General features: G+C 41.6%; 3 protein-coding genes and 1 pseudogene across 4 annotated transcripts in view; all 4 read right to left on the reverse strand.

Annotated features, from left to right (window-relative positions):
• Positions 1-5,355: 5,355 nt before the first annotated feature.
• Positions 5,356-6,598, reverse strand: LOC309822988 (actin-related protein 3-like; annotated as a pseudogene). Its single transcript has 2 exons — positions 5,522-6,598; positions 5,356-5,446 (listed from the first exon to the last, which is right to left on the reverse strand). The product of its transcript is annotated as an actin-related protein 3-like (transcript).
• Positions 6,599-13,868: 7,270 nt separating this feature from the next.
• Positions 13,869-77,868, reverse strand: MCCC1 (methylcrotonyl-CoA carboxylase subunit 1). The gene is made up of 19 exons (XM_082655630.1): positions 77,687-77,868; positions 75,031-75,077; positions 72,084-72,220; positions 68,949-69,044; positions 56,701-56,822; positions 55,916-56,063; positions 55,712-55,833; positions 46,729-46,840; positions 45,099-45,180; positions 37,111-37,238; positions 33,836-34,019; positions 31,500-31,609; positions 29,842-30,058; positions 27,664-27,750; positions 22,230-22,279; positions 19,082-19,219; positions 17,450-17,557; positions 15,003-15,074; positions 13,869-14,221 (listed from the first exon to the last, which is right to left on the reverse strand). The coding sequence occupies exons 1-19, from the start codon at positions 77,773-77,775 to the stop codon at positions 14,093-14,095; spliced, it is 2,178 nt and encodes a 725-aa protein (XP_082511756.1). The 5' UTR covers positions 77,776-77,868; the 3' UTR covers positions 13,869-14,092.
• An 8,716-nt stretch (positions 77,869-86,584) lies between these two features.
• On the reverse strand, positions 86,585-119,563 carry LAMP3 (lysosomal associated membrane protein 3; the record flags this gene model as incomplete). Its single annotated transcript, XM_082654975.1, has 6 exons — positions 86,585-86,863; positions 97,704-97,874; positions 100,964-101,021; positions 110,693-110,821; positions 111,703-112,433; positions 119,515-119,563. 6 exons carry the CDS (start codon positions 119,561-119,563, stop codon positions 86,730-86,732), a joined length of 1,272 nt encoding a protein of 423 aa, XP_082511101.1. The 3' UTR covers positions 86,585-86,729.
• An 18,647-nt stretch (positions 119,564-138,210) lies between these two features.
• Positions 138,211-144,179, reverse strand: part of MCF2L2 (MCF.2 cell line derived transforming sequence-like 2) — a gene marked incomplete at both ends in the record, with an annotated part of 213,807 nt that continues 207,838 nt past the window's right edge. Inside the window, 3 exons of the mRNA XM_082655291.1 lie at positions 138,211-138,343; positions 138,419-138,522; positions 138,897-138,985. Coding sequence (XP_082511417.1) covers positions 138,211-138,343; positions 138,419-138,522; positions 138,897-138,985 — 326 coding nt within the window. The remainder of the gene's footprint in view (positions 138,344-138,418; positions 138,523-138,896; positions 138,986-144,179) is intronic.

Here is a 144,179-nt window from a genome sequence, read left to right on the forward strand (position 1 = left end):
GAATAGTTTGCCACCATTTAAAAATCAAGAGATTTCACATGAAAAGTTGGCTTTCTGACTTCTTTTAAGCGGCTGGAAGATGTACCCACATTCCCGCACAGCCTGGCTCTGACTGGGTGGAGCTGAGAAGCTGCTGTTTTCTGAGGCCAAAGCTCCTCCCTGAACCCATCACTTCACTCACAGGTGTCATCTGGCTATTTGGTCCCTTTGGGCATTTGTATTGGCATCTTAACCATTACCTTGTATTAATACAAAATGCTTTCTTCAGTGATCTTTAAAAATTAAATGTAAAGATAACAAGGAACAGGGACTTCCCTGGCAGTCCGGTGATTAAGACTGTCCACACTTCCAATGCAGGGGGCGCAGATTCGATCCCTGGTCGGGGAACTAAGATCCCACATGATGCACGGTGCAGACAAAAAAAAAAAAAAAAAAGATAAAAAGGAACAAATTCCCCCAAAATACTCAATGATGACTTTCTTGCTAATGTTTCCTGAACCCTTTACAATGGTGCTAGCAAGATACCACCTCAAATGGAGTTAAACTGTCTAAATGTACACAAGACGAATAAAATTAGAAACATGCAAAGGTTCATCTCAAATGAAATAATTTCCTCATCAGAAACAGTTAAGAAGCAGCTAAGCATAACTTTAGATCTGTAGTTGTTGAATTTTAGGATGTATCAAAATCTTACCTGGAGACCTTGTTAAAACAGATTGCTGGGTTGCATCCCCAGAGTTTCTGATTCAGTAGGTGTAGGGTGGGGCTGAGACTGCATTTCTAAGAGGTTCTCAGCTATTGCTCATCCTGCTAGCCCTGGAGCACTTTCTGAGAGCCACAGAGGCATGCTACTCAGTGTGGTCCCCAGCCTAGACGCCTGGGAGCTTGTTAGGAAGGAGAATCTCGGGCCCTCTCTTGACCAATGGAATCAGGATATGCAGGTGGCTTGTAGGAACTTTACATTTTGAGTTGCAGTGAACTAACTTGTCGTTTCCAAACCTTCCTGGGGCCTTTGTTAACTATGCAGAATGCCAGGCCTTTCCCTTAGAAATTTATTGAGAAATCTTTTTTCTTTTTGGCTTCACAGCAGCATGTGGGAACATAGTTCCCTGACCAGGGGTCAAAACTATGCCCCCTGCATTGGAAGCGCAGAGACTTAACTGTTGGACCTCCAGGGAAGTCCCTCAGAAACCTATTTTTGTCAAGCGCTCCAAGTGATTCTTATTATCAGGAAGGCTTAGGGAGAATAGGCTAATGGTGGTATTAATAAAACTAAAGAAAGAATATATTTTTAAAAACAAGGATCAGCAAATGAAAATTTTAAAAATAGAAATTCCAGGGGAGAAAATTGGTAGCTTGTCTTCAACCATTTGGGGCTCTGTAGCCCCAAATGGTATGCGTTCTTTTTGTGGAGAGAGATGAATCAAATTGTCAGATCTTTTACCACACACCAAACTGCTTTTATCTGGGTCCCTGCTCATCAAGAAGTCTCATTATTATAAGTTGGCTTCCAAGTTTTTTTGTCTTTTTTTTTAAATCACAAGGGACAGAAGTTGTTGTGACTCACATGGTCTATATGAGTGTCGCCCAACAGAACTTTCCATTACTGTGGAAATGCTCTATTTCCTTTTTCCTAAAATTAATTAATTAACTAATTAATTAATTTTTGACTGCATTGGGTCTTCGTTGCTGTGTGTGGGCTTTCTCTAGTTGCAGCGAGTGGAGGCTACTCTTCGTTGTGGTGCGCGGGCTTCTCATTGCTGGCTTCTCTTGTTGGGAAGCATGGGCTCTAGGCATGTGGGCTTCAGTAGTTGTGACATATGGGTTCAGTAGTTGTGGCTCACGGGCTCTAGAGCACAGGCTCAGTAGTTGTGGCGCACGGGCTTAGTTGCTCCGCAGCATGTGGGATCTTCTTGGATCAGGGCTCAAACCCATGTCCCCTGCATTGGCAGGCAGATTCTTAACCACTGCACCACCAGGGAAGTCCCCCAAGTGTTTTTCATACCAGGAGAAACACACCAGTCAAATCAATGTAAGTATTCTGATTTGTGACAGGTACATTTCTCACTGTGAATCAAGAAATCATCATTAAGGCATTGATATATTTTTCTGTGGGTTCTATTAGTGTCTCTAAGAGATCAAACCACTTTTGTTTTAATAACAAAATCAAACTTCTGTGCACATGTATATGATGTTCTGTTGGAGGAAGGAGCAAATACTTTTGCCCATAAAATTTTCTTACATGTGGATCCCACTGTGTAGTTTTAATGTTTTTCATACATCTCTTTAAGCAGGTCAGATTTTTTTTTGAAAGGAGAATTACATTAGCAAATAATAAAAGTGTACAAAATATACAAGAATAAACATCTAAGAAAGCAAAGAGTTGATAAGGAAATTGTCTTTTTAATTCTTTCAGTGTTTATAAATGAAATACTGGCCTTGGTGAGTCCTATCTTTTCCCTTAATCTGTCTTCACAATTCTCCAGGAGGAGGGTAAAATTTTACACTTCTGCTTAGAAGAACTAAACTATCGCTGAATCTACCTATGAAGTACATTTTCCCAAATATCAGATGTTTCCAAAGTCCTTTCAAGGAATATAAATCTCTGAGAATTGTGGACCTCATCACCTCCATCTATCATCCAATTTCTGGGAAGTTAACACATTCCCAGGGATTTTCATCTGGGAAATTAACAAATTCCTTGTCGAAGTTGAAACACGGTATTTCTATTGAGGTTTCAGTGGATAATCTTATTCTAGAAATCAGGCCATCAGAGGATCGGTTTGTTTGGAGGATAGTTTAATGTTAACCCCCATTCTGAATAGAACAGTTTTTATTTCCAAGGTTCCAGTTACACCTTAAGTTGCACTGAGTTTTTAAAGGCGACTGATCTGGCCAGTAGCATGATTGTGATCCTCTGGTCAAGCCAGTGTTGGGGCCCTGGTACCATTAAGTTCTCTGGGTGGAGATCTGAAAGAGTGAGAGGATACTCAGCCAAGGAGGGAAGGCTTTCAGAAAATGGGTAAGAGTGTAACTGAGCAGGACCCTATGGGGCCTTCCCAGGACAGACCCCTCCCCCATATTCTCTGCTTTAGCTCCTCTCTGGAGTAAGTAGATAATTGTATCTGATGCACATTTCCCGAGTTATTTTACAGATGTGAAAGTCCCCACCAAATGGAACATGTTAAGTACTTGATGATCATGAGCACATGGTCCCCAGGCCTACTGGAGCCTGAGGATTGATAATGTCAACCCCTGTGGCACCACCCTGTTGCCTCACCATCAGCCAATCAGAGAACTGTGCACGAGCTGATCACTTGCCCTGAGACACCCCCCCCACCCCACCCCCCCCACTCCTTTAAAAACGCTTTGCTGAAAACTTTCAGGGAGTTTGGGGCCTTAGAGCATGAGCCACCCATTCTCCTTATATTGGCAACTTTACAATAAATGCTGCGCTTTCCTTCAACTCAACCTGGTATCAGTAGATTGGCTTTACTACAAATGGGCAAGCAGACCCCAGTTTGGTGCGGTAACAAGAGGAGAACATAAATTGTGGATGAATAAAATTGCCTCTTTCACACCCCCCCCATCCCCCTACCCCTGCCCCGGCCTGGCTACTTCAGGAGACAGCATTATATAGTTAGAAAGCAGAGAATTTTGGAATGAAAAGTCTTGGTTTCAGTTTTGGTGCCAGTAACTATGCAAAGTATGATCGTTTTGAAGTTTCTTATAATTTCAGTTCCTTCAAATTTCTATGAGGATAGCAGTGTTGATACCTCTCTTGGTGATAAAATGTCAGTACACCCTAAAATGCTTTATAAAGGTGAGTTGTTACTGTGGGCACAGTAACAATACCTTCAAATACTGGTGGTTTTAGCTTAATTTTTTTCAGTTTTAACTTATTTTCATCACTTGTTCTTTATGATCCAGATATTTTAAAATGCAATGAAAATTAACTTTCCATGATATGTCAGGGACTGGAAGTAAAAAAATTTTCAAACTGCAAATGAGTTACACAAATGAAAATATCAAATGGAGGTCCAGTTATCAAAATGAAAGCACTCAACATATTAAAAGTTCACAATTATTTGTTTAGAGCACATAAAAAAGTCAGCTTGCTAACCAACGGTTGTGATTTTTAGAGAACTACTGCAGAGGTTTGAAGAAAATAGATTTATTAGTTAACTTATAAAGAGATTAAAGAGCTTGAAACAAGTATTGAAAAGAAATTTGTGGGCTTCCCTGATGGCATAGTGGTTAAGAATCTGCCTGCCAAGGTAGGGGACACAGGCTCGAGCCCTGGTCCGGGAAGATCCCACATGCTGCAGAGCAACTAAGCCCGTGAGCCACAACTACTGAGCCTGCGCTCTGGAGCCCGCGAACCACAACTACTGAAGCCCGCATGCCTAGAGTCCGTGCTCTGCAACAAGAGAAGTCACCGCAATGAGAAGCCTGCGCACCGCAACGAAGAGTAGCCCCCACTCGCCACAACTAGAGAGAGCACGTGCACAGCAACGAAGACCCAACTCAGCCAAAAATAAATAAATTAATAAGTTAATAAAAAAATAAATTAGAATGGTGTTAGGCTTTAAATATACCAATTTGGGTAATCAAATTATTCATTTTTTAATAAGAAATGACACGGCAGAAATGCTGGTCCAACAGTCTTGTCTTTACTGTTCCTTGTCTTTACTGTTCCTTTAAAGAGAGAAACAGAATGCAAGGAATCAGAAAGCACTAGCAGGCATCAATTAATCCAAGATACTAGCTTCTTAGTTCCAAAAGCACTTGCAAAGAAAACCATTGGGGGGCACAGGGTATGGAAGCACTTCATAATAACTGGAATCCCATGAGTGTGTGTGTAAGCCAAGTCTCATAGGCTATTTCTTGTATTTGTCTTTTACTTGGTCACTTTTTTTCCCTCAAATACTAGTTTTTCTTTGACGTTTTTTCCTCAGAGTATAAAAAGTATGAAATATAAACAAGCTCCTGCATTGCACACTTCAGAGTGTACAATTCAAGCATTATAGAGCTATCTACATACCAATAAATCCCATCAAATCTTGGATAATTCAATAATATACAAAATACCAGGGCACAGAAAGAACTAAAACACACTTCTTTTTGTTACACATAAGATTCAAATATTCAATCTAAAGAAAATCACTTAATCATTTTGGCTTTCCTCTACATTCACATGTTGATATACTTATTAAAATATTCTGTATTATTATGTTTGGTCTTATTATTTCAAGTCAGGTTTACAACCTCAAAACCAGCCATCCAGACAAAACAGGTAATCAGAAAGATTATTTCTTCCCCACCTCCCTAATCCCAATAACTATGAAGCCAATTTTATGACATGACTCCAAACACTGGATTGTGACAAAAAAATGCTAGGTCCAATTTCTTCATAATCCTTTTTGGTGTGGCATACTTGGTAGAACTCAGGTGTGGAAGCCAGCATGGATCCTCCAAACCAAACTGCATATCACTGCATGTGATATGTAATGACTTGTACATCAGTAGGCTTTGGCTTCAATCTACCACCACTCAATTCTCACTTAATTTCAGCCTGGCATCTACAGTTCTTTTCCAATCTCTTTGCAAGCGACGTCTAAAGTCCCTGAACATGGTTGAACCTCCAGAGAGGACAATATTCTTGTAGAGAGGACGTCTGACATCAATAGGACAATTCTGAATTACTTCTTCTACAACTTCTGAGATAGGCTGAGTAAAGTCTGGATTAGCAAACTCTGGATGAAAAAAAATTTCAGGTCCCAAGAATCTCTCATATCCAACATCAATGGAAAATTCTTTCTTTGAGATAGCATTGATTCCAGTATACTGTTTAATCCACTTTGATCCATCTGTATCATACTTGTTAATCTGGGCAGACATAACTATAGCTCTCCTTTACTGCCTTAGCAGTTTCCAAGGATTGCTCTGGAGGAATTCCTACTTCTCGGTCTCTCAGCAATTGCTGAATAAAATATGTTATATCTCATCCTGCGATTGGAATGTGCTTAATACAGCTGCCAATCACATACCCTTCAGCCACAGGGATGACACGAGTGACACCATCTCCACTGTCTATTACTGTACCAGTCAGCGTCCGTTCTCCTACTTGTCTGGTGGTCCAGGATGCAGCTAAGGCAAGAACAGCCTGTACAGCAATGTACAAGCCTGGAACATTGAAGGACTCAAACATTATTTCAGCAGTATATTCCCTGTTTTCTGGAGTATTCAGTGGAGGTTCAGTCAAAAGAAAATAATGGTCTTCAGGTTCCGCCCTTAAATAGTTAAAGATCACTTGCTCCATAAACCTTTCCATCGAGTCCCGGTCTTCAACTATACCACGGCGGATTGGCCACTTTGTTGCATATGTAGATTTTTCTATTGCTTCATCATCAGTGAAGGAGTCTAGGTCATCAACACCTTTCATCACCCTCCTTTGTGCTTGATCACCCACTTCCGCTGACTCCTTAATAGCAATACAGGAAGGGATGATAAACCGTGGTTCCGTATTTCCAGCATATCCTAGTTTTGTATACCCTGTGCCACAGTCCCCCACACAGGCCGGCAGCCGTCCCGTCATCTTCCTCTTCGCCTGCTGCTGCCATCTGCTCTGTGCTGGTTGGGGCCAGGGGTGGGTGGCGAGAGCTAGAAGCTATCTGACCATCTACGGCCGGGCCGCCCTCTCCATCCGGGGGGTTGGGGGGAGCCGGGAAGCCAAAGCAGTAGCGAGAGAGCAGCAGGCTCGGTCAGCGGCTTAATTTTTCAATACTTTATAATTGGTCTTTGACCCAGCAATTCACTTCTATGAATTTATCCTAACAGATATAACTGAGTATGTGCAAAATAAGGTATTGTCAAGTTATTCACTGCAGCATTTTTTATAATACCAAAATGTTAAAAACAGTCTAGGTATCTACCGATAACGGTCTGATTGAGTAAATTATATCCATTTGGTGGAACAAATGGAATACCATGCAGCTGTGAAACAGAATAAGGAAACTCCCTATATATTGTTATGGAAGGATCTCTAACACACATTATTAAATAAAAAAGCAAAGTGCGGAGCTTGACTTTTACTGTAGAAGGGAGAAACAAAGGAAAAGCAGTTCAGAAACAATAGTCAACAGAGTGCTCTTCAAGGGATATACCTAACAATCTAATACATATCTGAGTTGTTTGCAGGAACTCAGATCCCCACACCGGTGTTAACTACAAGCTAAGATCCCAGACTGGTCAGAATTTGGGGAATGATGATGTTGACCTTTTCTGACCCTCTGTGACTTCAATCAACTAAAGCTTGGACTCTGCCAACCTTTGCTCCACTTCTACACCGAATTCTCCTCGGCTCCAGCTCCCTTCATGAACATACATTCACCACCCAAGCCCCTGTATGAATATGCACATACCCTTAGTGGTTAAGAACCCTTAGTGGTTAAGTGGTTAAAAGGTCCCCAGTTTTGCTGTTTGGGGAGACACTGCTTTGGGAAAGATCCCGGTGTTCTCCTTACCTGCTGTGAGTAATAAACCCTTCCTTCTCCCAATCTTTGGCTTGGTTGTGTCTTTTGGTCCACCGAGGCGAGCTCAGTTTTCGGGTAACAGAAAGATACACAACAAACAATTGTGGTCAAATAGGGAATTCCCTGGTTGCCCAATGGTTAGAACTCCATGCTTTCACTGCCGAGGGCGCGGGTAAGGTCCTGCAAGCCGTGCAGTGCGGCCAAAAAAAATAGTGGTTAACTACTGGCAGAGGTGAGGGGGCTGTGTGGGTGGGAGGGAGATTTTCACTGTGTATCTTTTAATATACATTTTTGGATTTTGAATCATGGGAATATATTACCTATTCCAAAATTAAGTTAATACTTATTTGAGAAGAGACTAATATTTACGTGGCTAAGGAACTAAATAAAGATCTATGACTTATCTTGCGTGTAAGAGCTCTTCAATAATTATTTGATGTGTTGAATTTGGGTGGAATGACTCCAGCATTAAGGTGTGTGATGGGTCGGGCCTCTGAGAGGAGCAGGGAAGATCGAGGGCAATTGAGGATGAGTCTGTTTAGACGGGCATATCAAAAAGCAAAGCTCTGCATGGGGCCAGATGGGTAACAGGGGAACAAACTTAGGCGGGTGCCGGTCTGCATTATAATTAACATGAAGCATGCTTTCAGGAATGGAGAAAACCATGTGCTTTTTTTTCTTTTCTTTTTTTTTTTGCGGTACGCGGGGCTCTCACTGCTGTGGCCTCTCCCTGCTGTGGCCTCTCCCGTTGCGGAGCACAGGCTCCGGATGCGCAGGCTCAGCGGCCATGGCTCACGGGGCCTAGCTGCTCCGTGGCATGTGGGATCTTACCGGAGCCGGGGCACGAACCCGTGTTCCCCGCATCGGCAGGCGGACTCTCAACCACTGCCCCACCAGGGAAGCTCAACCATGTGATTTTATAATATAGGTGGTAATGAGAAAGGAGTAAGAATAATTGGGAACACAGAGAAGTAACAAGTTACCTTTCTTTGTTGTTGTTAGCGTTTTTTAAAATCTTCTTCTGGGGTGGGAGTGGTGTATTTGGAATGAGAGTTATTTCAAATCTCATCAAAGCGTTTAGCAAAATACTAACCAGCGGTGGTGTGAACAGAGAATGTTAGCCATCTTAGGAGGGAGGGAGTTACATCCAGGCTGTGCTTGGAGGTTTAAGGGGAGGGCAACTCACTGCGGGAATCTGAGCCAGTTAGAGGCACAAAGACATTCTGATTCCTAGGATCCAGCAGATGGGAGACAAATGTCAGGGTGACAGGGTCATCACTGGTATCAGGGCTATGATCTGCCAGCGGCCCAGGCACTGCCAGCGGCCCAGGCACAGCGGCCCAGGTCCAGAAGAAATGGTGTCCCCAGGGTAACTCACAGGGAGTGGGGGTGGGTAGGCAAGACTGCTCCTACCCAGCTGGAGACTTCGAGAGAGCCCGGGCAGGTCGCTGGAGAACTGCTAACCCCACGGCTGCAACTCCCTGGGACCAGCCCTCAGGGAGCAGTGTGTCATTAGCAGGAAGGGACTAATGACCCAAGACTCCGTGCTCTGGGCTTGGAGCAAAGCATTTGGGGACATCCATCTCCTCCCCTCTCACCACACAGTTTAAAATCACATTTTCCTCTTCCTGGGTATTTTGAAGCTTAGTGTGAATATCTAGGAGTGCTTTTTGAGATCCTCTGATGAAAGGTGCAACAGAAGTGCAAAGTATTACCATCAACACTGTAAATATTTTAACGACAACAGAAGTGCCACGTGTAGGCAGAACACAGACGCACATTCCAACGTCCAATATTCCTAAGAGAACTACTGGAGAGTTCAGAATGGCACATGTGCAAGAGAAGCCAGTCACAGAAGAAAAAAAGAGATAGTTGAGCTAAGTAAGAGACTTCCCTACAATGCTGCCCAGCGGAACACTAATGCCCACTCAAACAGGCTTCAGCCGGATACCAAGGTCTCCCCTCCAAGTACCAGCTACACACGTGTGTGACAACCGATGTGGAAGATGGAGCAAGCGCAGGCCCAGCCTTTGTGCAAGAGGCGAGCTGCTGCTGGGAGTGCTTCTGTCCCATTAGCAGGCAGGCTCTGGAACATGCCAGCCTGGCAGCTGACTGTGGCTGACGGTGGGGGGTGTGGGGGTGTGGGGCTGATGGAGGCTTCCCCTGGCAGCACCACAGTCTGCCTGTGGTGGACAGGTGCCTGGCTGGCCCTGGAGCAGGCTAGAGCTGAGGGAGGGAGTGAAGAGAGGGGACAGGGTGATGCATGACCAGGCAGGATTTTTCACCACCATGGGACCTGGGAATTTGGCTGGCAAGGATGATCAGCTGGGCTTAATTTAGAGCAGTTTCTCAATTGCTCTCAAGCAATAGCTGAAGTTAAGAAATTAATAACTACCAGGTGAGTATAAATGATGTTTCAAGCACAGTGCTAAAGGCAGCCTCTGTATTTTCTCATTTAATCTTCACAACAACTCTGTGAGGTAGTGCTACTACCCTTGCTCACAGATAGAGCTCAGAGGAAGTAAAGGACGTGCCCAAGACACTACAGTAAGTGGCAAGGCTCAGATCTGCATGCAAGAATTGTAATTCCAAAGCTGTTTTGTCTACAATGCTATGTGGCTTCCTCAGTGACTAAAAAGCAACTATCAGGGCTCTTAGATTTTGTTTTCTTGGTTATTACAGACCTAAACACACTGTATCCAGAATGCTATTGTCAAAGATAAGGTAACAAATGACTTTCTTCCAACAATATGGTTCAGGTTTTGATCCATGCCTATAAATGGATCTTATCCAAAAGAAGAGCTACTTTTAAGTCAAGGAGATGTACACCGAGGCCTGTCTTCTGGACCTGGACCACCCAGGCCAGGCTTCCATATTTGGTGCCTCTTTTGGACACACTGTCTCCAGTCTCCCTCCACTTTCCAATCTGTATTCCAGACTGTGGACAGAAATAACTTTGAAAAACCTGTCTGTTTGAAAATCTGCAGGGCTCCCAACTGCCTCCAGAATAAAGTCCTTCCCCGGCTAGGCAGCCACGTCCCCCAGAATAAAGTCCTTCCCTGGCTAGGCAGCCACGTCCCCCAGAATAAAGTCCTTCCCTGGCTAGACAGCCACGTCCCAGCCCTGCTCGGCCACGCCCCACGGTCCAGCCTCTGCTGGATTCCTCTGTGCCCCGAACAGTGTGCATTTTCACACCTCACTGTTATTATTAGCCCTGCTAGTCCCTCTCCCTGCAATGGCCTGGTCTTACCTTCTTCCTCCCTCTGGCAAATGGCTCTCCTCCAAAGCCCAGGTCAAATATCACTGCGCTCCCTCAGCTTCCTGACCCAAAGTAGAATTTATTACTCCACTCATTTGAGCCCCTCTGTGGCACCTGGTGCCCAAGCATATTATACTACTTACCATCAATTACAGTACTTTATTCTATACAGCTGGATCCTCTTTCGCTTTAATTGAGGCAAGGGCAAAAACCATTTCTTACCATCTTTGTTTCCAGAGGCCCTGGTATACAGCAAATGCCCTGAATGTTTTAGAAGAAACAGATGCAGTCATGTGCAAAGGAACTCTGCTCACACAGTACTACAGCGATGATCTCAAAGAATTTCGCCAGTATGTGGGTAATTGGGATGGCTGGCTTCAAATTCCTTCTCTACACATTATTACCTGTGATCTACATAGCCCCTCAACAATGAAACAGAGAATAACTATCTTGTTCCCCTGAAGGATATGAAAGGGAGCATACAGCAACCCCAAATTTCCACCAGAGCACCTTCGCTTCTTCCTCTTGTCAACAGAGGAAGTTTTGTTTGGGCAGGGCAGAAGACTGTGCTGCTAAAACTATAGTTAAAAGCATTGGTTTAGGGAATTCCCTGGTGGTCCAGTGGTTAGGACTCCGTGCTTTCATTGCCCAGGGCCTCGTGGCGTGGCCAAAAAGAAAAAAAAAAAGCACTGGTTTAGATGGCCTCTTCCTTTACTACCTCATGCCTAAATATCTATCTGTAAGCACCTCTTCCTAACTGGTTCTCAAGCCTCTAGTCTTCTCCTCCTCCATTCAACTTGCAAGTTACTGCCGGATGAAATTTTCTAAAACATTATTTGCATCATATGTAACATGTTAGTTTTGTAACATAATTGCATAATAAATATAACCAACCAAACACTCAGCTCCACAACTAGAACATTAAGAGTAACTTGCATCTACCTGTACATGCTTCACGCATGTCAACCCGTTGCTTAATACCTGGAGTTAATCACTGTCTTTAATTTTAAATTTTTTATTCTACTTTTTAAAGAATGTAGTTTTATTAAAGGGGAGAGGGAGGGGGTAGGGGTAAATTAGGAGTATGGGATTAACAGATACAAACTACTATGCATAAAATAGCAACAAGGAATTACTGTATAGCATAGGGAACTATATTCAATATCTTGTAATAACCTATAATGGAAAAGAATCTGAAAAAGGATATATAAGTGAATCACTTTGCTGTACACCTGAAACTGACACCATATTGTAAATTAACCATACCTCAATCAAAAAAAAGAAAGAATATAGCTTTATTTTACACATATGAATATAGTTGATTTTGCTGATTTTGGAAGACTGTAAAGGTAGTACCATACTGTGTATATCTCCTGGTATGTGCTATTTCACTACTATGAATCCAAGATTCATCCACGTTGATGCTCTTGTTTAGTTTGCTGTTACATAGTATTCAACCGTGCGCCATACCAGTTATTTACTCCTCCTGCCAGCCAACTCGGACTGTTTCCAGTGCTTTGCTATTATGGGTAATGTGGCTATCAACATTCTTGGTGCACAAGTGCATTTGTGCATTTCTGAAGTGGGATGTTAGGTCACAGGGTATACAAATGTTCAACCTTGTGAAATAATGTCAAAGTTGTTTTTAAAGGGGCACTAACAGCCAGATAATTTTTTTCAAAATCACTGCTTTCCCTATTGAAAAATAATTCAGTGTAACCACAACTTGCAAGATAAAATCCAAACCTGCCATTCCATGCCAGTTAAAATCTGGTCCCGGGCTTCCCTGGTGGCGCGGTGGTTGAGAGTCCGCTTGCCAATGCAGGGGACGTGGGTTCGTGCCCCGTTCCGGGAAGATCCCACATGCCGCAGAGCAGCTGGGCCCGTGAGCCATGGCTGCTGAGCCTGCGCGTCCGGAGCCTGTGCTCCGCAACGGGAGAGGCCACAACAGTGAGAGGCCCGCTTACCACAAGAAAAAAAAAAATCTGGTCCCAACCTAAATTTTATACCTTTTCTCTTATTGTCCCTCCCTAACCCCCAAGCACCTCCCACCCCAATCGGGCAGATCTGCTCCCAGATACAGAACACAACTTACTCATTTTCAACAGCTCCTTCCTTTCTAGTCTGCAACCCCCCTGCACCCCTGCTACTGCCCTTGGGTTCTCCTTCCTAATGAAACCTACCCTGAGCACACCTGCCCACAGGACTCTCTTCCCCCCAGCTCCTAGAAGACATGTCCTGCCCCAGTCATATGCCATCAGCCTTCACCCCCATCCACGTCTTAGTGTGCTAGGTTTCATGCTGCCTTTTTGGAAAAATGGACATTCTAACTAAGCTGTGTGATCAGATTTACTTGAGAACTCAGTGTTTCCAAATTTAGTATTTGGTACCTTTCTCACCACTCTCTGGACAATGGAATTGCTTAATTGTGGATTTGACTGTTTTCCCACATAACTTTCGACATGATTATGTCTTATTTCCCCAATTAAATCATCAGTATCTTAAAAGTACAGAGACCATATTTTTAAATTTCTTTGTATTCTCTATAACATTTAACATAATCTCATGTGTGCAGTAAGAACTCAGTTCAACAAATATTTAACACTTCAGTGGATACCTGAAAATGCAGGGGACTGAAAGTGCATTTCTAGAAAAAATATGTTCTAGCATACAATTTAAACATATAATATGTAGGTGTATAAAATACATATACACAAAAGCATGTGTGTGTGTATATATATTTATACAAGCTTAGAAAGTACAATAAAGGCAGAGGCAGTCTAGATAGAAACTTTCCAATCACAAAAACAAGAAACAAATAGCATCCATGTGTTTAAACTACCTAAGAAGTTACTCTTTGGCAAAAAAACTCTTAGGTTTAGTGCTATGGCATCTGTCTCTGAAATATGTTACTGTCCATTTTCATCATGACTGTGACTAGGAAATAATTCATTTAGTTAAATGACCTTTTCTTTTTCAGTTGTTCTCCTTTGATCAAGTTGCTGCTCACCTTCCTAAAAACACTACATTGTATAAAATTTGAGTCAGAAACAAACTATATTGTCTCCCAATAAAAAAGTATCATTTTATTAGTATGAAATATTCTGAGATAATTTATTGTATTTGTGACCCAAGTATATGATTCTTAAATACGAAACGGTTTTAAGCGCAATCATACAATCATTTAGTAAAAGTGCTGGTCATCAGACCCCGAGAAAAGCAGGAAGGCACTTTCCCATTTTGGTGTAGAGATACTACACTTAAGAGGCTGCTTAATTGGCCGCTTATTTAATGGAGTTTATTCTGCTTCCCTTTTGTCAGATTCTTCCTCCTCAAACTCGACTAAAGGAGCGTGTCTGTTGGCCTGAGAACCTTCTTTGTAGAACACTTTCTTGATAGTGCCATCCTTTGGAGCCTTTATGGTATGCTGCAAAGACAAAAGGCATGACAAACAATGGCTGTGATGCTAATGAGGGTTGAGCACACACCAAGTCAAGAAACATGAAAAGTGAAAAATGAAGCCAATTATTTTGATGTTTTGTCATGTATCAGTGCTTCCCGACCTTTCTCATATCACAGCACACAGAGAAAATAATAACAGTTTTATGGTGCGCTTGGGGATTGAGAAGAATCACTACCTTGATGCATCTGGTCAATAATTGGGAAGCTCTGAATTAGCTAGTAATTCTCAGCTCAAGCTTCACAGTAGACTCTCACCTGGGAAGCTTTTAAAAACTACTGATCCTTGGGCTCCCCTAAAGGAAATCCCAGTTCAACTGGTCTGGGAGGTACTTTTGCAAAAAGCTTCCCCGGTGCAATTTGTGACCAGGGCTCAGAACCAATGGCCTACAATTTCTAACCATCTAAAAACCTAAACAGCTAATTTAACTTGACTGAGGTTTTCACTTTGATACTGATATTTGGCATCCTAGGTATGGCCTTAGAAAATACCAGTAGCTAATATTCTGTTGGGTTACTGCCTGACTCTAAGCTATTGATAATTTCAGAATCACTAATGACAGGCACAATCTCACAAAATGAAAATGTAAGAGAAGGATGGTTTGGTTTTGTTTCCTGCAGTTAAGGCTTCATCAATCCATGGTTCTTAATATTTAAAATGGTCTTAATTTACAAAATAAGACAAAAGAATGATTGGGACTGATAGCTCCCATAGTTTATTTGGCAAGTGAACCCGTGATTTCACTTACCTCCATCTTCATGGCGATCATAACCATCAAAGAATCTCCAGCTTTTACTTTGTCTCCAGCTTTCACAAACACCTAGAGAGTCAGAGTGACAGGTTAATATTTAAAAACGCAGAGGTCCTTTGTGGTCCACGGAGTTGGTATATAAATGTACACAGCAGAAGTGTGTGTCTGTGTGGTTGTCTTATCTGCCAAAGACAAACATACTGGCACAACTCAGAGACCCATAGGTCAGTCTGGCATTGCGGGCACTGTTGTCAGTGGGGGGCACTCCTTAGCTACCCATCCCTGCCCCCTAACCCACTGAGTTTTCCTTGAATCAGATGAATACACTTAATGTATTTCAAGATCCTTTTGTGTTTTCATGAATACACAGACAAGACATGTCACCAACGGGGAAGGACTGACTACAGGTACACCTCGTTTTATTGCTCTTCACTTTTATTTTGCCCCACAGATATTGCTCTTTTTTTTTCTTTTTAAGAAATTGAAGGTTTGTGGCAACTCTTCATCAAGCAAGTCTATGGGCGCCATTTCTCCCACAGCATTTGCTCACTTTGTGCCTCTGTGTCACATTTTGGTAATTCTTGCAAAATTTCAAACCCTCTATGAGTAAAAAGATTATGACTCTCTGAGGGTTCTGATGATGGTTAGCATGTTTTAGCAATACAGGTTTTTAAAAAATTTTTATTTTATATTGGAGTACAGTTGATTACAATGTTGTGTTAGTTTCAGGCATACAGCAAAGTGATTCGGTTATACATCTATCTAAGTATTTTTTAATCAAGGTATGTACACTTTTTTTTAAGACATACTGCTATTGCACACTTAACAGGCTACAGTGTAGTATAAACATAACTTTTATATGCACTGGGAAACCAAGAAATTCATGTGACTTGCTGTACTGTGGTGGTCTGGAACCAAACCTGCAATCTCTCTGCTGTATGCCTGTACTACACTTAAATGTTTTCACGACAGGCAGGGTGGAGGGTCTTGCCTGGTTTTCCAGTTTTTAGGTTGTTTAGGATAGTGTTTCAAGTCTTTAGGGCCTTGTGTAGTAAATGCATAGACAATCTTCATGTGAAAGAATTAAACTTACTGGCAACACAGAAAAATATCTCTATTTTCCTTTTTTCAAGTATAAATGAACTCATATATCCCATATGGTTTTACTGTCTTCTTGGTTAACATGGTTATCAAGTAGTTTTCAGAAACATCACACAGTAGAGTTAGGTTCTGAAGTCAATGTGTACAGTCAAAACTGTGAAAAATGAGAAACATGTCTGAGAGCCCCACAATCACCCAATGCTGGGTGATAACTTTAGTAGCATTCAATGAAATCAATGATCTGGGTTTAGGTCAGTTATGGGGGAAAAAAGTGCATGTTTAAAAGTACACCCTGAGTAGGGATGCCCATATTACAAGAGGCCTGTGGGAACTGAGACTGAATGAGCAAAAGGCAGGTCCAAGTCCCTCAAGTCTGTTGCCCTTCTGGGGCAAACATTTCCAGACAGGAATGGTGGGTGAAATCACTCACACTATTTAAATAGTTGTTTTCTTCTTTTATTTATGGGTACCAAGAACATACAGTTGAATTTTTATGACTTAAATACATTTAAGGGGACTCTACTATATGTAAGTATATAAAAGGAGACTACTGATCTACCACCATTGGAAGATCTCAACTCTGAATACATGTGGCATTCAACACCAAACCACATTGTTCTTCACCAATACCATTCAAATTTTGGATAATGCTTGGTGAATGTGTCATTTTAATCGTATAAAGACAACCTTGATTATTTGTACTTTGATGGAAATTCCCACTTCAAAGAAGAGTCTTTATCATAAATTAGGCAAATGGGGACTTCCCTGGTGGCACAGTGGTTAAGAATCCGCCTGCCAATGCAGGGGACACGGTTTGATCCCTGGTCCGGGAAGATCCCACATGCGGTGGAGCAACTAAGTCTGTGCGCCACAACTACTGAGCCTGCGCTCTAGAGCCCAGGAGTCACAACTACCAAGCCCGCGCGCACCATCTAGTGAAGCCCGCGTGCTCTAGGGCCCGCAAGCCGCAACTACTGAGCCCGTGTGCTGCAACTACTGAAGCCCGCGTGCCTAGAGCCCGTGCTCCGTACAAGAGAAGCCACTGCAATGAGAAGCCTGTGCACCGCAACAAAGAGTAGCCCCTGCTCGCTGCAACTAGAGAAAGCCTGCGCGCAGCAACGAAGACCCGACACAGCCATAAAAAAAAAAAAAAAATTAGGTAAATGGTATTTTCACTGTAATATAGAATTTGAATCTATAATAGATCCTCTTGTTTTCTTGAAATGGATGCTTTCCTATGAGCAAGATTTAGAGAGGGGGAAAAAGAATATATACAACAAAGTTCAACAAAGACATTTATTAGGACTTATTGTACATCATTCTACATACGTTCACATCATTACCTTTTCAACAGTTCCAGTCATAGGAGCTATGGCACCTCCTTGGGTTCCTTCTGAGCTCACTGCGGACAAGTATCTGGGGACTGGAATGCCAATCTGAATACTGCCATCCTATAAATAGAAATGATATTTATGGGGCATATATTTGTAACATAAATCAGAAATGAAATTAAGATCACTATAGTTTTACTAATAGACCTGAGGTGATGATTATTTTCAAACTATTTGTTAAATATCAGTCATCTTTAATACCATGGTTCTAGTTTAGCTTTGTACCTTGAGCAAATTACGAAACCCCTCAGTCTTGGTTTCCCACTGTAAAGAAGTAATGGCATACATGCCTCACAGGGGATTAAAAGAATTAAAGGATATAACTGTCGGTAAAAGACAGCCACTGTCTGGAAGCCATTTTTAGTAGCAACCCCACTATAAGGTGCTTAGTCTAAGCCAGGAACTCTTCGTAACAACTGTATGAACATATAATGTCATTGATGGTCCCAACAACCTTATGAGTTGGGTTCTGTTATTTATTTATTTCTGTTCATAGATGGGAGAACTGAAGCCTAGAGAGTTTAACTTGCTCAAGGTCAAGCAGATGCTGGTAGGGCCAGGATTTGAACCCAAGTAGCTTCATACTCCAGAACTCATGCCCTTCACCACTCCACTCTACGGCCTCTGCCATCATATTGTTCTAGCACATTGACTACGGCAAGAAATGCCTGGTAAAATGAGATCAACCTTGACTCCAAATATGTAGTTTAATTACTGGAATACTAAAGGCATCTCATCACAAAGGACTGTGGTCTGGAAGATGGTTCCCAAATGTGAGAAGACTCCGAAGAGGCCACAGTATATCTGATAATCCATTCCCTTTCTTCGCCCATGCAGAACACCAAGGTCTTCTAACAAGCTCCTAACCAAATCCATGCCGAGCCTACCCCAACCATCCTTTGACTGCCACGAGACCACCACTAACCCCACCCACCGCCCCCATAAGGAGTATTCGGTCCACAGACTCCTCCCACAATGGTCACCCTCCCAAGTCCCCAGGATTCCCAGTGCTAGGAGGATGGTGATTGGGGGAAGTTTTCAGGCCTCAAATCCCTGAGAGAACACTGCCCCCTGAGCAGGGAGATTCGCTCTGACAAAAAGGGGGTAAGGGTGTTTAAGAATTAAAGGAAGAAATGGATATGTGTCTGTCAGTGAGAATCTGTGAGAACAAAAGGGATGAATGGAGAAATAGAGAAGGTGGAAATGTGACAAAGAAATAGACTGAAAGGGAGACAGAGAAAAGGTCACAGCAGTGAGAGAAGGAAGCAGGATCTTTCTACTATCTCAGTGGAATACCTCTGGTCAAGCAATTTTCTCCCAATCTCCACAACAGTGTTATTATATTATTATTATTTTTTTGCGGTACGCGGGCCTGTCACTGTTGTAGCCTCTCCCGTTGCGGAGCACAGGCTCCGGATGCGCAGGCTCAGTGGCCATGGCTTACGGGCCCAGCTGCTCCGCAGCATGTGGGATCCTCCCGGATGGGGCACGAACCCGTGTCCCCCGCATTGGCAGGCGGACTCTCAACCACTGCACCACCAGGGAAGCCCCCACAACAGTGTTATTATAAAGAAAAGACACTACCATGGAAAATAGGTAAATAGTGTTTTCCAGGATAACCAGCTTAGTTTTACTAGCAACTCCATTAACAGAAGATTTCAGGTAAGTGCAGTCTCCCTCACTGCAAAGATCACCAAGGACATGGAAAGTTTTATCTTCAATCTGAAAAAACAGAAAAATAAGATCCTTAAAATAAAATAAATGAACAACCCTACAGAATTAAAATCAAAATCAATTCTTTACTAGTAAGTTTCAAAAGGTAATAGGTAAAATGTTTTTTTTAAAAGTCATGTAGGAAATTTCCTCCTAAGATTCATAAACAAAATACTCTAGAAAGAAACAGCAGTAAGATAATTAAAAGGAAAACAAAAGTTATAGAACATATCTATAGCATCATACTGCTACAGAAAAAGGTTCATTTAAGAATAGCAATAAAAAAGTGAAATAGAAATACAGATCAAAGTAAGCAAAATTATTAAAATTCAGTTGAGTATATTACATGTTAGTACTCATTTCTGAGTACCCAAAGTCAAATTTAGTTTTACTGTGCCAAAGTTAGTAATGAAAAAAGCCAGAACCCCATAATTAGATAGATTTTACCAGCATGTAGATCCAATTCATGGGTTTCAGTTATGATTTAAGAAGATAAATTAGCGGGAGATTGACCACAATTTTCTTACTCTGAGAGAGAGGGTACCGAAGAACAGATTTCACACTTAACCTTCCAAGGAAGCTGACAAAAGGACATGAAACCTTTCTGTTTAAAAGAATGCTTTCTCATATACACACTCAAGAAAAAGATTTCCCTTACACACAGAAAATTCATTTAAATCTTCTTTCTTTATTTTTCATTTCAATTCCCATGTTAGTGTCAGAGTCCTGTGGCTATTCTTTTCAAATATATTATGTAGGCTAAAGTGAAATAGGTCACACTGCAGTATTTATACATGGTTCTCATCTATCCTAAGTTAAAAAATATGACATTTTTCTCTGCTTTGGAACCTACTAAAACAGCCATTTGAATGTTTGTGGAATTCTCAGGACGTAAAGATTAGATTGGGAACAGTTTTGTTTAAAGATCTACAGAAGCACATTCTAAGTTCGTGAATGTAGTTCCATGAGCAGATTAGAACAAATCTGCAATTTAATTTACCATTTACCAAGGGATAAGAAGGGGTTCCTAAACCAGAGGTACCAATATGAATTGCAACTCTCACATACTAAAGTAAGTAGATTTCCCATCATTTGTCTGAATCTCAGAGAAAGAAAACCAATGTGTCTCAAAGCCTTGGATAATCTAAAGCACATCATTGATAAATTCATTTTGCAGGATTTGAAATCTCTTAGCTCGTACTAAAAATGATTTTTTCTGTTCTCTGAATATATACTTACTATAGGAATTTGGTTGAGTTCTCATATTGTTTTTTAACCCTTTTAGCATTTCATTTTGCCCGTATAATGGACTTTTGAAAATTGAGGTCTATCATAAAAATTTTGACTAGAGATTCTGAAAGTATGACCTGTGGATCCCTTGGGGTCCCCAAAACCCCTTTAGGAGTTCCACAAAGTCAAACAATTTCATAATAACATAATGTTATTTGTCTTTTTTTACCCTCATTTTCTCAAGTATACAGTGGAATTTTCTAGAGATTGCAGGACACGTGATAATGTTATTGCTCTGTTGGCTAATGGAATGTGTGCTTGTAATAAACTTTTCTCCGTTTATCCTGCAACTCAACAAAAAACCCAACCCGGTTTTTAAAAAAAGGCAAATAATTTGAATAGACATTTCTTTAAAGAAGATAAACAAATAGTCAATCAGCATACCAAAAGATGCTTAACATCATTAGTCATTATGGAAATGCAAATCAAAACCACAGTCAGATACTACTTCCACACCTGAGAATGGTTTCTTAAAAAAAAGAAAAACAACAACAACAAAACAAAAAAACCCACCAGAATATAACTGTTGGCAAGGAAGGATGTGGAGAAATTGGATCCTTTGTGCACTGTTGGTGGGAATGTAAAATGGTACAGACACTATGGAAAAAAGTATGGTAGTTCCCCCCAAAATTAAAAAGAAAATTACCATATGACCCAGCAATTCTACTTCTTTGGGTATATGCCTAAAAGAACTGAAATCAGGGTCTCGAAGAGATATTTGTATACCGATGTTCATAGCAGCATTATTCACGATAGGCAAAAGGTGGAAGCAACCCAAGTGTCCATTGAAAGATGATAAATAAAGTGTGGTATATACATACAATGGAATATTATTCAGCCTTAAAACAGGAAGGGAATTTGGACATATGCTACAACAACAGAAGGACCTCTTCAGCCTTAAAAAGGAAGGCAATTTGGACATATGCTACAACAACAGAAGGACCTCAAAGACATTATGCTAAGTGAAATAAGCCAATTACAAAAGGAGGAACGCTGAATGATTCCACTTATATGAGGTACCTAGAGTAGTTAAATCCACAGAGACAGAAAGTGGAATGGTGACTGCTGGAGGAGGGGTGGGTGGAGAAGTGGGAGTGGGCTCTTACTGTTTAATGGGTACAGAGTTTCAGTTTTGGAAGAGGAGAAAAGTTCTGCAGATGGATGGTGGTTGCACAACAATGTAAATGTATTTAATGCCACTAAATTGTACACTTAAAAATGGTTAAAATGGTAAATTACACATTATGTATATTTTAAAAATGTACATTAAAAGAATAATAATTTTTTTCTCTGTGTAATTTTCTAAATGGTAAATATTAATAGATGTAACTAATACAAACAAAAGCTCTTAGGGGAGTCTCAATAACTTTTAAGAGTGCACAGAGGTCTTGAGACCAAAAAATTTGAGAACTACTACTTTAGATATAAATATATTCACATAATTTAGGGGCTTATTACGTGTCTGATTCAAAACTATTATTATTATTATTATTTTTTAACCCATCTTTTATTCTTAAGGAACCCCACAGACAAACTGAATAAATAATCAGAAACTGTATAGGGGGTAATTTCTCCAAATTGGTCTGAAATAAAAGCTCATGACATTCTCCTAATTATAGTCATAATAATCAATGGCTTAAGAGAAAGTAGAGAGTTAAAAAATACTCTACTTAGTATGACAGAGATCAGATTCAGCTCTGAGCTGTAGAACAAAACCAGAAAGGCTTACCTGCATGCTGTGTGAGCCATCACGGTTATATGTTACAGCTATGGTTACATCTTTATGGAGAAAGGGGGGAAATTGAAGAAAAATTAGAAGACATTCATTTATTCAGTAACTGAGATTCTGAAAACATCACTTTCAACCTAAGGATAACTAGTTGTTAGGGATATCAACATCTTTTAACTCTCTGACAATAAAGATTTAAAAAATTTAAAAATCAGACAGGTTTCAATAAAGGTGTATTTCAAACTTTTCTTTTTTAAAACTGGAGTTTTAGCTCTTTTAAGTTTATAGGATATTTCAGATACTTTCCCGTCAACAAGAAAGGCTGTAGTGTCATAGTAGAAAATGTAAGTAATTGGGAAAGAGAAGTTCTGGCTTAAGACCCAAATTTGCCGTCTGTGGCAAGATCACCTCTGTGATCTTGACCAAGTCATTTAAAATCTTGCTTTTCTGATCCATTCTGACCCATCAACTGGGTATGAGAATGTAAATGATTAAATAAATGTGAGGGCTTCCCTGGTGGCGCAGTGGTTGGGAGTCCGCCTGCCGATGCAGGGGACACGGGTTCGTGCCCCAGTCCGGGAGGATCCCGCATGCCATGGAGCGGCTAGGCCCGTGAGCCATGGCCGCTGAGCCTGCGCGTCCGGAGCCTGTGCTCCGCCACGGGAGAGGCCACAGCAGTGAGAGGCCCGTGTACCACAAAAAGATAAAAAATTTTTAAAAATAAATAAATGTGAAAGTGCAGACTTTACAAATATAATATACAATATAGTTATATCATTATGTGACTACAGAATAGGTTAAAGACTATCCTAGGAGATGGAAATTTCGTGGGGTAGAGAATGCAGACCAAAGTCATTTCATCTACTCCTGACACATCAACCAGCATCTTGATGCTGCCAGCTCAAATCTGTTTCCAGCCTTGACCTTCCTTCTCCAGAACTCTAGTTAGTCACTCCTAGCAGGATCCTCCATTGGCAATTTAAAATAAACATGGTGGAGCCAACAAATCATCTCCCCACTCCGCCTGCCTTCCCTCCTGACCTGTGAGCTCCATGACTGACACCATTTTTCTTGTCATCCAGGTTTATAACCTATCATTCTTGCCTTCTCCTTCTCCTTTGCTTTCCACCTCCAAGAGTCACCACAAAGCTGCCAAATTCTTCCCCTGGAGGACCTGTCATCTACACTTCCTCCTGTCCATTCCCATTGCTCTACTCTGATTCAGTCCCACAGCTTCTGGCCTGGCTGCCTCCAAAGAGGTCCTTCCAAAACTTCCTGCTTCCTGTCTCAACCGTTCCAGCTGATGCTGCCTAGCATGTCCCCACCACATTCAAAATACTTGGCCTGGTGTGGAAGGCACCAAACTCCCAGTCTTGGTTCCCACTATTCTTCTACATAGCCCTGTGTTCCAAACAAATGGAAAAAATGGGCCAATTAATATTCTCCATATATGCCTCTAGCCTTGCCCACAATTGTGCCTCTTTGCTCATGCTCCTCCTTCACACTTTGCTGGTCCTCAGCCACACCAACTGACACATCACGCTCACTCACTGTCCTTGGGAGGAGTCTGTCTAGGTGGAATGAATTCTCTCTCCTCTGAACATTAAGACTTCGGCATATAAAATACCATTATGATTCTCCCCTCATCCAGTTTTATATGACAGTGATTTTTCTCTTTATCAGTTGTTTTTACAAATTGCAAAAATAGGACTTCCCTCGTGGCACAGTGGTTAAGAATCCGCCTGCCAAGGGAGGGGACACCGGTTCGAGCCCTGTTCCAGGAAGATCCCACATGCCGCGGAGCAACTAAGCCTGTGTGCCACAACTACTGAAGCACACGTGCCTGGAGCCCGTGCTCCGCAACAAGTCACTGCAATGAGAAGCCCGCTCACCACAAGTAGAGAAAAGCTCGTGCGCAGCAATGAAGACCCAATGCAGCCAAAAATAATAAATAAATAAAATAAAAAATATTTTTTAAAAATTGCAAAAATAAAAATATTCACAAAAGTTAAATACTGAAGTTCATAAACTAAAAAGTCCCCTCTACTGCCCAGATGTATTACTACTGAACATTTAATGTGTGAATCCTTTTAGATTTTTTCAAACGCACAAACTTATATTTTTCTTTTATAAAAATAGGATATTGTTATAATATTGTTCTGCAACCAACTTTTAAAAATTAACATGTGACATACATATCTATTTTGTTCTTTTCATAGTAGCAAGGGGATAATTTAATAATAATGATGATGATAGCTACTGTTTATTGACTGCTTGCTCTAGGTCATTCAATGAGCTAAATGCTAATGAGCTAAATGCTTTATAGGTGTTGCCGCATTTCATACACTCAACAACCCAAGGAAGTAACTGCCATCACCATCCCCATTTACGGCTGAGGACACTAGATGCTTAGAGAGGGTGACTTGCCCAAGGGTCACAGACAAGAGGGGAGCGGAATTCAACCCATACAGTCTGACTCCAGGGCCTGCATTATTAACCACTATACCGTCCGTCTTGCCAACATATACACTTCTCCTTTGCCAAGTGGTAAATTTCTTACATCTTTTTTTCTCCTCTTTACATTACTCAGAATATCTGTTTTTTCAAAAACTTTGTACTGAATGTATGAATGAATGAAACTTTCCCCATATATCTTACCAATATCTTTAAACTTTCTTATAAGAAAATACATCCAATTATGCCAGATCAGTTTTCTTTCAATTTGTAAGATATGAAAAGTATTTAACTGACATGAATGCCGAATGAATCATAGTAAAGGACTTCCCTGGTGGCTCAGTGGTTAAGAATCCGCCTGCCAATGCAGGAGACACGGGTTTGATTGCTGGTCCGGGAAGATCCCACATGCCGCAGAGCACCTAAGCCTGTGCACCACAACAACTGAGCCTGTGCTCTAGAGCCCAGGAGCTACAATTACTGAGCCCACGCACCGTAGAGTCTGCGCGCTGCAACTACTGAGCCCACGCACCACAACTACCGAAGCCTCTGCGCTCTAGGGCCCAAGTGCCGCAAATACTGAGTCCACATGCTGCAACTACTGAAGTCCACGCACCTAGAGCCCATGCTCTGCAACAAGAGAAGTCACCGCAATGAGAAGCCCACGCACCACAACGAAGAGTAGCCCCTGCTCGCCGCAACTAGAGAAAGCCTGTGCGCAGCAACGAAGACCCAATGCAGCCAAAAATAAAAAAATAAAATGAATAAATTTTTTAAAAATTAAAAAAATCATAGTAAAGACATTGCCAGGAAAACTCTAAATTCTTTTATATATTATAGGGTAACTGAATTTGTTCCTCCCTCCTCTAGGTATCTCTTGACCCCCACAAGAGAACCTTAAACATCTTCTTATAAATTTAATATATGTTTAATATCCTCTTACATACTTAATAAAGTATATAAGTTTAGCATGGTGCAGTGTTAGGTAAGCACATGTACCCTGGAGCATGGGCTCATATTCTGGCTCCACCAATTAGTTTTGGTGTGACTTCAAGAAAACTATTAATCTCTCTAAGACATGGTTCTCAATTTACAAAGTTGACACTAATAATAACACTGATCTCATTGGCCTATTCTGAAAATGCAAATGAAATAATCCATGGAACGTGCTTAACAAAGTGTCTGATATATACCAAACACTCAATAAATCTTAGCCATTAGTATTGAGGGTAGGGCAGGGTTCTGTGAAACATGGCCATAGTAACAAAGGAAGATTATTTTTCAAGCCCTGAATATTTAAAATGCTGGGTCGTTCTTACTGAGATCATTAGGAGTTGGTTCTACTTTAGATTCACAAATGCTTCTGGGCTCTTAGACTTCCTCTTTGGAGCACTCTCTTATTCAACCATGGTCACTACTGATTATATTAGAGACTCACCATAACATTCTGAAAGCTATTATATTCAGACCTGGATTATTGTTGAAAAATACTACCAAAAGGATGTAGTGAACAGCATGCATATTGGCTTTTCAATTATATATTTATTTATTTTAAAAATTAAAAAAGCAAAATCCCCAAAAATGCAGCATAATTCAAAACACTGCTCAGAGCCTTAGTGAAGACCCATGCCAGATAACACAGTTGGCTCATCTGAATTACAATCACACATGTGATTTTTCTGTTTAATTTAGGTTGAAGAGGTCACTGAAACTTTGCTGCTGATACTTGTGTTCAGCATAGAGGATTCTAGAGTAAGATATTCCCAGATTTTGGAGGCTGTTTTTTAGGACGAAATGAATAAATACACCAGTATAAAATGGATAGGTTGACCATTTGCAGAATGCTACTTTGTAAGGGATGTTTGCAAACTTTCTTTCCATGTACTCAAGGCACTTAGGGCAATGACCATCTAGGTTCAGAAAGAAAAAATACCTAAAGAGCTATAACCCAATCAACTTCTGTGAACAAAGAATCTTTTAGTAAATGACTGGATATCTACACAGAGTTGAGGCACAGAACATCTCACTCTGTCTGGGGCAGAGGGTGCTGTGATGAGCTGGCAGGAGCATTCTGTTCTACCTGGTAGGCGCATTCTGATAATGGAGTTATCACAGTTCATTGACATCTCACATTTAAGGCCATCCAGTCGTCCCAGCCCTGACTCTGTACATCTGGCTTGCCAGGCAAACTGTCCTGCAGCAAGAGGGATACAGCCACCTGCTATCACAGGATTCTGGTTCCTCTGGTACACTGTTCCAGCCATAAGTTTATAAACCACCTTCTGGTTTAGGTGTCAGCCCTTCCTGACTTAAGTTACAATAAATCAGGCCCCCTCCTGAGCCTATTCAAATTAGTTTGCAATCAAAACTCAATTTTCCACTGGAAAAGTGGTGAAAATAGCACAGGGGCCAAGGTCAAAAAGACTGGGTATCAATCTTGGCTCTGCCACTTACTAGCCTTGAGTAAGTTTTACTGCACCTCCCATGCCTAAGTTTCACCACCAATAGGTGGGTAAAACAGTGACTCCCCTTCATTAACGCTGCCTGAGCATTGGGCAATCCTTCCCTGGAGTAGTTCTGGTTACTGTTTTTCTTCTTTAAAAGTCATACACGCTCACTGAAGAAAAACTGCAAAGCAAAGAAAGTACAAAGAAGAGGCGGAAAAAAGACTGCTTCAAATCCCACCATCCAACGGTAATCTCACTAATGTTTTGTCATATTTCATTTGTCATTTTGCTATGTACGTTTTATGACATATTTTAAAAATAGTTACCAAATATAGAAAAAGTGTAAAAAAAAAGTCATTAACTCTACCGCCCAGAGCCAATCAATTCTATTATTTTCGCATGCTTCCTTCCAATGTTTAGGCTAGGGATCTGAAAAAATGTAATTGATAGTGGCCAGACTGAATCCTTTTTTTTCAGGTAAATATGCTATATTTCTACAAAGCACATTCTTCTTTTAATAAAACATTACTTACTGTTTTTACCATCCCTAAGAGTCATGCTTCTGGTATAACAGATATTCAATCTTCTTCCACTGCTGGATACAAAAGGAGAGTATTGATCTAGAAAAAATTTAAAATTCAACAACAAATTAATGAACATCAAGCTTACTAACAAAAGAAAATGTAGAGGTCCTATATCAGCAGCTCAAATGTGTTTTCTTTGTTCTATTCATTGCTTTAAATTTATTTTTAAAAAAGTTTTTTTAAAAGCTATTTTCTTCTTTTTAAAATATTTATTTATTTATTTTTGCCTGCCTTGGGTCTCAGTGGCGGCACGTGGGATCCTTCGTTGCGGCACGCGGGCTTCTCTCTAGCTGTGGCACGTGGGCTCCAAAGCGCAAGGGCTCAGTAGTTGTGGCTCGTGGGCTCCAGAGTGCATAGGTTCTGTAGTTGCAGTATGTGGGCTCTCTAGTTGTGGCGCGTGGGCTCAGTAGTTGCAGTGCGTGGGCTTAGTTGCCCTGTGGCATGTGGGATCTTAGTTCGATGCCCTGACCAGGGATCGAACCCATATCCCCGAATTGGAAGGCAGATTCTTAACCACTGGACAACCAGGGAAGCCCTCTCATTGCTTTAAATTTAAATTAGACACTTTCATTTACGGCTCAGGAAATTTTATATGAAAAATATCCCAGTTTCTCTTGAAAATCAGAATATTTGCAGCCTCAATTCTCATTCTCTGGTTACATAAACTGCACAGTGGTCACCTTTTTTGACAGGACAAATGCATTCCAGGTCACCCAAATCCTCACCACTCACTATTTTTCTTTTACCTGGCCTCTTTTACTCTTCTCTGTTACTGGTCCGCCCCAGACATTTGTGTGTTCACCCTCTGTTAGACAATATCCAGGAGCTACAGAGTAGCTAAATTGAAGCAATTTATTCTGAAACTCCTCACTGTGCTAGTTATAAATTTTAAAAAGGAAAGTGAGAGTAAGAGGACACTCCATTCTAAAAATGCTAAGTCCAGGCTTAGGAATACCAGATGGGGTATAGTTAGATGCATTTATTTAATGTAAAAGGACCAAATGAGGACACAGCACAAATCTCCAAATATAGTTTTATATTTTAAGCTTTCAATGTAACCTTCTTGAATGAATCTAGAAATTTATTATTAGGATTATTATTATAAGATCCCAATAACAGGATCCTATAATAATAATCCTAATAATAATAAAGGGATAAATGGATTCAATTTTTTTTTTTCTGTTTGCTCCAAAGATCAGAAACAGCCTGAGGAAACATTATGGAGCAAATTTGGGAGAGCTCAGATTTTGCCAATTTAGAGGGAAGAACTTCTTAACGGAGAACTGACTGAAACTGTAATTAACTAACGAATTTTCATTATGAATTTCCAGCTTCCTGAGGTGTTAGGAGGCTGGGCAACAACTCAGCAGGGATGCTGAAGCAGGGATGCACGCGTGTGGCAGCCAGGATGAATCTCTCATAGGCCCCCCACCCCCACCCCGTGCCCAGATTCTATGATACAATGAAGTACCTAGGTGTCTAGCTAGTCAGAAATTTGATCACAGAATAGAAAAAGAGAGGAGGAACTAACTCAACAATAAATCATGGGTAACCCAAGGGAATCTGAGCATCTCTGGCGCTCTGTCTTTAGTCTCCAGGACCAAGGAAGTTGCTGCAGGTACAGAGGATACAACAAAGTAGGCCACAAGGAGTGGTGAATAAAAGAAGTTGGAAGGAAATGAAAAATAAATTAAAAAAAAAAAGTTGGAAGGGATATCAGCATGGGATGCGGGGAGAACTTGTGTTTGCTTGAAAATAATTCCTTCTTTACATTACGCTGTTAGGTGATAAGTTATATTTAATGGGTTAAAGGGTGTTGATTGGCGCACCCATGTTATGTGAGGAGCTCTACTTCACACTAAAAAACACTTTAGCAGAGGAAGGTGTCAATCACTGACAGAAGAAAAGGGAGGTAGGAGTGGCATAAAGAAAGAAAAGCGGGAGTTCCCTGGTGGCCTAGTGGTTAGGATTCTGGGCATTCACTACTGTGGCCTGGGTTCAATCCCTGGTTGGGAACTGAGATCCCATAAGCCGTGTGGCACAGCCAAAAAAAAAAAAAAAAAAAGCATGTTCAATGATTATTCATAAAATCTTGATAAGCAGAAGAAAGAGAAAAGCATTCCATACCTTGTGTCTGGATTTTGAAAACATCAGTCATAGCTTTCTCCTTGAGGATGAGCCCCAGAGCTGCCTGGCATAAAAATTCTTTGGCTGTGGTCTTCCGATGGGGCAACAGTTCTTTGCGGTGCTGAGGGATGAAATCAGTGTGCACGTTCCCAGCTTCAAACTCTGGGTGGCCAGACAGTTTGAGGAGGAAGTCAATGTTGGTGTTCAGCCCAACAATCTAAGGGGGAAAAAAAAGCCGATGTCCCCAGTGAGTGGGGAAAACAACATATTCAGAAAAACATTTCTATGGCATCTGCTCTTTCTACTAAGTATTTTCTACTATGAATAACCCTCAGAAAGAACAAAATAAAACGAAAAAACCCACTTCACCATCACTATACATCCGCACACAACACTATGTAATTTACTATGATAAAGACAATGTAGGAAATGGTGTTGGGTAGGTAGTGTGGAGATGTTTAATTGACTCAGATTAGGAAAGCAAGTAAACGTTAAGAAACTTAAGTGAGATTTACTTGCAAGATATCGAAGACTTGCCGCTCAGAACACACCCACGAAATAGGAAAACCACAGAGTAAGATTGCTGCACTGGGGATGGGTAGGATCATACGACCTGAAAAAAGCTTCCTTCCAACACTAAAATCCAACTTTGACACATTGATATAAAAATTTAAAAAGGTATAAAATTAACCCCAATCCACCCAATAAATAGGATCCCAGGCAAAACTGCTATCTGAGCCTTGGGTTCATTCATTCATTCACTCATTCATCCATTCATTCATTTATTTTATAGCCATTTACTGAGTGCCTTTTAGGTGCCAGGCCCTGACCTGGATACTGTGGACGCAGTGAGGAACAAAACACAGTGAGGAACAAAACACAGTCCTTGCCTCCACATTCAAGGGACACATGACAGCAATATCTATAAACAAATATCTAATATAATGGCAGGTGATATGAAGAAAAAGAAGGCTGGCTAAAGGAAGAGAGAACGCAAAGGGTTCTGTGGGGTGGCCTGGAGGACTCTGAGGGTCACAGTGAGCAGGGCTCAGGATGGTGAGGAGGCAGTCATGTGGGGGAAGAATATTCTGGAAGGGAGAACGGGAACACATGGCTCCATGCTGGGGTGTCTAAGGAGTAGCAAAGAGGCCAGTGTGGGTGGAGCCACAGAAAAAGGAAGTTTGATCAAATTCACGATATATAATAATTTGAATATCATGGGTTAATAAGAAGTCCTTCTATGAAGCTAAATCAATGTGGTACGGGACTTACTGCACCAAGGAAATGAATGGCTACAGAAAAGCAACAAACTCTTTTAAATGGATAAGACTGAACATAATTATCTTCCTTCACAGAAAATAACACCAGACTATAGGCCACACGCGTGTCGTGGCCTCATCTACAGGATGAATAGAAATTTCATACTGAGGTTAACACTGATGCTAATAGTTTTAGTCTTGCAATCTTTCTTTTCTAGCTGAAATTAAGAAGTCCTCAAACTCTATTCTGACCCATGGGAAATTCTCCCATGTGAAATTATTCTGTTAGTGACATATGGGTAATTGGAGGAAATAAGTTGACAAGGACAAAGTTGACCAAGCTTGGCTGTAGAGATGCAGAGAACAACAGGGCCACTGACACAGCCCCAGGTCACTCACACTGTACTGTCGAAGGCTGTACTGCAGTTTCGTCAAGGCTGCCTGGCGATCTGCAGCCCACACAACCAGCTTTGCAATCATGGGGTCATAATGCACTGAAACTTCATCTCCTGAAATTGAAAAACCACAGTAACCAAAGTTAAAGAGAGAAAATATGATAAGTAAGACATTCTCCTGGGGCTTTACGTACATTTCACACTTAATCCTCACAAACTCCTGCACCACAGATATCCTTATCACCATTTTATTCATTAGGAACTGAGGCTCACGGGGGTTTAAAAACAGAAGCTGTTAAGGAGGGTGTGGCCATCCAAGAGCACCACGCCCCAGATAGTCATTCAATGACACACAGGCTGGTTTTCCTCATCTTATCTTCGTCTGAACCTTCTTTTCCCTTCTCATTTTGGGAAGTCAGTACAAACTCCCTCTACCTATCATATCACAATCACTTCTGTCTTTGGCATTTCCTTCCCTCCACCCCCTCAGTTTCCTCATCAGAAAAAAAGGACAATAATTCCTCTATCCTATATGCTTGTTGGGAGGATTGACAATCAAGTGTCAAATGCCATACCTGGCAGAGCTGATAAACAAACAGCAGCTGTCATTACTGTGACCAGAGTCTCAGAGAACAAGGATGTGAACCATGCACATCTCACTGGTTAGAATGGTTCAAGACAAAAGGATGTGGTGTATTACATAGAATACTGTTCTAGGACCTTTCTGTGGTTTTGACAGGCCACTGGACCCCTCTGAACCCCAGAGTCTTCATCTGTAGAATCAAGGGGTTAGATCACACTTCCTTATCCACCCATCCATCCACCCACCCACCTACCAACACATATTGAACACCTTCTAGGTCTAGGGTTGAGCAAAGTCCTGCAATTATAACATAGAAGACACAGTCCCTCTCTTAAGACTCTTATAGTCTAATGGAGAAGCTAGACAACGAGTAAAAGATCATCATAAGATAATATAAAAGGGCAATGCCCAAGGAATACACGAGGGACTCAGGGAACACAAAAGAGGAGGGTTGGGGAAATCTTCCTAGACTAGATTATCCTCCTCAGTGCCAGGATGTGAATCTGGGAGTCTGTTTTAGAATTATATCTCTGTTATCCTTTGAGCACCTTTAATAAAGTATATTGCAAGCTTTGCTTGCCTCACAGATTCCTTTTTTCTATTGCAATTTCCCTCTTCTCTCTATGATGTGCCGCTGATATGAAAAAATTTACTGACTACCAAATCTTGCTGTGGGTTAGCCAGAACTCTCAAAATGCTGCCAGTTTATCATTAAGAAGTCCTCATTCATTTTGGCTTTCCAGACCCTATACAATTTGCTTTCATTCTGTATCTCCAGCCATATCTCCAACTACTCACTGTCCTGAACCCTTTTCTCCAGCCACATATTTTCTCACAGTTCTTCAAACACATCTTTAGTTAAATCCTCTTTTCTTTACCTTTCTGTATGCTGTTAAATCTGCCTACTCAAATCCACTCCAGACTTCCCCTTAGAAGCGTGTCCTGATTACACCAGCCTAACATAACCTGTTATTCTGAGAATTGCTGTATTTTATCACTCACCATCTGTATAACTTCTCTGGCAACTAAAGTTAAGGTGGCAGTAGACAGTGGTGGCTCAGAGCATAAAACCTGGAGCCAGAATGACTGGGTCTGAATCTTGGCTCCAAGGGTGACCTTGGACAAGTCACTTCTCTGTGCCCTGGCTTCCTCATCTGGAAAATGGGAGTGATAATAACATCTATTCATAGGGTAGTTCTCATAGTTAAAGGAGCCCAGGTAGAAAAATCACCTAGAACAGTGCCTGTACATAGTAAGTACTAAATAACTGTTATGACCATCGTTATTAGTCATATGTGAATCGTGATAGTTCTTGCACTGTCATTTTTTTTCTTTTCTTTCTTTTATTTATTACTGTTTAGCTCGCACTAAATTTATTTATTAATTTTTCAGCTTGACTTTCAGTACCTTGAAGGCAGAGTGCCTTGGACATAGCAGTTATCAGTCACCTTAAATTATATGTGGAACTAGGCAAAGTAAAAAATATAAAACAGTACCCACAAAATATTTGTTGCTTAGGCTTCACTAAGTGCTGCTGCATTTCAAAAAAGAGAGTAGTACTGCTTTAAAATACTAGTTATTCTTTAAAAATGACTATTCCAGAAGGAAAAGTAAAGATTACAGAGAAATCAATTAAATCCTTTATTTTTAAAGCACATTAGATATATCCACAAGACATAGGGAAAAGACCCCATACAAAACCAATAATGTACTAACAACTTTTAAACACTGAGACTTTTTGCTTTATTTCACTTTACCTTGCCGTACTCCAGTTTCAATCCTAGTGGCAAGGTCTGCTCGAGGGGTGGAGAGATGCACTAATGGTCCAGCCCCTGGCATGAAGTTATTGTTAGGATCTTCTGCATATATTCTAGCTTCAAAGGCATGGCCTCGCAGAGTTATCTCTTCCTGGCTCAAAGGAATCTTCTCTCCTGCTGCAATCTGGTAAAAGAAGAGTATGTGCTTCTTATGAATATCCACCTTCTAGCAGCTATGAGACTTAGTCGACGGTCTTATCCTTTTCTACGTAAAATGTACATCAGGACTTTATAATGAAGCCAAATAAAAACTCTTATTTTATCCACCTACTCGAGTATTGGGCAAAAGCAAAAGTAGATTAAAAAACAGATGCAGCTTGAAAATACTGTACTTATTACAATGGGTTTCTAGAATTTTTAAATAGAGAAAACAGGCAAACCAATGACTAAATCACAAATATAAGTATCAGTGCTTTTTCAATATAATGAAAACTGAAATTTCTTACTGGCAAGATATTCTCAGTTTTCATTTAAAACATTAGCACTCAGTTACCAAATCAAGCTTTTTTATAGTAAATTATTAGTTGGTGTTTAGGACTATTTTCACAGCTATGCCTAAAGCGTGGCATTAGTCATCTTTGTCATCTTCATCACCAAGTGATCAAGCAAAACAGAGGAACATGATGTTCTTAAAATTTTGTTATGTTTATTGCAAGATACCAGATTATAAACAGGATGATCAGCATTGTTTACCACTACTGATATTATTATTATTTTGGCTCTTATATACTAATACAACAAATCTCTCTTCAACTAATATAACTTGGAAAAGGCTATTGGAGGGCACACTGTCACTCTCTTCTCTCTTCCCTTAAGTTTTCCTCCAAGATGAGAAAACGACAAACTGAGATGGCAAAAGATACAGGGAAAAACTCTAACTGAGCAGCACACTGAACTAGACAGGTAAGTGTAAAACAAGCAAAGGTCTCATCTCTTTAAATCTGTAGATAAGAAAAATCAGGAACCACAACAGTGAAAATGAAAGGAAAATGGACTAAATTGAATGGCTTTATGCCATGGTGTTTGGAACCAAAGACTCTGCAGCCGTATTGCCTGGGTTCAAATTCTGTCTCTATACTTATTCTGTTCCGGGCATACTCATATTCTGGGTAAGTTTCTGTAACCTCTTAATGCTTCAGAGAAAAATGCCTGGCATAAAGTAAGCACTATGTAAGTGTTAGCTATTATCATTTCATTCTTATCCTTTATAATAAAATACTCTTTAATGTTCTGATAAAGAATTCTATTTCAAAAAAAAATAGAATTCTATTTGTTTTAGTATAAAAAGGAAAAGAATGACCATATGTCCGTATTCTAAGATGTGATCTTATTGCTGACTACATAGCGCAATTTCAACCTGGCTATCTTTGCCTATCTGTTTTCCTCTGAAGTTGGTTTCTATATGGGCCCAGAAGAGACTGACCCAACCATGCCTCTGGGTACTTAGAAAATGGTACCATCTGAGTTCTCTGGGGCTTAGACATTGACTCTTTGGAAGCCCCGGACCTTGGATATTTCACCAGCCTCTCCTGAAACCACTAACCATCTGAACCTGCAGCTGGGTGCTCACATCATTGCACCCTTGCTCTAGGAAGCTGGTGACTCCACAGACAGGTCCTGGAGCTTGAACTCTTGCCTCACCACATGGAGAGGCCCCTTGTTTTACCTCTGTTTGGAAGCCAGACTCCAAAGTACCTTGAACACTGTAAACAGGGTCCAATGGCATCCCTAAGTTCTAGAAACCCTCCCCAGATGATAAAACCCTATTTTTCTTTCTAGAGCTCTTACAGTTTCTTGACTTGCAGAATAAATGTCTGCTCGTCCCTCTAATGTCCAAAAGCTTTCTCCTCTTTAATCCTTGGAAACCCTTTATCCTTCATGATTTCAAAATTCTGGACTCTCGTGGTTACCGCTTCAGAAAAAAATATTCTTTTCCTTGAATTCTGGAAACATAAGCACTCTTTCCAAAAGTTTCTAAACCCACTACAGTTTTCCTGACACTTACTAACACTTACTAGCCTGATGTGCCTGGTTTTCATTAGCTCCCAATGCCCAGAAGGCCCAGAATAATCTTATGGCTTAATTAAAACCACCAATCATCTCCAAAGAACCAGCAAAAGGAACGTTATATTATTGTCCACAGAAGTTCTGCAAAGACAAAATTATCAAAATAATCACGACTTTAGCATCACAACGTGGAAAAAATAATTTCGTTTCAGGATATATAAAGAACCAAGAATCCTACAGAGATCAAGAATATTCATACTACTTAAAAACATTTTTTATATTAAACAACAGGTTGTAAAAATCTACTGTTTTCAATAAAGAGAACAAAACAGACTAAGTTATTATCATTAATATTTGAAGGAATAAGCTTGTAGAACTCAGATTCAGGCCAGTGAAGAACAGCTGTAGACTTAAGATTTCAGTAAAATTCAGTAGATGTGTCACAGAAATGTTAAAGTGCTTTAAAATTTTCTAAACGTTTACTCTGAGTGGCTACATTTATCCCTTCATGGGCCATCAACAGTCTGTCAGCACTTGCACGTGGACCCCTCTGTTAATCTAGACCCTTCCCTTGGCTCTTCATTCCCATCTTTTCCTTAGCTTATTTCACCTTGGCTAGCATCTGTCCTGCCTCTAAAATCTCATGATGGCCTGGACCTGAATGATGTAGTCTCAGGGCACAAGGTTTTGTGTTGAGACAGTGTGGTCACAAGCAAGCCTCAGTGACAGCAGTTCGCCTGCTGGCTGCCCCATGTCTAAGGGGGAAAGATGGTAAGTGACAGATTAGGAATCTGAGTCCATAAAGTGCATCAAATGTAATGCCACCTTTAACCTCCCATTTTCCTATCCTCATGACAACCACTAAGAATTGAACCCTTGTCCAAAGCAATGCCTCCTTTTAAGAGGTTTTAAGAAGGGAATGTATTCTCGACACTGATTTTTTTTTTTTTTTTTTCCCGGTACGCGGGCCCCTCACTGTTGTGGCCTCTCCCGTTGTGGAACACAGGCTCCAGACGCGCAGGCTCAGTGGCCATGGCTCACGGGCCCAGCCGCTCTGCGGCATGTGGGATCTTCCCGGACCAGGGCACGAACTCGTGTCCCCTGCATCGGCAGGCGGACTCTCAACCACTGCGCCACCAGGGAAGCCCCTCGACACTGATTTTTTTTTTTTTTTTGACACTGATTTTTAACAGAAAAATTACTCCCACCCTAAGCTGCCATTCCACCAAGTCAGTTCCTGTGATCATCTCAGTAACAGGATGTTCCACTTGCAGCCTTGTATTCATCTCCATGAAGTAGAAATTGTGCTTTGAGTCCATAATAAACTCCACGGTTCCTAAATACAAAATACAGTGGGTCACATTTCAACAGTATATAATCAGTAGGAATCAAAATCTTTCTTGATAGATTATATCAAGTTTTACAGCTGCCTTCATTCAATGGTAAACATTTTGCATTTCATGAAGAAAACATCTCACATTTTGCAGCAGCAAATGATTCTCAATCAAAAATATGGAGCCACATGAAATTTAACAATAGAAAAGTATATCTGAGGTTTCAAGCAAATGGTAAGCCCAGGTTATGAATCAGTCTCAACTGTTGTAGCAGTTAGAACATGGTTGGACCATGTGTTACTGCTTCTGTGTACCAAGATCCCTGGAAACCTCACTGTGACATCCCATCTCACTCTAACTCTGTGGAGGAAAACACAACATTTTTTTCTCCTGACTGTGCGCTTTGGAAGTGTCTTTAAAAGTCCTTTTTCTAGTGACCCACTGGGAGATTACTTAGGAACTAACACTATGTTAGTCTTATCTAGTGACATTCTATTAAGTACTACACTTCCCCCAACTTTATTAAGGTATAATTCCAGACAGTAAAATTTATCTATTTTAAATATTGTGTGCTGAGTTTCAGCAATTGAATACAGTCATATAACCCCCACCACAATGAAAATACAACATACTTCCATCATCCAAAACATTCCCTTGTTCCCTTTGCAGTCAGTCCCTTCCCCAGGCCCCAGCTCCAGTCAATCACTGGTCTGCTTTCTATCACAGTTTTTTTCTAGAATGTCACATAAATGAAATAATATAGTATACAGTCTTTTGTGTTTGAATTTTTTTCACTTAGCCTAAGGCTAATTCCATATAATTTAAAACTTGCTTTTCAAACTGTGGATCACAACCTATTAGTGGATTGTAAAAATTTAGTGAAGACTTCCAGTTTCTTGCCCAGCATGGAAGGAACTTAGAAGTTGCCATTCCATTCTGACAACAAGAAAATGCTGAATAAGATGAAAAATCAACAACTCTTCTTAGATGCGTCACAGACATGAGGTTACAAGGCAAGCCGCTGCCCCCCAAATTAGAGAGACAGAAAGGTGAAAACAGAGATTCACAACTTATTGGAACAGAAACCCATGAGCAAAAACCTCTGTGGGAACACATACTGGAGAAGGAAAACCTGGACTGTAATTGACAAATTGCTGGAGGCTCAGTGTGGACAGTTCCAAGAGTTAAAAACTCCAGGGGGGACCAAGTTATAGGGAGCTCCGAACACTTTTATAAGTTTTACCTCCAGAAGCTCTACCAGGTCCTCACAGTGAACATTGGAGAAAAAAACCCCTTGAGTTCCCAGCAGTGGGAGGGGAAAACGAACCATATGAAGTATGCCAGAGTTCTGTTCTTCTGAACAAGATCCGTCCTTAAGAGAAACTATTTTATTACAGCCTAAACTATTGGGATTTTATCAGGGCCTAATTAATGTAATTGAGGGAAGAGAAATACACAACTCCAGCCATTCTGTCCCACATAAGGGAATAAATAAAAAAAAAATAAACAAAAACCAACTGAAAAACACTGATGAAGTTCACAGTTCAGAGCGCAAGCTCACCAAAAGACTTAGACTAAATCACAGGTCTATAGAACATTTCACCTTCCCTGTACCTAACCACTACACTACTAAAGACCTATTTACCACAGTTCCTTTTACCTGGTACATCAACGTCTGGCTATCAAGAACAAATTACACGGCATCCTAAGAGGCAAAAAACACAGTTTAGAGAGACTGAAAAAGCATCATAACCAGACTCAGATATGATAGAATTATAGTTATCATAATTATCTGATATCATAATTATCTGATAATTATAATTATATAATTATCTGATATCATAATTATCTGATAGAATTTAAAAACCCTTTAATTAATATGTTAAGGGTTTTAATGGAAAAAGTACACAACATGTAAGAACAGTTAAATATAAGTAGACATGGAATTTTTTTTTTTTTTTTTTTGCGGTACGCAGGCCTCTCACTGTCGTGGCCTCTCCCATTGCGGAGCACAGGCTCCGGACGCGCAGGCTTAGCGGCCATGGCTCACAGGCCCAGCCGCTCCGCAGCATGTGGGATCCTCCCGGACTGGGACACGAACCCGTGTCCCCTGCATCGGCAGGTGGACTCTCAACCACTGTGCCACCAGGGAAGCCCAGACATGGAAATTTTAAGAAAGAAAAAAAAAATTCTACAGATCAAACATACCATAAGAGAAATGAAGAATGCCTTTGATGGACTTATCAGTAGATTGCACACAGCCAAGGAAAGAATCTCTGAGCTTGAGGATATGACAACAGAAACTTCCAAAATTAAAATCAAAGAGAAAAAAGACTGAAAAAAAACAGCACAGAATATCCAAGAACTGTGGAGAACTAGAAAAGGTGTAACATGCATAATGGGAATACCATTAGATAAGTAAAGAAAGGAACAAAAGCAGTATCTGAAGCAATAATGACTAAAAATTAATGTTGGACACTGAATCACTGATCCAGGGAGGTCAGAGAACACAAAGCAGGATAAATGCCAGAAAAACTATACCTAGGCAAACTATACCTATAATATCATTTTCAAAGTACAGAAAATCAAAAATCCTGAAAGAACCCAAGGAAAAAAACACACCTTATTTATAAAGGAGAAAAGATAAGAATTACATCTGACTTCTCCTCAGAAACCATGCAACCAAGGACAGCAGAGTGAACTATTTAAAGTGTTGTCTAAAAAAACCATCAAGGGCTTCCCTGGTGGCACAGTGGTTAAGAATCCGCCTGCCGGGCTTCCCTGGTGGCGCAGTGGTTGAGAGTCCGCCTGCCGATGCAGGGAACACGGGTTCGTGCCCCAGTCTGGGAAGATCCCACATGCCACGGAGCGGCTGGGCCCATGAGCCATGGCCGCTGAGCCTGCGCATCCGGAGCCTGTGCTCCGCAACGGAAGAATCTGCCTGCCAATGCAGGGTACACGGGTTCGAGCCCTGGTCCGGGAAGATCACACATGCCGCGGAGCAACTAAGCCCATGCGCCACAACTACTGAGCCTGCGCTCTAGAGCCAGCAAGCCACAACTACTGAAGCCTGCGTGCTTAGAGCCCGTGCTCCACAACGAGAAGCCACCACAACGAGAAGCCCGTGCACCGCAACGAAGAGTAGCCCTTGCTCGCCACAACTAGAGAAAGCCTATGTGCAGCAACGAAGGCCCAACACAGCCAAAATAAATAAATGAATGAATAAATAAATAAATTTCAAAAATCTATCAAGAAACTCAGCCAAGTATACAAAAAAAATCATCAACCTATAATTCTGTATCTTGTTAAGTTATCCTTCCAAAGTGAAGGAGAAATAAAGACTATCTTAGATAAACAAAAATTGAGAGAGTTTATTGGCAGTAGACCTGCCCTGCAAGAAATGTTAAAAGAAGTTCTTCATAGAGAAGGAAATGAAATAGGGTCAATAATCCAAGATGTAACAATACTTAATGTTTACGCATCTGAAAACAGGGTGTCAAAATACATCAGGTAAAAACTAAGAACTGCAAGAATAAATAGATGAATCCACTAATCAATTGGAGACTTTAATACCCCTCTATTAGAAATGGACAAACCCAGCAGGCAGAATATTAGTAAGGACATAGATGAACTCAATAGCACAGTCAATAAAATGGAATAATTGACATCTATAGACTAATTCATCCAACAACAGCAGATTACATATTGTCATACTTGCATGGAACAATCACCATGACAGAACACATTCAGGGCCATAAAAAAGACCTTAACAAATTTAAAAGAATAGATAACATATAATGTCTGCTCTCAGACCACAATTAAACTAAAAATCAGTAAATTGAACTAGAAATCATAACAGAAAGATAGCTGGAAAAAATCCCCCAATACTTGCAGATTAAACAACACACTACTAAATAACACGTGTCAAAGAAGAAATCTCAAAAGAAATCTAAAAATTGTTTAAACTAGATGAAAATGAGGATACAACTTTTCAAAATTTGTGAGATGCATAGAAAGCAGTACTTAGATGGCAAAGTATAGCATTGAATCCATATATTTGAAGAGAAGAAAGATCTAAAATTAATCTAAGCTTCTATTTTAGGAAACCAAAAAAGGAAAAGCAAATTAATTCCAAGGCAAACAGAAGAAAATAAATAATAGAGTAGAAATTCATGAAACTGAAGACAGAAAATAGAAAAAAAAAAATCAACAAAACCAAAAGTTGGTTCTTTGAAAAGATCAATAAAAGTGATAAGCCTCTAGACAGGCTATCTAAGAAAAAAAGAGGACAGAAATTACTAACATCAGACATGAAGGAAGGAACATCACTACAGACCTTATGAACATTAAAAGGATAATAAAGGAATATTATTAACAACATTATGCTCACAAATTTAATAACCTAGATGAAATGGGCCAATTCCTTGAAAGACATAATCTGCCAAAACTCACACAAGCAAAAAACAGACAATTTAAATAGGCCTATATCTATTAAAGAGATTGATAAATCATTAATAACCTTCAAAACAGAAAGCAGCAGGCCCAGATTGGGTCACTGGTAAATTCTACCAAACACTGAAGGCAGAATTTATACCAATTTTCTACAATCTCTTCCAGAACATAGAGTTTTTCCTAACTCATTCTATGAGGCCAGCATTACCTTAATACCAAAACCAAAGATGCTACAAGAAAACTACAGACCAATATCTCTTAAGAACACTGATGAAGCAATCCTCAGGAAAATATTAGCAAATCAAATCCAACAATGTATAAAAATCCCACCATGACCAGGTAGGATTTATCCCAGGTACGCAAGGCTGGTTCAACATTAGAAAATCAATTAGTGTAATCTATCACATCAATAGGCTAAAGAAAAACCATGTGATCATATCAATAAATTCAGAAAAAGCATTTGATGAAATCTAGTACCCAATTATAATAAAAACTCTCAACAAACTAGGAACAGAGGGGAACTTCCTCAATTTGATAAAGAAGATTTACAAAAACCTACAGCTAGCATCATACTTAATGGTGAGAAACTAGAAGCCTTCCCCCTAAGATCAGAAATAAGGCAAGGATGTCCACTCTCACCACTCCTTTTCAACATCATACGAGAAGTCCTATCTAATACAGTAAGACAAGAAAAGGAAATAAATGGTATATAGATTGGGAAAGAAGAAATAAAACTAACTGTTCACAGATGACTTGATCATCTTTATAAAAAATTCAAAAAAGTTGACCAAAAAACCTCCTGGAACTGATAAGTGACCACATCATTGTTGCAGGATACAAGGTTAATATACAAAAGTCAATTGTTTTCCAACATACCAGCAAACAAGTTGAATTTGAAATTAAAAACACAATACTATTTACATTAGCACACTCCCCCATGAAATAGGTATAAATCTAACAGAATATGTATAAGATCTACATGAGGAAACTATAAAATTCTGGTAAAAGAAGTCAAAGAAGAATTAAATAAATGGAGAAATATTCCATGTTCATGGGTAGGAAGACTCAACATTGTCAAGACATCAGTTCTTCCCAACTTGTTATATAGAGTCAATGCAACCCCAATCAAAATCCCAGCAAGTTATTTTGTGGATATCAGAAAACTGATTCTAACGGTTATACGGAGAGGCAAGAGACCCGAATAACCAACTCAGTCTGACAAAATGACAAAATGGGAAGACTGACACTATCTGAATTCAAGACTTACTATAAAGCTACAGTAATCAAAACAGTGAAGTACCAGTGAGAGAACAAATAGATCAGTGGAACAGAATAGAGAGTCCAGAAATAGACCCACATAAATATAGACAACTGACCTTTGACAAAGGAGCAAAGGCAATACAATGGAGAAAAAACAGTTTTTCAAGAAACGGTGCTGGAACAACTGGGCAACTACATGCAAAAAAAATCTCAACACAGACCTTACAAAAATTAACTCAAAATGGTTCAAAGACCTAAATGTAAAACACAAAACCATAAAACTCCTAGAAGACGACACAGGAAAAAACCTAGTTGACCTTGAGCATGGTGATGTCCTTTTAGATACAACAGCAAAGGCATGATCCATGAAAAAAATAATTGATAAACTGGACTTCGCTAAAATTAAAAACTTCTGCTTGGCGAAAGACAATGTCAACAGAATGCAAAAACTAGCCACAGACTGAGAGAAAATATTTGCAAAAGGTACATCTGATGAAGGACTGTTATCTAATATATAAAGAAACCTTAAAGCTCGAAAATAAGAAAGCAAACAACCCAATTAAAAAATGGGCAGGGCTCCCTGGTGGCGCAGTGGTTAAGAATCTGCCTGCCAATGCAAGGGACACGGGTTTGAGCCCCGGTCTGGGAAGATCCCACATGCCGCAGAGCAACTAGGCCCGTGAGCCACAACTACTGAGTCTGCGCGTCTGGAGCCTGTGCTCCGCAACAAGAGAGGCCGCGACAGCGAGAGGCCCGCGCACCGCGATGAAGAGGGGCCCCCGCTCGCTGCAATTAGAGAAAGCCCTCACACAGAAACGAAGACCCAACACAGCCAAAAAATAAATTAATTAATTAATTAATTAAAAAAAAAATATGGGCAAAGACCTGAAGAGACACCTCACCAAAGACATACAGATGGCAAGTAAGCATATGAGAAGATGCTCCATGTCGTATGTTATCAGGAAAATGCAAATTAAAACACTGAGATACCACTACACACGTATTAGAATAGCCATAATCTGGAACACTGACAATACCAAATGCTGGTGAGGATGTGGAGCAACAGGAACTCTCATACTCTGCTGGTGGAAATGCAAAATGGTACAGCCACTTTGGAACACTTTGGCAGCTTCTTACAAAACTAAACATACTCTTACCATGTGATCCAGCAATCATACTTCTTGGTATTTACCCAAATGAATTGAAGCTGTGTCTACACAAAACCCTGTACACAGATGTTTATAGTAGCTTTATTTATAATTACCAAACTTGGATGTCCTTCAGTAGGTCAGAAGATAAGTAAACTGTGGTACATCCAGACAATGGAATATTATTCAACACTAAACAGAAATGAGCTATCAAGCCATGAAAAGATATGGAGGAAACTTAAATACATATTACTAAGTGAAAGAAGCCATCCTGAAAAGACTACATACTGTATGATTCCAACTATGTAACATTTTAGAAAAGACAAAACTATAGAAGCAATAAAAAGATCAGTGGTTGTCAGGGGTTGGAGGCAGGGAGGAATGAAGAGCATATTTAGGGCACTGAGACTATTCTGTAAGATATTACAATGGTGTTTACATGTTGGACACGTGTCATTATATATTTCTTCAAACTCACAGAATGTACAACATCAAGAGCGAACCCTAATGTAAACTATGGACTCTGGGTGATAATGATGTGTCCATGTAGGTTCATCAGTTGTAACAAAAGCACTGCTCTGGTGCAGGATGTCGACAGTGGGGGAGGCTATGTTGCGGGGGGACGTGGGGTGTGGGAACTCTTTGAACTTGCTGCTCAATTGTGCTGTGAACCTAAAACTGCTCTAAAACATTTAAGTTTACTAATTTCGAAAAACGCAAAAAAATCATTTTAGCGATTTTATTTCAAAATAGGATAGAAAATATCAAATAGCATTATACAGAATTAGGCTAAGTACTGTTTAGTGACGTTTTTCCCCCAATATACAGGTATACAAACATAAGCACATTTACATCCTGGTTCTCAACGTAAAATGTACTTCTTAATGTGGATATAGTCAAAAAAGTTTGAAAGCCTATGATTTCAGAGCTGTATGTCTCGTTTGTCTTTCAAAACACAAATGAATTTTCCTCCTCCTCTGTTAGAAGCCAGTCGTGACGTACCTGCGCCAACATAATTTACAGCTTTAGCAGCTCTGACCGCAGCTTCTCCGAGCTTTTTTCTTACTTCAGGTTTAATACCAGGCTATGAAAAAATATTTGAAATAAATTTCCATTAGTACTTTGTTCTACTCGAAGTTTCCATTAAGATTCAATAGTACATTTCTATGTATCAAATATTGCATTAAAGAGATAAGGATAAATATCTAACGTTGTACATTTCAGCATGAAATACTTTCTTATACCACAGTTCAACTATACCAAAGTTTAATGATTCTGTTAGTAATTTCTATGAATTGCAGATATTACTTAGCATAATGACATATCTCTGTCCCTTGTACCTACAAAATAACTATCTTTTCTTTTTTTTTTTGGCCGTGCTGTGCGGCTTGCAGGATCTTAGATCCCCAACCAGGGATGGAACCCAGGCCCACAACAGTGAAAGCACTTAGCCCTAACCACTGGACTGCCACAGAATTCCCCAAAATAACTCTCATGATCATATGTCCACTTAAAATTACATATATCAATAAAAAAACTTTGAATCTCTATTTGTTTCAAGATGATAAAGCAATCTGGGTCATATGCCCAATAATTATCTTGGAATAATGGTAAATGTTGAGATTACAAGTTAATAAGAAAGGTTCAGGGACTTCCCTGGCGGTCCAGTGGTTAAGATTTCGCACTTCCATTGCAGGGGGCGCAGGGAAATAAGATCCTGCGTGCCGTGCATGGCGCGGCCAAAAAAAAAAGGTTCATAAAATGTTTATCAATAAGTAGGCAAAGCCTTTTAACACTGTTAAATAGCTCTCTACAGATTTTTATTTAAGCAGTCACTGCTTGAAAATAAGGCTTTATTGAAATTATTGTTGACATTTACTTCAGATGGTATAATGTACTCTGCAACAGAAATTGAATTTTGAATACAGTATGAGAATAACTAACTGATTAATCAGAAACCTTAGATCTCTGACCTTTTAGAAATACATATTGAAAAAAACATGCATATAACTTTGGACAAGAGGCCTACGGCAGTAGCAGATTCCAAAGAAATGTGAATCTGAAAATAGGTAATCCTAGGAGTAGGCCTTGACCTGGGTGATGACCTGAGTCAATCAAGAGGTAGACTCAGATGTAAACAATTATAAGGGGGCAAAAGTGGCCAAATAAGAGCAAATCCAAATCTCTCCTCTATACAACATAACCTTCAAGTTGGGAAGATGACTAATATATTTTAAGAACATCTGAAACACCAGTTAAAAGAATGTTCTTCATAAAAAATACATTCAATGAACAAGACCATTCCATTCCTCAAACACACTAGTTAATTACAATTTAAAATCTGCATGGAAATAGTAGCTGTTCACTGTAAGTCAGATACTACTTGGATCAGAGCAGATTTTCCCAGATACCACCCAGAAGGATCATGGTCTTAGTGCGCCCTCAGTATGGCAGCCCCAGAATATCAACCCTTCCTCATCCCCAACACTGCAGTGAGGCTGTATTACTACTGGGGAATGGTTGTTCAGCAGGACTTTGGGGGAATACTAGCTTCACAGATTTCTGACCCAAAAGTCAGTGACTGAGATTTACAATATACAGAAGTTGACAAATTTCTTTACAAGATCCTTACCCCTGGGGCCTCCTCAATGATCTTCTGATGTCTCCTCTGTACACTACAGTCTCTTTCAAACAAGTACACAGCATTGCCATGGTGGTCACCAAACACCTGGACTTCCACATGCCTATTTAAAAACCCAATGAGAAGTTTCCATTTGTAGGTTGAACATTCAAGAAAAAAAATTATATATATGAAATGAGTGAGAAATAAGAAAAGACAGAAAACACTGGAGACCATATTTATGACCTCACAGTAGGGGCAAGTCACAAGTACAAACTGCCAAGGAAAAGACTGATAAATCTGAATACATCAGAATTACAAGTTACAGTCACAATTCATGTATCCTCAAAAAGTCAATGAAAACACATTTTTATGATCAGGGGATTTTAAAAAAGCAACTCTTACAGTCAGATTTTATAAACTAAGGCAGACTGGAAATTATAATGGCTCATCCATAGAAAGGTTAAGAAATAAATTTATATGGATCATTCATTTTTTAAGAATATACTAAAATTAAATCATAAAAAACAAGATAAGGAACTTTATTTTCTTTTTTTTTTCTTTTTTTTTTTTTTTTGCGGTACGCGGGCCTCTCACTGTTGTGGCCTCTCCCATTGCGGAGCACAGGCTCAGTGGCCATGGCTCACGGGCCCAGCCGCTCCACGGCATATGGGATCCTCCTGGACCAGGGCACGAACCCGCGTCCCCTGCACTGGCAGGCAGACTCTCAACCACTGCGCCACCAGGGAAGCCCAGGAACTTTAATGTTGAGTGTAAAATAGTAAAATTATCAGAAATCATATTAAGAGTAAATGCAGGACTTCCCTGGTGGCGCAGTGGTTAAGAATCCGCCTGCCAATGCAGGGGACGTGGGTTCGAGCCCTGGTCCAGGAAGATCCCACATGCCGCGGAGCAACTAAGCCCATGCACCACAACTACTGAGGCCTCATGCCACAACTACTGAAGCCCGTGTGCCTAGAGCCCGTGCTCCACAAAAAGAGAAGCCACCGCAATGAGAAGCCTGCTCCACTGCAACTAGAGAAAAGCCCGTGTGCAGCAACGAACACCCAACACAGCCAAAAATAAATAAATAAATAACTTAATTTTTTTAAAAAAGAGAAAGAGTAAATGCACATAACACTTAAGAAAATAAGGGTAACACAGACCATTTGGTGAACATGAAAGCATTCTTCTCAGGAGATTCATTTTGATATGTTCACACTGTAGCTCACCTCACACATTCACCACCATAATACAGAAATGAGTGACCAGCAAACATTTTGTTCTGTTGAGTTTTTTTTTTTTTTGGAAGATGTTGGGGGTAGGAGTTTATTAATTAATTTATTTAGTTTTGCTGTGTTGGGTCTTCGTTTCTGTGCAAGGGCTTTCTCTAGTTGTGGCAAGCGGGGGCCACTCTTCATTGCGGTGCGTAGGTCTCTCTCTATCGCGGCCTCTCTTGTTGCGGAGCACAGGCTCCAGACGCGCAGGCTCAGTAGTTGTGGCTCACGGGCCCAGCCGCTCCGCGGTATGTGGGATCTTCCCGGACCGGGGCACGAACCTGTGTCCCCTGCATCGGCAGGCGGACTCTCAACCACTGCGCCACCAGGGAAGCCCTCTGTTGAGTTTTTAAAATAAAAATTGTCAAACATAGAAGAAATTTTTTTAAAAACCCATAAAGTCTTATAAATGTACTATTTCAGCACAGTGGCTCATTTCTCTTCCTTTCTGTTTACCTCATGAAACACTTCATTAAACCACTTGGAAGAATTTTTTTCTTGATATATCATTTCTACTGAATGTTCCATTTAAAAATTTCCCAACTTGTCCAACATATTCTCTTGACAAAATAATAGGAGCTGACTTCTTCCTTTTGGATGTGCTTCCTTGATCTTTCCTCCTATTTTTACTTACCCTTAAGCTACTAACACCAAACACATTCTTGCTATTATTATTTTGAATAAACTTATCTGTGAGATCAATTAAGAATAAAAAAACCAAGAGATTTTATTTTGCCTTTGTTTATTCTTTCTCAATCGCTCTTCCTTTCTTTAAAGAGATCCAAGTTTCTGACCTGCATCATTTTCCTTCTCCCTGAAGAACTTAACCATTTCTTGTAAAGCAAGTCTACTGGTGACAAAATCCCTCAATTTTTGCTTGCCTGAGGAAGTCCTTATTTCTCCTTCAAGTGTGAAGGATAATTTCACTGGACACAGAATTTATAGGTTGATTTTTTTTCTTTCAACCCTTTATAAATATTTTACTCCACTCTATTCTTTTTTTTGCTTGAAAATATGCAGTGTTTATTTCAACAGTCCACTCTATTCTTAAGTCTGATGTATTTCTTTTTTTTTTTTAATTTGTTCACGACCCACTATTCTTCTTCTTTTTTATTTTTTTTTATTTTAATTTTTTTTTTTTTTTTGCGGTACGCGGGCCTCTCACTGCTGTGGCCTCTCCCGTTGCGGAGCACAGGCTCCGGACGCGCAGGCTCAGCGGCCATGGCTCACGGGCCCAGCCGCTCCGCGGCATGTGGGATCCTCCTGGACTGGGGCACGAACCCGTGTCCCCTGCATCGTCAGGCGGACTCCCAACCACTGCTCCACCAGGGAAGCCCTCTTCTTCTTCTTTTTTTTTTTTTTAACATTTTTATTGGAGTATAATTGCTTTACAGTGGTGTGTAGGTTTCTGCTGTAAAACAAAGTGTACAGCTATACATATACATATATCCCCATATCTCCTCCCTCTTGCTTCTCTGTCCCACCCTCCCTATCCCACCTCTCTAGGCGGTCACAAAGCACTGAGCTGAACTCACTGTGCTATGTGGCTGCTTCCTACTAGCTATGTCTGATGTATTTATTATCCTTGCTCCTCTATAGATAAGGTGTTTTTCCCTTGTAGCTTTTTTCAAGACTTTTTTTGTCTTTGGTTTCCTGCAGTTTTAGTGTGATTCAAAAAATTTTTGACATTTATCCTGCTTTTGGTATACCCTGAACTTCCTGGTTCTATAATTTGGTATATGTCATTAATTTTGGAAATATCTTGGCCATTATTACTTCAAATATTTCTCCTGCCTCTTTCTTTCTTCCCCTTGTAGTATTCAAATGATGCATATATTACACCTTTTAAAATTGTCCCACAATTCTCAGATATTATGTTCTGTTTGTTTGTTTTCATTATTTCTCTTTGCATTTCAATTTGGGAAGTTTCCACTGACATAAGTTCAAGGTCACTGTTTCTTTTCTCAGCTGTGTCCAGTCTACCCTGAGTCCATCAAATGCATTCCTCATTTCTGTTACAATGTTTCTGATTCCTGGCATTTTCTTTTGATTTTTTTTCTTAGAGTTTCCATCTCTCTGCTTACATTACCCATATGTTCTTGCATGTCACCTACTGCTCCATTAGGGCCCTTAACATATTAGTTACTTTAAACTCTAAACCTGATAATTCCAAAATTTGTGTCATATTTCAGTCCGGTTCTGATGCTTGCTTTTTCTCTTCAGACCATGCTTTTCTTGTCTTTTAGCACGCCCTGTAATTTTTTTTGGTTAAATGCCAGGCCTAATGTGTCACAGAACAGGAACTGAGGTGAACAAAACTTTCATGTGACATTTTATGTTAGCCTGGCTAGGAGGCAGGCTGTGTTTAATGTCTGCAGTAGCTACAGGTGCCAGAGGCTTCAGTTCCCTCTAGTGTCCTTGTTTTGTTTTTTCTCCTTTTGTCTTCGGGTTTCCCTAAGAACCCCTTAATCAGAGTCTGTGTCTTGCAGCTCTTTCGGTTGTAACCTGGTTATTATACAGGAGCCCTGGTGACATGGCAGTAGGGTGTGGGCGAGGGAAAGCATTCTATAATCTTAGGATTAAATCTCGGTCTTTCAGTGGGTCTGTGTCCCTGTGTGCCTCAGAAGTGTTTCTTAGCTTTTTTTTTTTTTCTTCCCTTACGTGAAACAGGAAGACTAGAGTTGGCTAACTGCCCTTCCCCCGGGACAGAAAAGGCTCTGGCAAAGTTCCCCTTAGAGTGCTGGCCTTTGGTAGGGAGAACAGACAGCTCTGGGTCTATTTCAGAATGGTTTCTTTTTTCCTCCTCCTGCCCCAAAATGTGAGGGAATTTTTCTTGGATTTTCACTTTGAGAACTTGGTGGTGTCCTTGGAGGAAAAACCTATGAAAATTTGGTTTTGTCACCAAAATTGTCACCATCAAGCTAGTCCACACGCAGCCTCTAGTAATTTGTCAAAATTCCCATTTAAGTGTCCCTATCAGTTTATGGCTCCCGCAGCTTCTGCTCCAGGTTAGCTGATCTTGGCTGTGATTTGCTGTCTTCACTTGCCTGCCCAGATTTCAGGGTGGTGGTTTGCCTTGTGGCCTCAGTTCTCTGATGGGTCTAAAATTCATTGATTTTTATTTTGTTCAGATTTTTACTTGCTTTTTGGGTGTGAGTAACAACTTCTATGCTCTTTGCATGTTGGAGCTGAGCTGTTTGTTTTTCAAATTCCAATTGTAAAACTTTACCACGTCCACTGACTCTCCCTTATCCTTTAGCTGCTCCAGGAAAGAAGGCACTAGAGCAGGAACTCTAGGTTCTGAAGTGAACATACGGGGGCCACACCAGGAGCACAACATAGCTCTTTCCTGACTTCTCAGAAGTTGGAAACACTTTCCTTTGGTTGTTTACAAGGGAAGCTCATTGAGGATCTGTGTTCTGTTAGGATTTCTGCGGTTGTCAAATCACCCTTGTTATTTTCCTTTTTCTGATGATCCTTTTCTGTGTTGCTTTATCTAACTTAGAGATTCTGGAGCACAGTGCCTGAGAACCAAGAAGTACATCAAATCCCAGTCACTCCAATTCAGCCACTGCTGGGGTCTGGCTAGATGGACAGATGCAGCTGGTTTCTAGTAGGAATGCCTTGATATTTTCTAAGAGGTCTAAAGTTTTTATTTTCCTATTCACAGTTTTTTAAAATAGATTTTATTTATTTATTTATTTATTTATTTATTTATTGGCTGCGTTGGGTCTTTGTTGCTGTGCATGGGCTTTTCTCTAGTTGCCGCGTGTGGGGGCTACCCTTCGTTGAGGTGCATGGGCTTCTCACTGCAGTGGCTTCTCTTGTTGTGGAGCACGGGCTCTAGGCGTGCGGGCTTCAGTAGTTGTGGCACGTGGGCTCAGTAGTTGTGGCTCATGGGCTCTAGAGCGCAGGCTCAGTAGTTGTGGCACACGGGCTTAGTTGCTCCGCGGCATGTGGGATCTTCCCGAACGAGGGCTTGAACCCGTGTCCCGCGCATTGGCAGACGGATTCTTCACCACTGTGCCACCAGGGAAGCCCCATGGCGTTGGCTTCGACAAATATTTGCCTCCTAGAAGCTTTATCAGTAAGACGAAGAGACGTGCAGTAGCCAGTCTTCCACTGGACAGAGCAGGAGTGGCCTGCGTGGCTGCTAGGGTTCGGCCCAGAGGAGACTCCACAACCCTCTGGAAACATCTCCCCCTCTCTCAACTGTCTTTAAAAACGTTCGCAAGGGCTTCCCTGGTGGCGCAGTGGTTGAGAGTCCGCCTGCCGACGCAGGGGACGCAGGTTCGTGCCCCGGTCCGGGAAGATCCCACATGCCGCGGAGTGGCTGGGCCCGTGAGCTATGGCCGCTGAGCCTGCGCGTCCGGAGCCTGTGCTCCGCAACGGGAGAGGCCACAACAGTGAGAGGCCCGTGCACCGCAAAAAAAAACAAAAAAAAACGTTCGCAAAACTTTCCCTCACCTGCTGTGTTACAAAGATCTAACTAAATAGACCTCCCTATAGGTTTTACCCAAAGGTTAAAAAAAAAAAAAAGTCCCATTTCTTTTTCACATAAAAACAGTACAATTGAGAAATGCATATCAAAACTACAATGAGGCATCACCTCACCCCGGTCAGAGAGGCCATCATCAAAAAATCCACAAACAGTAACTGCTAGAGAAGGTGTGGAGGAAAGGGAGCCCTCCCGCACTATTGGTGGGAATGTAAACTGGCACAACCACTATGGAGAACAGCATGGAGGCTCCCCAGGAAGCTAAAAATGGAGCTACCATACGATCCAGCAATCCTACTCTTGGGCATATATCCAGAGAAAACCATGGTTCAAAAGATTACATGCACCCCAGTGTTCACTGTAGTGCTGTTTACAACAGCCAGGACATGGAAGCAACCCAAATGTCCATCAACAGACGAATGGACAAAGAAGATGCGGTACATATATCAATGGAACATCACTCAGCCACCAAAAAGAACGAAACAATGCCATCTGCAGCAACATGGATGAAACCGGAGACCATCATACCAAGTGAAGTCAGACAGAGAAAGACAAATATCATATGATATGACTCATATGCAGAATCTGCTTGACCCAAAAGGCTGGGGAGGTTAAGTCTCTTAAGCAGGAGCCATTGTTTCCTTTCAAAGCTGGGGATGGAGGGATCTGCTGAGAACCGAGAAGAGAGGGCCCTCACAACCCCTGGCCTCTGCTTCCTCTGTGGCTGCCCCAGCCAGATCTCCTCATCTCATCTGTTCCTTTTCTCGTCCAAAGTCACATGCAGGACCCATTACATAATTTATGGATCCACTGCAAAATGAAAATGCAGGGCCCCTTTTAAAATGTTATTAAGAATTTTAAGATGCCTCCACGGGGTATTAAACCAAATATGGACCCTTCTGAGCTTAGGGCCCTGTGCAACTGCCCAGGTCACATGCCTGGGAAATGGGTCCTGGTCTCATGATTCATGTGTGTGTTAGGTCAGGAGCTGGATCTGAGTCTTCTGCTCATGAAGGTGCTATACAAGGTCAGTTACTGGAGGCCCTGGAGCAGCCAGACAGGCATCAGCAGGCAGACGTGACTCTGAGAACTGGTCGATACTTCACCTTCTGGCCCTGTTTCTCCATCTGTAACAGGGATCATGATACCCTCCCACATTTTTAATCCCTCTAGAATGTGCACTGAATATGAAGTGAGGAAGGAATCTGATTTTTTTTTTAATTCTCTAAAATAGTACACTTTGAAGATTGTTATCTATCCCAACCTTTCAGATAAGCTCAATAGTTCTGATCAGATTTATTATATAATACATCTTGATTTCTACTTTTCTCAGTTATCAGCACCATCCTGACAATCTTCTGGTACTTCATTAACTCAACAGATAAATTACTTAGCAGAATATAAAATAGTGATTATCATGATATTGAAATGTTATTACTAGAAAACACAGAAGAGAAATATGTAGAAATGCTAATACTTATATTAGGAGAATGAGCTTATGACTGACTTGGTTTTCCATCTCTTGTATTTTCCAAGTTTGTAATGTATTCATCTTATTTCTATATTTAAAAAAATATTACTGATGCCTATCATGAAGAAAATAATGCCAGGTAATATATATGGGAAAATAAAAAGAAAGAAACTACCAGGTCCTTGATTCCCAGGAGCTTCCCAGGTATTGAGAGTATAAATTACAATGTGAGGTAATATTTAGCTAACATTTCACAAGAATCTACATCTTCAAAAATGTTGCAGGCGTTGAGTTACAGTCACTGAAATAGCTAGCTGATGTCTCCACGACAATTTTAACTCAAGAGTATGCCAATGCGGATAGTTAGCCTATCCTTTACTGAAAGCTACTGTGGAAAGGAACCTTCAGTTCACCTTAGAACTTCCTCCATTTTTGCCTTATTTCCCACTAATAGGTGGCATACGTTGTGCTCTCCTAATCAACTGGCCTATTTTGGGATTGACTTTTTTGTTTTTTTTAACTATCACATTCTAAATGAATTTTAATTACTGTGCCATGCTCAGGGACAGTTCTAAGTTTTGTAGGGCTTGAAACAAAAACAATTTGGGAGCCCACTTTAAGATGAGTACAAAATTGGGTACAGGTTCTTCAAAGAGGTTCATGCAAGAGAAGGGCCTGAAGCTTTAGTTCATTACCTTCAAGGTAAATCTCTCTCTGGTCATGGTCCCCAAATGAATTTTTCTCTATAAAGTCACTTGACTTACAGGTTTATGTGTGTGTGTGTGTGTGTGTGTGTATTTAACACAAAATCTATGAAACAAGAAGCTTTTATAATCAATATCTTATTTTAAGCAATACACATGAAAATAAAATTCCTGATAATAAAATAAATTAGAAATCCACATAGTATCTGCTATAGTGGTACCCAGAGAAGCAGTTTGGTGTGGTCACTTAGAGTGTGAATTCTGGAGTCAAACTGCCTGGATTCAAATCCCAGCTTCACCACTTCCCAGCTGGGAGACGTCAGGCAAGTCAGATGACCACTCTGTTGCTCAGTATTTTCACCTGAAACATGGGAACAGGGTCCACCTAATGGGATTGTTGCAGGAATTAGACTAGAAATAGAAGGATAGCAAGATTATTACTTAGTATATGTAAAATACTTAGAACCTGGCACATGGTTAAGTGCAATATAAGGATGAGCTATTAGTATATTTGTTAACATATCACTTACAATTCAATTTGGCTAACTATTACCATTTTCTGAGCATCTCAAATGATGCTTTATCTGTAAGATAGAGCTTAGTTTCTTACAAGAATTTTTTTTTATTTTGAAAAGACTCTAAATTCCATCAACAAGAAATGAATTGAGGACTTCCCTGGTGGCGCAGTGGTTAAGAATCCACCTGCCAGTGCAGAGGACAGGGGTTCGATCGCTGGTCCGGGAAGATCTCACATGCCACAGAGCAACTACGCCCGTGCGCCACAACTACTGAGCCTGAGCTCTGGAGCCCGCAAGCCACAACTACTGAGCCCACGTGCCACCACTACTGAAGCCCGGGCACCTAGAGCCCGTGATCCCCAACAAGAGAAGCCACTGCAACAAGAAGCCCGCGCACCACAACGAAGGGTAGCCCCCGCTCGCTGCAACTAGAGAAAAGCCCACGCACAGCAACGAAGACCCAACGCAGCCAAAAATTAATTAATTAATTAAAAAATTTTTGAGTCAGAAAAAAAAGCTGAACCCACCTTGGTGTGTCCACAAACTTCTCAATCAGCATCCCATCATCATTGAAAGACTTCTTAGCTTCCCTCCGCGCTGATTCTAATTGCTCTTGAAATTCTTTTTCGGATCTAATGATCCTCATACCCTAATATGGAAAGATAGTTATGACTACAACATAAGTGAAACAGATAGCCCAAAATGGAAAACACGAGCATGCGCAATCTTACTTTTCCTCCTCCACCACGGATGGCTTTAATCATGACGGGGTAACCGATTCTCCTAGCATGCTCTTTCAGGCATTGGTCTGATTGGTCCTCACCGTGATAACCTTCCACAACAGGCACTCCAGCAGCAGCCATGATGGATTTGGCTGTGCTTTAGAATAAAAAAACCAAGATGTCTTAAATCTATGGATTATTTCATACAAGAGAAACACAAATACTTCCTAGTCTATAAAATACAATGGAAGTTTAAAAATAAAACATTCCATAGGTAAAAGGACTATAGTCTGAGACAACAAATATTAATACAAATGTTAAAATATCTATTAGTTTTCTCAATCCAGTTTTCATGTGGTAGCTCATCCCACCTTGTTTTTAATCCCCCAAACTGATTAACATATTGATTAGAAACATTAATTAGTTGAATATTTTCTGTAACTCACTGTAGTGGCAAATAAATAACTTTTGCCTAGGATGACAAAAGGGTATAATTAACATGTCTATTATAGTTAAAACAAACCATTTCAATTAGTCTTCCTATGGTTGTATTTAAAAGATATAAACTTGGGCTTCCCTGGTGCGCAGTGGTTGAGAGTCCGCCTGCCGATGCAGGGGACACGGGTTCGTGCCCCGGTCCTGAAAGATCCCACATGCCGCGGAGCGGCTGGGCCCGTGAGCCATGGCCGCTGAGCCTGCGCATCCGGAGCCTGTGCTCCGCAACGGGAGAGGCCACAACAGTGAGAGGCCCGCATACCGCAAAAAAAAAAAAAAAAAAAGATATAAACTCATACCTCTTTATACCCATGTCTCTAATTGCTGATGAAGGAGGACCTATAAAAATAATTCCTTCTTGCTTACACAGTTCGGCAAATTCCATGTTTTCTGAGAGAAAACCATATCCCGGATGGATAGCCTAGAAAGGAGAAATGAAAGGATAAACCTTCTAGTGCTCCCCTGGCAGACTCTGATGCAGGTGATGGAATCCTTCTCTGGGGAGGCCTCTCCCTATACTGGTGATAGGTATACTATGGTCTCTATCAGAATATGTTTCTAAAGAGGGGTTTCTTTAGAACTTTAATACTAAAGTTCTAAAGCCTTACCCAAACCAGAAATATCTATATTTCTTTTCATTATGGTAATACACACATCAAATTTACCATTTTAACCACTGTTCAGTGTATAGCTCAGTGGCATTAAGTACATTCACAATGTTGTGCAACCATTACCATTATCCATCATCCCCCAAAGAAACTCTATATCTATTAAATAGTAATTCCCCATTCCGATAACCTCTATTTTACTTGCCATCTCTATGAATCTGCCTATTCTCCGTACCTGATAAAAGTGGAATCATACAATATTTGTCCATTTGTCTCTGGCTTATTTTATTTAGCATGATGTTTTTCAAGGTTGATCCATGTATCACAATTTCATTACTTTTTATGGCTGAATAATGATCCACTGCAGGTATATTCCACATTTTGTTCATCCATTCACCTGTTGATGGACGTGTGGATTGTTTCCATCTTTTGGCTATTGTGAATAATGCCACTATGAACACTGGTATTCAAATACCTGTTTGAGTTCCTGCTTTAAATTCTTTTAGGTATTGGGTTGGCCAAAGAGTGCCTTTGGTTTTCAAGTAAAAATAAAAGACACATTTTTCATTTTTACCATGAACTTCATTGAACAATGTATTCACCCTTTTGTTCCACTACCTTCTGCCATTTTTCAGACAACTTCATAATTCCATCTTCCCAAAACTTTTTATCTTTTTGAGCAAAGAACTGTTCCAGGTGCCTTTTACAGTCTTCCAGGGAATTGAAATTTTTTCCATTAAGAGAATTTTGTAAAGACTAAAATAAATGGAAATCCGAAGGTGCAATGTCTGGTGAATATGGTGGATAAATCAGAACTTCCCAGCCAAGCTGTAACAGTTTTTGCCTGGTCAACAAAGAAACATGTGGTCTTGCGTTATTCTGACAGAAGATTATGCGTTTTCTGTTGGCTAATTCTGGATGCTTTTCATAGAGTGCTGCTTTTAGTTGGTCTAATTGGGAGCAGTACTTGTTGGAATTACTCGTTTGGTTTTCCAGAAGGAGCTCATAATAGAGGACTCTCTTCCAACCCCACCATATACACAACATCACCTTCTTTGGATGAAGACCGGCCTTTGGTGTGGTTGGTGGCAGTTCATTTCACTTGCCCCACGATCTCTTCCATTCCACACTATTGTACAGTATCCACTTTTCATCACCCATCACAATTTGTTTTAAAAACTGAACATTTTCGTTACGTTTAGATAGAGAATCACATGCGAAAATATTTTTTTTTTGCTTAACTTATGTGGAACCCAAACATCAAAGCGATTAACATAAGCAAGCTGGTGTAAATGATTTTCAAGGCTTGATTAGGATATTCCGAGTATGTCGGCTATCTCCCACATGGTATAATGTTGATTGTTCTCAATTAATGTCTCGATTTGATCGCTATCAACTTTAACTGGTCTACCTGACAGTGGAGCATCGTCCAGTGAGAAATCTCCAGCACAAAGTTTCGCAAACCACTTTTGACATGTTCGATCAGTCACAGCACCTTCTTCATACACTGCACAAATCTTTTTTTTGCATTTCAGTTGCGTTTTTACCTTTCTTGAAATAATAAAGCATAATATGCCGAAAATGTTGCTATTTTTCTTCCATCTTCAGTATTAAAATGGCTACACAAAAATTCAGCAATTTTGATAAGTCTTTTTTATTTATTATTATTTTATTTATTTATTTATATATTTTTTTGCGGTATGCAGGCCTCTCACTGTTGTGGCCTCTCCCTTTGCGAAGCACAGGCTCCGGATGCGCAGGCCCAGTGGCCATGGCTCACGGGCCTAGCCGCTCCACGGCATGTGGGATCTTCCCAGACTGGGGCATGAACCCGTGTCCTCTGCATCGGCAGGCAAGTTCTCAACCACTGTGCCACCAGGGAAGCCTGATAAATCTTTTTTAAATGACGCTGATACGACAGCTGTCACATACAATCTAACAAAATTGTTTCAAATGCAGTTAAAGACAACTAAGTGCTACTAGAGCCACCTTACAGAAAAAAACGAATGAAACTTTTGGCCAGCCCAGTATACACGAAATGTCAAGTAATATCAGCAAGCAGGAGTAAAGGGCTTCAGAGTGGTAAGGGGAGTGGGTGGCTGTTTGCCGTGTCTCCATATAAAGCTGGTCTAGAACTGAAACCACGTATCCAAAAGCTGAAAAGAGCACCCTCGCATAATATTAACTCATTTAGCTTCAGGTCACTATCTGCCGATGCTACCTTTCCAGAAAAAAAGCTAAGAAGCAAACAAAAGTTCATAGAGTACTAAAGTCTATATATACTTCAGTGAAAGAGGACCCCTCCTCATATTTTAACCTAATCACTTGCAACTTACTCAGAGTTTTAAGAAATTTATTTACTTGGCTTTCTAGGCCACAGAAGAGGAAAATCAGTAACTGAATGACAGCAAGACTGCTAAGAGAAACATGCTGACAGTGAAAAGGGAGGAAACAGAGGAAAGCAAAAAGGCTTAAATGGTTTAGTGAGGAATAAGGCAACTCTCCAACTTCAATAGTTCTGAGGGCATTTTTGTTCTTTTAAAATAATAATTAAGTATGTTTAATTATAACCAAGAGAATGTAAAAATAAAAAGCGTATCCAACACTATTTCAAAATAGTTATGTCCAAAGAACATTTCAAAATAAAAGCAGTAAGCTTCAGATGTCTGGGAAACTCATGTGAATAGAAAAACCCACATCTTAGTGACAGCAAACAGCAAAATGCTAGATAGTGAATAAAATGCTAAATAATCACATTTTGATGTCAGCCTGGAGTTTTGCTCCTTTTAAACCAAAGTTTAATTTTAGTCATTTTTCATGAAATGTCAAATACTATTTATATTAGGCAAAGTAAAACAGGTCTACATCCCAGTCCTCCCTGGTTTTTTAACAGCTTTTTTAAATGTATGCTTTACAATGCATAACATTCACTCATTTCCAGTTTGATGAATTCAGCAAATTTATACAATGTGCTGTAACTGGACTATAAATATAATCCGGTTTTAGAACACTTCTACCAGAAGTTCCTATGTACCCATGTGCATAGATGATCAATCCTTGCTCACAGAACCAGGCAACTACTGACCTGCTTTTTCTCTCTATAATTTCGCCTCTTTTAGAGTCTCACACAATGGAACCATATAGTCCGTAGCCTTATATGTATGGCTTCTTAAACTTAGCATAATTTTCTGTGGCTCACCCACAAACAAAAAATGAAATACTGGTGCATGCCACAACATGGATGAATATAGCACATTTATTTACAGATTGTATGGATATACCGTATTTTGTTTTTTATTAATTTGGATTTTTCCCAGTTTCTGGCTATTATGAGTAATGCTGTTATAAACATGCATGTACAAGTCTTCGTTAATTTTTCTCAGCAATGTTTTATAGTTTTCAGTACATAGGTCTTAAATTGCTTTTGCTAACTTTATTACTAAGTATTTGATTTTCTTTGATGTTATTACAAATGTAACTGTTTCCTTAATTTCATTTTCAAAGTGTTGGTTGCTAGCCTCCTTTCTTTTGGAACAGATACTTAATTTGACAGAACCCTGATTAACTAGATAAATACTCTCCCTTCATAACTAAGAAGAAAAGCTGCTGTCTCCTTGCAAAAAAAAATATTCAAACACATTATGGGAATGGCCTCAAGAAGTTTAATTTCTCTTAGGGTGAACACTTTAATATATCCAAACCACAGTATCCTCGAGCATTTGAATGGATTAAAAAGGAAATCTAGGGTTTCCCTGGTGGCGCAGTGGTTGAGAGTCCGCCTGCCAATGCAGGGGACACGGGTTCGTGCCCCGGTCCGGGAAGATCCCACATGCCGCGGAGCGGTTAGGCCCGTGAGCCATGGCCGCTGAGCCTGTGCGTCCGGAGCCTGTGCTCCGCAACGGGAGAGACCACAACAGTGAGAGGTCCGCGTACGGCAAAAAAAAAAAAAAAAAAAAAAAAAGGAAATCTAACAATACTACTATTACCAGCGGGCTAATTCCAAGCCATCAGGCATGTATCTAGCTGCCAATTCACCCTGGTGGATCACAGGATTGTAAGCCTGTTTAGATTGTTCATCCCATAGGACTAATATGCCTTTAACAATAAAGACAGAAAACTGGCATCATCTCCTACCCTTAAATCTCTGCCAAAATAATTTCTTCCATGTTTTTAGTTTGTGTCTATTCGGCTCTGTGCTTGTTCAAGCATATGCACAGGTCCAAAGTTGTTGTTGTTGTTATTAGCTCTGTCTTCAGCAAAAATGAGATGTGTCCTTTCCGTGGTGGAGGGGACAAGCCATACTCTTCAAATTCTTTTTTTTTTTTTTAACATTTTTTTATTTTTGGCCGTGTTGCGTGGCTTGCAAGATCTTAGTTCCCTGACCAGGGATCAAACCTGGGCCCCCGGCAGTTTAAGTCTGGAATCCTAACCACTGGACCACCGGGGAACTCCCTCAAAAATTCTTTTTTTTTTTTTTTTCAAATTCTTATTACCAAGAATTTCCTACCCCAATCTGTGATTCTTATGACATTTGGATTTCCTTTTGGTCAACCACATAGATGACCAGTATTTAGTTAAATAACTTGCTATATTCATTAAAGTTATTTGTCAGTGATTTTGAAACATCTCAAACAAAGTTATTCATTCCTGGTGGCACATTAAAAGAAACTGGAGCACTTTTACAAAACATTCATGTTCAGAAGCTAATCCAGATAACTAAGGGAATAAGTGAGGTCTGGCAAAAGCTTTTCACTAAAGAATAATATACTTACAAAAAAGTGCACATTGTAAGTATACAGCTTTTATAAACATAGTTTTCATAAACTGAATACACCTGTGTAGACAACACTCAGCTCAAAAAATAATCACTAGCTTTCCACCAGAGAGCATAAAGCTCCCTTCCAGGTGACTTTAGGCCCCTCCCACAGTACTGTATCAACATATTCTTTAAAAGGCTCCTCAGTGATTCTAATCTTCAGCCAGCACTTACTACTACTACCTCTTTCCCAGCCAGAGAAGGCCTGAGAAAACTGACTGTCAAGAGGACTAGCCTAATGAGCATGCTTACCATTACATCTTTTAGATTCTCTCAGTACAGCCATGTTACCAGGCAAATCACCAGAAATTTAGCTCAAGTGTAAATTTTACTCTAGCATCTATAAAAACGCCTATGTTAAAATGGCCACATTTAGAAGTCTACATGGAAACACAAAAGATCCCAAATAGCCAAAACAAACTTGAGAAAGAACAGAGCTGGAGGAATCATGCTCCCTGACTTCAGACTATACTACAGAGCTACAGTAGTCAAAGCAGTATGGTACTGGCACAAAAAGACACACACAGATCAATGGAACAGGATAGAGAGCCCAGAAAAAAATACCCACACACTTGTCAATCAATCTACGACAAAGAGGCAAGAATATACAATGGAGAAAAGACAGTCTCTTCAATAAGTGGTGGGAAAACTGGACACCTACATGTAAAAGAATAAAATTAGAACATTCTCTAACACCATATACAAAAATAAACTCAAAAAGGATTAAAGACCTAAATGTAAGACCGGATACTATAAAACTCCTAGAGGAAAACACAGGCAGTACACTCTTTGACATAAATTGCAGCAATATTTTTTTTGATTCATTTCCTAAAGTAAAGGAAATAAAAGCAAAAATAAACAAATGGAACCAAATTAAACTTAAAAGCTTTTGCACAGCAAAGGAAACCATTGCCAAAACTAAAGACAACCTATTGAATGGGAGAAAATGTTTGCAAATGATATGACTGATAAGCGATGAATATCCAACATATATAAACAGCTCATACAACTCAACATCAAGAAAACAAACAACCCGATTAAAAAATGGGCAGAAGAACTGAACAGACATTTTTCCAAAGAGGAAATGCAGATGGCCAACAGGCACATGAAAAGATGCTCAACATCACTAATCATCAGGGAAATGCAAATCAAAACCACAATGAGATATCACCTCACAACTGTCAGAATGGCTACCACCAAAAAGAACAGAAATAACAAATGTTGGCGAGGATATGGAGAAAAGGGAACACTTGTACACTGTTGGTGGGAATGTAAATTGGTGTAGCCGCTGTGGAAAACAGTATGGAGGTTTCTCAAAAAACTAAAAATTGAACTACCATATGACCCAGCAATTCCACTCCCAGGTATATATCTGAAAAAAATAAAGACACTAATTTGAAAAGATACATGCACCCCAATGATCATAGCAGCATTATTTAGAATTGCCAAGATCTGGAAGCAACGTAAGTGCCCATCAATAGATGACTGGATACAGAAGATATGGTATATGTATACAATGGAATACTACTCGGCCATAAAAAAAGAATGAAATTTTGCCATCTGCAGCAACATGGATGGACTTGGAGAGTGTTATGTTAAGTGAAATAAGTCAGACAGAGAAAGACAAATACTTTATGATATCACTTATATGAGGAAATCTAAAAAATACAAGAAACTAGCAAATATAACAAAAAAGAAGCAGGGAATTCCCTGGCGGTCCAGTGGTTAGGACTTGGTGCTCTCACTGCCAGGAGCCCGGGTTCGATCCCTGATTGGGCAACTAAGATCCCATAAGCCATGCTGCGCGGCCCAAAAAAAAAAACAAGCAGACTCACAGATATAGAGAACAAACTAGTGGTTACCAGTGGGGAGAGGGAAAACAGAAGGGGCAAAATTGGGGTAGGAGATTAAGAGGTATAAACTATTATGTATAAAATAAGTTACAAGAATATATTGTACAACATGGAGAATATAGCCAATATTTTGTAATAACTGTAAATGGAACATACCCTTTAAAAATTGTATTTGTATAAAAAGAAAGAATTCTACATTTTTGGCAAACTTCTTTCAAAATCATTATGCACATGTCATTCAATGTCCTTTATTACTGGGGTCCCCAACCCCTGGGTCACAGACTGGTACCAGTCCCTGGCCTGTTAGGAACCAGGCTGCACAGCAGGAGGTGAGCGGGGGGCCAGCGAGCAAAGCTTCATCTGTATTTACAGCCACTCCCCATTGCTCCTGTTACTGCCTAAGCTCCACCTCCTGTCAGATCAGCGCCAGCATTAGAGTCTCATGGGAGTGCGAACCCTACTGTGAACTGCGCATGCGAGGGATCTAGCTGGGGAGTGGCTGCAAATACAGATTATCATCAGCAGAGAGGTTTGACTGTACAGAGACCATAATAAATCAATTGCTTGCAGACTCATATTAAAACCTTATCAGTGGGCTTCCCTTGTGGCACAGTGGTTAAGAATCCACCTGCCAATGCAGGGGACGCAGGTTCGAGCCCTGGTCCAGGACGATCCCACGTGCCGCGGATTAACTAAGCCCATGCGCCACAACTACTGAACCTGCGCTCTAGAACCCATGAGCCACAACTACTGAAGCCCTTGCACCTAGAGCCCGTGCTCCACAACAAGAGAAGCCACCGCAATGAAAGAGTAGCCCCCATTCACCACAACTAGAGAAAGCCCACACAGCAACGAAGACCCAACGCAGCCAAAACTAAATAAATAAATAAATAAAATTTTAAAACCCCCAAAAAACCCCTATTGGTGAGTGGCAAGTGAAAACAAGCTCAGGACTCCCACTGATTTTGCATTATGGTGAGTTGTATAATTATTTTATTATATATTACAATGTAATAATAATAGAAATAAAGTACACAATAAATGTAATGTGCTTGAATCATCCCCAAACCATCCCCCTACCCTGCACCCGGTCTGTGGAAAAATTGTCTTCCACGAAACCAGTCCCTGGTGTCAAAAAAGGCTGGGGACCGCTGCTTTATTAGAAGGATCAATATGATTCTTCTTCCAAGTCAAAGTGAGGGCAAGGTTTGCTCCCTTAATTGATAAATATCCTCTTATTAAAGAGCCCTGTAAATTGTAACCCACCAAATTTCCTTTTTGATCAGGGCTGCCAGGAAGAACTAAAGAAGCTTTCCTTGGCCTAAGTTTTCTGACTTAATTCCAACCACTATGCCCCAATAATAGTCCCATATTACTTATTTTTTGTTTTTATCTTAGTCTTAACCACTATCTGTAATGTTGCAAGTCACCTCAAATCTTGAATATCCAGGCAAAACGTGTGAAAATTATTTACTCTTTTCTCATTGTTTGTGTTATTAACAGAACATCTAACATAATACTAATCCAGATAGACAGAGTTCACAAATTCTCCAGAATTAACATATCATAAATTTGCTAGAGTCGTTACTTAAAGACATAGGTAATAGGGCTGAGAGTCAGGATACTTTTGTTTAATTCTTTCTCTTTCAATGATGAGATGAGTTTTGCTTTCAAAGCACCTGAGGACCTTGAAAAAATGCAAATTATGCATAAAAATGTAAATTACAGTGGGCTTGGAGTGTGGCCTAAGAAGCTGCATTTCTACCAAATGATGCCATGGACCACACTTTGAGTAGTGAGACTAGACGATTTTGAGTATCACGTATCCTGTGCATTTTATATTTGTAAAATGGCGGTAATAATACTGTCTAATGTAAGCTCAAACATGCGATAAGTACAAAGTGACAATTATGTTAAAGTCCCTGGATTCCTAAGGGCCTTTTACTCCAAATGATAACTAAAAAGCTTTAGAAACAAGCATATTTTAAATACCTGTGTGTATAAATTAGTGCCTACATTGTTCAGTCTAGAAACTCTGATTCTAAAGAAGAGAACAAAGATGCAGAAACACATAAATACAAAACAACTGCATATATTCATTAATTCAAATTAATGACCCTCTGTGCCAGGTCATGGGAATGTTAGGAGGTAGAGAAAATAAGTCTCAGTTGTGGGTTCTTCTCTTAAACAGAGCACAATTGAGTTGAGGAGTCATGATATGCATTAAAATTTTTAAACAAGAAAATGGCTAATTAAGTATAAAGATGACTGGAACAGGAAAGCAAATGCTAAAGGAAAAGGGAGACATCAGTGTGACTGGAGTCAAGAAAGTAATTGTAAGAGGCAGGAATTCCAGTCCCAGTGAAGGGCAAGACTGCTGCAATTGACTCCTAATTATTCTGCCTGCTGTGTTTGTTACCACCCCACCTTTGCCCCATCCCACTAGCCTATTCCCCACGGGCAGCCACATGATCTTATTAAAATATAAATCAGATCACCTCCCTCCCCTGCTTAAAATCCTCCAATAGCTACTTAGAATGAAATGCAAACTCCTTACTAAGGCCTATAATGCTCTAAATGATGCTGCCTCTACCACTCTCAACTTCATCATCTACCACCTTCCTCCTGTGTCAGTTGGTTTTCCAGCTCCAAATCCAACCTTCCATACTGAGTTAGTTTGGCGACAGGGCCCTGCAAATTACTGTTCTTGCCACTTGGTTTCCTATCAGGTTCCACCAGCAGGGGTCACTGTAGGGAAACTGGAAGCCAGGGAAGCTTCCTGTTCTTCCACCCTGGGCAGCAGCAGTTCCTGTGTTTAGTCTCTCTTGGAACTTCCAGAACCAGCCTCATTATGCTCCCTGCAGCCAGGTAGGGCCCCTCCATAGAGAACTGAGCAAGCGCTGCAGAAGGTCCTTCCTCCAACCTCTTCCTCAGCCCAAGGGGTCGTTATCAGTATCTGTAGTTTTATCATTAGGTAATTTCAAAATACTGTTTTCTCTTCTAGTCCTCTAACACTGGTAGAACTAATCCCTAAATTAATCTCCCTCTGTTGAAATATCTAATGGAATTTCAGTTTTACTAACTGGATCCTGAATGACACAGCCCCTCATTGCCTTCACTCCATCCACACTGAATATTTTTGTCCCTTGAACACAAGTTTATACTCATCTCAGCGTCCTCCCATGTGACTGAACCTTCCTCGTCAAGTGCTTCATATGGCTGGCTCCTTCTCATCAGGCAGGTCCCTGTTCAAGTGTCACCTCTTCAAAGAGGCCTCCACTGATCACCCTATTTAAAAGCATTTCCTAACCAGTCTTTACCCCCTTATCTGGCTTTATTTTCTTCCCACCACTTATAACATTCCGAGTTATATTAGTTCTTTACCCATTTAAATATTGGGTTGGCCCAAAAGTTCGTTCAGGTTTTTCCGTAACATCTTACAAACAAACTTTTGGGCCAACACAATATTTATTTTCTGCCTCAACTACAAGAGTGTAGCTTCAGACATAGGGTATAAACCGTGTTAGTCATTGCTGCATACATGCTTTCTTTTTTTTTTTTTTTTATACATGGTTTTTAAAAAAATATTTATTTATTTGGCTGCATCAGGTCTTAGTTACGGCACGCGGGATCTTCGTTGCGGCATGTGGGATCTTTCGTTGCGGTGCTCAGGCTTCTCTCTAGTTGTGGTGTGCAGGCTCCAGAGTGCATGGACTCAATAGTTACGGCACATGGGCTCTAGAGCACGTGGGCTTAGTTGCCCCATGGCATGTGGTATCTTAGTTCCCCAACCAGGGATCGAACCTGTGTCCCCTGCATTTGAAGGCGGATCCTTTACCACTGGAAGTCCCTGCATACATGCTTAGAAGCTGGCACAAAGGAGGAGACCAAGTAACGTTTGTTGAGTGAATAAATGCATGAATGATATGAGAAGGAGGAAAAGAACATTTCCAGCACACGGAACAATATAAGCAGATGCCTAGAGAAATAAGCATGATGTGTAAAGACAGAGAAAAGTTCATTGCAACCATTAGAAACAAGTGACGATGAGAAATAAGTTTTGACAAATACTGGAAACTCTTAAATGCTAGGCTGAAGAGTTTGAACTTTATCTTGTAACCACAAAAGATTTACTCACTAGGGAATAGAATGAGAAAGGGGTGAAGTTATTGAGGAAAAAAAAAAAGAGTAGGTGGTAATAATGAAACAAGGGTTTAAGAAACATCTGTCTTACATCTGTCTTGCAGTAAAAACAACTGCTAGCAGTTATCTATCTAGCACAACTCATTGGACGGGCAAGAGATTTAGAAGTAGGGAAACCAGCTGAGAATCAGAAATCCAGATAAGAGATCATAAGGTCTGGCTGTGTGATTAAAAAGAACAACTTCTGGAGACATTTCAAAGAAAGATTCAACACAAGTTGGTTCCTATTTTATTTTGAAGGATGACAGATACAGTAACAGCAAACTTTTGAGTCTGGGATATTGGAAAACAGGGAGCGGGGCCTTAGAATGAGACTGGGAAGTCAAGAGGGAAAAGGATTTCTTTCTTGATTCTATTTTTCCTTGTAATTTAGAGCACCACCTATTTCTCCCAAAGAATCCAATGTTCCTAGGATCTGGCTTTGAAGGTAGAAGAGCTGAATTCCCTCTTAATTTAAATTTGTAATTAAACCCTCCCTCCACCTGTTTCCCCAAAGATCTAAAGTGCACAGGACTCAGTAAGACAGTAGCGTGGCTGAGGAGTAAGAAGCGACACGCCTACTTTACAATAACCATCCCATAATCAAGTGTAAAAATCTTGGAAACAGCTAAACATAGAGAACGAGTTCTGTAAATAATAAGCAATTTTGTGTACCTGTACAAAACTTATTCCTTGGGGCTTCCCTGGTGGCGCAGTGGTTGAGAGGCCGCCTGCCGATGCAGGGGATACGGGTTCGTGCCCCGGTCCGGGAGGATCCCACATGCTGCGGAGCGGCTGGGCCCGTGAGCCGTGGCCGCTGAGCCTGCGCGTTGGGAGCCTGTGCTCCGCGGCGGGAGGGGCCACAACAGTGAGAGGCCCGCATACCACAAAAACAAAAAAACAAAAAAAACCTTATTCCTTTTGCTATGCAAATTTCTTCTTTTTTGGGGCCATACTACGTGGCATGTGGGATCCTAGCTCCCCAACCAGGGATGGAATCTGCGGCCCCTACATTAGAAGTGCAGAATCCTAACCAATGGACCGTCAGGGAAGTCCCTGCAATGCAAATTTCTTCATGACTCTTTTACCTGTGCAGCGGAGATCTTGGCCACTTGAATGATTTTCTCCATAGAAAGGTAGCTCTGCTGTGAGGGAGCGGGGCCGATGGAATGTGCTTCATCTGCCTGTTGAAGGAATATTACATGCTTAAAAGACCACACAGCTGGTACACACTAGTACACTATACAGAACTGCTGCTGGGTCATCTTATTATTATAAATAAAAATGCTGGCTCCTAAGAACAATGCAAGAATTGAGAAACACAAGCAGCAGCTCATGTCTATGTTATAAAAATAAGCCAGTTTGGAATCTTTCGCAGGAGGAGGGTACCAAAACTTGACTTTTATGTATAAAACACACAGAGTGAAATTAAAGTGCCTTGGGTTAGAAGGCAAGAGGCATTGGTCACAGTATTAATATTAGCAACAATAGTAACCTTAAATGTAGTTAATGCCAAAAATGTACAATTTGACAAAAGAGACAAAATATACAACAGACGTATACAGTAAGAAATAAAAGTTTCCTTAAGTTTATATAATTATTAGAGTATGATAATACCCCTTCTATACATTTATGAACTATTTTTATATTGTCCCTTAAAACTTTCATATAATCATAGCACCCCTTGAGGCAGACCAGATACACAATATCATTCATTCATTCAAAGACTTACTGAATGCCCACTATGTGCCATGCTTTGAGGTGAAGCTGCCTATACATCAGTAAATAGGACAAGTGTCTCTGTCTAGAGGAAGAGACAAACATCAAACATACATTCACACACTTAATGACAGCTGTGATAAAGGCCAAGAAGGAAAAACAGAGGACACAATGCAGGTAAGAGGAAGAGGATCAGGTTCAGTCTGGTCAGGGAAAGGCTGGGAGGGAAGGTCAAGGGGCTCCTTGACCTGGGACCTGGCCAGGCAAACAGGAGGAGGGGGTGGAGTTCGGAACAGGAATGGAGATGGGGGCAAGCCTCACCGGCAGAGAAAACAACACATACGAAGGTCCTGGGGTGGGAAGAAATCTGGCTCATTTGAGGGACTGAAGGAGGCTTGTGTGGCTGGAGCAATGAATAAGGGGTCAGGGACCAGACATGTGACTGGAAGACAGGGGGATGCAGATTTCAGAGGGCCTTGTGGGAGGTTAAAGCTTTGGATTGTCTCCCAAGGGGACACATGATGAGACTTTTTAAAGTGTGTCTTTTTAATTTAAACTTTTAATTCCACAATACACAAATCCATTCTCATTCTAAAGACTGTGAACAATAATACAGAAGCAAAGGAGTCCTTTGGCATTGCCCCTCTCTCTCACTCTAAACTCCTTCCAGATATAACCTCTATGATCAATTTGGGACATACCTTTCCATATCCACATTCTTATTTATTTGAATATATTTATATAAACATACAACAGTTTTAGTTTTTGTTTTTACACCAATAGGATCAAACTCTAGAGTCATCTTCTGCAATTGCTTTTTTCACTAACAGTATGTCTTGAGAGCTCTTTCCTTGCTAGTACCCACGTCTACCTCATTTTTTTATAACAATTGCATAATGTTCCACAGTATGAAGGTACCATAGTTCATTTAATCAGGTACCTCTAAATGGACATTTAAGCTGTAATGGCAAAAGGATGCCAGCAGCATCTTGTGCATGCCTCTAGGTGCACATATGTGTGAGTATGTCTCTGGACAGAGATCTACAGGAGTGTTTGCAGGGCTGGGTGAAAGATATGACATTTTAATCGCTCCTGGTTAATCATCCCTTGAAATGGTGTCACTAATATACATTTCCATCAATAACCTAATTTCTAACCACATTAACCAACACTGAATATTATCCATCTTTTAAATTATTGATAATCTGGAGGATGATAAAAAGGTTTAAAGCATTTAAAGCATAGAAGTAACATGAAAAAATCTGATTTTTAAGCTATCAGTCTGGCTGAAGTGTAGAAAATATTGTGGGAGGGGGTCAAGGGTAAAGTAGGGAGACCACATACAAGGCTACATACAGCATTTGACCAGGCGAAGATGACAGCGGCTTTGACTTAAGGTGCAGGTGGAAGACGGCGGAAAGAAGTGGAAAGAAATGTTTGAGAAGCAGAATTAACAGCAATTGGAGATTGTCTAGATGGGGAAGGGGGAAGGATGTAGAGACAGGAGGAAGATAGGAGATATTCAAAGACTTCCAGATCTCTGGCATTATTATTTTTATGAGCGATGGTGTTGCCACCTACTGGGTTAGGGAAGTCTGCAAGAAAAGCATGCTCAGTACAGATGAAAGGTGATGAGTTCAATTTCAGACATACTGATTTGGTGCCCATGCAGGTGGAGGTGTTGAGTGGGAGGCTGGATAGACATGTATCATGTTCAAAAGAAAGTCTGGGCTAGAAATAGACATTTGGAAGTTTTTAGCAAAGCCACAGGACTTGATGATATGATCTAGAGTGACAGTATACAGTGAGAAAAGAAGAAAATGGAAGATTCTTAACAGGGGAGAGGAGAAGGACTCCACAGCACAGGAAGACAACTAGCCTTGGATGGGAAGAGGACAGATGCAGATGCAGCAAGCAGATTCTGTGGCAGGAAGCTCAATTCTACATCCTCTGTGACTCAAGATCATCTGCTGAGAATAGGTGGTAGAGGGAGAGTCAGAGGTTGGAATGGAGCAAAACTGGTTTGAGATAGTCCCCGCACAGAATTCAAGGGAAAAGTGGCAGTGTGGAAAGCCCAGGTGAAGCTGGTTATAATTTTACAGTTAAGTAAAGGCTCAGAAACATTAAATGACTTGTCTAAGATCCCTTGGCCAGTAACTGGTAGTTGCTAAGACTGACCTCGATCCTTCTCCTGGTACATCAGGGATCTGGATGTGCGCCACTGACAGTGTGATCTGTGGGTCAGCCACCTTCTCTGAGCCGTTTTAACCAATCCTTGATGAGACAGGACCTTGCCTAGAAGTCACTAGGCACACAGTGTAGTTCCACTGGTGTTACGTTTGGAAAAGGTTCCCAAGATAAATTTTTAGTGAGCAGTTTGAACTTACCTACTTAGACACTGTTAATACTAGCAAATATAAACCGTCAACAAAGAAGTAAAATACTGACACAATAAACAAATACAATCACTTACAAAATTTGACTTCCAGTCTTTAACAACGTACCATGTCAACATGCATGGAATTCCTGTCGGCCTCACTATAAACAGCCACAGACTGTACACCCATTTTTTTGGCTGTTCGTATCACCCTGCAGGCAATTTCTCCTCTGTTTGCAATGAGGACCTTGGTAATGTTTCGTCCTGTTTAAAATACCATGAAAACCATATACAAATGTTACTGGGGAATTAAGGAATGAGAATGCAAAATATAGTTGTCCCTCAGTATCCATGGTGGACTGGTTCCAGGACCCCTGCAGACACCAAAACCCACAGATGCATAAATACTAATACTATATAAAACAGTGTAGTATTTGCATATAACCTACCCATGCCCTCCAGTTTACTTCAAATCATCTCTAGATTACTTATAATACCTAATATAATATAAATGCTACAGGGACTTCCCTGATGGCACAGTGGTTAAGAATCTCCCTGCCAATGTAGGGGACATGGGTTCGAGCCCTGGTCCGGGAAGATCTCACATGCTGCATGCACCACAACTACTGAGCCTGTGCTCTAGAGCTCGCAAGCCACAACTACTCAGTCCATGTGCCACAACTACTGAAGCCTGTATGCCTAGAGCCCATGCTCCGCAACAAAGAGAAGCCACTGCAATGAGAAGCCCACGTGCCGCAAGGAAGAGTAGCCCCTGCTCGCCGCAACTGGAGAAAGCCCGCGCACAGCAATGAAGACCCAACGCAGCCAAAAATAAATAAATAAATTAATTAATTTTTAAAAAATGCTACATGAACAGTTGTAAGTACAATGTAAATGCTATATAAATAGTTGCCGGTGCATAGCAAGTTCAAGATTTGCTTTGGCAACTTCCTGGAATTTTCAAATATTTTTGATCCTTGGCTGGTTGAACCTGCAGATGCGGGACCTATGGATACTAGAGGGGCAAATGTAAATATTCTATGATATTAACTAGGTTATAAACATTTGTTTTGGTAAAATCAGCATAACAAAGCCTCAAATAACCATTTTAGCTAATATCAGTGCATTTCTTTTCAATGTCCAATATTTGTAGATGTTGCTACTTGTGTAGGGTAAAGTTAGACCTTTGCAGAGATAGGGTCACTTTAACTTATAGTGTCTCTATTGTCTTTATTGCAGATTGTCTCTCTGGGTAAACCAAGTTATCTTCTTTGCCTTTCCTTTTTTTTTTTTTTTGTTTGCTTTGGCTGCACCAGGTTTAGCTACGGGACTCAGGATCTTTGTTGTGGCATGCGGGATCCTTTGTTGCGATGTGCGAGATCTTTAGGTGCAGCGTGCGCACTCTTAGCTGTGGCATGCATGTAGGATCTAGCTCCCGGACCAGGGATCAAACCCAGGCCCCCTGTATTGGGAGTGTGGAGCCTTAACCACTGGACCACCAGGGAGGTACCCCCTCATTGTGGGTTGTTTTTTTTTTAACATCTTTATTGGAGTATAATTGCTTTACAATGGTGTGTTAGTTTCTGCTGCCTTTCCATTTTGACCTCGATTAGAATCAATGCCAGTGCGATCAGATCAGGGAGAGCTGTTAATAAGCCTTTAGAAGTCATGAAATTCAAGATACTCTTATTAACATAAATTCTTACTCAGCTTTTTCAATTTAAAATAAAAAGATGCTTTGTTATGTCAAAGATCAAATTACAATAGCTAAAAAAAAAGCAGTTAATAATAACTAAATTTTAATACCTATTTTCTATGCCCCAGGTCCTCTGCTAAACACTCAGCTTGGACTTAAATCCTCACAATCATCATATGAAGTAGAGGCTATTATTATTATCTCAATTTTAAAAATGAAGATATTAAGATTGAAAGAGATACTGCTTTCCTGAAATCACAGAGCTAAAAAAAATGGTAGCTCCAGGATTTGAACCCAGGTTAGCTTCACTCCAGAATGTGAGCTCTTCATCACTCTGCTCCACTGCCTCTATCCCTCTGTACACAGGGGTATGTGGTTCTTGCAATATAAATGAATACTGCACCAGTTCACTGGCATCAGTGTCATATGACATGTTATTGTATTAATAAATAAAATACACTTCCATCATCACACATGAAATAAATGTTTTTGACAGTTTATAATATTTATTTTTCTCAAAAAATAAAGTTTTATATAATTTTAAAGTATGTTTTTTGGGACTTCCCTCGTGGTCCAGTGGTTAAGAATCGGTCTTACAATGCAGGGGACACCAGTTCGATCCCTGGTCGGGGAACTAAGATTCCACATGACACGGGTCAACTAAGCCCGTGCGCCACAACTGCTGAGCCTGTGTGCTCTGCAGCCCGTGCGACACAACTAGAGAGAAGCCTGTGCACAACAACAAAGAGCCCACACGCCGCAATGAAGGATCCTGCGTGCCGCAACTAAGACCCGACACAGCCAAAAAATAAATATTTTTTTAAAAAGAGAAAAAGCTCAGCATCGTTATAAAAAACAAACAAGCAACAAACAAAAAACTATGTTTTTCAACAGGGATCTATAGAACCCAAGCTGTCACAAGGGGTGCTAGGGTGAAGCATGCATGTATATGTTGGAGGAGGGGGCTACACTCAGTCAACCGGAAGTTACACTTTTAAATGTTTACAGTTGGGAACTCCAGGTAACACTTTTTTTGAAATAAAAAAAAAATTCCTGCTACTTGAAAGAACTGTTTTCAAGCACTGATTTAGACCATCATATTTATGCTTTTTCAATTCAATACACTAAAGAGGGTCAAACAAATAACAACATAAACATAAAATGTCCTTAACTATTTACCTATATAGACTCAAAAGCAAGAGAGATTTAACATAAGAGGTGAAAACCATTGACTCAATACTAAGAAAGTAATCATGAAAATTCAAAACTTTAAAAGTATATAAAAACTAATTCTATTATGCACACATTAAATAATTAAACATTTCCCTTTCTTACTTCATAAGCTGAAACAAGGCCAGATCGAAGAGGGTGTCAGTACCTGTGGTAGTTGCATACTTCATGGCTCTTTGCTTCCAAGTCCATCCCCTATAAAATGAATCCAAATGGAATTATGATTAAACAGGATATGTAAGATCTGTCATTGTTCTCTCAAAAGAATCTCAATTTTTAAAAACTTGCAACTAAGTCTAGATATGACTTTAGTTACATTTAAACCTTAAGCCTACAGAGTGATTCAATAAGATTTACTTTGTGGGAAGAAAACGAATCTAGAAATCAAAAGTTACGGTTCTGGCTGTTCTCCCTGGTACTAAGTGTCCTTGAGCAGATCACCTAACCGGCTCATTCCTGAGGCTGGCAAATGACCACGGAGTTAGAAACAATTAGAAAGCCAAGGTACTTCAAGATCATCCAGTTCAGCTTGTTTTCAAACTTTTTTCACCAGAACCCAAAGTAAAAACTATGTTTGACTTCACAAGCCAGTACACACACAGAAGTTTCATGAAAGAAAATTTCCCCTATGTTTCGATAGTTCCTGTTCTATTCCATTTTATTAAATAAAATGTCCTGGGAAGACCCACAGCTTTGGTACTTGAGTTCCACAAGATGGTTTTCTCAGGAGGCTACTGCTTTCCCACATCTTTCCAATCAACTGACCTCGCTTTCTTGATCTTCAATGGGGAGGTGGGGAATCACAGCATCTTCCCATCACAATCTTCAGATACGCTTACCAATAAGATTCAAGGCCTGTCTTGGGCAATGTGTCTATAAAATGGCTGCTTGTTGGTAAATCCAGCTTAAGACTTTGATTCAGTTTTAAGGACACTGCTGAACTAAAGTTTTCTTCTGCCATTTTCCAGTGAAAACCAAGAGACAACCACCTCCCCCACACACCACTTAACTATAATCTTCTATCCCAGCAACGTTCTGATTGGTCTATTCCATTTTCCACCATTATCTACACTACAATTTAAAATGGCTTAAAAAACATTAAGAAGTTGCTTCCATGCGATTATTCCATCCTGATTCAAGAATTTCTATACCAGTTTCTCCTCGTTTTTAAAATTCCACCACTAGACTAGATTTCTTTGCTGAGTTACTACAAAATCATGACACAAAGACATGTAAACACCCTATATACTGATAAGATTTTAATTCTACATGCCATTAACAACTCTAACATTTTCCAGGGTGACAACCACTTGAGAATGGTTCTATACATAATAGCTAAGATTTGAGAGGGAGAGGGAAGTGAGAGAAAATGGGTCTGTGTAATATCCTGAAGAGCCCTGGAAACCTAAGAAAAGAAAAATCAGGAGAAAAAGAAGAGCACTAACATTGGTTTCATCAACTGTCATATTTTGCTCTGGGGCTAGTCCTACAATTAAGTAACTGAAAATCTACATCCATAACAATAACTTTTGGACAATAAAAGCAATAAAAAAAAACTTAAGACAGGGCTTCCCTGGTGGCGCAGTGGTTGAGAGTCCGCCTGCCGATGCAGGGGACTCGGGTTCGTGCCCCGGTCCGGGAGGATCCCACATGTTGCGGAGCGGCTGGCCCCGTGAGCCATGGCTGCTGAGCCTGCGCGTCCGGAGCCTGTGCTCCGCAACGGGAGAGGCCACAACAGTGAGAGGCCCGCATACCGCAAAAAAAAAAAAAAAAAAAAAAAAAAAAACTTAAGACAAATCATTGAGTCTGCAAAGGCTACATCTATGGATTGATTCATATGCATCAGATTCTGTTTAAGCCTCTTTACATTAATATTAATTCATTTAATTCGCACAGTCTAAGGCACTAATATTATCTCTTCTAGGGATAGTATCATCACCTCCTCCTAGGTAAAGAAATTGAAGCACTGAGGATAGTAAGTAACTTTCTCAAGGTTACTCACACACCCAGAGTAGCAAAGCTGAGACCCCTGCCTTCTGAGTGCAGAGTCTGTGCCCTTCAGCACTAAGCTATACTGTGTTTCCAGAATGATGGAGGAGGAGGGAAGAGAAGGCAAAGGAAGCTAAAGAAGCTTGCTACCTGGAAACCTGAGGGTGTCTTCACTGCCAGTAATTGTCTCCGAAGCTTAAAATCTGAAACTGATCTGGAGTCAGGTTAGTTAGAGTGAGCCATCTGATAGCTTTGTTCAAATGTGTGTACAAAGCTGTTGACAAAACCTCTCAGCTCTCCGGAGACAAATTTGCTTTTGTTAACTTGATTCATTTCAGCAAAGGGAAAGAACTCCAAGAGTCTTTAGCATCCTGGGGCCATTTCTTACCACTAGTATAAACTAGGGCAAGTCTTTGACCCCTTCGGACTTCACCAGAAGCGGGATCATAACAACGCTCCCCGAAGAGGGAATGCAGTGAAAAACACAGTGTTAATGATTAGGAGCTGTACAAGCGTTATCCTCGCCCCTATGGCGAGGGGAGCATGGAGACGGCAGGCTCAGCTCCACCCCTCTCCCACGCCACAAAATTGGACAGAATGCTGAAGGCTGGATGTGTGGAAGGGAGAAGAAAGTGTGTGTCTCCCTCCCGATGCCGAGACTGAAAGCAGAACGTCCCCCGGCCTGGGCTGGAGTTTTTCTTCCGTCCTCCCCTCCTCCCTCTCTATCCTCGGTCCCTCCGCGCCTCTCACACGCCGCACGAGTCCATTCACCCCGGGCCCCGACACTGATCCACCGCCCCTCCACCCGCCGTTACCTCGGCGGCAGCAGCAAACTTGGGACTCGCTGCCATCGGTTCCTCTCCGCCGCCACCAGCACGACCGACAACGCAGAGGCCGCCGCCATGTCCCTGCAGCCCCGTCACTCTCCGACGCTTAGACACAGCAGCTGTGCTGTGTCCCACTCACTGCAAAACCTTGCCTCCGCTCTGCAAGCCTGTTGTCCTCCGCCGGCCACCGTCGAGGTCAGAGCCAAGCAATAGGTGAACCGAAGGGGTGGTGGGGGCGTCTCCACCATAACCAATCAAAGAACAGAGCAGGGCTTGGGTGACGGCGATTGGCCAGTCTGTCCGCGTGCCGCGGGGGTGCGGTTCCCGCTCCCTCCTCCCCTTGCGCCAACCAGAGGAGGGGTCGGCTGTGTCCTCAGCCTTCCTTGGACTCGGATCGCTGTTTCTTCCCTAGGCCCTCGGCGTTCCTTCGTTCTGGAACCCTGCTCCTGACCATTATCATTAAAGCCGCAAGGAAGTGGGCGAGGCAGAGTCATGGGGAAAAAGTCTAATGGAGTGGAGAGCTAGATAAAATTCTCTAGTGATCTCAAGAATGGATAAAATAAAATAAATAACTAAAATTAAATTTAAAACCACCCTGAGCTTTTAAAAAAGTGTTTTAACGGACTGTTGAGGAAAAGAGGAAGTCAAAACCGAATTGCAGAATATCTAGAAAACAAAAGTACTGAAAACACTACATATAGATGCTTATTTGATTTAACTAAAGCCGGGCTTATAGGAAAATTATAGTGAACGTAAAACTAATCATCTAATTTAAGGGTTAGAAAAAAATACATAAATAAAGCATAATAAAGTAGTAAAGATTTTTAAAAAAGAAATAAATGAATTAAGAAAACTAATATCGAAGCACTAATAAGTCCAGGAGTTCAGAAAATAAATCAATAAAAAAAATAGTAACTAATCTAATCAGAAGTAAAGGGGAGAAATGCTCACTTGCTATGATTAAAAAGAAAAAAAAAAGGTAAGTGGGGAAAAGGTGCAGGTATAGGAAAAAATTATAAATTTGTAAGAGACTATTTTGCTCAACTTTAAGCAAATAAACTTTGAAAACCTGGATGAAATGGATGCTGTTCAAGATAAGAAAATACAGTTTACCCAAATAGATCCTGAGATAGAAAATCTAATTAAACCATTACCACAGAAGAACAAGAGAATATTATCAAAGACCTATCGTTCCTACTGCCTTTATTTCCACCTTCACCTCCATCCCCAAAGCACATGACTCACCTTGTTTCACAAGGAAACTCCACCAAAATAGTAAATACTAGTTGACCCCAATGCTATTAATTCTGACCCAGAGCACAGAAAAAATTGGAAGTCCTCCAAAATCTTAATGAGGTGAGCATAACATTGGTACCAAAATCTAACAAAGATAGCACACACACACACACACACACACACACACACACAACTATAGTCCAATTTCTTCACTTATGAATATTAATGGAAAAATCCCAACTATATTACTAACTAAAGTATCTGGTAGCATATGGAAAGAGTAATACACCATGATTAAGGTTTATTACAGAAATGTAAGAAGATTCAATATTAATATAACTAATTAATCTTATTAATAGTTTAAAAGAGAAAAGATTGTATCATGTTCATAGATGCTTAATAGGTCTTTGATAAAATTCAACATTCATTCTAGATTTTAAGACTCAATAATTCAAGAGTGGTATTGAGACAAGTGGCAAGCCCTCTGGGGGGAAAAAAAGTTGAATCCCTACTCACTCCTCATACCTAACACTAAAATAAGTTCCAAATGGTTAAAAGATTAAATATAAAAGATGAAATCAGGGCTTCCCTGGTGGCGCAGTGGTTGAGAGTCTGCCTGCCGATGCAGGGGACACAGGTTCATGCCCTGGTCCGGGAAGATCCCACATGCAGCAGAGCGCCTGGGCCCGTGAGCCACGGCCGCTGAGCCTGCGCGTCCGGAGCCTGTACTCCGCAACGGGAGAGGTCACAACAGTAAGAGTCCCGCGTACAGCAAGAAAAAAAAAAAAAAAAGATGAAATCATAAGAGTGCTAGAATATATCATAGGATATCTTAAAGAAGGAAAGGTTTTTCTAAGTGTAACACAATACTCAGAAACTATAACAGAAAAAGAATTGATAAATTCAACTACATAATTTTTTTTGAAAATCTGCACAACTAAACATATATATAGAAAAAAAGTAAACTAGGAATAATTTTATAACTTATCACAGATGAAGGTCTACTTTCCTTAATATATAAATAACTCCTACAAGTCAATAAGAAAAAATATCTATAATGCAAGAGAAAAGCTTCAAAGAATATGAAGAGACCAAGGGAACAGAATAGAGAGCCCAGAAGTAAACCCACGCATATATGATAAACTAAGCTTTGACAAGGGTGCCAAGTGCACCCAATGGGGAAAGAATAGTCCTTTCAATAAGTACTGTTGGGAAAACTAGACATCCACATACAAAAGAATGAAACTGGACCCTGCCTTACACCACTAGAAGAAAACATAGGGAAAATGCTTCTTGACATTGGTTTTTTATTTTTTAGATATGACACCAAAAGCAAAGGTAAAAAACGCAAAAATAAAGTTGGGACAACATCAAGCTAAAAAGTTTCATCAGCAAAGGAAACAATCAACAAATGAAAAGGGAATCTGCTGAATAGGAGAAAATATTTACAAACCATATGTCTGACAAGGGGTTAATATCTAAAATGTAGAGAGACTTTATATAACTCAATAGCAAAAAACAAATAACCCAATTAAAAATGGGCAAAGGACCCAAATAGACATTTTCCCAAAGAAGACATACAAACAGCTAACACCTACATGAAAAGGTGCTCAACACCACTAGTCATCAGGGAAATGCAAATCAAAACCACAATGAGATATCACCTGTTAGGATGGCTATTATCAAAAAGACAAAAGATAACAAGTGTTGGTGTGGATGTGGAGGAAAGGGAACCCTTGAACACTGTTGGTGGGAATGTAAATTGGACAGTCATTATGGAAAACATCATTATTCAGAGTCCTCAGAAAATTAAAAATAGAACTACCATATGATTCAGCAATCCCACTTCTGGACATATATCTGAAGGAAACAAAATCAGTATCTTGAAGAGATATATGCATTACCACCTTTATTGCTGCATTATTCACAGGAGCCAAGATATAGAAACAACATAAGTATCTGTTGACTGAATGAATGAATGAAGATTATACACACACAAACACACCACAGTGGAATATAATTCAACCATGAGAAAGAAATCCTGCCATTTGCAACAACGTGGATGAACCTGGAGGACATTATGCTAAGTGAAATGAGCCAGATTAAGATAAATACTGTATGATCTCACTTATATTTGGAATTAAAAAAAAAAGTCAAACATATAGAAACAGAGAGTAAAATGGTGGTTACCAGGAGCTGAGGGGTGGGGGAAAAAGGGGAAATGCTGGTCAAAGGGAACAAACTTTCATTTATAAGATGAATAAGTTCTGGGGATCTAATGTATAGCATGGTGACTCTAATTATGATACTGTATTGTATATTTGACATTTGTTAAGAGAGTAGATCTTAAGTATTCTCATCACCTGACTGTGGTAATAATTTCACAATGTATACATATACCAACTCATCACATTGTACATGTTAAATATATACAATTTTGCTTGTCAGTTATACCTCAATAAAGTTAAGGGGGAAACTAACAAGTATAAAGAAAAAAAAAGAATATGAGGAGTTCACAGAATAGGAAATGTAAATAAATGTAAAAGGCACTTGACCTTATTACAAATCAAAGAAATACAAATTAAAACTATAGGGCTTCCCTGGTGGCACAGTGGTTAAGAATCCACCTGCCAATGCAGGGGACACGGGTTCGAGCCCTGGTCCGGGAAGATCCCACATGCCGCGGAGCAACTAAGCCCGTGCGCCACAACTACTGAGCCTGTGCTCTAGAGCCCATGAGCCACAACTACTGAGCCCTCACGCCACAAATACTGAAGCCCATGCACCTAGAGCCCGTGCTCCGCAACAAGAGAAGCCATCGCAATGAGAAGCCCGCGCACTGCAATGAAGAGTAGCCCCCTGCTCGCCGCAAATAGAGAAAACCCACGCGCAGCAATGAAGACCCAATGCAGCCAAAAATAAATAAATAAAAAAATAAATTTATAAAAAAAAAATAAAACTATAATGATATACCATGTTTCACCTGTCACATTAGCATATATCAAAAGTTTAATAACACTGTAATTAGTTAGGGGCATGAGAGTGTTATCATTATTGAGTGAAAATTGGTACAACCATTATGCAGAGTACTTTGGTAATAGTTATCAAAATTGCAAATTCACAAAGTTTTGAAACTAGCAAAGCTATCTCTTAGAAATCACCCAAGATATACTCACAGATATTTGAAATGATGCCTGATTAAGGAAACTTATTGTTTCATTGTTGGAAATAACGAACTAATTAAAAGAGACTGGTTAAATAAATGTACATTTATTTGGATTTAATGGATATTTATATATTTAATGGATTACTGTGCAGCCACTAAAAAAAGAATGAGACAGCACTATATGTACTCATATATTAAGATTCATTGATGAGTGAAAAAAGTAATGTGCAGAACTGTGGTTATTATTTTATCATTTGTGTAAAAATAGGAGAAAGACAAAACATACATGCTTATGTATGTAGCAATAGCCTCTGGGAAAGAAAAGTTATTGGCTCCAAGACAGGGACAGGATAGCAGGATGGTGACAGCTTTTTATTATACACCCTTTTACATACTTTGGATTTGTTTTGACATAACTTCAGACTTACAGAAAAGCTACAAGAATAGTACCCTTCACCTATAAATCCCAAGTGTTTATATTTTACCACATTTGCTTTATCTTTTGCTCTCCGTGTACCTACACACACACACACACACACACATACACACACACACACTCATATACTCATACTTTTTTTTCTGAACCATTTGCAAGTAAGTTGCAGACATGATGCCCTTTTTTTACTCCTAACTACTTTAATGTGTATTTCCTAAAACAAACAGATTCTCTTACCTATACATGCTCTCTGAACCTGTTTGGGCTTGATCCTGGATGTACCATTTCCATCTTGCAATTGATTACTGTTAGACCCATCCAGCTTCCTTACTTAGTGGATTTGACAGAATCCAGCTCAAAAATGGTCAATTCCGGATATATGGTCACTTAGTGTCCCAAGGTCAAGTGTTCCAGGAGCCAGTAACATGCCAAGAGCTGTTTCTCAAAGGGTATATATTTCTCTGCTGCAAATGGCATGGCCATGGCCTTGCTCCAGAATGCCCAGGGCCTGTTATGATTCTCCCACTAGAGTTTGCCAAAAATTTCGTGCTGTACCTTTACCCACTGCTGAAACCTCCAACACTGTAAGGTCTGTCTGAGTGTCTGGCTCAAGCAGCAGGGCTGATTGCATCGTGGCCTGGAGTTGCTGTACTGGCCTTTCCTGATCTGGCCCCACTCAAAACTGATTGTTTTCTATGTCACCTGGTAAATGGATCAGAGGAATTTTCCTAGCTGTAGAATGTTGTCACCAGAACCCAAAGAGGCCTAACTGGCTCTGTGTTTCCTTCTTTGTGGAAAGGATGCAAGATGAAAAACATCTGTATTTTATTTTGGAGGGGATATTCTGGCAGGTTCTTGATCATCTGTGTCCTTAAATACTTCAATGAAGTAGTCAGTCCCTGAATCTTCATACCTCCTGGAACACATATGTTTAACCAAGGCGTCCAGCATAATAATTGCTCCATGCTTGTCCTGTATAATTAGCATGATGTCATCAATGTAGTGGTTCAATGATATTCCATGGGACGTCTGTGCAGTCCAGATCGCTTTGGATTACATTATGACAGAGGACAGGAGAGTTGACAAATTCCTGGGGCAAAGCTATAAATGAATATTACAGAGCATGGGCCAACAACTAGCCTTCGTAGAAAGGCAAGTCAGACCGAGCAGTGGCTGGTCCATAGACTGTCAGTGCCAGGGCTTGAGAGGCTGTTCTCCTGGGGGTGTGCTACATCTGGGGCAGAGTTGGAAGCAGGCTGGAATCAGCCCTGCTCCTATTACCTTTTGTATAGGTTCCTATTAAACCACTTTTCTTTGTGTATGCACTGGAATTTCTTTTTTCTTTTTTTTTTTTTTGCGGTACGCGGGCCTCTCACTGCTGTGGCCTCTCCCGTTGCGGAGCACAGGCTCCGGACGCGCAGGCTCAGCGGCCATGGCTCATGGGCCCAGCCGCTCCGCGGCATGTGGATCTTCCCGGACCGGGGCACGAACCCGTGTCCTCTGCATCGGCAGGTGGACTCTCAACCACTGCGCCACAAGGGAAGCCCTGCACTGGAATTTCTATACGCGAGTTTCCCCACAGAAGTAAACCAGTAATTCTACCTTGACAGTGGACGTGGGGTAGACAGCATCCAAGACAGCCCCCCCTTGATTTCTACCTCTCCTGGTCTTCACTCCTACATTGTACCAGGGATGGTCAATGTGACCAACAGGATACAGCAGAAGTGATGTCATGTCACTTCTGTGATTAGGTGGTCGTCTCTCTCTCTTGGATCACTTGCTCTGGGGAAAGCCAGTTGCCATGTTGTGAGCATCCCTTTCGATATGCCACATGGTGTGAACTTGGGAGTAGATCCTTCAGCCCCATTTGAACCTTCAGATGACTGCAGCTCTGGCTAACAGCCGAACTGCCACCTGGTGAGAGACCCTGAGCCAGAGCCACCCAGCTAAGCTGCTCCCAGATTTCTGACCCTCAGAGACTGTGTGAGATAATAAATGTTGTTTTAAGCTGCTAGGTTTCAGGGCAATTTGTTACACAGCTATAGATAACTAACACAGGACCTCTTCTGATTTATCTCAGCCCCTACCAGACTGTCTGGCGTTTAGGAAGTCCTTAATCGATGTTGGTTGGATGAATGAATGAATGGATAATTGTGGCAGCACTTAAATAAACCAGTGATCCAATCAGGTAGTCTGGACTGAGAGTTGAGAAATTTAATTTATAACTTTAATATGGTTTATCTTCTCAGAAATTCAGTTTCTCTCAAATAGGTCTTCCTACCTAGTAATAATGTGGCAGTGGAGAATAGAACAAAATAAATTATTTCTAGGAAGACGATTTAACTTACTGATTCAAGCAACAACCTCCACTAAGGTTGTAAAACAAAATTTTTAATAGCACAAAAACCGAATTATAAGGAACGAATGACATAAATCTCCAAGGTAAGTTTTTATTACAAAAACTTTTAATACAATTCAATATTCTATTAAGACTAAAGGCAGGTCCTTGCCAACCCTACTGAGCCATAAGAGAACAAGTCAGGAAAGTGAATATGTTCTCCAGGGTGACTCGAATCATTCCTTTACTAACGAATGCTAGGGGTGTGTGGTCTTTTCTGTTAACATTTCTTTGGTAGTGAAAACAAGGAGGAATAAAATTCTTGGCTGCTCTATAGAAAAACATGAACTAGAGTGAAAACGTGGCCATAAAACTGCAGAAGAAGCAAGTTACCACAAGAGGGGGATCTACATTCGAGAAAGAAAAGTTGGTTAGCGGTTAAATTTCTCTTTCAAAGAAATAAAAAATGCCTTGAGAAATTTACTCCATTCCTTTATCCTTAGACTCGCAGCTTAACAATCCCTTGAAAATGAGAAACGAATGTTTTACAGAGCCTCTCAGTTTTCTTCGAGGGAGTAGAGAACTTCATTAAAGATAGGCTATTTTATTTCCCATTAAGCCCTCCTTTCATGTACCATAATCTCTCATGATTCTGGACAAAATAATTTCCTCTGTAAAAGGGAGCATATGCCAGTATGAGGCTTCAGGCAGCGCTTACTGTCGTTGTTCTTGTAGGCAATTTGATGTAGTGAAAAGACCAGAGACCTTGGTACCAGACCAACAGGAAGTCAAATTCAGGCTCTGCCACTTGTTAGCTGGGTGACATTTAAGTGATTAATTTCTTTAAGTCTGAGTTTGCTCACATGTAAGTTGTGCAAATTAAATGAGATGTATATAAACTGCTTAGCCTAGTGTCTGACACATACCTGTTCAATAGTGAAAGGCCATTATTATCGTTTCTTGCTTATTATTTAATTCTGTTGTCTGTAGCCACCTAATTCTTAGTTTTAGTGATTCTGGAGGAGTCATCAAGATAAAAATATAAGCTGATCTATTCCTCTTGGTGTCACATCAAATATCTAGACAACCTATGATATGTTGCTCTTTTTGACGATTTTTAGAGAACATTTAAAGTGGAAAAGGAGGTAGGTCAATTGACATACATCTTACAAAACATGGATAGTAAAAGCACTGAAAATACATTTTACAGGCAAAGCAGAAGCATTTTTTTTTTTTTTTTTTTTTTTTTTTTTTTTTTTTGTGGTATGCGGGCCTCTCACTGTTGTGGCCTCTCCCGTTGCGGAGCACAGGCTCCGACGCGCAGGCTCAGCGGCCAAGGTTCACGGGCCCAGCCGCTCCGCGGCATGTGGGATCTTCCCGGACTGGGGCATGAACCCGTGTCCCCTGCATCGGCAGGCGGACTCTCAACCACTGCGCCACCAGGGAAGCCCTAGAAGCATTTTTAAAAGTGGAAAAGATCAAGGATAAAATAAAATTCCCAACGTGAACACAGGTAACGTTCATTACTATTGATGCTTCGGTGTATAATGTGGAGCATATACCACTTTACATACATTATGTTAATTTAATGTATCTCAAATGTTGACTTTGGTTAAAATATTTTCAAGGACACTAGAAAATATTCTTAAACAGCTCACTAGATCTTTCATAAAATGAACAAAAAATATTTTGAAATTGATGTACTGCTTGAACTTACGTCAGAAATTTGGTTTTTGTGAAAGATAGTGGTTTACAAGGTTGGAAGGACCCACACTCCAAGGGAAGTCTTCAACATCCTGGAAACAATGAAAGAATTCTCTAAACTCCACCTTTTTCTTTTCCCTCGGGGCACCAGTTAGATTCTCTGGTATCCAGAAGATTCACGCCTTAAGCGGATTGCATAGACAATCAAACCCACTGCGAAGAGACCAAGCACGATGGCCCCAATCACGGGAAGCACAATTGTGTAGTCAGATGAACATTCGTCCACTAAGAGAAAAAACAAATACAGCCACTAAGTTTTAGTGAGGACAGACCAGAAAGCAGGCTAGAGTGGGGAGAATATGAGCTTTGGAGTCAGACCTGTGCTTGACTTTTGCTTCTACCACTAACTGTGTGAACCTGGGAGGGTTATTTAACCCTGCAATTTACTCATTTATAAAGGAAGCAAATAATATATAAAATTGTTGGAGGATGAAATAAAATAACTTTCTCTTCTCAGAAATTAATATTTAATAATTGTTAGTCCTGTTTTCTTCCAGGTGTTGCTCTCTGTAAAGTGGGATGTGCTTACGTAAAACAGACTGTGTCACTGTAAAACTTATCTCTTGAAAACGTGGGATGTTTCTCCACTTTTTAAAACATTCATTTTTGTCACACTTACAGTTCTGTTTTATTGCTTTTAGTTAGCCAAAAATATTAGAAAATAGACCTAATTATTTACGAGAACTTAAAAGTGAAAGTTTGAAAATTTGTCAAAATTCTTTTTTCTTTATTCTGTTAGAGATTATTTATTCAGTTCATTTAAAATGTAATCAGTCTTGACTGGAGAAAGATGCAAGGCCCTGGGAATAAAAGGGACCTTAATTGAGTACAGATAAATGGAGAACTATATCTATATCTTATTCAAGAACAGATGAGAGGATATGCCCTTGAGGTCTTCCATGAACCAATATTGAAATTATGTCCTGAACCAAGAATCACCATTAATCCAATTCTCACCTGAGGTCCAAGTAAAAAGAATCAGGAGGGGCCAGGGAAGAGGGAATGGTAATTAGAGACTCCTGGGAAAAAAACTAAATCTATACAAGACAGGAACTGTGCTTGTGGTACACTATTTGATTTGGCAGTGGACAATATTTACATTATAATGATGCATACCTTATTGATTTAACAAAAAAGACAGTGATATAACCATAAAAAGGATGGTGTAAGAAGTATTAAATCCTTATCTTCCATAGCAAGAGGTTTAAAGCTGATAAATTAAGAAACAGTAGGATAAGCTTTTTATTATTTTTTAGAGAATTATGGAGATAGTTACCATAAGAAATTGTTAAAACTAGTTAAAGTGCTTTGTCTCTTAGAGGAGGGACAGGGAAATGTTGCTTTTCATGAATCCTTTTAGAGTATATGATAATTTTGTTATTTACATATTTGTTTAAATTACATATAATTTTGTTATATTAAATATTACATGTAAATATTTATATATATTTCTTAGATAGGAAAGAACATAATCTAAGAAGTTAAAATAATTTGGAAAAAAAATACAGAATTGTCAAAACAAAATGTAAAACACATACCTATCAATCCAGCAATTCCACCACTAGGAATTTATACTGAAGATATATTCATAAAGTACACAAAAATATGTAATAATAATCTCCTTTTATGAGAGGAAAATTGACAATCTAAATAGCCATCAAAAATTTACAGTTGTATATTCATACAATAGACTATGATGTAGCCATCAAAAGGAATGTGGTAGATTTCCATGTGCTGACAGGGAAGTTACCTAAGATCTGTGAAGCACTGCATGGGTGCCTAGAGCAAAAAAATACACAAGAAGCTGGGGGAAGACTGGGATGGGAATAGAGGCAACTTTTACTTTCTATATAGTTTTATAATATTTAATATTACATTGTTTAAACATCTTCAAAATGCAGAAAAGTAAACAAAGAAAATAGTTATCCAATCACCATGTTTCTTCCACTTGAATTAATCACCATAAATCTTTGAGGCATTTGTTTCCTCTGTACATATATGTGTGCATGAGTGTGTGTGTGCTCATGTGTATGCTTAAAGAAAAATCATTGTATTTTTAAAAATGATATATGCTCATTATAAATCTCCTGAAAACCACCTACCCAGAAATTATCATTGGTAAAACATGGACAAACATTATTTCAGGCGTCTTTCTTTACAACTGTAAGAATAGATGGGTAGAAAAATAAATAGAAGTGGTTTTATCAAAATGGAATCATACAAATGCTATTTTAACCAAAATTGTTCATTTTAATGTTACTTGAATTTCACAGAAGAAAAAAACTAAAACAAAACTAGAAGAATTACTGCACTTCAAATAAACATGTCTTTGCCGTGGGAAATATTGTTGCATAAAAGATCTCTTTAAGGTTCAAAGAAGACACAAAAATACACAAGTAGAAAATAAATGATTATGAAATGCATTAAGAGGTTATAAAATAAATTAGAGACGTGTTTTCGAAACTCTGTTTCCAGTTAGACATTATCTATTGATTCTGTTTTGAAAGATTAACACTAACAGATTCCCTTCTATTTCTGGTCTTCCCAACTCAAATTCTGAACAGCTATACATATTTTTAGAAACATTGTTCAGGTTTACAATATTTCAATTCTATTTGATAATTGTAATGCCTATAATTTCTAAAAATTCGTTTCAAATTTAGAACACATTCACTATTTAAAGTCAAAATAATATGAAATGCTGTACATTGAGAAGTTTCATTTCTACCCTTGTGCCATCTTCTTAGTTCCCCCTGCCAATATTAGACAACTACTTAATTTCTTATATATTTCCAATGTTTCAGATATAAGCAAAAGTGAAAATATACTTTATTTCCCATTTTCTTCACTATTATGCATTACACGTTTTTTAACAATATATTTTGGATAACTTTCCTTATACATACACAAACATGTATGTTCTCATTCTTTTCTTATAACTGTATAGTATTCTGTTGTGGAATGTATCTGTCCCAGATTGATGGACCCTTGGTTTGTTTTTAATCTTTTGATATTACAAATCTGTGATGAATAAGCATGCACATATATCATTTTATATATGAGAAGGAATGATAAAATCTCAGATCCATAATTGTTTAATGCTTTTTATAGTTTACTCTTCAAATAGATAAAATGCCTTAAAAAACAAAACAAAACTGAGCTTTCTCTATTCCTGAAAGATGTTTGCTGATATCCTTGCTTGTAATGTGGCTTCTCTCTGATCAAATTTCATTGTCAAGCTGTATCTTTAAGAAGAGCTCATTTGTGCTGTATCCCTTGAATTATTTCATGTTTGAGGATATCGGTCTATTACCTTTTTACTCAGATTATATTTTGGGGCCACACTTTCCCTTAGGATTTTGTAGACATTGGTCTATTGTTTTCTGGCTTTAAATGTTATTGTAAAGAAATCTGAGGCCAATTTTAACCTTCCCCCTTTATAGGTGATTTGCTTTTTTTAGGGGAAGGGGGAGTTTGTATGTCTAAAGAATTCTTTAGCTTTGGCTTACTTTGGATATATCTTAATGTTAAGCTTTCTGTGTCAGGTTTTTTTTTTCCCTTCCACCCTGGGATAGATACACTGTGCACTTTCAATCTGCAACTTCAATTATTTATTTTAAGGAAAACCTCTTAAATCATCAAATATATCTTCTTTTTATTTTTTAACTCTGTACTTCAGAGGCACCAGTTATCCTTATTTTAGATGATCTGAATAGCTTTCATACCTAGCAGCTTACCTATAATATTATAATCTTAATTTTTATTAACTGGTTAACTCAGTCTTTTTCTCTATGAAGATAATTTAGTTTTCAGCTCTATCTGTTCTGCCTTTCACTATTTCCATTTATTACGGAAGTGTGTTGCTTTGATGCTCAACTTGTTTTCTTAGGAGTGAAATGTCCTATTTACCTCACTCTTTCATTATAACTTCTCCTCTATGAGCTCTGGTTATATGGAATTCACGTTCTTATTAATTGTCAAAAAACAATTGACAGGTATTTCTCTCTGTTCCTTGAGTTAGGTTTTCTTTGTATTTTATCAACTATATTCCTTTCTAACCCTCCCTCCTTTAATTTTTAAAATTTGTGGTAAAATATACACAACATAAAATTTACCATTTTAATTGTTTTAAAGAGTACACTTCAGTGACATTAAGTACATTCACATTTTTGTGCAACCATCACCACTATCCATCTCCAGAACTTTTTTCATCTTGCAAAGTGAAAACTCTGAATCTATAATTTAGTTTAATCTTATATTATTTTTTCCTGCAGTAATTTTGCACTGTAGTCTTGTAGTTTGTTTTCATCTTGCTCGTTTCCTCTTGAGCTAACTAATTGGATTCTATTTTCTTTTCTATACCTTGGGAACTAGCTACAGACTGGGGTGTCCTCTGGTCTGGGGCTGGCTCCCCAGTTCATTTCCAGCAGTCTGTGTTTATTCTGCCTTGTCTCCGCAGTAGCCATTTTCACTACTCCTACCTAGCTTGAAGAAATGCGGGATCCTAGTTCCCCAACCAGGGATCGAACCTGGGCTCCCTGCATCGGGAGCGTAGAGTTTTAATCATGGACCGCCAGGGAAGTCCCAAGTGGCTGCTCTCTTTCTCTCCAGTTTTAGGAAGAGTAGTCAGCATTCACAGAATGTTTTTTTTTTTCACAGTATGGCTCCTTGGGGTAGGTGTACTGGGGAGGGTTAGGAGCCCACTCAGCTGCGCCTCTCCATTCTTCCTCTCAGTCTTGTATCTTTGCTGTTCATCAGTTTAAAATGTTTATTGCATTAGGTTATGTCTTTTTGACTGCTACTGATTCAAAAAAAAATGTTTCTCCCCTCAATCTATTAGACAATGTGGGAGAAAAATTCTGTGAGGAAAATTCTAGTCATTATTATTATTTTTTTTTTTTTTTTGCGGTACACGGGCCTCTCACTGTTGTGGCCTCTCCCGTTGCGGAGCACAGGCTCCAGACGCGCAGGCTCAGCTGCCATGGCTCACGGGCCCAGCCGCTCCGCGGCATGTGGGATCTTCCCGGACCGGGACACGAACCCGCGTCCCCTGCATCGGCAGGCGGACTCTCAACCACTGCGCCACCAGGGAAGCCCCTCTAGTCACTATTTTAACTCCAATTTTTCATTTCATATATTTCTGTAGTGCTTAAAATTTTTTTCACAACCTATGTGTTTTTGTTCCCATTTGTTTCTTAAAAATTAAGAATTAGTAGTGAAGTATAAATTATAACCATTTTAAACAGTTTATGAAGCAAACCCAAAATTCGGGAACACATTGATACAAATTTGTTAATCAATGTCTGTTTTGTATGTAATTCATACGTAATTCTTTATTCACGTTATCGTTGTGAGAACCTAGAAACAATAAAAATTCCCAATAATAACAGAATAGTTAAGTAAATTATTGTGTAATGTTGATAGCATATTCAGGATAGCAGCCACAGTAATGACACTTTGTACCTCTAGCAGCATGGAGAAATGCTTATGGAACAAGGATACCAAACTGTGTCCTCTGTGTGCTTTCAGTTTGTAAAACAATATTCTTGAGAAGGAAATACAGTTGACCCTTGAAGGACACCAGTTTGAACTGCACGGGTCTATTTATAGGCAGATATTTTTCAACATTAAATACTACAGTACTACTTTATCCGCAGGTGGCTGAGGAACGCAGGTACAGAGGGAACCACCTAAACGGAGGGCCAACTCTGTTATACACACAGATTTTCAACCGTGGGAGGGTGGGTGCCCTGACCCCCAGCATCATTCAAGGGTCAATGAACAATGAACAATGGATAGGTTATCTCCATGTGGGCATTAGTGAAGGTTTCTACTGTCTCTAGGTAGGTTGCAGAGAGAGGGGTAAATTCAGGCGTTCTACCGTCAGCAGAAGGGAGAAACCGAGTTGAAACCAGCTGGAAGGGCAAGCAGCAGGAGAGCCAAAGGTCAGGGGCCAGTGCCGCCAGAGAGGATCAGAGGCCCCTTGTGAGGCTTCCCGGAGTCCTACACAGCAGCCTCCTGCCCCTACCTCAGAAAGGGACAAGCAGTGCTCTGCAGTAAGCCTTTCAGCCCTAAGAGACGACTTGGAGGCAGCACGGCGCGGGGCTGGCGGGGGGCGGGGGAGGGAACCCCAGGACACGGAGGAGGCCACTTCCAGATGCCCAGTTTACCACAGTCCCAATCCCAGCACTTTCCCCTCTAGGACCCTCCTGGGACATCACTGCAACAGTGGGCAGAACTGTAAGGCAATAATGCATCCAGGCATTTATTTACTAATCATTCCAAGGAAACCTGTGTTCTTTTCGGTTACTAGAATGTTAATTCAAAGCAATTTTAAAGATAATTGGCGTGTGTGGGGAGGGGTAGATCACAGGAGTCTAAGCAGCAGCCGTCACTCCACAGAACTCATTGAAGATGGTAGAAAGGAAAATCAAACTCAAGCGAACTGCCTTATCCCTCTCTTCTTGATTTTAATTCGACTTCGTTTTCCTCTGCTGTGGGAGAAATTTCTAAACTAGGACCTCCCTTTAGTCATTCTACAGGGTGGTTCGTGGCACGGTGAATAAACAACCCGTGCTCTGTGGTATAGAACCTAACAAGCACACTTGAGGTGGAACTGGAAATGGGAGTCTAGTGTGGGTACTGGCTGACACCCACTGGAGGAAGGAGATGAAGACAGATGGCATCTCTCCAAGGCCACGCCCTTGCTGCTCAACCCGAGTCACTTTTGGGAACACTGGGTCCTCATATCCCAGATTTGCATCAACACCTCCTGGGGTAAGGAGGAACAGGAACGTCCTCACCCTCCTGCCATCTTCAAGGGCTCTTGAAGCTCTCTGGAAGCTGCTGTGTGCTCTCCCCACCCCCTCACTTCTGAGAAAGTGGAGAGAGCTAAAATACCTCAAAGGAAAGCAGTACACGTCCTAGATAAGCAGTGGTTATAGAGTGGTTGCCAACTTTCATAAACTTCCTCTTAAAAATAATGAATAACACCTCTGGAAAATACAGAAACACAAGAACAGTGTCTGTTAGTAAAAACAGTTAAAAACATCCAGAGGTCCATTACTCTCCCCTTTCTCTGAAAGACCAACCCCAGTTCTGCTATTTAAACAGTCAACGTAGTAGAAAACCATGAATAACATTCTAAACCATATTTTAATAGAACTTTTCCTCCAGACACCAATCACTCCCAATCAGGAATTTTCTGGTTTACGGTTTTTTTTGTTTTTTGTTTTGTTTTGTTTTGTTTTTGGTAAATGTTTGCTAAAAAAGGAAAGTGGATAATAATCTGGGTAGATTTACCTCTTCTCTTTGCCATTTATGACTGTTTAGATGCTTTGCCTACCTCCGCCCCCCACGATGGCCCAACTTAACAAATCTGCAAGGATATACTAAAATCAAAGAAAAACAGAGACAGAGCAGAAAAAAGGTATTAAGAAGGCAGACAACAAATTAAGGTGAAGGACTGGAGAACTAACTTGTATGAAGCCTCTTTTGTTTGCTAAGATCTTTCGTATATCCTTTACATTAAAAAATGGAATGTTGGGAAGTTTTCTAGTTTTTTTTTTTTTTTACTAATAATACATTATAACAGTGTAGAATACGTCCTTTTAAAAACGATAGTCTAAAAAGACCTCCAGGGCTTCCCTGATGGCGCAGTGGTTGAGAGCCCCCCTGCCATTGCAGGGGACGTGGGGTTGAGCCCTGGTCCGGGAAGATCCCACATGCTGCGGAACAGCTGGGCCTGTGTGCCACAACTACTGAGTCTGCACTCTACAACCCGCCAGCCACAACTACTGAGCCTGCGCTCTAGAGTCCGCATCCCACAACTACTGAGCCCGCACACCTAGAGCCCGTGCTCCACAACAAGAGAAGCCACCGCAATGAGAAGCCTGTGCACTGCAAGGAAGAGTAGCCCCTGCTCGTCGCCACTAGAGAAAGCCCACATGCAGCAACAGACCCAATGCAGCCAAAAATAAAATAAATAAATTTATTAAAAAAAATAAAAAGACCTTCAGTCAACCTAAAAAAAAAAAAAGATAGTCTATCAAGACTATCATTTAAGTAAATCAGGAGTTGGGCAAAATCCAGGAGTTTAAAATCACTTTAGAATTTATTTTAAAATGGATAGGATTTTAAAAGTAAAAAAGTTTTTTTAAAAAACTAGATATTGAGACTCTTAAAAATGTATACGAAAAATCAATGCAGTTTGAAAATGTCTTTCACACAATCTTCCCTCTGGGTGTTTGCTTTTTCCTTCTCACAGGATCCTGCTCACATCCCTGCCTCTTGTCCCTAATTCTCACGCCAGGCCTGTATTATCACGTGTGGATGGTGGAACTCAAGCCCATATGACCCAGGAAGAAGTGGGGTGGGAGCTGTCTTGTAGCTAGCCTGATGGCCTTTGGTAGAATGCTAATTTCCTAATCGGATTTGGAGGGTGGGGTTGGCAACTAGAAAAGTTGATCCCTTCGCTTCAGGCTAAATATACAGCCAGCATTCCCAAGACCTTAACCTTGCACACTTTGAGGAAGGTGGGGTTTTACATGCGTTCATATCCTCTCCTGGGCCTCTTTCCGGTCACCAGGCATGCTGTTAGCAAAACGCCAAGCAATCCTGCGATACTCAGGCCCATGGCCACAGGGATTTCTCTCCTGTTTCTGTCACTGAAGCATTCGTCCGCTGTAATTGAAGTCAGAGTAACAGGTGTTACAGGCTGGCCACAATGCTGGGAAGTGATACTGCCCCTGCCCGCCTCAGCTTCACAGAGAAGGCAACTGAGAGAGAGATGGATCTGTGGGAACTGTCCCTGCTGCCTCAGACATATGGACAGGTGAAGATGAGAAGGGAAGGGGTCACTGCAGTGGACTGACTTGTAGTGCCCATGATCACTTAAGGGGTGTCTTAACTGCAGATCCCCGGGCCCCGCACCCAAGCAGTTTTGATTCAGCGGGTCGGAGGTGGGACCCAGGTGATTGTGATACGGCTGGGAGGCAGATCCAACTTTGAGGAACACTGGTTAGGTCCAGAGGGTCAGGATCAGAATTGTGTCTTGACTCTCAAGCCAGGGTAAGCACGGGAGCCTGGTTTCCCAAGGTTGGAGACACAGACCTGGACCATATCACCTGGCCAAAGTTTTCTATTTAAACTCTGTGCTTCTTGAAGGGACTGCTGGACACCCTGGGCTCCTGGTACTGGAGAGAGCCTTTGCAGGCTCCGAGATTTTAGAGAGAAGGGGTTTAGAAAGGGGGTCAGGGGCCTACTGTTTGGGATGACCGTTCTCTTTGACAAGGCCGAGCGTTACACTTGCTGGATTCCTCTCCGGTTCTCCGAGCCCCTGTTGAAGGGTCACCCATCTGTCAGGACTTCTCTGACCCCCTTCCTGCAATGCTGTGCTCCTCATGCCTTCCTCTGTGCTCCCACGGCCTTTTGTACTTATGCCTTTTATAATGCCATATTGTATGGTAACTTCTATTTTTCAACTTGCTCCTTTTTCTCTCTTCTCTTACTCTCTGGTAGAAAACATTATTTACAGGATGACATACAACTTCACATCTGAGCACCTTTAGTGAAATTTGAGGTGCAAAGACTGGGAATAAGGAGCTGAGCTGAAGCGGGGACAGTGGAATGAACAAGAGAAATATTTTGGAGGTAGAACTGATAGGGTTTTGTGACTATGTATATGAGAGGGTGAAGGAGGGAGAGGAAAAAATGAAAAGATAGCTTTCTACATCTCCTCGTGAGCACTGCTTAATAGCGGCCAGGTGTGCTGCTAAAAGGTTTTTATTTCTCATCTCTGTCACCGAGAGGTTTCCCAGACCTGCTTACTTCCTTCTATACACAGGTTCTGAGGGGGAGGAAGAGAAAGTGTGTGCCTTATTTTTAAGACCACATGATTAAATACAGAGGTTTTTCAAGCCTTCATAATAAATTTTTAAAAGAGTTTCTCAAATTGGATATTTTGAGACAAGATGACAGAGTGGGGGAAATACCTACTAGCAAATTTTAATATTTAATCTTAGGACTCTGGTAAAGGTCCAAAATTAAGATAGAGATTGTAGGACTCAGACCAAACCTACAGATGTCAGGAGATCCAAGGCAAGTGACACTTCATACTGCCTTTGCTGAATGCCTTCCACCAGGTATATCAGAAGTTTTCTGCCAGACACATTTTCAGCTTTACAGTGGAATTCAAGTAGAAATCAGACTCATGTTATAGAAAGTTAACTTACAGCTACACCTCTAGCTAAATCTATTTTTGATAGCTGAGAAGTACTCATAAGGTCATTGACTTATTATGAGAGAGATGTTTTAGAAACTGAAGTTCAATTCTTGCCCTAATGTAGAAACCCTTGTAATACTGTTTTCCTGGTGGGGAGAAAAGGGCTTTTTTGGAAAGTCACCCTGGGCTGCCCCTGGCCTTCTTGTTAGAATCTGCTTCCCTCTGTGGTGGGAAAAACCCAGAGTAGAAGTTGCATGGAAACTAAGACTAATTATGAGGAAGCACTAGTTGGGTAGAACAGCTTGGATTTGAGAAGAGGGGATTCAACAGAGTGTATTTCTGTCTAGAATGATCACAACTTTCTCTTTTCCCTCCATAAGTGGGAAAGAATCTATTCTGAAATCTTGACTTTTAGACATATCACTAATACTCAGGATTTTAAGGTGTTCTCCAAAGACACCTGGGTTTACCAGTATTCAACAGCTTGTCCAGGGGAGGTTACTGATGGCGTTTTCTCACTCTTTGATTGATTGACTGTGTGTGTGTGTGTTTAAATGAGTCAGAATGTGTATCTTGGCCAGACAAGAAGAATGTATTCTGCTGTGGGAGGGCAGTGGACATGAGTGGGTTTAAGTGTCTGATTTTGTGGCTGGTATTGACTCATACAACGGTGGGAGGGAGGGTTGGCCGGAGAAACTTGACCCTGAGAGCTTAGCGGAATCATACTCTTCTAGGAAGTTCATGTGATTCTTGTCCCTTTGAAAGCTTCAACCAGAAAACAACTTGAAACTACTCCTGGGTCTCAGAAGTTTAGGTTTGTGACATGATGATCCCTTAACTTACCATTTCCAAAGTGGTTGCCTTCAAAATCAAAGGCTTGAAGTTGGATATTCATTGTTTTCAGCTGAAGGTGGGTGGAGAGCTGGATGCTCTGTTCGCTCACACACTTGAAGGAATGCCCCGCCACAGTCTCGAACATCACCATTGCACTTTTCATTCCTTGGTAAACTTTCTCTGAAAACACAAAGGTGAAATACCGACATGTAAGAACCCTGGCAAGTATCCATTGAGCCCCAGCTGTTGCTGGATGGCCCATGTGCAGTTAAATGGCCTTCCTTAGATGTGGTTCTCCACAGTTCTGACACCTTCGCCTCATGAAACATCACCCTGGTGCTGTCTGGGGACTTTTTCCTGATGCTCTGTTCACCATATATGGGGGCAATCTCACATAAATTAGAATATGATAACATTGAACTAAAAACTCTTCGGAATCTTTTATTCAGTTATTTTAAGTCACTGGGGGCAGAGTCAATGGGGGCTATTGTCAGTGCCTGCGCACAAAAAAGTGTCCACGAAAACTTCAGAAATAAAAGAAGTAAGATTGTTCTCTGAGACAAAAATCACACGCTCTCATAATGCATCAGAGCAGAGACATGCAAAGTTACCAAGCAGAGTATTTGCATGTCACCACACTGAATGCATTCATATAGCAAAAGGAAGGACCAAGCCCATCATTGGGAGGGGTTGTCGCATCATTCATGGAAGCATAGAGAAGGGAGAGGCCCATCTGCATCCATCTGAGTGCTGCTGGGAGAGAAGGACCTGCTCAAGGACTGGCCCTGTCTCATGAGAGGCTCACGCGTTTCAAGGAGGTGAGTGCTTCAAGGCCCATGGGGTTAAACATTTAAAATAGTTACACCATTGTAAAGCAATTATACTCCAATAAAGATGTTAAAAAAATTTAATAACTCCATTTGCTCTAATTCCACCTCTACCAGGTACCCTTCTGAATATAGTTTGGTTTCCCGAATGGGAGAAAGTTCATTGGCAGAGTACCCAACTGTCTTGGTCCCCTTGCAGTTATAATAAGAAACAGTAGCAAGATGAATGAACAAACTGGCATTCTGATTTTATACATCAGTTTTATGACCTTGGTTTAACATCAGGTTCCTTGAAGAAACAGCCGCTGACGGCTTCCGGGGCTGAGGACCAGACTATGGACCTCAGTGAATTCATCCACGGGCTGTTAGTGAGGGAGTCCGAAAGTTCCCTCCTCTCCTGCTGCTGCGGGTGTGTTCACTTGCATCTGACATAACATCTCACACAGAGGGTCAGCTCACTGTGTTTCAGGTGCTGTGCAAGTACTTGACGTGCATTTTCCTGTTTAATTCCCACAAAAATTTTTTGAGATAGGTACTACTGTCACCATTTTACAGATGAGAAGACGGAGTTGAAAACATTCGTCTAAGAACATACATCTAGTAAGTGGTATTTGGACTCAAGCCGTCTGATTCTAGAGCTTGTTACCTTAACTACTGTGCTGTTGTGTCTCCTGCCTGTTACTGTTGTATTCACCGCAGACTCCTGCATTTATACATTCAAACGTCCTACATGATGTACTGAATTATCCATGTACACTGCTGTATCTTGTGTTATATCCTGGGGTAGTCTACTACCACTGCTCGTGCTAATGTCACCATGGTCACTACCTCTGAACTACAACTAACTACTGTACTCACACCACCACCACTGCCACCATTGGCATGAAAATTATCATTACTATGAGTATGACAGTTCCTGCTGCCACTCCTGAGCCTTGAGCATGCAGACCTAGAGTTGTTTTTTCCCCTCCCTCAGCCTCTCAATTAGCTTCTGGTCTGACTTTCCCTTCTCCTGCCCCTTGAGACGTTACTACCCTATTAGTAGCTAAAATTTGGTCATTATCCAGTGATAACATTAGCTGCTTTATGTTAGCATGCACAATATTTATTCCCCAGTCGATATGAGGAGACTCGTTTGAGATAATGTATATGAAAAGGTCAGCTGTGACATCTTACTTACATTTAACCAATAATCATTGACAACAACTTTTTGAGCAATACCAATGTAATATTGCTAATATTTAAAATAGATATATCTTCACATTTTCATTTCTCGGCAAGTTTCTTTAGTATAAGTTCCTTAATTAATAAAAGAATAAGTTTAAGCCAGTCCAAAGAATTTTGAAGAGGAGAAAAGAGACATGAAAACTCTTAGTACACGACCTGGCACAGAGGAGGTGCTCACTAACAGTGTGTTATCGAAGTCTAGGCTTTCGGGAGAAACATCGGAGGCCTCTGAGAAACTCCCTCAACTTGACTGGGAGCATTACTTTCCTAGAAGTGAACGTTGTAGGAGTTCTTTCAACTTGCTCTACTTTGGGTAATTTTTCATATAGCAACCAAAGTGAACCTTTATAAAATATAAATTTGATATATCATTTCCCTATGCCAAACCCTCCAATGGCATCTTTTCACACTTTAGAATAAAATCCAAAGTCCTCACCCCGTCTTACCCACAGGCTCTCTGTGCTCTGGCCTGGCTGCCCCTCAGACCTCATTGGCTGCTTTGCTTGCTCTCTTGGACACACTGGTTCCTGCTGGTCCTTGAGTGCCCCAGCAAGCTCACTCCTTAGAGCCTGGGCACCTGCAGTTCCTGCCGCCTGGAAAGAGCTTCCCCAGATCCAGATGTTCCCAAATGGGGACAGCTCCCTGCTCAAATCTCACCTCTTCAGAGAGGGCTTTCTCCTCAGAGGGCTTCCCTACTACACCTTCCAGTCCTCTCCATCCTCATCCTGCTTTTTTTGCTCATAGAATTTAGCACTATTTAACTGTATATTATAATTTAATGCATCTGTTTACGGTCCTCTCCCCACTTCTATAATGTAAGCTCCATGAGGGCAGGGACTATATGTTTAGATAATTAGGGATACCGAGTACATACTATAGGACTTGGAACCTAGCAGGCACTAGCTACACTTTCGTAGAATGAATGCATGATTCCCAGAGTGTAAAATAAACCTCACCATTAACGGCAAATCTGTCCAAAAGTCATTCAACTCTATTGTTGCTGATTTGACACAATGTAGCCAACTTGCTGCCTGAGCAGACAAGCAGACTGAAGCACACAGAGGTGTATCAATAGTAAGTTCCCTCAAAGTTACATTGCTGGCTGCTCTCTCAGTCTGTTTCTCAAAGGCAGCATCACATATTAGCCAGGTGAAAACTGGGCTAACCAGAAACGTAGCATCATCGCTGGTAGAACAGGCTTCTCCAACTACTTACCTGGATTTGAGACGGTCAAATAGGCTTCCACCTCACTGATATAATACGAGTTTTCATCCTGTAAAACAGCAGTGTGTCAACTTTTGGGTAATCTCTGTTTTTATGTTTATGATCCTAGTTTACAGACTGTTTAGGCAGGATTCCAGCTATTAAACCATTGATATAGGGGTTTGGGTTCGTTGGTATGGAGCCACAACTGTGTTTGAAATTTTCCAAAGAAGTAAATACATCATACAATAAATAGATAATAAGTAATGGCTTGCCCCTGGCTGAAAATTTCTCTATTGCATACTTGTTGCTAGAGCCTGAAATTCAAATTCCACTGGTACTATTTGAGTCCCTTCAGCTGGGCCAAGTTTCCCCCTGTTATAAGGCAAATACATCTGGAAGGTGGATGGGTTGGGGGGGGCATACATTAAGCCCTTATTAGTAATTAATATCTTAGGGTAAGGATTCAAGCTGAGACCACTCATCCTTAAGGCTACCGTGGGTGGATTTGATGGGGTCCATAACCCTCCCTGGGAAAAACAGTGTATGCAAAATTGTGTGTGGATTTTCCTGGATAGGGTATCAATTACTTTAAATAGATTAATGGGTTCATGTCTCCAAAATGGTTACATGGGGCCATGAAGGATTCTGGAAAGAAAAGGTTAACCCTGAGATTACTGGCTGTTGTCTAGAAGAAGACCCCAGGTTGTTGTGTTCAGAATTATAAAGCAGTGCTCCACATTTTATCCAGAGACTGTACTTTTGGAAAAAAAAAAAACTCTAAAAACCCTACAAAACAGCCCTATAACTTCCTGAGAGAATCAGGGTATGGAACATTAAAATGAATTGGATTGAGATATGAAAGTTAAGCTGGAAAAGGAGTTTTTATTTTTTAAAGTAGGTGATTTACAGTGTTATTGCTTTTAAACATTCATTAGAAAACTGTCTGCAAGTGAGTTGCCAAAAACGTTAGTAGAGCAACCAAAATCAGAATCTGAAATTGAATTACTTTTAGTAGTCATTAAAGGAACTTAGCAATAATAATCTTGACCACATTCTAGTCTATTTATATATTGTTTGCAGATGAAATGATGCTTGCTTACACAATAAGGGTTCCAGAAATACAAACTGTTCCAGTGAGGCGACTGCTATCGATGCACTGAACTCTAGATCCTACAGTTCCTTGAAGCAACTCCACACACTGGCTTCTCACCTCGTGCCAGGCACTTCTTACCTTGTGTGGCAGGCACCTCTGTGCCTCACCTTATTTAATCCCCACAAGCACAAGGAGAAGAAATGGACGCTCAGTGATTTGCCCAAGGTCACAGTCCTAATAGTTGGCAGGTGAAGATATGACCCCAAGCCACCTGGCTAGCCTTTAACTTCTCTTATATCCATTCCAGACCAGGCATTGCTCTAGGTTCTGGGGGAAGAATAAGACCCAGATGCTTCATTCAAGGTGCTCAGTCTTGGGTCTCAAAGGCAAGTTGGATGATGTGCTTGGACCATCCATTTGTTTTAGAGAAAAACAACTGTGACCCAGGCCCTTGGGTTGCTTTTACATACAGTTTATTCGGGTTATTCTTTTTTTTTTTTTTTTTTTGCCACGCCTTGTGGCTTGTGGGATCTTAGTTCCCCGACCAGTAACCCAGGCCCTTAGAAGTGAAAGTGCAGAGTCCTAACCACTGGACTGCCAGGGAATTCCCAGAATATTCTTTACTTGGGATCCCTTTTAGCATAAGAGAGACCTGTATGTCAGGGCCCACAGTCACTGTTATAAAATCCCTGCCCCATCCTAAGGGCAGACAGAATCCATTGAAGGGTTTTAAGCAGGGCAGTGATATGAGGGCTTTGTTTTTGGAAATTGCTTGGGCTGCAACAAGAGATTGATTAAAGAGCAGCAGGAGAACTGTGATGGGGCCAGCGCTGAGCTCCATGGGATACCTCCTGAAGTCTTCCCTCTCCTGTGGCATCTCCTAGAGCTATCCTCGCTGTAAGGAATGGGTACTTTGTATTTCTTTAATCGTTTTACAGTTTACTAAGTGCATTTTTCTGCCTTCTTTGGTCCTCACAACCCCTTTGAGGCAGAATAAATGTCCTCAGCCCATTTTACAGCTGAGAACAAAGAGCTCAGAGGAGGTAGGCCTCTACCTCTGACTCACATTGTTTGTAGGTGAGGCAAAGCAAGATCTTGTCTATGGGATCTTGCTCTACACTTTCCTTCATGGGATGTGTGGTTATAGAGAAAAAATTTGTCGTGCAAGAACTTTCTTTTACATTCCCTGGAATATATTTGCCTATATATAATCATCTATAGGAGGCAAGACCAGCTACATAGTTTGTGGACCTAGTTCAAAATAAAAATGCAAGATCAAAAATTATTAAGAATTCCAAGAGGGGAGGTAAAGCATTAAAGCAAGCATGGGCCCTCCCAGCTGTATGCCCTGACAGGAAGGGCTGTTCCTACTCTACCAGAACTGGTGCTATAATTATAGGGCTAATGCCCAAGGTAAGGCCTTCCAAAGCAGATGGCGGTGATCATACTCACTGCAAGTTTATGTCATAATGTAACAGGACTGAGTCCGGAGCCTGTATCCAGGTTTCCTTCTGTTTTGACTGAGTGAAAATTAGCCAGACGTTGACTGGGACTGAACTGCTGTCTATCTTCATGGTAAAGGAAGAGCATTTGTTAGGTGAACTTTTGTAAACAAGAGGTCAGTGGAATGTTTAGTTTCCTTGAGATTCCAAGTTTTACATAATGTATGCTGCTGATATCAAATGAGTCTTATTTAGACCATGGTACCCACTTTTTCTGTGGAGTTGTGTTAAAGAAAATAAAGTTGTCTTTTATTTAAACTAGAGCAAAGCATCTTTTTTTAGACTCAGAAATTCAGAATTTGGCCCCATTTGAATGGTAACAGAGCTGAAGTTTATTCTGTATGAGGGGTTGGCAAGTTTTTTGCTGTAAAGGGCCATATGGTAAATATTTTAGGCTTTGTGGATCTCCCTAGCAACCACTCAACTCCACCATTCTAACACAAAAGCAGCCACAGATGACACATATGCAAATAAGTGCGACCATATTCCCAAAGAACTTCATTTATGGGCACTGAAATTTGAAGTTATATGAGTTCCTGTGTCACAGAATATTCTTTTTTTTTTTTCCCAACCATTAAAAAATGTAAAAGCCATTCTTAGCTTATAGACTGTACATTTTTTTGGTGGCGGCTGGATTTGGTCGGGGGTTGGGGGGGCATAGCTTGTTGACTCCTGGGCTACACCATCCATAAAGAACAAAGTTGCTGAGCAAATCAGTTGGTTATGAAATGTTATAAAGAGAGTGGTTAACCTCCTCTTTGGGAGAATAAACTGTTGCTAAGAATTTTTAAACACTATTTTAAAAATATGTCTCTGTTCCCATGTAACCTAGGTTAAGTTGTTGAATCTTGGTGAACATTGCAAAAATTTAATTTTTTTTCTTATTCAGTAGCAGAATGGGGACAATAGTAACAGGACTTACCTCTTAGGTTGATGTGAGTATTAAATGAAGAAATCATGTAAAAAACGTATCACAAAGTCTTTGCTCAAATTTTAACTAGTGTTGTTAACAACAGTAATAAAAAGATTTCCCCTTCCCAGTAAACCTCTCTCACTGAGATCAAATGATAATTTTTTTTTTTTTTGCGGTACGCGGGCCTCTCACTGCTGTGGCCTCTCCCGTTGCGGAGCACAGGCTCCGGACACGCAGGCCCGGCGGCCATGGCTCACGGGCCCAGCCGCTCTGCGGCATGTGGGATCCTCCCGGACCGGGGCACGAACCCGTGTCCCCTGCATCGGCAGGCAGACTCTCAACCACTGCGCCACCAGGGAAGCCCTCAAATGATAATTTTTAATCTATATCCTAGAGCTCAGATCCACCACAAACAGAAAGAAAGAGAGAGCAAGCCAGTGAGCTAAGCTTAGCTAGCCCTATGGATTAAAGAACCAGGCTGAAACTTTAGCTCTCAGGGACGGGAATGGGGTGGATACAGAGGAAGGCAGTGGTGGGGAGGTTGAGAACTTCAAGCAGGTGTCAGATTTAACCCAAAGCCCAAGGGAAATTACATGCCACACATTCTGCAATTTATATTCTGCAATTTATAGTGCGTTCTCCTTTGACACCCACGGGGTTATTCTCTGCCAGATGTTTTTCTCATTTGGGGTTGAGGTTGGAGAGTGACAAAAGGGGGCCAAGGACTCCTAAGAGCTGAATATGGTACTTTAGCACTTATAGCATGTCCATGTGAAGGGACCATTTGCAGAAGTACCATCTCACTACTGAACCAATGGCTGCTGACAATGTGGCTCCTCACCCCCAGTGTCTAAAGAGAACTCTGCAATATCTCCTCAAAAGGTCTTAATTCAAGGAACTTAAACACTCTCCTTAGCAAAGGACAGGGTCCAGAGCAAGCCAGCCAGTCAAGCCTGCCCAGAAATGCAGCGTGCCAAAGACGGTGAGGCCCAGGGTCCTCTCCTCAACTTCTGCAAAATGTATCGTGAGAGTTTCACAGTCACAGATGTTCAGGATGTGGACAGCAAACAGGCCTTTTTTTGTTCAATGTTGTCGACTTCATCAAGAAACCTCTGCTCTGGAAACAGACTCACAGACTTAGAGAATGAACTCTAAGTGTGTTGAGGGGTGGGAAGGATAGTTAGGGAGATTGGGATTAACATACACACACTACTATATTAAAAATGGATCACAGGACTTCCCAGGTGGCGCAGTGGTTGAGAGTCCGCCTGCCGATACAGGGGACACGGGTTCGTGCCCTGGTCCGGGAAGATCCCACGTGCCGCGGAGTGGCTGGGCCCGTGAGCCATGGCCGCTGAGCCTGCGCGTCCGGAGCCTGTGCCCCGCAATGGGAGAGGCCACAACAGTGAGAGGTCCGCATACCGCAAAAAAAAAAAAAAAAAAAGGATCACAAACAAGGACCTACTGTACAGCACAGGGATTTCTGCTCAATGTTATGTAACAACCTAGATGGGAAAAGAATTTGAAAAAGAATAGACACAGGTATATGTATAACTGAATCTCTTTGCTGTACACCTGAAACTAACACAACATTGTTAATCAACTATACTCCAATATAAAATAAAAAGTTAAAAAAGAAAGAAAGAAAGAAAGAAAAGAAACCTCAGCTCTCAATGTCACAAAAAGAGGCCAAAGAGGCTATTTCTTTAGAGCTGCTGGTCTACTTCTTGGCAACTTGCCCCAGAGTTCTCTGTGAAATTTAGATTCACTCCTTTATGGATTCATTTGCTAAAGGTATACTATGTATAAAGTCAGGGCTGGGCACTAGAGAGAGGAACGTGAATAAGTCAAGACTTGCCTTCAAGATGGCAAAATGTGTGGTAAGTGCATTTATGGAGGTCAGGGAATATATGGAGGGTCAGGAAACCAAGAGAAGAAAGTGTCCCAGTTTTACCTGGGATGGACGTGGGGATTGGGGTGGGGAGACTTCACAGAGTGAAGATGAATTGATAATTCATCTCAAAGGATGAATGAGGGGTGGGAGGGGCATTCCAGGCAGAGGGAACCCCACAAGGGAAAACAGGGCAGGAAATGGTGCCGCACACTTGGCAAGTTCTAAACAGCGCACTCTGAGTGTGTTAACATTTGAACACTGATAACAGTCCTCAGGAGTCTATAAGCTAAGAGGACTCCGAATGCCCCTGAAAGGCTCTGGAGAAACACCAGGTGGGTGGGCACTATTCGACTTCCAGACCTCATCGACTCCAACTCACTGCCTTGCCCTGGTGCTCCTCTCTCCTGGTGACTGATTTCTCCCAGGTCCCAGAGCCGGCGCTGGAGGCTTGCACTGCCCTTCCAACCAGGTGGATGAGAAAGGGATAGTGTTGAGAATAGAAACATAAACTCTACACAGTTACTGAAAGATGTTTTTAAAACAAAATATCCTTTAAAACAAGGAAGTTGTGGGGAGCAGGGGGAAAGGAGATATATTTATCTTGCCTCTGAAGGGTCTGAACAGCTTTCAGCACTGTCACCTTAATCAAATGAGATATTGACATGGAAACGTTTTTGGTTCTTTAAAAAATGAAACTGAGAGAAACGAGACAGGAAACCCCCCTCTCCAGACGCCGTGCTCAGCACTTTCACATACACCAGCCCAGTTCACCCTCACAGTGGCCCAACAAAATAGGTCCTAGTTGGTCCCATCTTAGAGTGGAGGAAACTAAGGCTCAGAGAGAGAGCTAGTGACTTGTCCATGGTCACACAGTAATAATATGGATAAGTGAAGTCCTGACTGACAACAACATCAAGTGACAGTTTAGGAGGCAAGTTTTTCTTTACGTTTCTGCCATTGGCAGTATTTCAATATTAAAAATGACAAATTATTGTACATGATTTGAAACCTAAAACTATAGCCTATATTTCTTTTGTTTCTCCTGTTATGTCTAGCTCAGTGTTGGCGACAAAGTAGGTGCTCAGTTAATTCTTATTGGTAAATTGGCTGACAAATCAGTCTTGCTAATCAGCATCCAGTTATCATTCTACAACTTGGTTGTCTTTATAACATCTATTATGTTATAACATGCATTCCTATTTTCTAAGGCTCTCTTTTTTCTCTAGAGCACTGGTTCTCAACCGAGGGTGATTTTGCCCCTCAGGGGACATGTAGCAACATTTGGAGACATTTTGGGTTGTCACAGCTGAGGTTGGGTGTTGCTACTGGCATCCAGTAGGCAGGAGCCAGGGATGCTGCTCAACATCCCACAAGGCTCAGGACAGGCCCTGCCGCAAAGACTTATCTGTTTAAACCCAAGTGTTAATACTGTTGCTGTTGAGAAGCACTGGTGTAGAAGGTAGCAACATGGGAAAAGTGGTTGACTGAATTGTTGAGCCCACTTCTCTTGTGGAAGGTTCTAGACATCTTTCCTGCCTAAATGCATTTCACATAGTTCCCCCATTAGGGCAGAAGGCACAGTGCCAGGATCCACAGGCCAAAGCGGGCCTACAGCTGTGTTTCGTTTTGTTTGACCAATGGAGTGTTCAAATGTCTAAAAGATGTGTTGCCAACACTAAAAAGTCATGTGCTTTCAGAAAAAGATTGGGATTTCTACCTTCTCTTGAACAAGAAGGGTTGACAAACACTGGTCTCTTATTACTACCTGATAGAGGTGATGTGTAAATATTTAACGGGCACAGTAGGGCAGTGGCCATGCAGGACACCCCACCGTCCAGAATGAACACCTACCATAAAGGTCAGTGACAGTCCCCAGGGCTAGATGCCAGCCCCACCACCAACCCCGCCAGCTGGAGCTGAGGAGTGGCTGGTAGGGAGACGGGTACTCCCAACCCCTCCCTCTTGTCCCGTCACTACTGGGGCTGCCGCTTGTCACCTCACACTTACTCTAACATTTTTCTTATGCAGATTTAATGGGGAAATAAAGTCTTCCTCAAAGGTGTCAAAATAAAAAATAAGAGCTGCCCGTTTCAAGGAAAAAGACATTTTTACTTTTTCACTACTTCACTCCTTAAGTTCTATGCTTAGCCCCTGTAATCTTTGGATTTGTGGCCACTGCTCTGGCTTAAACAACTTCTCTTTTAAAATGCATAAATTCCCCAGAAGGGCTAAGGCTGGGGGGAACTTTTACTTTCTATGAGCCTTTTTGCTTTCTCTTGGGGCATAGCTAAGGGTGCCTGCTCCGGGTTTCGGTGCTGGCAGTGGAATGAATAAGGTGAGTTTCGTTGGTGAGACTCAGGCAAAGCAGCTGTTGCAACACCTGGGGCCGTGGACTGAGAGCGGCTCACCTTACTCCTTCCCGAAGGTGTCGGGGGCAGGGAGCCCTGCTGGTCCTTCCAGCTCTACTGGACACTCATTTCCTGTCCACCCTCTGGAGGCACAGAGGATTTCCAGAACGGCTGGGATTCGGCACTTGGGTGGAGCTTGGTCAAACAGAGCCCAGCCTGAAGGCATCGTTCCAGGAGACAGAGGAAAGGAGCAAAGAAAGACATCGAAAGGTGCCAAGACACTTGTTCTGCCTGCGGCCCGGCAGCAGTGGCCACTGTGTGCCCCACACAGACACTGGAGGTTCCTGACGCCTTTCTGTAGGCAATTATTCACAGGGGCAGTGGGTTGGGTGGGATCAAGCCCTAGACTAAAGCATAAATTCTTATGCCTATCCTCTGCCATTTTGCCAAAGTGACTTTCAAAAAATCCCTGACACCTTTTTAGATTAACTTCAGTTGTGCAGGAACAGAGCGTTTATTCTGCCCTGAGTGTTCTTCTGGTGAAGGACTATGCTTGTTTCCATTTGGTACTGAAAGGAAACCACCAACTTCTCAGGGGCATTTCTACCTTAAGGAGAAAAGTATCATGAGAAGGACAAAGGCTACGAGACCAGGAAGCTCAGTTCAGTGTTCTGTGACGACCTAGATGGGATGGGATGGGGGTGTGGGGTGGGAGGGAGGTCCAAGAGGGAGGGGATATAGGTATACATATAGTTGATTCACTTCACTGTACAGCAGAAACTAACACAACATTGTAAAGCAATTATACTCCAGTTAAAAAAAAAAAAAAAGCTTATGAGACCAAGTCAATAACATTAACAATAATAATAACTCCATGCAATAAAGGCCGTTGCATGTATCACGCACTGTGCTAGTCGCTTTACATATACAATTTCTAATTCTCCCAAGGGTCCCACTAAGTAGCTATAACTAGTTCCTTTTTGTAGATGAGGAAACATGCCCCAACTAGTCCAAGGTCACGCAGCTAGTAAGTATTATGGCTGTGAGTCAATCTTGATTTGTCTGATCCCAAAGTCTGTGCTCATTGCTCTCCAAGATCTGCTAACCAAGACCCTCTAACTTCAGAGGTCACGTTAGACAGGTAAGAAGAAGGCCCACACCGAGTCCCAGCTGCAAGTGTCCTCTTGGCTTATTTGAAAGACACTTTGGACCAAGGAGGGGCAAGCCTCCTTTGAGAGGGGGTTGACCATCACTGTGTTCCCAAGACATTTGTCCTTTTCAGTCACTGTAATCACAGCCACAGTGACTATTGAGCATCCACGTTCCATGTACTGAACAAAGCTCTTTACGGGAGTGATCTTTCATTCTTTTCCCCATTTTTCAAATGATAAACAAACAAATAAACAAACCTCAAACAGATTAAGTTGCCTGCCTGATGTCAAAAGGAGAACAGAGTCCAATTTGTAGCCAAGACTCTGATCTCATGACCATGCTTTTCCACTCTACTCAGTTGTCTACCCCACTCCAGGATATGGCCTGGAAAACGCAGCCCCCGGTTAGTCCCTGAATTTTGCCTTCTGTGGTTGGAAAGAACCTATTGTGACATTTGACTCTGGTCTCAGAGTAATCCTGTTTCTTTTTGCCCACTGGGTATTTCTGTGGGTCTGTTCATCGGTACAGCTTCCTCCTTGAGGTGGTTTGCAAATGGCACTTCGGCCAGGTTCCCCAAGGCCACATCTCTCTCAAGAGGCATCAAAGCCCTTCTTGGGCCGCACAGAGGAGGCTGAAGAGGGAAGAAAGCAAACGGAAGATGTCGACACTTGCCTCCTCTCCGTCTCCATGACCCTCATTCTTATCAGAGAAATCTCGAAAGGCTCTGAGGTCTGTTTCCCCTGGAACTTAAAGTGTGGGATTGCACCACCGGGCCCCAGGGTGAGGGACAGGGAAAGCGATGCTAGAGCAGGTTAGTGTAAGGAGTTCAGCCTCACCTTGGTAAATGTCAGATTCACAAATCCGCCCTGGAAATTCAAGAGAAGGTTGGATTTTCGGAAGCCACAGTTCCCAGAGGATTGGGTTGCATTGGGGTCGATGTTGAAGTATTTCTGAGGCGAAAAAACCTAAACCAAATAAAATAGATTGGCTCAATGGAATGTCAAAGAAAACTCTAGCTGGGAGACCAGAAGCACAGGCTGGTAATTGAGCCTGAAACTCCAGGTTAGTGGGTGTTCACTGGAGAATTTCAAAGTCCCTGGAAGACACCTCTCATTTCCAAACTGTTATGTTTAAAAGACTTTTTTTAAAGAAGGAGTGCTCTAACAGAGAGGAGTTCCTTGATAGATAATTCATGGCAGGTATATTCTTGAAAAACCGTGTAGAATTTAATTTTTGTTCAAGCAAACATGTTGGGCGCTACAGGAAAGGTTTTGCTATCTAATGTACTTCTGTTTCAAATAAAAACCAAATGTGGAAGTTTTACTTGACATCATAATAACTGTGCAAAAAAAGGAAGAATTTTTATAGTGATTCTTTCAGTAAATCAAATAATCTAAGCCCCACTCCCACCCTCTCCAATCTTCTCATTCACCTGGATTTTTCATATTAATGTCACAGCTGGCTGGAACCACAAAGACCGTCTAATGCAAACCTCTCATTTCACAGGAAAGTTGCTGAGGCTTGGAAGTCATCCAGAGGAGCAGGGCCAGGTTGGGGTCAATGCTGGCCACATCCAACACTCCGCCCATGGTGGCTAAAAGTGGAGGGTGTGCATATTTAAAATTTTGGTGTGTGCCTTTCTTCTTTCATACGGTCGCTATCAGTGTCTATTTTTGTATGTGTTCTAAAACAGATCCACCTCGTAACAGAGCACCTTGGAGAAAGAGGAGCCCGCAGATACCTATTTCATTCCAAGATATAGGATGCAGGGGAATGTTCATTTTCAGCAAGGCACTCCCCACTCAAAACTTTTTGAAGCAGTGCTATAGTCCTGTGCCGGACTTACCGACTCCGTGTCTTGAACCGTCAGCTCTATCCCCATCTCTGCTTTGATACAGAGCTTGCTTCCGTTCAGAACTTGATAAATTCCAGTCTTGGCTGACGATGGCTGGGGTGCGAGGGTGGGCCTGGGAGCTATGGTGGCAGGCGAGGCTCTGTGGGTTGCGTTGGTGGGCTCTGGGGTGTGGGTGGGTTGAGTAGGCTTCTGACTGGTTGTGCTGTTGTGTGGTGTGGTGGACAATGTTGCTGGAAGGGTGGTCTGGTTACTGAGTTGGGTGGTTTTCCCAGTTGTGTGGCTGACGGTCGACGGCCTGGCTCCAGTTCTGTGGGCTGGCGGGGTGACAGTGGATGGTGGTGGACTGGGACCTGTGCTGGGGCTGATTGTAGCCTCAGTGACTGGAGCAGCCGTGTGTGACTTGTTGGGTGTGGCCAGGGTTGTGACTAGGGTGTGGGCTGTCGGGCTGGTGGAGGGGGTGCTGTCTGCAGTTACCAGGGAAGCTGTTGCTGGAATTTTTATGGTTGTGTGTGTGGTTAGGGTCTCAGAGGTGGATGCTGTGACAGCTATCTGAGAGGTGACATGCCCATCTGTTGACCTTGCTGCTAAAGTTTTCTGAGGCACACGGTTCGTTGGCTGCAGGAGACAAGGTTTTGCTGTGGTCTGTACTGTTGCAGGTGGAGAATAGCCTGTGATTTCTGGAAACGCTTTTGCTCTCACATGACCGCCATAATGCAAAATCACTGCAAATTAGGAAACAAAAATGTTAATACACCAACCAATGGCTCACAGGAGTGAAGCCCTCCCCCACTCCACTTTAAGGTTTCTTCATTAAAAATTAACATGTGTTTTTCAGATTTGGGGGAAATTTACAAGGAAATAACAGTGAAGTGAAGGTCACTCAAAATTCTACCACAAGGCCACAATTTTAACGTTTTGGTTGCACCCATGTTTTTACAGGGTTGTGAGCATACTGGAGATATTCTTCCCATTTCTCTGTGTGGGGTGTGGTACTATCACCCCAGCGAGCATGCTCAGCTAGATATCTAAGTGCCAATGCCTCTTCATTTTCCATCTTCAAATGTGAATCCAGACAGTTCCTGGATAGAGTGTGCTCCTGGGTAGGGTGCTGCTGTGATGACCTGATAGAGCTGGGGCAGCATGAATAACAGTAATAAAGATTTACACAGACTTGTATAGTTTTCAGAGAATCATATAATCCCAGGTTTGAAAGGGACCTTAAAGATTATCTAGTACAAACCCTAATCTGATGTGTGAATTGTACTGTTGGATATTTGCCATGTGTTCCGCCAATCGATGCATAATTACCTCCAATGACAAGAGATTCAGTTCCCTTCCATTTTTTATTTCACCATCAGTTTTCTTTTCTTTTCTTTTCTTTTAATACATTTATTTATTTATGGCTGCGTTGGGTCTTCGTTGCTGTGTGCGGGCTTTCTCTAGTTGCGGCAAGCGGGGGCTACTCTTCCTTGCGGTGCGTGGGCTTCTCATTGTGGTGGCTTCTCTTGTTGTGGGGCACGGGCTCTAGGCGCTTGGGCTTCAGCAGTTGTGGTGTATGGGCTCAGTACTTGTGGCTCACGGGCTCTAGAGCGCAGGCTCAGTAGTTGTGGCGCATAGGCTTAGTTGCTCTGTGGCATGTGGGATCTTCCTGGACCAGGGCTCGAACCCGTGTCCCCTGCACTGGCAAGTGGATTCTTAACCACTGAGCCACCAGGGAAGCCCCACCATCAGTTTTCAAAATGTACCCCAGTTTCTGTCATTCCCTTACTTAACCTTTAGAGTAGCGCAGGCTTTTCCAACTGAGGAATTAAATTAATCCATAAGTGCTCTGATATATCTGGTGTGCCATCCTTCATGGTTTGGCTTAAATGTCAGCTCCTCAAAGAGTCTTTCCCATCCTTCCCACATGAAACAGCTCCCCATCCCCACAATTCTCCATCACAGTATTATATTCATTGCCTTCACTGCGTTAATCACAGCTTGTAATTATATAAGGGGACGGTATTCAAATATTTAACAATAAGCCTGTCCAGACAGTGTGTACCAGCAGAATATCAGCCCTGATTATATGTTTATTTATTAATTGTGCCTCTCTCCCACTAGATGAAAAGGAAGCTCAAGGTGGGAACTGTGGGTAATTTTTTTCACCACCAGTGCCTGTGCATAGAAGGTATTCAGTGGATACGGAATGAATGAATAAATAACTGAATGTGTAAATGGTGGTTACAGCATTGTAGACCTCCTAGGGTTATTAACAGGCTCAAACAAGGTGGTTTGAGTGAAAGTCTTCCTGGACTATTAAGCATACCTAGAGTGTGTATTATCGTCATAGGTTCTCTCCTGGGTCATCCCTTCAGGGCCGAAGGCCTCTGAATCTTTTTCAACCAGAATAGTTCTATCCTTGTCTCCTTCCAAGCACAGAGCAAGCCAGAAATTAGACAACTGCAGGTGATGTCCCTTGGGAGCTTACGATCAGGTACACTGAGAGATGGCACTGTCTCTTTAATGCTATGGTTTCACTAGGTTTATGCATTGTATTTTCACTCATTGGAGCTGTTACTGCCCGGTGCTGAGCAGTGACTTGGAAAAACACGGGGAAAAGGGAAAGAAGATCACTCTACGCTGGTGTTTATAAAGTCCTGAATTTCACATCGAATTAAAGTCATCCATAAACACCTTTACTATCTCTCCCTTTCATCCAATACATTTCTAGGTGGGTACTTTCCCCATAGCAATAAAAATTCCAAGTTACTGAACACTTACTACATGGCAGGCCTCAGGTCGAGGGTCTTATTTCACCAGCTCTTCTCAAAAGCCCCCTGACGGGTACTAATCTTTATCTGTCTTTCAGATGAGGAAACTCAGGTTTAGAAAATTCTATTAACTTGACCATAATCACACAACTAGTAAATTTTGAAGCTGAGACTCAAGCCCCTGTCTGAACCAAAGCCTGCCCTTGGATCTGGGCATGGGTGGAGGTGGTGCGTGTCACTGGGAAGAATGGTAAGAGAAGAGACAAAAGCAGAGGAGAGAAGAGTAGGGTGCCCCTCCAGTGACCCCAGTTCACTAAATCCTCATAATGGTGGTCCTCAGAGAGTATTTCAAAGGCCCACATGCTAAAACAGTGATTATTTTCCAGAAGAAAAGGCTAACTTTAAGGCCAGTAGTAGCACTTATAAATTATTTCTGCACAGCTGGTTTGCAAAATGGGAAAGACAAAAGTATCAGTTCAAAATGCCTTTGATAACCTTTAAAGAAGACATTATTCATGACATTAAGTTACTTGAGACTATTACTAAAGAGTCTTTTCTTGTATCTAAAATGTTTACTTGGACAATTGAAATGTATGATATTTGAGAGTTGCAGATTTTATGGGCTATAGATTTACTTCACCAATCTTTGTAAAATCATACGTGGAGCCTTTATGCCCATACTGTAGAGCTTGGAGCAAGATTTTTCCTTTCAAGATTGTTATGAAGGTTGACAGTTGTTGAAGATTTATTTGCATAATTCATTTGGGCTGAACCTGAGTTGCTGTTCCCTGGGTCAAAAACCCAACAGGAACACAGTTAGGGTCATAGTATTACTATGAAGAAATAGAATTCACTCCCAGATGTGGTATCTAGGAATATCTTGTAGTAAAAAGCAAAGATTGCTGCAGAGAACTCCAGGAGACTGGGAACCACCTGACTTTTGCTCTCCTGGAAGATTAGGTCCTTGATAAAATCCCACTGTGTACAGCTTATGCTTATGAACTAAAGCAAATCTTCTCAACTGAGTAGAATTTCCTCAACTGAGTAGCACACCCTTTCAAAGGGGGAGCCTTCCTCATAATGCAATTAGAACTCCTCTCTCAGCAGTGATGAATGAACTCAAGTAAGGGAAAAAAGCACATTGGCCGTTCATGAACGCACAGCACCCCAAACAGGACAAGAAGACTCACGGTACACTGTCAAGTGTGCTTGGTATATAGGAAGTCTTTGTGAGGTGCCTGGAGGTGATGGTGTCTCCATATGGTATGTGACCTTGAGGCGGACAGGAGCCTGGGCTGGTAGGTGGCAGGAACAAAAGTGACTGAAAGTAACAGAGTGTGTTACAATTAAACAAGTCTGGGAAATATTGTTCTAATATTCTTCTCTTTCTCTACTCTGGTCCCTCCCCTCCTCTCCTCATCTCCCTGTAGGATTGTGGGGTATAAAAGATGGGCAGGCAGCTAGATGGAAATTTGACAGAGGTAGCTATGCTGTGCATTGAAATACATCCCAGAAAGTCCATGTTTGTTAGGTACTCAATGGAAATAATGCTCTGAAAAATACTCTGTTTTACAAAATCTATGTTTATGACCACACATATATGACCAATCTTGGTCAAAATTGGGTCATAGTTTTTCAATGGGATCTTTGGCCTAAAGGTTTAGTCAAGTTCACTGGTCTGTCTGAAAACCACAAACTGGGCAGTGGGCAGAAGCAAGGGCAGGGCACAGCTCAGACTCTCTCAGTTCTCCTTCTACTCAGAAGAACACAGCCTGAAGTCCACACACTGATTTGCGAAGCTCCCACTCCCAGAACCTCAGCGTCTCCTCTCCAGGATTCAAGAGACTCAGCAAATGAGTACCCCGGAGCCTTAACCCCTTGTTTGTATTCCTCTAGATGGTGAACTGCAGGAAGGGGCGTGAGAATGTTTTGGTTTCCCTACAACTCGCAGGAGGAGTGAGAGATAACCCATCGGCCAGGCCCTGGCAAAGCCAGTGACCACACAAGAACTGCTTCTTTAGGTATTTCCCAGACAGTCGGGCCTTCCCAGAGAGCCTTAGTTTGGTTTCCCCGCCACACCCAATTCAGCAGATACAGAGGCGCCTCCTCTGAGCCAAGCTCCAGGCCAGGCACTGGGGTTAGGTCTTTGTTCTCAGGGGGGCAAAGCCTTGTGAGGCAGACACAGAAATGGACTATACTCCTCGGTGTGACAAGTGTTATTATTATTATTTTAATAAATTTATTTGTTTATTTATTTTTGGCTGCATTGGGTCTTTGTTACCGTGTGCAGGTTTTCTCTAGTTGCGGCGAGCGGGGGCCACTCTTTGTTGCGGTGCATGGGCTTCTCATTGCGGTGGTTTCTCTTGTTGCGGAGCACGGGCTCTAGGCACGGGCTTCAGTAGTTGTGGCACGTGGGCTCAGTAGTTGTGGTTTGCGGGCTCAGTAGTTGTGGCGCACGGGCTTACTTGCTCCACGGCATGTGGGATCTTCCCGGACCAGGGCTTGAACCCGGAACCCCTGCATTGGCAGGTGGATTCTCAACCACTGCACCACCAGGGGAGCCCAGGTGTTATTACTGAAGCAGGCCCTGAGTCCTATGGGGTGAGGTGGGGAATCCATCACAAGGAGAAATTCTTCAGGCAGACAGGAAAGTAGATGGCATCCCACAGGCAGGAGAAAGAGTATGTGTAAAGGCATGGGGCTTCAGAGCCTGGAATGTCTCTGCAGAACAGCAGAGTCAGCATCATGGGAGCTTGGGAGGGTGTGAGGAGGGGTCAGGAGGAGGGCCAGCAGGGAGCAGACCTGGCAGGTCTCAGAGGCTACCTTTTGCAGAGCTCTAAGGAGCACAGCTGGGGAGTAGATGGAGTGCCGTGGCCATGTCCAGGGGCAGGGAGTCGAGCTTAACTCCTGAGCACTTTCTCTGGCACCTCCCCGGGCAGCAGAGGTAGCCCTAGCTGGATGCGGCAGGAAGACGGTTTCTGGATGTGTGGGGCAGCAGGGGTGGGCCCTTGACAAGGTTCTGCTCACAGTTTCACAGTTTAATCTTAGGCCTTTTAGCAGAGAGATGTAAATCCTGCCTCTGTCAGTTTTCTGTGGGACTTGAGGCTCAAAGAAAACCCTTGAGCAGAAGGGGCTCTAGCCCTGGGTCAGAGACTGCTGGCTGACTACGCCAAAATCCAGTCTCTCCTTTTTCCTTAGTAACTGAGCCATGAGTTTAAGCTGAGCACTTGCTGCATGGAATAAAGCCCCCCATCTCTAAGCCTCCTTTCCAGATGGGTAGGAATGTGACTGAGTTCAAGTCAAAGCAATACAAGTGGTAGGGTTATGTGGGCCTCTGGGAAGGTTGCTTGAAGGAAGCTCAGTCACCTAGGGGGCCTCTCTATTGCCTTCCTGTTTCCTCCTTTAATCAGGCTGCAATGTGTATGTGATGGCTGGAGCTCCAGCAGACATCTAGAACCATGAGGAGACCTTGCAGGTGGAAGTCACACATTGGATGGTGGGTCCACAAGAATGAGTCCCCACACAGACCTGGTCTGAATTCCTCTGGACTTGTTTTCACTTGAGACAGAAACAAACACTTATCTTGTTTAATTCACTATTTGGCGCTTGTCTCTTATGTGCAGCTGAACCTAAACTTAACTGATACAAACTTAAATCTCCTCATTTTATGGGGTTCGTATTTGAGATCAGGGAAGCAAAGTGACTGTATAAAGATTACATAGTTAGCTTACCTAAAAGCTTTGTCTCTCCAAGCAAAATGTCGAATGGTTTTTGCTCACATGCAATTCAACAAGTATTTCTTGAACATATGCATGTAGAAGTATAGTGCAGAAGTGCAGAGCATGGACCCCGAAGGTGAACTTCCTGGGTGCAAATCTCAGGGCTGCCATCTGTTAGCTGAGCGCCCATGTTCACCTCTAAGAATGCACAACTCAGAGACGAAAGGGCAACGTGGGCATTTCCTTTCCACCTGCCTGTGCATTTATCTCACGTTCATTGCCCTCCTGAATCCACCAGTCGTCTGCCAGCCATTGAATTGGTGCCCACAGACAGGTCACTGAGGGTTACTGCTACATTGAAATCGTCTGCATTTTTATTGGCTTGCTCTGCTAAATATAATGATTAATTTTCATTTTGTCTCCAAAAGAATGTGAAACTCTAATTCTGAAAGTGTGGCACAAAGAAAAACAGCCTGGATTAGGGTCGCTGGCCTGACCTTTCACCCAACTTTCATGACAATTCGTGTTACACTCAAGTGCAGCTGTGTCTCCCATTTGAGCGTGTTAGTGAGGCCGTGTGGACAGAGCTAGTTCCCTCACATGTTCAAGTCAGTGGTAGTGGAAGGAATTGTGAATCAACCAGCAAACTTGATAAAGCACATAAGAGGACTCAACGTCCTAGGGAGAAAATGTTCTTGGTGAAAGCAGGGGGCACAGACATAAAAGAATCATTAAAATCTCAGCTTCCCAGACAGTCTCTTTGATCTGACCTATACTGGTAATGAAACAAGAAATCTTTGATGCCCTGGCTGACCTCTTTCTGAGACGGCAGTTTGTCAGACCACATCTCGTTCATCTTCACAACTCGCTGTTACATAACATACACATAGCGCTCCATTTAAGAAAAGCAGAAAAAGCAAGGCATGACGTGATTTCCCCAGGCTCTTGGCAAGAGCCCCATTTCTAAGCCCTGGCTCAGTTCTCCATCTCTTAAATCGAAGAGATTTGTACAAACTCTCCCTAATCAGGTGCCTACAGACCATTTGGGAACCAGGGGCAGCGTCACTGTCTTCCAGGGTGGACAGCTACTCTGCCTGACTCATGGAAAACAAGTCCAAACTGTGAAAGCCTCTGGAAAAGAAAATGAAGGTGTGCTCCACACGTAAGGTAATAAAGAGGCATTCCCAAGTCAAATACCCACAGTAGCTGAAGCCACTACAGCCATCTCCAATCTGTCCTGCCCCACCTTGGTCACTGGCACTAGAATGCATTTACATTTAATAGGACCGGATGTGGCAGGGTCACCATGGAAAGTCATGTGTGTCACTCACCGGCCAGGGACACGAAGAGCACCACCACTGCAGACAGCTGCCAGGACATGACTGGGGAGCCAGGGAGTATCGCTGCCTCGCCAAGGGACTGCTGGGCTCAGCGCTCAGCAAGGCTGGGTTTTCCGAATGGTGCAAGGCTAATTCCAGGGCAGGCTCTGGCAACAAAGTAGACACCTCCTTCTGCCCCTTATAACTTGTGGCAGAGAAAACAAAGTCACTTGCGTTATGAGAACTGAAAGGCCCTCCCAAGTGGTGTGCTGAGAGGGGAGGGAAACCACAAGTGGCTCTTGTGTGAAGGCAGGCACTTTTGTCTCTGCCTTTAGTGTTTGTGAGCGACGGGATGGGGGATGGGGCATGTCCCCCAGCCAAGGTGAAGGGCATCTGAGATCATTTTGCACAAGAGGTGGTGGATCTGTGGCAGTGTCTGCTTCCTTCTCTCATAAGTTGGGTCTCCATTTTTCTCTAAGATCTTGAGTACATTTCTGTAAACCCAGAGACCCTTCTCAGCCAGGAGAAAACCAGTCCCTCAGTCTTGAGGGTGAGCATGAGTCAAAACTCCATGCGTAGAGTGCTGTCTGTCTCTGTGTGTTTTCACAAGAAGTCTGAGGCAGCCCTGTTCTCTGCTCCAGGCAGCCTCACCTGGGAACTTCATCTTGTGGGGAGGGGTCAGTGTGACCTCAGGAATCAGGGAGATCTGGGTTTGAATCTGGCCCTGCCAACTCACCGGCTGTATGACCTTGGGTAACCTCTCTGAGCCTCGGTTTCTTCTGTTGTATAACAGGGATAACAATGACTACTCCCAGGTGGTTTTCCTGGAACACAAATAATATTGAATATCTTCAAAAGGCAACCTTTTCATGTCTTATCTCCTTCCTCTATTAATTAGACAAAACAATGGTGGTCTCTCTCCCAGAGCTGTGAGTCCCCGTGAGGAGCACACATATAGGCAGTTTATCAGGATACCCTCCTGATTACTAGGTTTAGGGCTTTCAGGTTAGTCTCAAACCATTTCCTGAAAAACAACTTTGGCAACTATTTTATCTTACTACGTTGCTGTAATCAAGCAAATTTACCAAAGCAAGGGGTGTGTTTCCAAATTGAATTTTTATGGTGGAAGGTGAAGATTAATTTGTGTCAGTTGACCTAATTTCAGCTACTTGCTATCTAGAATTCTGGACTTTGAGTCAATTTATTCAACAGACAATAATTAAGCAGATACTCTGTGCCAGACACTCTTCTTATTCCATTTAAGCCCCACAGCCACTCTATGTGGGCACTATAGTATTATTGTTGTCCCATTTCACAGATGGGGAAACTGAGCATAGAGAGGTCAAGTGACTTGCCCAGAATCACTTAGATAATAAATGAAGAAGCTGGGCTATGAATCCAGTCGGCTTGAAAGTCTACGATTTTAAGCACTATGCTGTACTACAGCTGAAGAGGTGCTCTGGACTAGAATATAATATATGCTTTCAAGTTGCTTACTGCCTAGTTGAGAAACATTTATTGATATAAATAGCTAGAGAGCGACTGATCAATTGTTTGCTACTTAGAAACACACTAGATGAGGAAAGGAATAGTCAGAGATGACTTTGTAGGCGTTGAACCTTGGAGAGACTGAAGGTCATAGAGGATCTGGGTAGTTGGAGAATAGCAATAATAATAATAATAGCAGTAATAATGGTTTCCATATAAGGACTCCCTATTATGTGCCTGACACTGTGTAATGCATATGGTACCTCTACAGGGTAGATTTTTTTAATCCCCACTTTACTGATTTGGAAAATGTACCACCCAGCATCACATAACAGGCTAAAATTTGCATCATGCCTCGTCTGGCCCTGAAGCCTGTGCCCTTTCTGCTGGCTACTGGAGCAAAATCTCTTGAGTGGTGATAAGCCTGACTGGAGGGGCCTGGGGAGTTATTTTCTTAGTGGTTGCCCTGAAGATTACTGTACATCTCAGCCTATAGCAATCTAGTTTGGATTAATACTATCTTAACTTCAATAGTATATAAAAACTTTGCTTCTATCTATTTCCATTGTCTCCCCTTCCTTTTTGCTATTATTGCCATATAAATTACATCTTTATTCATTGTATACCCACCATCATGGGTTTATAATGATTGCTTTATGAAGTTGTCTTTTATATCAGATAAGAGAAAAAGGAGTTACAAACAATGCTATAGAGGAAATGTTTGTGTTCCCTCAAAATTCATATACAGAAGCTCTAATGTGGTGGTATTGGAAGGTGGGGACTTTGGGAGGTAATTAGATTATGAGGGTGGAGCCCTCATGATGGGATTAGTGTCCTTATAGGAAGAGGAAGAGAGCTAGTTCTCTCTCTGCTCTCCACCACGTAAGGATATAGTGAGAAAGCAGCTGTCTACAAGCCAGGAAGTTGGCCCTTACCAGAATGCCACCATGCTGGCACCCTGATCTCAGACTTCCCAGTCTCCAAACTTGTGAGAAATAAATCCGTTAAGTCATTCAGTCCATGGTAATTTGTTACAGTAGCCAGAGCTATGACAAACAAAAAAATATATTTATAATGTCTTCTATATTTACCTATGTAGTTACAGTTATTGGTGCTCTTTATTTCTTCACGTGGATTTGAGTTACTGTCTAGTAACCTTTCATTTCTGAAGGACTCCTTTTAGCATTTCTTGTAGGGAAGGTATGTTAGTGACAAATTATCTCAGTTGTTGTTTATCTGGAATGTCTTAATTTCTCCTTCAGTTTTGAAGGACAGTTTTGTGGATATAGAATTCTTAATTGACAGTCTTTTTCCTTTCAGCACTTTAATATATCATCTCACTGCCTTCTGGCCTTGATGGTTTCGGATGGGAAATCTCTTATTGAGAATTCCATATGATTTGAGATGTGGATGAGCTCATTGCTGAAAAAATTATCCTTTCCTCACTCTATTGCTTTTGTACCTTTGTTGAATATCAGTTGTCCACACGTATATGGGTCTATCCTGTTCCACTGATATAATTTTCTATCTTTATGTCAAGATCAAATTGCCTTGATTGCTGTAACTTTACAATAAACCTTGAAATCAGGTATTATTAGCCCTCCAACTTTGTTCTTCAACATTCTTTTAGCTTTTCCCTTTCCATTCCCTAATTCCCTCTCTTATGCTTTAAATTAGCCAATAAAGAGTGAACCTGTGAAACCCTAAACACCCCACCCTTGGGCCCTAACAAAGGCAGAGCCCCAGGTCTGTGCTCTCTGTCTCTCAACCTGTGACCTTGCTTCATGGCCCTTGAGTGTGCTGTGTACTCTCCAGGACCTATGAGTAGTAAATCTTGTTCCTCAAAGTTCCCTGATGGTTTTTGGCTGAAGTGTGTACTGCAATCATTATAAGAACCACACGGGCTAGTCCAGCCACAACACTGGCCCCACAAGCTTGGTGAGTGCCTCAGGTGTTCCTAGTTCCTAGGCAAGAGCATCACCATCAACAGGATGGGACCAAACAGTAGGGGGGAACACAATTCAGCCCATAACAATGGTCTGTCTTGTTAAATGTTCCATGTGAACTTAAGAAGAATGTGTGTATTCTTTTGTTGTTGGATTCAGTGTTCTATAAATGTTATTAGGTTAAATTGGTTGACAGTGTTGTTCAAGTATTCTATATTCTTACTGATTTTTTCTTTATTGTTTTATCAATTCTTACGAGAGGAGTTGAAATATCAGATTAAATTGTGGATTTGTTTATTCCTCTTTGCAGTTCTGTTTTTGCTTTGTGTATTCCAAAGCTCTATTATTGATGTGTAAATAGTTAGGATTGGTATGTCCTCTTGACGGATTAACCGCTTTATTTTATTTTTTTTGCAGTACGTGGGCCTCTCACTGTTGTGGCCTCTCCCGTTGTGGAGCACAGGCTCCGGACGCGCAGGCTCAGCGGCCATGGCTCACGGGCCTAGCCACTCCGGGGATCTTCCTGGACCGGGGCACGAACCCGTGTCCGCTGCATTGGCAGGCGGACTCCCAACCACTGCGCCACCAGGGAAGCCCAACACATTCTTATTCTTTTTATATTTAAATAGTCAATTTTCTTTTAAGCAGACATAAATAATGAGGGGAAAAAGCTTCAGTACTTACTTATGTGATTACCATTTCCTGCAGTCTTCACTCCTTTGTGTAGACCCTTGAGTTTGTTGTTGCTACAGTTAGCCTAAGTACACCATGCACTTCAGATTCCTCAAGTGTTACCTGTGTTTAAGGTATGGCATTGTTTGACCAAATGTTTTTCTCAATGTGTGCTCCACTCTCAGCTTTAGGTCTTCCCTGGTACGTGTCAGAGTCTCTCCATGCCCTTGTAGCTCTCCCAGCAGACTCCACTGTTACTTGATAGTCAGTGCTTGTTAGCCTGGGGCTGGGGACTGAGCCATGAGGTGCTCTGTTCTGATTAAGTCTCAGGCAGGCAGGCACTCTGTCCCTGGGTCTTGAGGGGGTGTGACCTTCAAAGTGTTTCTATCCTCCCCCAGCAGTTTTGGGCACAGCACATATTCCCACCTTTCTCCCAGGATCAGAGGTTTGGTTTTTATTCCATTATTTTTCCCCAGCTGCAGTTGGATTTACCAGCCCTGTAAGGATGTGTTTATTGCCTGTTCTTGGACAGCTGGTTCTACCTTTGTTCTGTTGGAAATATGGGGCAATAGGATCCAAACCTTGTCTCATGTCTTTCCTGCAGCAACTGATATTCCCCTTCCCCAGGCTATGCCCTCAAGGATGCTTTCTCAGGACTTTTGCTAATCTTTTTTGTGAGTGCCCAGTGAGACCATCGGAGGAGAAAAGCCTGTAAGTGGATGCAAATATTCATTATATCTATGGCCCCTTGGTTTTTATTTTCTCTTGCAAGCCTACACTGGGCCACAAATTTAGCAGAACTCTCTTTGCCAGCGTATAGCAGTGCCTGCTCCAGGTAGGCAAGTGATTGGAGTTCCATCTCTCTTTGTAGGTGCCTGTCTTTCCTTGGTCTTCAGGCTATATGGGTGCCTGGTGAACTCAGCTCTCTCATGGGTCCACAAAAAGTTGTGAATTTGCATATTTTCCAGATTTTCTGATCTTGCAAGTGTGGGGATAGTTCTCTTTCTAGATTTCTACATCTCAAGCAGAAGATATTATTTTTAATAGCTGCACAGAGTTCCATTGTATGTCAGTACAATATTTTATCAATCGGCTTTTTATATTTAATATATTTGTTATCTATTGTTAACAAAACTTAGGTGCTTAAAACAGCAAACATTTATTATCTCATGGCCCTCTGGTAATAAATTCAAGAGTGGTTTAGCTGGGTTCTTCTCGCTCCAGGTCTCTCATGAAGTTTCAGCCAAGACATCAGTTTGAGCTGAAGCCATCTGAAAGCCTGACTAGGGCTGGACAGTCTACCTCCCAGGGGCTCACACACATGGCTGTTGGCAGGAGGCTTCAGTTCCTGCCACGCAGGTCTCTCCTTTGGGCTGCTTCAGTGTCCTCTCAATATGGCAGCTGGCTTCTACAGTGAATAACCCAAGAGGGAGAATGAGGAAAAAACTAAAATGCTTTTTATAACGTAGTCTTGAAAGTCAACGAGCATCACTTCCACCACATTCTATTTACTGAGTCATTAGTACAGCCCACACTTAAAGAGAAGGTAATTTGATTCCACTCTTTGAAGGAAGGAGTCTCAATCTGGGGATAAATTTTTACACTACCACAGACATTTAGGTTGTTTCCCATTTCTCACTACTTGTTTTCCTGTTAAAAGTGATCCTAAAATAAACATCTGTACATATAATTCTTTGTTCATTTGTATGAGTTTATCATTAAAATAAATTCCTAGAAGTGGAACTGTTGGATCAAATCATATACTTATTTTAAATTTTTGAAAGCTGTTACAAATTCACTTCTAAAATGATAGTACTAATTTACACTCTTACCAACAGTGTATGAGAGTGCTGGTTTTCCTATAGCTTCTCCAACACTGGTATTATCAAAGTTTTAAATGTTGGACAGTCTGATAATGAAAAATGATATATCATTGTTTGGCCTCTTTTCATATATTTACTGGATTTTGAATTTTTTTCCTATGTATTCATGTCCTTTGCCCATTTCTTTTTCCATTGTTGTTGATTTGTAAACACTCTTTATACACCAAGGAAATTAGTCTTGTGTCATGTTTTGAAAATGTATTTATCTTTTGAGTTTTAATTTTTCCTTTTTTCTACATATAAGTTTTTGCCTCTTACATAGCTTAATTTGTCAAGATTTTCCTTTGTAGCTTCTGGTTTTAGTTTTTGCCTGGAAAGACTTTATTCTATTCAAGATGCTTTTCAAAATGTTTTGACTTTCATGATTTCTTTAAGTCACACACTTGAACAATAGGGAAACCAAGCAGGACCCTGTGGGAAGGGAGCAATGCAGAGACAAAGGAGGAGCAGTCAAGAAACAATAGTACAGCCCTGGGGCAGGTCCTGGTTCCACCTCAAGGGATACACATAACAATATCTTTGAGCTCTTTCCAGAATTAAAACGCCCAACAAATGGAAGATGTTAGCATTCTTCATTCCAGATGAAAGGAACCACAGAAGCTTATCAGGAGACCACCTGAGGCCAGATTAAAGGAGTGAAGGCCCTGCACACACCCTAATCCTTATCAGCAACTCTGGCCTTGAACCATTGCTATAAAACTGCTCACCAAATCCCTCTGGGTTGAGGACACACTGTTTTTGAGAGGCACAAGCCCACTGTGTCCCCTTTGCCTGGCAAAGCAATAAAGTTATTCTTTCTCCTTCACCCAAAATTCTGTCTCTGAGATTCGATTTGGCACCAGTGCACAGAGGCCAAGGTTTTGGCATTGATATGAATGACTTTAAGGGCTGAGGTAAACTTACTATTATTTTTTCCATATTGCTATCCAGTGGTCCAAACACCACTTTTACAAAACATTTATCTTTTTGGTTCAGAACTAATTTGAAATGCCTTTTTTATAAATTCTGAGATGTATCTGGGTCCATTTCAAGATTCTCTACCCTGTTTTCCTTTTGTTAATTTCCATGGTATATGTTCCCTGGCAAATTAAAATATTATGGTATAAACCTACAATTCTTGCTACTTCTATAATAGCCATATTTGAAAAGCTTATCCATAAACAAAAACTGCTACCAGATTAAAGATGCAATTGACAAACATTTTGTAGAGGATTAGTGAAACTATATTTTAAAAAGCTTTCTATCCTCATCTGACAATAAACTTGGAACTCAAGAGACACTTGATACTTGTTGACTGATAAGCAAATGTTAGTGTGGTAACTTAGAATCTTGGCCTAGGAGTTGGAAGACATGGATTCTAGTTCCTCCTCGGCTGCAGGCAGGCTGGGTGACACTGACGCACAGTAACAAAGTTGTAGTTGGGCAATGGCCTCCTAGCTAGCTTCCCAATACTTCTTGCAGCTTGGTGAAACAAAGTTTTAACTAAGGGAATATAAGAAAAGATTTTGCATGCCACTTGCACACTGGGCCTTAAAATATTACGTATGCATATCTTCCAAGTTCTTTCCCTTTCCTGCAATCTGGAAACTGGACATTCCTGAGATCTGCTTTTGACTATGTAGGCAAAGACAATGCTCTAGTGGATGACAGAAAAACCAGAAGGAAGGAACCTGGGCCACTAAATGACCGTGTGGAGCACAGCAGCCTGCAGGCCCAACCCAGGATGTGTCACAAGACAGAAATATTCTTTAAGTCACTATATTGTTGGATATCTTTGTTACAGCAGCTTACTCTTTCCCTTTACACATGGGATGTTACATTCCACTAAGAAAAGGGTTCTGTAGTCAAATAAGTTTGGGAAATCATGAGTTTAACAAAAGTATACAGACATTCTTCCTGAAAGAGTTCTCTGCTCCTTTAATCTACTAATTGGGATCAACCAAGAGAGGAGCAGAACATGTAGTGTTTTTTTTTTCTTTTGGCCATGCCAAAAGAACTAAGATCCTGGCTTGCAGGATCTTAGTTCCTTGACCAGGGATCGAACCTGCGCCCCCTGCAGTGGAAGCGCAGAGTCCTAACCACTGGACGGCCAGGGAATTCCCCTGTGTAGTATTGTTTTTTTTAACCTCTTTATTGGAGTATAATTGCTTTACAGTGCTGTGTTAGTTTCTGCTGTATAACAAAGTGAATCAGCTATACATATACATATATCCCCATATCCTCTCCCTCTTGCATCTCCCTCCCACCCTCCCTATTCCACCCCTCGAGGTGGCCACAGAGCACCAAGCTGATCTCCCTGTGCTATGCGGCTGCTTCCCACTAGCTATCTACTTTACATTTGGTAGTGTACATATGTCCATGCCACTCTCTCACTTCATCCCAGCTTACCCTTCCCCCTCCCTGTGTCCTCACGTCCATTCTCTATGTCTGCATCTTTATTCCTGTCCTGCCCCTAGGTTCATCGAACCATTTTTTTTTTCCAGATTCTATATATATGTGTTACCATATGGTATTTGTTTTTCTTTCTGACTTACTTCACTCTGTATGACAGATTCTAGGTCCATCCACCCCACTACAAATAACTCAATTTCGTTTCTTTTTATGGCTGAGTAATATTGTGCCACATCTTCTTTATCCATTCATCTGTCGATGGACACTTCCATGTCCTGGCTATTGTAAATAGTGCTGCAATCAACATTGCGGTACATGTCTCTTTTTGAATTATGGTTTTCTCAGGGTATATGCCCAGGAGTGGGATTGCTGGGTCATATGGTAGTTCTATTTTTAGTTTTTTAAGGAACCTACATGCTGTTCTCCATAGTGGTTGTATCAGTTTACTTTCCCACCAACAGTGCAAGAGGGATTCCTTTTCTTCACACCGTCTCCAGCATTTATTGTTTGTAGATTTTTTCATGATGGCCATTCTGACCGGTGTGAGGTGATACCTCGTTTTAGTTTTGATTTGCATTTCTCTAATTGATTAGTAATGTTGAGCATGTTTTCATGTGTTGTTGGCAATCTGTATATCTTCTTTCTTCTTTGGAGAAATGTCTATTTAGGTCTTCTGCCCATTTTTGGATCGGGTGGTTTTTTTTTTGATATTGAGCTGCATGAGCTGCTTGTATATTTTGGAGATTATTCCTTTGTCAGTTGCTTCATTTGCAAATATTTTCTCCCATTCTGAGGGTTGTCTTTTCGTCTTATGGTTTCCTTTGCTGTGCAAAAGCTTTTAAGTTTCATAGGTCCAATTTGTTTATTTTTGTTTTTATTTCCATTTCACTAGGAGGTGGGTCAAAAAGGATCTTGCTGTGATTTATGTCAAAGAGTGCTCTTCCTACGTTTTCCTCTAAGAGTTTATAGTGTCTGGCCTTACATTAAGGTCTTGAATCCATTTTATTTTCGTGTATGGTGCTAGGAAGTGTTCTAATTTCATTCTTCTACATGTAGCTGTCCAGTTTTCCCAGCACCACTTATTGAAGAGGCTATCTTTTCTCCACTGTATATTCTTGCCTCCTTTATCAAAGATAAGGTGACCATATGTGTGTGGATTTATCTCTGGGCTTTCTCTCCTGTTCCATTGATCTATATTTCTGTTTTTGTGCCAGTACCATACTGTCTTGATTACTGTAGCTTTGTAGTATAGTTTGAAGTCAGAGAGCCTGATTCCTCCAGCTCCGTTTTTCTTTCTCAAGATTGCTTTGGCTATTTTGCGTTTCCATACAAATTGTGAGATTTTTTGTTCTAGTTCTGTGAAAAATGCCAGTGGTAGTTTGATACGGATTGCATTGAATCTGTAGATTGCTTTGGGTAGTAGAGTCATTTTCACAATGTTGATTCTTCCAATCCAAGAACATGGTATATCTCTCCATCTGTTTGTATCATCTTTAATTTCTTTCATCAGTGTCTTAAAATTTTCTGCATACAGGTCTTCTGTCTCTTTAGGTAGGTTTATTCCTAGATATTTTATTCTTTTTGTTGCAGTGGTAAATGGGAGTGTTTTCTTAATTTCACTTTCAGATTTTTCATCATTAGTGCATAGGAATGCAAGAGATTTCTGTGCATTAATTTTGTATCCTGCTACTTTACCAAATTCATTGATTAGCTCTAGTAGTTTTCTGGTAGCATCTTTAGGATTCTCTACGTATAGTATCATGTCATCTGCAAACAGTGACAGCTTTACTTCTTCTTTTCTGATTTGGATTCCTTTTATTTCTTTTTCTTCTCTGATTGCTGTGGCTAAAACTTCCAAAACTATGTTGAATAATAGTGGTGAGAGTGGGCAACCTTGTCTTGTTCCTGATCTTAGTGGAAATGGTTTCACTTTTTTACCATTGAGGACAATGCTGGCTGTGGGTTTGTCATATATGGCCTTTATCATGTTGAGGTAAGTTCCCTTTATGCCTATTTTCTGGAGGGGTTTTATCATAAATGGGTGTTGAATTTTGTCCAAAGCTTTTTCCGCATCTATTATCATATGGCTTTTATCCTTCCGTTTGTTAATACGGTGTATCACATTGATTTGCATATATTGAAGAATCCTTCCATTCCTGGGATAAACCCCCACTTGATCATGGTGTATGATCCTTTTAATGTTCTGCTGGATTCTGTTTGCTAGTATTTTGTTGAGGATTTTTGCATCTATGTTCATCAGTGATATTGGCCTGTAGTTTTCTTTTTTTGGTGACATCTTTGGTTTTGGTATCAGGGTGATGGTGGCCTCATAGAATGACTTTGGGAGTGTTCCTCCCTCTGCTATGTTTTGGAAGAGTTTGAGAAGGATAGGTGTTAGCTCTTCTCTAAATGTTTAATAGAATTCACCTGTGAAGCCATCTGGTCCTGGGCTTTTGTTTGTTGGAAGATTTTTAATCACAGTTTCAATTTCAGTGCTTGTGATTGGTCTGTTTATATTTTCTTTTTCGTCCTGGTTCAGTTTAGAAGGTTGTGCTTTTCTAAGAGTTTGTCCATTTCTTCCAGGTTGTCCATTTTATTGATAGAGTTGCTTGTAGTAATCTCTCATGATCTTTTGTATTTCTGCAGGGTCAGTTGTTATTTCTCCTTTTCATTTCTAATTCTGTCGATTTGAGTTTTCTCCCTTTTTTTCTTGATGAGTCTGGCTAGGGGTTTGTCAATATTGTTTATCTTCTCAAGGAACCAGCTTTTACTTTTACTGATCTTTGCTACTGTTTCCTTCATTTCTTTTTCATTTATTTCTGATCTGATCTTTATGATTTCTTTCCTTCTGCTAACTTTGTGGGGGTTTTGTTCTTTTTTCTCTAATTGCTTTAGGTGTAAGGTTAGGTTGTTTCCTTGAGGTTTTTCTTGTTTCTTGAGGTAGGATTGTATTGCTATAAACTTCCCTCTTAGAACTGCTTTTGTTGCATCCCATAGGTTTTGGATCGTTGTGTTTTCATTGTCATTTGTTTCTAGGTATTTTTTTGATTCCCTCTTTGATTTCTTCAGTGATCTCTTGGTTATTTAGTGGCATATTGTTTAGCCTCATGTGTTTGTATTTTTTACAGTTTTTTTCCTGTAATTGATATCTAGTCTCATAGTGTTGTGGTTTGAAAAGACACTTGATACAATTTCAATTTTTTAAAATTTACCAAGGCTTGATTTGTGACCCAAGATATGATCTATCCTGGAGAATGTTCCATAAGCACTTGAGAAGAAAGTGTATTCTGTTGTTTTTGGATGGAATATCCTATAAATATCAATTAAGTCCATCTCGTTTAATGTATCATTTAAAGCTTGTGTTTCCTTATTTATTTTCATTTTGGATAATCTGTCCATTGGTGAACGTGGGGTGTTAAAGTCCCCTACTATGGTTGTGTTACTGTCGATTTACCCTTTTATGGGTGTTAGCATTTGCCTTATGTACTGAAGTGCTCCTATGTTGGGTGCATAAATATTTACAATTGTTATATTTTCTTCTTGGATTGATCCCTTGATCATTATGTAGTGCCCTTCTTTGTCTCTCGAAAACAGTCTTTATTTTAATCTTTTTTTCTTTTTTTTTTTGTGGTACGCGGACCTCTCACTGTTGTGGCCTCTCCCGTTGCGGAGCACAGGCTCTGGATGCGCAGGCTCAGCGGCCGTGGTTCACAGGCCCAGCCGCTCGGCGGCATGTGGGATCTTCCTGGACCGGGGCACAAACCCATGTCCCCTGCATCAGCAGGTGGACTCTCAACCACTGTGCCACCAGGGAAGCCCTAGTCTTTATTTTAAAGTCTGTTTTATCTGATACAAGAAATGCTACTCCAGCTTTCTTTTGATTTCCATTTGCATGGAAAATCTTTTTCCATCCCCTCACTTTCAGTCTGTATGTGTCCCTAGGTTTGAAGTGGGTCTCTTGTAGACAGCATACTTACAGGTCTTGTTTTTGTATCCATTCAGCCAGTCTATGTCTTTTGGTTGGAGCATTTAATCCATTCACATTTAAAGTAATTATCGATATGTATGTTCCTATTACCATTTCTTAATTGTTTTGGGTTTGTTTTTGTAGGTCTTTTCCTTCTCGTGTGTTTCCTGACTAGAGAAGTTCCTTTAGCATTTGTTGTAAAACTGGTTTGATGGTGCTGAATTCTCTTAGCTTTTGCTTGTCTGTAAAGGTTTTAATTTCTCCATCAAATTTGAATGAGATCGTTGCTGGGTAGAATAATCTTGGTTGTAGATTTTTTCCCTTTCATCACTTTAAATATGTCCTGCCACTCCCTTCTGGCTTGCAGAGTTTTTGCTGTAAGATCAGCTGTTAACTTTATGGGGATTCCCTTGTATGCTATTTGTTGTTTTTCCTTTGCTGCTTTTAATATTTTTTCTTTGTGTTTAATTCTTGATAGTTTGATTAATATGTGTCTTGGTGTGTCTCTCCTTGGATTTATCCTGTATGGGACTCCCTGTGCTTCCTGGACTTGATTGACTATTTCCTTTCCAATGTTAGGGAAGTTTTCAACTATAATCTCTTCAAATATTTTCTCAGACCGTTTCTTTTCCTCTTCTTCTGGGACCACTATAATTTGAATGTTGGTGCATTGAATGTTGTCCCAGAGGTCTCTGAGACTGTCTTCAATTCTTTTCATTCTTTTTTCTTTATTCTGCTCTATTGTAGTCATTTCCACTATTTCATCTTCCAGGTCACTTATCCATTCTTCTGCCTCACTTATTCTGCTATTGATTCCTTCTAGAGAATTTTTAATTTCATTTATTGTGTTGTTCATCATTGTTTGTTTGCTCTTTAGTTCTTCTAGGTCCTTGTTAAACAATTCTTGTATTTTCTCCATTCTATTTCCAAGATTTTGGATCACCTTTACTATCATTACTCTGAATTCTTTTTCAGGTAGACTGCCTATTTCCTCTTCATTTGTTTGGTCTGGTGGGTTTTTACCTTGCTCCTTCAACTGCTGCATAGTTCTCTGTCTTCCCATTTTTCTTAACTTACTGTGTTTGTGGTCTCCTTTTCATAGGCTGCAGGTTCGTAGTTCCTGTTGTTTTTGGTATCTGTCCGCAGTGGGTAAGGTTGGTTCAGTGGCTTGTGTAGGCTTCCTGGTGGAGGGTACTGGTGTCTCTGTTCTGGTGGATTAGGCTGGACCTTGTTTTTCTGGTGGGTGGGGCTGCGTCTGGCTGTGTGTTTTGGGGTGTCTCTGAACTTAGTATGATTTCAGGCAGCCTCTCTGCTAATGGGTCTTGCTAGTTGTTTGGCATGGGGGGTCCAGCATTGTAGCTTGCTGGCTGTTGGGTGGAGCTGGGTCTTAGCATTGAGACAGAGCTCTCTGGGAGAGCTCCTGCCAATTGATATTACATGGAGCTGGAAGGGCTCTGGTGGTCCAATGTCCTGAACTCGGCTCTCCCACCTCAGAGGCTCAGGCCTGACATCAGGCTGGAGCACCAAGACCCTGTCAGCCACTTGGCTCAGAAGAAAAGGGAGAAAAAAAAGAAAGAAAAAAAAATTTTTTAATTAAAAAATTATTAAAATTTAAAAATTATTAAAATTAAAGAAATAAAAAAGTAATAGAAAAAAAAGGGAGCAACTAAACCAATAAATAAATCCACCAGTGATAACAAGCGTTAAAAACTATACTAAGGTAAACATAAAAATCAGAAACAAGTCATTCGCAGAGAGCAAACCCCAAGTCTACAGTTGCTTCCAAAGTCCACCACCTCAATTTTGGGATGATTTGTTGTCTATTCAGGTATTCCACAGATGCAGGGTACCTCATGTTGATTGTGGGGATTTTATCTGCTGCTCCTGAGGCTGCTGGGAGAAATTTCCCTTTCTCTTCTTTGTTCGCACAGCTTCTGAGGTTCAGCTTTGGATTTGGCCCCACCTCTGCGTGTAGGTCACCCTCAGGTTTCTGTTCCTGCCCAGAGAGGACGGAGTTAAAGCAGTGGCTGATTAGGGGGCTCTGGCTCACTGAGGCCGGGGAGGGGGGGAGGGACGCGTACAGTGGTTGTAATTGGAATGTGGGGTGAGCCTGCGGCAGCAGAGGCCAATGTGATGTTGCACCAGCCTGAGGTGTGCCATGTGTTCTCCCAGGGAAGTTGTCCCTAGATCATGAGACCCTGGCAGTGGCAGGTGGCACAGGCTCCCGGGAGGAGGCATGTGGATAGTGACCTGTGCTTGCACACAGGATTTTTGGTGGCTGCAGCAGCAGTGTTAGCGTTTCATGCCCAGCTGTGCTGTCCGCGCTGATAGCCACGGCTTGTGCCCGTCTACGGAGCTCATTTAGGCAGTGCTCTGAATCCCCTCTCCTCACGCACCCCGAAACAATGGTCTTTGCCTCTTAGGCAGTTCCAGACTTTTTCCCAGACTCCCTCCCATCTAACTGTGGCGCACTAGCCCCCTTCAGGCTGTGTTCATGTAGCCAACCCTAGTCCTCTCCCTGTGATCTGATCTCGGAAGCCCGAGCCTCAGCTTCCAGCGTCTCAGGCTGGTGAGTGCTGGTTGGCACCGATCCTCTGTGTGGAAATCTCTCCGCTTTGCCGTCTGCACCCCTGTTGCTGCGCTCTTCTCCGTGGCTCTGAAGCTTCCCCCCTGCCCACCCCCAGTCTCCACCAGTGAAGCGGCTTCCTAGTGTGTGAAAACTTTTCCTCCTTCACAGCTCCCATCCCTATTCTTTTGTCTCTGTTTTTTCTTTTTCCTTACTCAGGTACGTGGGGACTTTCTTGCATTTGGGAAGTCTGAGGTCTTCTGCCAGCATTCAGTAGGCGTTCTGTAGGAGTTGTTCCACATGTAGATGTATTTTTGATGTATTTGTGGGGAGGAAGGTGATCTCCACATGTTACTCCTCCGCCATCTTGAAGGTCTCCCCTCCCTGTGTAGTATTTTTAAAGTGTATTTATTTTTAGATAATTCTTTTTCATTGTGGGATTAACTCATTGAATTCTTACACTCTTCTGCCTATGCTGCAAAATATACTCTGGGAAGTGCTGGTTTAGAGGATCTCTAACTTTTCTCATCATTTCATAGTGCATGGCTGGTGTTTAGTGTGGACTCAGACTCTGCCAGATTTTACAGATCCTGGGCCAGACCACTTTCACCTGGGGCTACAGCAGTCCCACTCCTCAGCAACGTGTTGAAATGAGTCCCTCTAGTGGGCAACAGGTGACATGACGAATTGAACGACTAGTAAAAGAAGGCTGGGGGGTTTATCTGATGGTTTTGGATTCTTTTCCATTTACCCAAACAAAATGATGATACAAATGTCACTCATAGAAGAGCCACCCTCTGTTTTTTTTTTTTTTTTCCTGGTTTTTAAGAAGTCTAAAATTTTCAAAACTGTACTTCAGTTCCAGGAGCTGCAGTTTACCATTTTCCCAACACTTCCATAACCAGACTCATCACACAGCAGCAGGGTTGTGTGCTCCCACAGTATGTGTCACACCGTGTTGCGATGATCTGTTTCCACATCTGTCTCCCGCAACTGGACTGAGGAACCTCTCACTCATCTTCAAACCTCCTTGGTCTCTCCCGATGCTGGCACCTTCCTCAGGATGGGGGTGCTCAGGAAATAGGTGTTGAATGAAAGGAGGGAATACATACATAAATAAATAAATATTCTTATGGTCAAAATGGAACAAGGTGGGTTGGAAAATAATGCAGGTAGAAGGAAGTAAGATTTCCTATAGATTTGGGAAGAACTTTATTTGCGTGTGCAAATAGTAAGTATTGTATCCTACCAATTTGAAACACACTCTACCATAAGACAGATACTTTGTTGTTAGGAAAGGGGGCATGAGAGCGTGGACCCACCACAGAGTTCAACTTTCTGAAAAATTTCAAACACTCTGCTGGATAATCGTGCCAAGAAGCCCCTCCCTGATGGTCTATTCCTCAGTCTCTTCCCTTTTTGGCCACCCAGTCAAAGACCTTCTTTATGGACACACTATTTTGGTTTTCTTGAATTCTTCAGTGATGTTCCCGAGTCTCATGGGAGACACTCCCCAGGTGCCTGCTGACCCACTCCATTCCAGGAATGAATCAGGGGACTGAAAACTCAGCTAGATCCCTCATCCAGTGAAAAGTTAAAATCAAAGCACCCTAACAATTCCAAAAACAACTAAATCCAAAACTACCTCTAAAAATAAACAACTCCAGAGCTCAGGGTGCTGGTTATTAGCCATGATCGCTCAGCTCCCCGCCCACCCTCTGCTCTCTGCTTTGTGGTTGGGGCCATTCGCCTCCTTTGCCAGCGAGGGCTTTGCTCCTCCCTGTGTGCCTGGGTTCCCTTCAGTATTGCCGTAGCAACTGGCCTTCACCCTGAGAGCCCCAGTCGGTTCCGGAAGCTGCAGTTTACCATTTTCCCAACACTTCCATAAGCAGCCTCATCACGCCCCTTCCTCTAGCACCAGCTGGCAGCAGAGTTCTGCATCCAGTTCCCAGGCCCGCCTTCAAGTTCCTGGGGGCACCTGGGGAATGCCACCCCCCCACACACCAGAGGGCTACCCTCAGCCATGTGGGGCTCCCAACCTCTTCCCTTGTTCCCTCTGCCCTTGGGCTGGTAGCTGCTTCTTATATTTAGAATCTTCATGATATCTCATTATCACTTTTTTTCCCATTAAAATCTCCAATAGCTGGATAGCACTTCCTTATAGTAAATCCTTTCTGTTAAAATAACTAGTATAGTGTCTCTCTTGATTGGATCCTGACTGATGAACTAAATAATTATAAAACTTAATAATTCTGAAAATAAACCTGAAAATAAAATAACTAAAAATAGTGAATAGAAAAAAAATTGAATGACAAAGACAAAACTGAAAAGAAATAACTGAGAATAAGTAACTCTGAAAATAACTCAGAAACTAGCTCAAAAATTCTGAAACTAAAAAATTCAAAATATAATGTTCAAAAATGCAACAACTGAAAATAAAATAATTTCAAACCAAATAACTAAAAAATAAAAAACCCAAATAATAAATGAATGTAAAAATAACACAGAATCTAAAATAAGTGAAAATAAATTACTGTGAATATAAGTAACTCTAAAACCAAATAACTAGCGGAAAAACCCCAAAATAAAGACAGCTATTTTATTCTGAAAATAAAGGAATTCAAAAACTTCCAGTGAGTTTTTACTATTCAAATAAGTAACTGCAAAATAAATAATTCAAAAATGCCAATAACTAATAATAGAATAACCATGAAAATAAATAACTCAGATATTAACAACTGAAAAGACAGATAATTAAAAATGAATAATTCTAAAGCTAATTTGGAAATATATAACTATTAAAACAAAGTAACTATAAATAACTGAAAATAAATAACTCAAAAACTAAGTAACTTTAAAGACAAAATAATTATAAACAGCTAACTTTAAAGCTATAAGATTAAATAACCAGAAAACTAAAAACAAATGAAAATTAACTAATAAAACTAAAAATAAATAACCGAAGATAACTGAAACTAAAAACTAACGAGTCTAAACGTAAGAAGTTAACCTGTAACCAACCCTCGCTAAAAGGAAACAATCCTGGAACAAAGTAACAAAAGTATCACATTAACATTCCTGTGGGGATTAAGGGAGGTGAACACAGGGCTGCCACGTGGAGTCTGAGCAGCTCTGATCTGAGGTGCTCAACCTAGCTCCCCACTTCCACCCCAGCAGAAATTTGGCAATGTCTGAAGGCATTTTTGATTGTCATAATTTGGGTGAGTGGGTGGGGGGGTGTTACAGGCATCTAGTGGGCAGAGGCCAGAGATGCTCCCAAACATCCTACAAGGCACAAGAAGTACCAACAACGAAGTATCCAGCCTGCAAAGTCAAAAGTGCCGACATTGAGAAACCCTGCGCTCAGCTCTCCAACACTGGATTATGCTAACCTCCAAAAGGCGCGTGTGCCGAGCAGCTCGAGGTTCTCCGCGGGGTCCACAACCAAGCCGGCTGCGCTCGCGCAGGCGTGCCTCTAATGGCGCAAGGTTCTCCAGGGGCCCTGCGCCAAGTCCCTGCGCAGGAGTGCGTCAGCACCTGCAGGTTCTCCACGGGGTCTGTGCCGAGTCCCTGCGCGAGCGGCGCTGCACCAGGAGGGGTGGGCTCCGTGGGCGGATGGTGACCGCTCCTTAAGCTCCGGCAAGATGGTCCTGTTGCCCCCGGGCAGGGCAGCGGATCCCCAGGTTCGAAGGCCCCTTTGCTGCTTCTGCTTAAGGGCGGGCTGGCCTCTGCAGCCACAGCAGCGGCTCCTGGGAATGCAGGAGGCCGGGGAGGCTGGGTTGTCTGGGACGAGTGTCAGTTCTCTGCGGAGGGCGGCCTCAGGCCCCCTTCCCGCGTCCGCACTGCCTCTGCTCGAAAACCGGTCTCCCCACTGGGGTCGAGCAAGCCAGCGGACATCCCAGGGCTCTCCTCAGTTTTGTTTGTGGCCCTGAAATTCCAAGAAGAAAGTCAGAGGAGCAGTGGCTAACAAGTTCGCTTACTTTTCTTTCCGTTTCACACTCACGTGTCCTCTTCGCCGCCCTCTTTCTCTCCCTGGATGCTTTCTCCCGTTTCCTGAACAGACTTGGAGGTTTCATAACTGTCGTCCAACTGGCAAAGCCCCGACATCTGGAAGGGAAGAGACAGGGGTGTAATGTTGCGGTTGGGTGGGGGGCGGGTCCGGTCCACACGGCGATTCCCGCTGGCAGGGCGGGGCCGCCCCAGCTTTCCTATGGGGCCACGCAGGTCCTCAGCAAGAGACCCTAATTTTGGCCAGAAACCAGGGGATCGCTAAGGAGCCAGGGATGCGGGGCCTGCTGGGCTGGGGGTCTGAGCCACTTTGCAGATCCAGTGACCTCAGCTTCCTGGATTAGGCCGAGTCCTTAATGGGTGAGAATCATGTAAAGGAGGGAGAGGGAAGGAGGAGAGGAAGAGGGGGCAGGAGAAGCTGATGAACAGGAATGAGGGAAAATATGAAAGAGGTAAGAAGGAAAGAAATTTACACTCAGAGCACTGCTCTCCTTTTCCGTATCTTCTGCACCTTCACAATTGTCAAAGGTTTCCATGGAGATAAACTCCCTGCTGGAGGAACCTTGGGGAAAGAAAAGGAAGAATTTGGCTGGCCGTGGGGAAGAGGGCATGGGAGGACAGGCCACGCAGCCTATGGCAGGATGGAATGGGCAGTACCGGTCTCCAGGAACCCATTCTCGCCATCTCTCCCTCCTCTCCCAGGACTGCACTGCTTCACCTGGGCCGGGAGGAGGGGGCCTGTGATCTCCAGGTTCCCTTTTCCAGCTCAAAATTCTGTAACTGTGAGAAGACATGTCCATATGGTGTTCACAGTCCTACCTCCTTGTCCTCCAAGAAAAGTCATTGTCTTTTTGTGCTTGACGACCTTCCTGCCTTCCCTCCTTCCCGCCCTCCTTTCTTCCTTCCCTCCTTCTCTCCCCTGATTACTGCCCATTTCCCATTTCCTTGGCAGCCTCTGCCAAAAGTCACTGCTCTCCCCGTGGGAAAATCAGAGGCAGAGGAAGTACATCCTGCCTCTCTTGCCACTGAATGATTAACTTACCAATTAGCCACACCATTGTGCACCTGTTCTGTGCCAGGGCTGTTAAAGACACTGGGGAGGAACAGCAAATCCCACCAAATACTGAGCCTGCTGTATGTCTGCTGGGATGTCAGGCATTTGTCAAAAGTTAAGCCTCACACAACTGTAAGGACCTTAGCCCTTGGCCTGTAAACACTGCAGTTGAAATCTACACATTTATACTTTTTTTTTTTTGGTGCCGTGCCAATCAGCTTGTGGGATCTTAGTTCCCCGACCAGAGACTGAACCCAGAGATTGAACCCAGGCCCTCGCAGTGAGAGCGTGGAGTCCTAACCACTGGACCGCCGGGGAATTCCCTACACATTACTACTCTAAAGACGGGATCTCTGTCCCCACAATTCTCCCAAGTCAGCTTAGGGAGGCGAGCATCTGCAGAAAGATCTTGATCTGAGGGAGCCCCAGGTTGAGCGTCAGCTGAGTCCAGTCCATCCCGCAGGAATCTCAGCACAGGAGAGTTTCAGTTTCGGTGAGAATTCAGGGGGAGGGGCCTTGTGGGGGCGCAGGTGCAAGCGGAAGTAGCCTGCAGTTGGGGTTGGGGGGCACAGTATCTCCGGGAGCAGGCATCCAGCAAGAGGGAGCTCCCGACCTGCCGCCCAGAGGCCCCCCCAGCTGTGCTCGGGGCATGGGGTACTCCCCGGAGCAGGGCCGTGTGGGCTGTGCGAGCACGACAGGGAGCCGCCGGGCAGCCGCTTCCTGGAGGCCTCCAGAGACGCCGCGGGACGTCGCAGGGGCAAAGCCTGGTTTAACTCCTGCTCCCGGGACGTGGTGGGGCGAGCGGAGGGAGCGCGGAGGCGAAAGTGGCTCTGGGAGGCGCTTCCCACCGCCCTCCTCCAGGTGTAACTGCGGGGCACCCGCGGTAACCCCCAGAGACGCCTCTTTAGGGCGGCCATCCCGCGTGGGTCCCCTTGGACCAGGAGCAGACAGTGAGGACGGAGGGATGGCGGTCTTGCTGGAAAGCTCTTAGGGAGGAACAGAGCAGGAGCGGTCGCGTCCTTGACCAGCCCCTGCGTGGATAGAAGAGCTGCGTCTGCAGGGGCCGTGGCCTCAGTGCCCCAGGCAATGCCAGGTGCCAGGGGCCCCAGAGCCGCCCGCTGGGAGGAGCCGGGGGTGGTAACGGGGCTGGGCGGCAACCTGGGAACTGAAAGACGTGAGGATGAGGTCCAGACATTCCTCGAGGTAAGTGAAATGATGAGCTGGTGCCAGGGCTGCTTTCCCCTCTCTCCTGTGGACCCTGAGGGCTGGGGAGTGTGCGAGGGCCTCAGCCGGGCACAGGGCTGGCACAGAGGGGCCCTCGCACATTTGGCCACGCGTTGACTGCATTATTTCAGGGTCATCCAGGCCATCATCCCCTGCCTCCAGGTATGGATTTGCCTGGGCTGGCAAGAGGACCAATCCTCCTAGCACAGTCAAGACCCAGACGCCACCTCCCTGCTGGGGCCGGCGGTGCACATGGGCTCCTCGGCTCCTGGTACCACAGGTGAGGGTGGGGGCCGCCTGGGGCCCCACAGGCCTCCAGTTTAGTCTAGGGCAGGGTTTTCCATACTCCTTAGAGTGTGACCCAGGGATGGGCAAATTTTACATCCCAACGCAGTGTACACACAGAAATACATTCACAGAATTAAAACCAACGTTTGTGGAACCATATTGTGCTTACGGTGTGTGATGTCCTCATCTATTCTGTTCTGTTCTTTCTAGTCTATTTGTTTGTTCTGTTCTTTTATTCTGTTCTATTCTATCCTGGAGACAGAGGAGGAGAGGGGCTGTGGGAGGCGGCGGGGTCACCCACAGTCTCCTCACAGGACCCTTCGAGGGAGAGTTTCTTCTGAGGCAAACTGCATCTGCCCTGGGTGAGCCCTCATGTGTCTCCCCCATGGGCCCCGGGCTCTTGGCAGCAGAGACAATACCCTGTTCACCCAGTATCCCTCATGGCTCCTGGAAGAAACCCAGAATTCTTAGAACCCGCAAGTCTTGGAGAACGTCCCTCAGTCAAAGCCCCCCAGTTGTGCAGGGGAGGAAAGTGCAGCTCACGGCAGTCTTTTGCTGTATCTTTGTCATTTCCATATTTAATCCCTGCCTCCTGGATTCACTGGCCATGGGCTCTGTGGTACTAAAATCTTAGGTACTAAGTCTTAGGTTTTATGGAGGTGGCAGCACTGAGGGGACCCCAGATTCCGGGTCTGGCAGGTCACAGGCACCTGAGTGAATGAGAGGCCCATTGCCTGGGGTAGGAGCAGGGGCTTTGGAGTCAGTCAGACCTGAGTGCAGTTTTGACTTTGTCTCTCACTCACTGGCTGTGTGATCTTGGGTAAGCCACTTAACCTCTCTGAGCATCAGTTTCCTTGTTTCTAAAATGGGGATAATAATACCTATTTTGCAGTGTTGATGTAATGATTAGCAAAAATGTTTGTACAGTAAAATGGAATTTAATAAATAACACTCATTATTATTATTGTTAATAGTAATTATGATAATTCTAAAGAGAAGGTCTCAGAACCGCTCTGGGAACTCCAAGTGTGCTATTATTACTCACATTTTGGGGATATTTGTCTGCCATTTTCTTCATCCTCATAAACATCTGGGGGAGGAAACATTATAAAGTTAAAAAATGACTTTAACGGGAAGCAGAGTGCACACACACACATGCACACACGCACACACACAGCAGAAAAACCGAACTGAACATACAGACCCTTGACAAATAGTTAATTTGATTACAGCAAAACTTCGAGTGATAGTTGCATTCTTGGAAAATGAGCAGAATGACCCTGGTACCAGCCCAAGGTCCAGCAGTGTGTTGGGAAGGTATACCCTGAGTCTCTGGGGCATTCCCAGTCCATGTAGAGAATAAGCGTAGAGTGTTGGTGGAGAAGGACAGGAAGAATAGGAAAGGTGGGCCATGAAAATTCATGCTGATGACAGGGTGTATTCTCTTTTTCCTCAGTGGGTGATCTTCATAGCATACACCACATAAATCCTAAAATATTTAGGGAATTTAGTTTCAGTTAGCACCTAGTGTTTAAAATCCTGATCTTTTTTTGTTTAAAAAATGAAATTTAGGGACTTCCATGGTAGCGCAGTGGTTAAGAATCTGCCTGCCAATGCAGGGGACACGGGTTCTAGCCCTGGTCCGGGAAGATCCCACATGCCACGGAACAACTAAGCCTGTGCGCCACAACTATTGAGCCTGCGCTCTAGAGCCCACGAGCCACAACTACTGAGCCCACGTGCCACAACTACTGAAGCCCACGCACCTAGAGCCCATGCTCCGCGACAAGAGAAGCCACCACAACTAGAGAAAGCCTGCGCGCAGCAACGAAGACCCAAGTGCAGCCATAAATAAATAAATAAATAAATATATTTTTAAAATGAAATTTATTAACATGTAAGCCCATTAGTGAGTTTAAACTATCCTCTTCAGAATACATGTTTCTGGTAAACTATAGACTTTGAAGATAAAATTGTGGATTTTCCCTTGCTGTCCACTAGGTGGCACAAAGGGACAACTGTAGATCCTGCTAGTTCAGAGACAGCTCTTAGCCCATAGATTTCAAAGGGGCAAACTATTTCTATTTTCTTTCAAACTAGAGCTTCCTTTGTTCCTCTTTTCCTTTAAAAGAACTATCTCTATTATATGAACTAAAGTACATCATTTTCACCTGGGGTTGGGGGAATGGAGAAGTAATGCGTTAAGCCCCTGGGGCTTTCCTTCCCTTCCCTGGAGGAACAGACATGGGTAACTAGTTGCTATTTAATATGCTAGCAGCAATCTAGGCACCAGCCTAAGAACTTCATCTAATTCTCACAGCAAGACTATACGGTATTGCTTCCATTTTGTATAATAATTAATGAAAAGAATTTAAGCACAAAGAAGTTAAGTAATTCATCCAGAAAGATGGAGCTGAAGTCTGTAAGCCCTCAGCGCTTTGGCCCTTAACTGTGTGCTATGCTGCTGAGCTCTTTCTCTGCCTTCTAGGAGGTATATGTTTTTCTCTTTCTGACTTACTTCACTCTGTATGACAGACTCTAGGTCCATCCACCTCACTACAAATAACTCAATTTCGTTTCTTTTTATGGCTGAGTAATATTCCATTGTATATATGTGCCACATCTTCTTTATCCATTCATCTGCCAATGGACACCTAGGTTGCTTCCATGTTCTGGCTATTGTAAATAGTGCTGCAATGAACATTGTGGTACATGACTCTTTTTGAATTATGGTTTTCTCAAGGTATATGCCCAGTAGTGAGACTGCTGGGTCCTATGATAGTTCTATTTTTAGTTTTTTAAGGAACATTTATACTGTTCTCCACAGTGGCTGTATCAATTTGCATTCCCACCAACAGTGCAAGAGGGTTCCCTTTTCTCCACACCCTCTCCAGCATTTACTGTTTGTAGATTTTTAAAATAAATTTATTTATTTTTGGCTGTGTTGGGTCTTCGTTTCTGTGTGAGGGCTTTCTCTAGTTGTGGCAAGCGGGGGCCACTCTTCATCGTGGTGCGCAGGCCTCTCACTATCGCGGCCTCTGTTGTTGCGGAGCACAGGCTCCAGACGCGCAGGCTCAGCAGTTGTGGCTCACGGGCCCAGTTGCTCCGCGGCATGTGGGATCTTCCCAGACCAGGGCTCGAACCTGTGTCCCCTGCATTGGCAGGCAGATTCTCAACCGCTGCGCCACCA

Source organism: Grampus griseus (genome assembly GCF_964374135.1).
Source record: "Grampus griseus genome assembly, chromosome: 5".
Lineage (NCBI taxonomy): Eukaryota > Metazoa > Chordata > Mammalia > Artiodactyla > Delphinidae > Grampus > Grampus griseus.

Excerpts from the sequence above, each read along its gene's own strand:
- MCCC1 (XM_082655630.1), bottom strand. The coding sequence starts at position 77,775 with ATGGCGGCGGCCTCTGCGTTGTCGGTCGTGCTGGTGGCGGCGGAGAGG. Across the intron at positions 34,020-37,110 it reads TGGTGGAATGGCAGCTTAGG|ATTGCAGCAGGAGAGAAGAT; the intron begins GTGGGAGTAATT and ends TTCTTTTACCAG. Across the intron at positions 15,075-17,449 it reads TGACTGGAACTGTTGAAAAG|GTGTTTGTGAAAGCTGGAGA; the intron begins GTAATGATGTGA and ends CTGACTCTCTAG.